The following is a 121896-nucleotide window of genomic DNA, read 5'->3' on the forward strand; positions in this document are numbered from 1 at the left end:
ACGTTGCAACAGCTGCAGCCTTCTTAGTGGCGTGTTAGATTTAGAATCATTGATTTATTTAGTCTTTCATTGTCAGTCGTAAAATACGTTAAAGTGAAAAACCCTCCATGTGTGTTGCTATAGTCATTTGCCAGGCAATGCTTATCATTTAGCTCACTTGATTTTGTGTTATGGATGGCCTGACTGCTGGCCATCCAAACATATTTGCTCAAAAGCACAGTGTAGGACTCAAATTAAATTTGTTTTAATAATATCCATCCATTCATTTCTTTCAGTGCTTATCTTCACAAGGGTCGCGGGAGTGCTGCAGCCAATCCCAACTGTCAATGGGCAGGAGGCTGGGTATACCCTGAACTTGTTGCCAGCCAATCGCAGGGCACATGGAGACAGACAACAGTCTCACTCACCAAGGGGCAATTTAGAGTGTCCAATTAATATTGCATGTTTTGGAATGTGGGAGGAAACCGGAGTGCCTGGAGAAAACTCACACAGGCACAGGGAGAACGTGCAAACTCCACACAGGTGGGGCCAGGATTGAACCCAGGTCCTCAGAACTGTGAGGCCAACGCTTTCCAGCTGAACCACTGTGCCGCCCGTTTTGATAATCTTTTTTAGTTGTTAGGAGAATGTGGATAAAGTTTACCGTTCTGTTCGAGTAATATTAATTAGTTGAAGGTCAGATAAAAGAAATGTTTGATGAGCTTTCATATTTGTTAAAAGCCCCCTAAAAGAGGCCCAACAACGCCACTGATGTTATTTCAGAACAGAATAGGACCAAGCAGATGGTTTGGAAACTCCTAGGAAAAGTGTGGTGTGAATGGGAGTAGCCAGCGTACACTCAGAACTGGTTGCTAGCCAAACGCAGGGCACATGGAGACAGACAACAGTCGCTCTCACAATCATACCAAGAGCCAAGTTAGATTCTACAATTAATGTATCTTTTTGGGATGTGGGAGGAAACCAGAGTGCCCGGAGTAAATATGCAAACTCCACACAGGCGGAGCCGAGACTTGAACCCCGGGCCTCAGAACTGTGAGGCCAACGCTCGACAGCTCTGCCGCCGTGGCTCCCCGGTTTCCTCCCACATCCCCAAAAACATGCATTAACTGGAGACTCTAAATTTCCCTTAGATGTGATTTTGAGTGGGACTGTTGTCTGTCTCTATGTGCGTTGCGATTGGCTGGCAACCAGTTCAGGGTGTACCCCGGCTTCTCCCCGATGATTGCTAGGATAGGCTCCAGCTCAACCGTGACGCTTGTGTGGATAAGCGGCTCATAAAATGGATTGATGGATAGTTTAACATGTTAAATGGAGTGTCAGATGTTGCAATGTATGAAGTCTGTTGATGAGTGCTGAGTGTGATATCGTGTCAAAGGCTGACCTGGGATCACGGAGGGTGAGAACGGGGAAAAGTCCAGGTTTAGCAGCCGTAAGGAGGTAAGTGGTTATTTTGATGAGGAATGTCTCTGGGCTTTGGAAACCACACAGAAGTTGTTCGTATACGTTATTGTTGGAAAAGTGAACATGGATTTGGGATCCAACCAGAGATATCATTGAATTTTATGGGCAAACCATATTTTATATGAAAATGCGAGCTGCAGCGCAATAACAGAGGCAAAAAGACATTTTAGATTATCTGCCTCCAGCTTTCTTATCCCTTTCAACCGCTGCTGCCTAGTTAGGCTTTCAAATTAGATCAGAAAAGCTTGCCATGACACTGACTGTGCCTAGCCCCAACATGTGGTATATGCCCTCTTTTTTTTCAGGTATTGGGCTCCACAGTCCTACAACTGTTTTGTTCTTGGTGCTGAAGTGTTGTGTCTAACATCTACATTTGTTAGAATTTTGACCAGAAATATTGCATTAAAGTTGACCTACTACTACAGTAAAAGTCTGCCCAATTCAACCAAGAGTGCAGGGTGTTAAAATAACCCTAACCACTTTTTGCCAGCCTAAATTGCATTGAGAAAAAAACTTTTTGATCTGATTTTATTGTACCATATACTGTATACAGAACAAAAAAAACAATTTCATACCTACATTTCTCACTGCTAAAAAGTATCAAGTGCAATTTGTCACTAAGATTCATATAGAGATCGTGCACATGACCATTTTCACAGCGGCATATTGCCGGTCAAACAAAGTTGCTCGGTGGCACGGGAGCCGTTGAATCGGAGCAGATTTTTTCACAATGCCCGAGACCTATTGTGTTGTTGGTTGTCACAATAGACGAGATAGTTCTTCAAATAGATTATTCTATGGAATACCATCTGAAAGATGAGAAAAGATCGATGGATTTCAGCAATTAAATGGGATGGATGGTGCACAACAAAATACACACACCTGTGTAGCGATCATTTTATTTCTGGTAGGAATTATTCTTCTCAATCTCAAATTATCAAGAAGTATTTATAATGCCAAGTTGACTCATTTGAGAACAATGCGTATTGAAAATAAATAATAAACCATCTGTCACAGAGAGGTTTACGGAGGTAACCGTGTGGCAACAATATGCTTACGTATACAGAGGAGATGACTCTCTGTCCTAAATTTTGTTTCCAATCATAATTAATGAATGCGAATTTGTGTGAAACTAGGGGTCGTCTATTTGGTATTTGTATTTCAAAAATCTGAGAGGGTCCATCACTATGTGAGATTTATTCCTGAATGAGAACAGATCAAGGGAGATTATATATTTTAATTGGGCCTGTATCTAGCCTCTGCAACAAAGTATTAGCAATGAGGTATTTGTATGCGTCCAGACTTTTATAGGCTTTCAAACTCTTCTGTGTAACTCTCGACAACTAATTCACCAAATAAATGTCTATATCCAGTTGCCAAGACAAGCGAAAGTGAATTAATAGTCAGATTTCTTATCAGCGATAACATCGACTTCAGCATTAAATATGGTTCCTCAATGCCAAGTGTCTAATTTTTCCACGTACCTTCATTTATTATCACCTTCTAAAAATGTTTAACGATATCGGATAAAAGTCTCATACTATAAGACATATTTTCGTTTTGTCTCAACGGAATTAACTTTCAACAATGCTTTGTTTGACCGGCAATATGGCGATGTAAACAAAAATCACGTGATTTTATGACGTAGGTCCACGGTCTCTATACTAGAGCAACTTGTCATTGCTTTGCTGTGATTGGTCACATGTTGATGTCAAACATAAAAAAATCTCTACTTTGATTAGCAAAATATTTTTAGAGGAAGAATTCGTCAAGCTACATAGCTGTAAAAAGTGGAGTTAATGATCTTGATTATGGTCAAAATATTTAGAAAATGGTGACAACTGAGCCTTTGGCAGAGCTTCACAGTGTTGTCCCGAAACAAGTTCATTTAATTAAAGTTCATGAAAGAGTTCATATTTTGGGCAAATGTTAACTGAACTTCATTCATTTCTGCCCAATGAACATCACTGAGAATATTTCTTTCTAGTGTCTGTGAATAATTTTTGAACGGAAGTTCATTTCAATCAAGATTGTGAGGGTATGTTCGGAACTTCCAGAACAAAACCCATCTAGACATATCACAGCGTTGTTGGACAGTAAACACCACATTTGCCAAACAATTCAGTATGGGGCCCACTCACATTTGACATGCTCAGAGTGTGTTCAGGGACCCTCCGTAAATGTGTGAAAATGTCTTCTTTGTGAGTAAAATTGTTTCGATTAGAATTATTTAGTTAAAACAATGTACGATCACACTGTCATAACATGAATTAATTTGCTTTTGCAGTATCAGAACTGTTGGGAATCAAGTGTTATCATTGTGATTTCACCATCGTTCCTGTTATACAGTGTTGTGTGTTTTTCTTTGCATAAAAAGAATGAAAGTAATTTTTTGTTTTAGTTCCTCATTTTGAAAAAGACCATTAAAAGAAGCAAGTTCTTACCTGTTTTTGAGATTCTAGGGTGAAAGCTGCTGCTGGCTTCCAGTGTGGACTAAATGGACAGCAACTAGGGAGATATGAAAGGCCAGTATTTTAAGGGTAATAGCCCATCACCAATATACAGTATTTGTCAGAATGCATGACTCACGAGACACGGTACAGGGTCTTTATTCAGAAACAGTATTCTGCCATGAGCAAGGCCTGGCCAGTGCCGTGAGGGTCATGGCCAGGCCACTGCTCTGAGCGATGCCACCTCTGACACCTCTCACAGCTGTTTTGCATTCGGCACTCTTATGGACTTGGCATTTAGGTTTGGAATTTGGCACTGGCCATTGCCAATTCGTTGCGCATGCTTCACTGCATTCTGGACCACTTTGCTACTTTACATAAGTTAGAGCAATCTTTAGTCACAGCAATTCTGTTCTCTTTAATTTGACCATGTCTTGTCACGTTACTTAGTTTGCCTCATAGTCATCGAACCTCGTTTCATGCTTTTTGGATCCCGCCGAGCCTAGCGTTTTTGTGCCTCTGCCTTGTTTTGGACAGCCTTTTGGGATAGACTTATTTCTGGAATAAAGCCACTTTGATCATTATGTCGTTGCCTGTAACTCCTGCATTTGGGTCTGCCCCTGTGTCGCTGGATCATGACTGTAATCCCTCGTTTTTCACGGTTAAGTGGTACCAGACCCACCCGTGAATTATTTTTTTTTGTTTGTTTGTTTGTTTCATACTTACATGTCGTCTTGATGGGGATGCTGTATTATATCCTAACAATGAGCCTTCCTGCTTGAGTACTAGTACTAGTACTAGTATTAGTAATAGAGTACTAATGTCTGCTGGCATTTTTACATTTTTTTTTAACTTTTTTTTTTCCATTGGTCCGTGTCATCATGCTGGGGATGGTGAATTGCCTCCCCCCGTAATATACAGTGCAGTACTTTACTAATGTATATGGGCGTTTCATTTATTTATTTGTCTCATTATTTATTTATTTTTGCTTCATTTGTCCATGTCATCGCGCCGGGAATGGCGCATTGCCTTCCCCTGTAATATACAGTTCAGTACTGTACTAATGTATGCCAGCGTTTATTGGTCCATGTCGTCTTGCTGGGGATGCCGCATTATATCCTATCAATGCGACACCCTATCATTTTTTCTGGTGGGGTCCGTAAATCCACGATGTACTAATCGATAGGATAGATCTGCGAAGTAGAGAGGGATTAATGTAGTCCAAACAGGCAACGGTGTCATAGTCACAAGGCGAAGAGGCAAGGTCGTCACCGAGGCAGGTTTAAGTACACAAAATATCAAACACATGAACACAGAACTGCGTGAAAATGACATCAAGGTTCAACAATCTGGGGAACCGAGACACATGTAAAGGGCATGGCCAAGCCACTGCCCTTGGGCGGTGGTGCCTGCAAAGGGTATGGCCAAACCACTGCCCTGGGGGGCACTGCCTCTGGAAGCTGTCACACAGCTGCTCTGCATTGGACACTAATTAGACTAGGTATTTAAGCCTTGAATGTGTCATTGGCATTTGCCAGTTCATTGCGCTGTGTTACTGTGTGTTGAACACTGCTTTATAGTGCGTGAGTATGCAAGTGTTTGGTAGCGCTTCTGGGACAGGGACAGTCACCATTGAGAAGGCTCTCTGCCACCTGCTATGGGAGGTGAACGAGAGATTTATAGAATTTTCTGAAGAACCTTCTGAGACTGAAGCTCATTTTGAAGAGAACATGTCAGAATCGAGTGAAGTCAGTCAGTTTCTTTTGGTTTGTACCGTTCTGGGTCAACACAGCGAAACGCTCATATTTGTTTGGCACAGTTTCTCCTCCCAACATGCGGCCAAACCACCTCCCCGCCGCCCGATCCATCTCCACGCCGCAGTCGCTAGCGAGCGTCGACCACACCAGGCACATTTAGCACCCCTGACTTACGTACTTTATGAAGTTATGATGCTGGATTTTTGTAACGTTCTGAGAGAAGGATTACGTCAGACGTGGACAGAGCTTTTTATTATTACTGCTTTCTGAGACGTTTTTCGAGTTTGGTGATTGTACGTCTAGTTAGGTCGTGTTACACGCTACTAAACTGTCTTTGTACTTCTATTTTGTTATTATTTTGTGTTGTATTGTGTGTGTGACTAAATTGTCTTAAACACAATGCAGATGCTTTGTTATATTTTGCCAGTTTGACCAAGGGGATTTATTCTAAATTCACATCTAACATGTGCTATAAACTGTGAGACAAATTAGCCCCCCACAACTATTTTTTTTAATAGCTCTATACACACCTACCTGTCATTTAAAACCCACAAAGCTCTCGTTCTATGTACCTTTGCAATCCATTTTTCACGATGAACTGGGTGTTTCGAAAAAGTGTGAAGAGTGAATCCATCCTCCCGAGTGTTCGAGCAAAATCCAGCAATACAATGAACCCGCATTTTGGCTAACACGCAGAAAAAAACTGCAGACGCATTACTTCCTGATTCTTCTCCAACACAAATGCCTCGAAGATGCAAAAATCCATGTAAAACAGCATCCTGACAGATGGTGGGCCCATTCCGGATGACATTTTGTAATTAAAAACATACTAAAAATTATGTTTTACGTGTCAGTGGACCTTTAACTACCGTATTTTTCACATTGTATGGCACACCTAAAAGCCTTTAATTTTCTCAAAAGCCGACGGTGCGCCTAATAATCCGGTGCACCTTATATATGGCTCAATATTGAGGCTTTAGTGGAGCTTCATCTAACTGATGCATAACATAATCCCAGCCTCTACTGTAGCATCTATTCTATGCCCTTTAAACCTTATATATGAGAAAAAGTTTTAAAAGAGGCCAGTCATTGACGGTGCGCTTTATATAAATACACTACATGGTCTTATTATCCTGAACGAGGTCCAGGTAAGGAAGCTAGTTAGGCTGCTTAGTTCAAAATTTTGAATCATGGACTATGAACTGCACTAGTTCATTATTGGAATGGTGAACTGAACTTTAAACAGATCTGTGTGCTTGTGCTTGTGAACTCCATTCTCACCCAGTGGGTATGTTGGTTATGGAACCAATCCCCTGCCTTGTCCATGTATTATTTTATTTTATTTTATTTTAATTTATTTTATTTTATTTTTAGGGTGACTTGAGCATATGTCAGGGGAGCTTGGGGCCCCATAAATTGGAGTAACAACTATATAGTTGTCTTGGGTTGCACTTTAACCAAAGGAATATTCCGCATATTACGCATTTCTGGTGGAAAAGGTTGATGTACCAATTTTTACAGTCAGCATATTTTAAAGCTATTATACCACCTGACAAAAAAAAAAAAAATGTGTCAAAAAATGTTTATCTAGTATTCCTCAAATCTGGAAAAGTGAATTATTACCACTGTTAATAAATGTGGAAAAAAAAACAAAAAACAAGAGAAGTAAAAAATGGGCGGCACGGTGAAGCAGCTGGAAAGCGTTGTCCTCACAGTTCTGAGGTCCCGGGTTTCAATCCAGGACCTGCCTGTGTGGAGTTTGCATGTTCTCCCCGTGCCTACGTGGGTTTTATCCAGGCACTCCGGTTTCCTTCTACATCCCAAAAACATGCAACAATAATTGTACACTCTAAATTGCCCCTAGGTGTGATTGTGAGTGGGACTGTTGTCTGTCTCTATATGCGATTGGCCGGCAACTAGTTCAGGGTGTACCCCGCCTCCTTTGACAGCTGGGATAGGCTTCAGCATCCCACGTGACCCTTGTGAGGATAGCCAGCTAAGAAAATGGATGGAGGGATTTAAATATGTGTGATAATGTGGGGTTGTGTAATAAGGTATATTCAATGTCAGGATAATCTCCTGTACAAAACAGTTCCTCAAATTCCTTTCCAATTTGGGTTCTATCTAATTCTAGGACACTTTTTTTTCCCACTTGATTTTCTTTTGGCGGCACAGTGAGTCAGGTGAAAATTGTTGGCTTCACAGTTCTGAGGGTTAGGGTTAGGGTTAAATCAATCCCAGCCCTCCCTGTGTGGAGTTTGCATGTTCTCCCTGTGCCTACGTGGGTTTTCACTCTGGTTTCCTCCCACATCCCAAAAACATGCAACAAAAATGCCCCTAGGTGTGATTATGAGTGCAGCTGTTTGTCTCTATGTGCCCTGCGATTGGCTGGCAACCAGTTCAGGTTGTAGCCTGCCTCCTGCCCGTGGACAGCCGGTATAAGCTCCAGCACTCCTGCGACCCATATGAGGATAAGCAGCTAAGAAAATGGATGGATGGATGGATTTTTTTCTTCAAGTATGGACTATTAAAAACCATTTATTATAAAGCCCTGTCCAGAAATTCATTCCCCTCTTGAAACCCTGTACAACCACAGCTGTTGCCAAGAGCCTTAATTTCATATAATTTTTTTAAGCTTTTTTCCACATTTTCACCTGCTTTCTCACTGCTGTTATCACATTACAACTTTGTTCTGCAAATCCACTTCCATCTGGTCTATTGGAGTAATTTTCATTGTGATATTATTTTCTTTTTATTTGTTCTTTCATCAATGTTTTTATACAGTTCTGCCATAAAGGGGAAGTCCACTGGTTTGCATTAACACTGTATCCAATAGGTCATGTAATATGTACTCCATTTTGACAATGTGTTGTTCAATCCTCTTTCATCAAATAATGTTGAGAAGATTTTTATTGACAATTACGAATTCTCAGTGGCGCTGCCATTTTTGCAAGTCACATGACCTACGTGCGCAGATGTGACGTGTACCGTGCCGCAACAAAGGCTCGATTACATGGGACACCATTTATGCCCAGCATTAATTTCTTACTTCTTGATTTATCCTCATCAGATGAAGAAATAGCAGTATCAGTTGATCGGGAAGACGGAAGAATACTTCCATGCACAGCGGTGAGCAGCACAGCCGTGAGTGACTCGGCCGCTTGGTTGATCTGGAAGGCGGAGGAATACTTCCATAGATATTTGAACCTGTGGCTGTAAATAATGCCGCCGAGCAGCAGGAAGCCATGAGCTCGTTCCCCCAAGAGCAAGCGCCGCCGCTCGGCTGTAAATGATGTTGAGTATTCAGATGGTTCTTCGGGCAGAATGTCATGGAGTCTGACGACCTCGCTCCCCAACCGAATGAGCTCACAGCTCCATCCCACTGTATGGAAGTATTCCTCCGTCTTCCCAATCAACCGATACTGCTATTTGAGGATAAATCAGAGAAATCAGCACTGGGCATAATGGTGTCCCATGTAATCGAGTGTTTGGAATGGCACGTAACACGTCACATACGCCCATGTTGGTCATGTGACCAAAATGTCAGCGACCCTGAAAATTTGTAATTGTCAATAAAAATCTCAAAACACCATCAAATGAGATGGAATTTAACATCACATTGTTCAGGTAGAGTACATATTACATGACCTATTGCAGTGATTTTCAACCACTATGCCGCGGCACACTAGTTATCTATTACTAGTTATTACTAGTTATCCAATATCACTTTTTTTTTTAAATTAACATTTATTAATAATTTTCTGCAAATATTATATAATTGTCCAGTGTCCGTGCTGTAAAGGCTGGCAGAGTAATGTTATATTTGTCCGTGTGGCAACACGTAGCTGATTGCCTCGTTCCTCCAAGAGAATTAGTGATGCACCTGAGAGGCCGTGGTGACAGTCATGGAGAAGTTTTTAAAAAGGACAACTGCAAACTCTGAACTGGGCCCTGGACAAGATTCTGACCCGGATGAAGGCCCTAGTATGAGTGGTGGGACAAAGAAAGCAAAGACGGTGAGCTCAAGGCAATATAGTGAAACCTATCTTTCGCTCAAAGCTAGTTACCTAGTCGCTGAACTTGTTGCTAAATCAAATAAGCCGCACACTGTGGCAGAGACATTAATATACCTGCCTGTCAACAAGATGCTCGGCCCTGATGCGGTTAAAGACATAGCTAAAGTCCCGCTCTCTGATAACACAATTGCCAGGCGTATTGATGACATGTCTACAGACATCGAAAGCCATGTTTTGGAAAAGATACGCATCAGTAGGAAATTTGGGTTGCAAGTTGACGAGTCTACGGATATTAGTGGACATTCTCAGCTCTTGGCCAATGTGTTTTGTGGATGGAGATGCCATTAGAGAAAACTTCCTATTTTGCAAGGCACTGCCAGAAAAAAAGACTGGAGAGGAAAATTTTCAGGTCACATCGGAATATCTTGACCAGGGAGGACATACGTGGGAAAACTGCACAAGTGTGTGCACTAATGGAGCTGCAGCCTTGGTCGGCCGCACCAAAGGCTTTGTGAGTAGAGTGAAGGAAAGAAACCCAGATCTGATTGTTACGCACTGTTTTTTGCACTGTGAGGCCCTCGTTGCTAAGACTTTACCAGCAGAACTGTTTCCTGTGTTGGACGATGTGGTGCGCATAGTGAACTTTGTAAAGACACGACCTCTGAAAAGCCGTATATTCGCATCTCTGTGAGAGGAAATGGGAGCGGAACATAAAGCCTTATTGCTCCATACGGAGGTCCGATGGTTGTCGCGCGGTAAGGTGCTGACCCGTGTGTATGAGCTGCGAGAGGAACTTAAAACGTTTCTGACAAATGAGAGGTCTGATTACTCAAATCTGTTTGCAAGTGATGAGTGGTGCGCAAAGCTGGCATACCTGGCTGATATATTTCATCATCTTAATGAACTGAACACAAGGATGCAGGGCCGAAATGAAAACCTGCTTACAAGCACAGATTAAATAAATGGATTCCGTTCAAAGATGCACCTCTGGCAACAACATGTGCAACGTGCCAACCTGGAGATGTTCCCACTCACAGACAAACGGCAAAGCAACACTGCTGCACTGTCTGAGGTAATAGGTAAACATTTGAAAAGTCTTGAGGAGAAGTTGTCATTTTATTTCTCTTCAGCCTCCATTGAATGCTTTGACTGGGTTAGGGACCCATACAGCTCGGCATCAGTTGTTGGAAAGGACATGACTTTACAAGAGCAGGAGGAACTAACTGAACTGAAACAGGATCGTGGTTTAAAACTAAGATTTGCTGATCTTCCTTTGGACAGTTTTTGGTTGACTGCTGCCAAGGAGTTCCCCATTCTGGCCAACAAAGCTGTTCTGACATTGCTCCCATTTTCCACAACATATCTGTGTGAGCTGAGCTTTTGAAGCCTAACTGCTATAAAAACTAAAAACAGAGAGAGACTGAGAGCTGTTGAAGAAGCGCTTCGTGTGTGTCTTTCTTCTATTCCTGCCAGGATATCGGCTTTGTGTTCATCTAAACAGGCCCAGGTTTCATATATAAATTGAGAAATTATATTGCAATTAAATGTACTATACAGAGTGTCATTTTGTAACATTTTTTGTTAGTGGTGTGCCACAAAATTTTTCCAATGTAAAAAATGTGCCGTGGCTCAAAAAAGGTTGAAAAGCACTGACCTATTGGATACATTGTTAATGCAAACCACTGGATTTCCCCTTTAACTATTTGTCATGGTCTCTGCTTTTGGCCTCTCCAATTGTTTCACTTATATCTGCCTCAGCCATTTTCTGAGCCCATGCCTGTATGAGGGGTCCCTCTTTCAAATATCCAAATAAGTAGTTGGAAACAAAAACTGAATCAACCACCCTGTCTTGAATTTGAGCTTTAACTGTGTCAGTTTAAATAATTATTTTAATTGGAGAGATGAACTTGCTGTGTCAAGTAAACTTTCCTGCCAATACATTTTCATGAATAAATGCGGGCATATTCCATAAAATATCAGAGGTAACGAGACATAAGCGTATCATTAAGAAGGCTATCACTCTCAAAAACCACAGTGACTTTTTAAATTGTGTCCAGGAAAATAACACCAGCATTCATTCTGGTAGGCAATTGTACACTATCACTATCGTGACCAAAAAGTACCTCAACAACCAAACCAACAACTTTGAAAAAAAAAGGAAACAAAGGTGAGACCTTGATTTAATTGTTACAAGTTATTTGATCAAACTCATCATCGCTTGGCAGTTTTATGTCCAAACAAGGAAAAACTTCTATACCCCTTCGATTTATATAAACAAAAGACAAAACAAAATAGACGCAAAAATTACATACAACACAAAGACAGAAAAGTCTCTGGAGATGGGTAGGACGGAATTACTCGCCTCTCACAAATACTCATCACTTCTTCTATTAATTCATTTACATCCACACAGAGCGATAAGAGAGAGCGAGAGAGAGAGAGAGAGAGAGAGAGAGACAGAGTGAGAGAGAGAGGCAAAGAGACAGACAACAGGCAGACAGAAAAACAGCGGGATGGCCTTTACATTAAGTAAAGACTGAGAACCAACCAGAGTCAGCTGTGAAATAATATTATCAAATGGGAAAGTTTGAAGTCTGCTCTTAAATAGTGAGTGTCTGCCTCTCAGAGGAAATCTGGAATATGGTTCCAGACGATAAGATATAACTGAATATTATGCATCCCACCACAGATTGTGGTAACCCCAAGATAGTTTTTAAGATGGGCACACAGTACACAGAAACATCGACAGTCACAATGTGGTGTCTGTGTCTTTCACGGTTGGGCTGCAGACCCTGACAACCTGGCAAATGTCTTTGAATGAAGAGTAATGCTAGACATTGTTCCACACAGTTCCACACATACTTCAGAGGGTTCCAAGACCACAGAGAAAAGCCAGGAAACCCACTCCTTGGCCCACAGCTAAATCAAATTGATTTTAATTATTGTTAACTCCTCAAATGGAATTAATTCCCTTTTTAAAAAGAAATGTGAATTGAAAAGGGTGGGGCAGCACAGTGAACAACTGGTTAGCAGATCTGCTTCACAGTTCTGAGGACCCGGTGTTCAAATCCCAGCATCGCTTGTGTGGCGTTTGCATGTTTTCCCCGTGTCTTTGTGGGTTTTCTCTGGATACTCCAGTTTCCTCCCACTTCCCCAAAACATGTGGTAGGTTGATTCTAAATGAGTCTAAATGGCCCATAGGAAGAGAATGGTTGTTTGTTTATATGTGTCCTGGAATTAGCTGGTGACCAGTTCAGGGTGTAACCCACCTTTCACCCAAAGATAGGCTCCATCCTTGAGTGAGCACGAGGAGTTTAGAAAATGCTTGGATGGACAACACAGTAAAAAAATGTTTACATAGTTTTCCAAACAATGTCACATTGTGCAGGTGTTTTTCTTCTTTTTATGGTTAATGCTAAAAAAACATACTTATGTATTTCCCGTTTGTATAGTGTTTAAAAAAAACACTACATATCTAATGTGATTTCTAACCTTTACCAAGTATTATTGTATTGTTTTAAAATAGCATAAAAATAATCTTCAGTCTTGTTAACTCTTTGTGAAATTTTGTGCTTGCGAACTACATTCACTCATACCCTGTGTATCTCATGGAGGCAAAACCCACCACCCTTACCCATAAAAACTGGTAACACCCTTGAGCCCAAGGGTTATTAAAAAAAAGGATTGATGGATGGATGGAAGGATCGATGGATGAATGAGTCAAGCTCTTTCTGAGAGAAAATGTACTGTAAAAAAGCTCATCCAAACTTCATGATGAAGTCAACTGCCCCCCTACCATCACTAGTGAATGGTGCAGCAGTAAAGTATAAAACACTGGTGCGCAACCAGCTCATTTATCACTGTTGTTGCTGCTTTTGTACACACTATTCACTGTGCAAACTGACTGCATGTAGGATCTTACAAGGGTTAGAGGTGTTTGAACCAAGTACAGTTTGTAGTTGTTAATTATTGATTTTGTCTTTATCCACATCAACATTCAATTTAAAATAAAACGGTGAATATTTGAAAAAAAAAAAATTCTGCTTCCAGAATAACTCGGGCCTTTACGGAGAGCAGGCATTTTCATCCCTGCAATTACTCGGGATAGAAAGTTAATCAAAGAGGTCCGTCCATCCATCCATCCATCCATCCATCCATCCATCCATTTTCTTAGCTGCTTATCCTCACAAGGGTCATGGAACTGCTGGAGCCTATTCGAGCAGCCAACGGGCAGGAGGCAGGGTAGACCCTGAACTGGTTGCCAGCCAATCGCAAGGCACATAGAGACAGACAACAGTCGCACTCACAATCATACCTCGGGGCAATTTTGAGTGTCCAATTAATGTTGTATATTTTTGGGATGTGGGAGGAAACCAGAGTGCCTGGAGAAAACCCATGGGGGCATGGGGAGAACATGTAAACCACACAGGCGAGGCCAACACTTTACAGCTGCACCACGTGCCGCCTCATCAAAGAGATTTAAAAAAAGTAGAACTTCATTCTTAGGGAGGATAAAATGTGAATCTATCAAACCATTATCTCCGGTTATCTCTGCGAAACTAGCTCTTTATAATGTCAGGTCACTGGGTAATAAATCAATGTTGATTAATGACATCATTACAACCTATGCTTTGGAGTTTTTGTTATTAAATGAAATGTGGTTAACAGAAAGTAGCTGCAGTAGCATTTTAAATGAGGTAACAGCAGCTAATTTTAATTGTACGAACAAGTGTCAAATGGGGAAAAAAGGTGGTATTGCTGTTATTTTTAAGACATTAATTCACTGGAAAGAAATTATACTGGGTGATTTTAGCTCCTTTAAATATCTGTCAAATCTAGTCAAAGGTGACCCAAAGATTATTATTGTTATCATTTATAGACCTCTAAGATATAATGGAAAATTTATGGAAGCTTTTTCAGAACTGCTGTCAACTATTTGCACTAACTACAACTACATGTAATTTGTCATAACATGAGACTTTAACATTCATGTAGACAACAAGATGGAAATAAAATCCAAAGAGCTCTTTACCATATCCAACGTACAGTGAAGAAAATTAGTATTTGAACACGCTGCTATAGTGCAAGTTCTCCCACTTAGAAATCATGGAGGGGTCTTAAATTTTCATCGTAGGTGCATGTCTACTGTGAGAGAGATAATCTAAAAAATTTTAACAATTTATTTGTGTGATACAGCTGCAAATAAGTATTTGAACACCTGCGAAAACCAATGTTAATATTTGGTACAGTAGCCTTTGTTTGCAATTACAGAGGTCAAATGTTTCCTGTAGTTGTTCACCAAGTTTCCACACACTGCAGGAGGGATTTTGGCCCACTCCTCCACACAGATTTTCTCTAGATCAGACGGTTTTCTGGACTGTCACTGAGAACCACGGCGTTTTAGCTCCCTCCAAAGATTGGATTGGGTGGGTTTAGGTGTGGAGACTAGCTAGGCCACGCCAGAATCTTGATATGCTTCTTACGGAGCCACTCCTTTGTTTTCCTGGCTTTGTGCTTCAAGTCATTGTCATGTTGAAAGACCCAGCCACGACCCATCTTCGATATGCTGACTGAGGGAAAGAGGTTATTCCCCAAAATCTCACAATACATGGCCATGGTCATCCTCTCCTTAATGCAGAGCAGTCTGTCCCATGTGCAGAAAAACACCCCCAAAGCATGATGCTACCACCCCCATGCTTTACAGTAGGGATGGTGTTCGTGGGATGGAACTCATCATTCGTCTTCCTCCAAACACGGTTAGTGGACTTATGACCAAAAAAAAATCCCGTTTTGGTCTCATCTGACCACAAAACTTTCTCCCATGACTCCTCCGTATCATCCAAATTGTCATTGGCAAATTTAAGACGGGCCTTGACATGTGCTGGTTTAAGATGGGGAACCTTCCGTGCCATGCGTAATTTTAAACCATGACGTCTAAGTTGACGGTCTAAACGGTGGTCCCAGCTCTTTTCAGGCTGTCATGTTTAGCTTCTTCCATTTTCTAATGATTGCTCCCAGAGTGGACCTTTTTTCATCAAGCTGCTTGGCAATTTCTCCGTAGCCCTTTCCAGCCATGTGGAGTTGTATAATTTTGTCTCTGGTGTCTTTGGACAGCTCGTTGGTCTTGCCAATGTTACAAGTTTGAGTCTTACTGATTGTATGTTGTGGACAGGTGTCCTTATGCAGCTCACGACCTCGCACAGGTGCATCTGATTCAGAATAATTCATGGAGTGGAGGTGGACTTTTAAAGGCGGACTAATGGGTCTTTGAGGGTTAGAATTCTAGCTGATAGACAGGTGTTCAAATACTTATTTGCAGCTGTGTCACACAAATAAATAGTTACAAAATCATACATTGTGATTTCTGGATTTTTCTTTCTAGATTATCTCTCTCACAGTGGACATGCACCTACGATGAAAATTTCCGACCCCTCGATGATTTCTAAGTAGGAGAACTTGCAATACAGCATGGTGTTCAAATACTTATTTTCTTCACTGTAAATAAAAGTATTCCCACTACTTTTATGGAGACTGTGGCTGTGCCACTAACTGTGAATGCTGAGACACTTGATTTACTTTTGGACAATTTCACATTGAAAATCAAAAATGCCATGAATTCTGTCACTCCTGTAAAAGCCAAAATCATCTTGAGGTGACCGAAAACACCGCAGAGGAGCACAGTGATGGTCAAGCGCTCTAAATCAAAGTCTAGGAAAGCAGACCGCAAGTGGAGAAAAGCTAAACTCCAAATTGACTATGACCTCTATAGACAATGCCTTTGTAATTTTAACCAAGAGTTAGTTAGGACGCTATATAGCAACACTTTTCTGAAATCATCAATCAAACCTCAACAATACTCACACGCTGTTTGCTGTGGTTGACAAGCTCACCCTCCCCCAAATCAAATACTGTCGTTCCAGAACTCGAAAAAGCTGATAAATGTAATGAGTTTGCCTGTTATTTTAGTAAAAAAATACAATCCATCAGATTAAAAATCACCACAAATCAGCAAAATGATACAATGACATTACATCTGAAGCCACCCAGGGAAAGCTCTATTACCGTGGCAGAATTTGACCAAAAAATGTAGAGAAAATTGTTCCGCAGCTGAAACCATCAACAACCTGTCATAACTCAGTACTTTTTCAAAACTATTGTGAAATCTGTGCTATCGTATTTGAAAGAAATAATCAATTTCTCACTTCAGTCTGGCAAGTTTTCTAAAGCTCTTAAAAGAATCTGCTTTTAAGCCTCTTCTAAAAAAAAAAAAAAACAGAGCACTGGGCGCTTCCATGTGGCAGGTTTACCAATTAGACATTCGTTAAACTGGACAAAAAGGAAGCAAAGACACCAGTTCAAGTCTCGCGAGGAGAGAGGAGAAATGACAGGCAAGTCTTGTACAATTCACCACTGCACTCTCTGATTATCCTCTCCTCGGCACCTCTATTTATTTAGTTTTGAGACACCCCTTATTTACATGGATGTTACAAAAAGGAGACGGCAAGCAAAACAGTTGGAAACAAATTGTATTTGTTTGTTAATGTGTGAGTGCATGTGTGGTTATCATCTCTTTAACAGGCAGCAGTTCTAACAGTTCTGATGATTAAATTTTTGTTTTTGCTATCTCCTGCTAGGCGGCTGCCACGTTATCTAGAGCAGAGCAAAGAATTTCTTTACTGGAAGCAGATGTATGATAATTATATTCACAATTATTCCTACACCATGTTAGCAAGCTATAGACCCTTCTCCAATCTCCATTTCATAGGCAAGATTGTTAAGAAAGTTATTTTTGATCAACTCAGCAGTTTCTCGACATTAAATTGACTTTTTGACAAATTTCAGTCAGGTTTCTGACCTAATCACAGTACAGAATCTGCTCTTATCAAAGTGCTAAATGATATGAGATTCAATACTGACTCAGGAAAGGTGTCATTGGTCTTGTTGGATCTCAGTGTGGCATTTCATACCGTAGATCAAAATTTACTGCTAAATAGGTTGGAAATGTGGGTAGGACTAACGGTCCTGAAAGGGTTCAGGGCCTATCTTGAGGAAAGGAACTACTTTGTAACCATTGGATGTTTATCTAAGATGACATGCAAGCCGAAAGGAAAAGAAGAAGAAGGAAGTCCTCAAGCTCCACAAATGGCACTGACCTAAGCGGTCCCTCAAGGGTCAGTTCTTGGACCCCTCCTGTTCAGCCTGTATATCCTTGGGATTAATTTTCCAGAACTTTATTTTTGACTATAATGGCCCTGCAAATGGAAGTTATATTTTGCAAAGTCTCCAGATGACTATAGTTTAATTGAGGTGTTGTACCACTGTCTAAAGCAGATAAACAACTGGATGAGCTAAAATATCTTTCAACTAAACCACAACAAAATTGAGATAATTGTTTTCGGCAATAAAGAAAGAAGGATTTCTGTTCGTAAATACCTGGACGCACCTTACCTTTTAAAAGCAAAGACCAAGTCCTAAACCTTTGTGTTCTGATAAATTCCGATCTTAACTTCAACAGTCATATCAAATCAATTACTAAAACTGCCTTTGACAATCTAAAGAACATATCTACTCTGATAGGCGGGCAACCAGCTGAGGATGTACCCCGCCTCCTGCCCAATGACAGCTGAGTTAGGCTCCAGCACTCCCGTGACCCTCGTGAGGACAAGCAGCTCAGAAAATAGATGGATGGATGGATGGATGATGGATGGATGGATGGATGGATGGATGGATGGATGGATGGATGGATGGAAGAACATATCTAGAGTGAAGGCTTGCATGTGTCAAGCAGATCAATAGAAGCTCATCGGTGCTTTTATCTCAAGTAAACTTGACTATTGTAATGGTCTTCTGACTTGGATCCCAAAAAGAGCATTTAACAGCTGGACGGTGGCGCAGCAGGAAAGCGTTGGCCTCACAGTTCTGAGGACCCGTGTTCAATCCCAACCCCGCCTGTGTGGAGTTTATATGTTCTACCCATGCTTGCATGGGTTTTCTCCAGGCACGCCAGTTTCCTCTCACATGCCAAAAACATACAACATTAATTTGAGACTCTAAATTGCCCCTAGGTGTGATTGAGAGTGCGAATGTTTGTCTCCCTGTGTCCTGCGATTGGCTGGCAACTAGTTCAGGGTTTACCCTGCCACTTGCCTGATGACAGCTGGGATAGGCTTCAGCACTCCCACGACCCTTGCGATGATAAGCAGCTAAGAAAATGGATGGATTGATGGATTCTGAAAATGCAGCTGATCAGAAAAATGCTGAAGAGATGGACAATGGGTGAGAACTACAACAGAATAATATTGAGACAGTGTAAATTTTTGAACACAAACAATATCATAATAGTCATTTTTAGATTAGGGGGGAAACATCCAGTGAGGATATGCAAGAATTAACCAAGAGAACAAGAGTGGACAGAAAAGGGCAGGACAGGATGTGGAAAATTAGCAACCCTGTGCCACTGAGCAGTAGTGCGTTGGGATTCTTGGGGAGTCTAAACATGCCAAGGTTGTGTGTTGTTCCCGCTGCTCTTATCTCTCTACAAGCGCAACTCCACTTCAACACATCCAGCTGTCAAACTCCTGAAGTTTGCGGATGACACCACAATCATCGGCCTCATCAAAGATGGTGACAAGTTTGTGTATCAAGAGGAAGCGGAGAAGCTGGAGTTGTGGTGCAGCCGACACAACCTGGAGCTGAATGTACAAAAGACTGCAGAGATGGTCATGGACTTCAGGAGGCATCTGTCACCACAGCTGCCACTCATGCTGTCCATCTGCTTTGTGTTCACTGTCAAGACCTTCAAGTTCCTAGAAATTACAGTCTCTTAGGACTTGGAATGGGAGACTAACATCAACTCAACTGAATGTCTCTTGTTTTTTGTTCTTGTTAGTTCGTTTGTTCTATGTTCTGAATGTCGTACCAGGGCAGCACGGACTACCGGAGACAAATTCCTTGTGTGTTGCTCCACACTTGGCCAATAAAGCGGATTTTGATTATGAACTCCTTCCTCCAAAAGGCCCACCTGAGGACATACTTCTTGTAGCTTCTGAGGAAGCACAGCCTGCCACAGGAGCTGTTGAGACAGTTTTACACAGCGATCATTCAATCACTACTGTGTCCTTCCATTACTGTCTGGTTTGGTGCTATACGCAATGGCAAGCAATGTGTTGGAGTATGAGAAGGAGGAGGATCTCGTTGTACAAGAGGATCCAACTGAACATGGCATAGTCAAACCGTACATTTGTGCCAATTGGGAGGTCAGAACCTGACAGTGACGACAATGAGCAGCCAAATGGGACCTGTGCAAAAGAATACATGTTTCAGTGACACAGCACATGCTTTTACATACTATGCTGTATTGCTAGACTGTATATTGTGTACCACTCGCTTGAGTAGCTTTATTACATGCAGCACAGAAAGCCTTTGCCATCCCTGTTAGGTTATCATACAGGCAAAACACAAACAACAACCACTGAAAAGTACTGTGTGGGTTTTTTTATTTTTCTGCTACTTGCCAGTGCATAATAGCCACAAAGGAGTCGTAGGTAAATACAAGGAAATTCTCATGTCTTGTCTTCGCCGCATCACCGTGGCACCAAGGCAGTTGCGAGATTCATTTGGTCTTGCTGGCAGTTGAGGTCCCAATGGCCATAGTAACAAAAGTTGGTGCATCCAATACTTTCTGCTAACTCTGATCACTTGTCATGTATTCCTTTTTCACTTGGAAAGCCAAAAGAAAACTCTTGGCACTGACTGAATCATTTGTACAACCAAATGCCACACAATAAACCATCATGATGTCACTAAATGATGCAACAACAAATATACAGGTACAACCAAAACAACAGTAAAAAAAAACCCAACAATTTTGGCTACCGTTACATTGCAGCGCATAAGAGACCTGAAGAGCAGAAGGTGTTAGATGCAAAAAGCAGAAGTGCCATTCGGCATCATATTTATCAATTTAACTGGTGTATATCTGCTATATAATGACTTCGATATGGCAGATGTCATTTGTAAAGGGGTTCTAGAGTTATCAAGAAAGTTTGTTAAACCTTTGTCTTCTGAGCTTTATAATAAAAACAACTCAGAAGTCAATGGGGGAGGGTTGATTGGAGTTACTGCCAATGCATCATGCTATTACAATGCTAATGTCCTCATGAGACTCAAAAGCCAATGGCTCATATATTCTCCGACACAAACCTGAAACTGTCCTGAAAAATCATTTTATGTTAAAATGCATACTAGCATCGGTGATTGTGGTATTGCATTTCTTTTTACCATATATAATCGATTATACAATATAAGAATTATTCCTCAGCTTTTAGACAATCACAAAATTAATTCCGAGTTGAGTACCGTTGCTTCAGTTTAGGTTGAGGAAGAGACAGTCAACTGTTTGAGAGTCTGGGTGTGTCTATGTGTGTCTGGTAGCAGGAAGGATCCACCTCCTCCCCTCACCACCTCAGCCATGCCCTTTGTTCACTGATGATGTATGAGACAGCATCTCCCTTGGAGTACCACAGGAACACGACAGCAAACCAACTACAGTGTCCCATAATGGAGACTGATGGGACAGCTCCCGCTCTTTTAACTTTGTCCACTACTAAGAGTGAGTTGCGTGGCACTTCAGGCCCCAATGTGATAGCTATTGGATAGCTCTGAGATGGCCCTCGTAAGGGAAGGCTCAACCTAGCTCACATCTGCCGGTCATACTGGATCCTGCCACATTGTGACAGGCTGATAGAAGAATGAGTGATGAATGAGAGGATGGAGGGATGGATGGACATTGACCTGCACAGGTCTTTGTGAGAAAACCAATAGTGGAGGAGCAGGGCAAAGGTTGCTTGGTGCTCTGGTTCCTGTCCAACATTCCTGAGATGACTGAGGATGTATGAGGCAGGAACTGACCATTTATTCCCAAACCCTTCAAATCAATGAATGAAAGCCACTTCATGGTTAATTGTCTACATGGCTGAGGAGACATGGTATCTATTAAAGCCATAATTTAAGTATTGATCAGAAGTCAACTCACAAGACAACACTTTACTATAGTTAATGTAATAGAAGTGAAGAAGGCGGAATGAAGTTTGCCGTCTTATATGGGCAACAAATTTAGTTGAGATTCCAACTAACAGGATGCCTCATTAGCATTCAAAACAATTCATTAACTATAAGTTTCATTGGTCTTTTGATTACAGCACCGTAATTGCAATATTTTATGTTTCTAATGAGGAAGTAATTCTATGAAGGACACACTATGAAGCGCAATTAATCATGTCATGTGAATTGCTGGGAGTCCAGGTTTCATAGTAATGTTATTTGGCGGCCACAAAATTGTTCTTTCTTATTGCATGGAACACATGGAATTGTCATTCGCCAATCGTATTACACAATGTTTCAAATATTAAATTGCTCAAGATAATTGATTGGCTCTTTGAAAGCAGCCCCACTGTGCTCCACGTAAAGTTGCATCTTCACTTCCGGCCGGCACGTTAACATAGTGACAACATAGGAAAGTGTTAAAACTCAAAACAAAGCTGAGACTAAAGAAAGGGGCACACCGGAGTGTTGGCTGGAGGAGTAGTTATTTCCTCATCTTTGAACTTTTGTTGTAATTTTGACCTCTTTCCTTGTTTTTAAACACTTTTAATCATGTAAAGCACATTGAGTTATGTCGTGTATGAACTGTAGTATATAAATACATTTGCTTGGGTTTGCTCAAAATAAACGCACCAAACTATTGAATGTACCACAAAACTCAGGTTATCCCAAATTTGGAGAGAAAAGTTATTTTTCTTTCAGATGGTATCCCAGTGCCTTGTAACCTTTACAGCAGAAACTATTGTGCCATCTAACCTTTCTACCAGAAATGCTTAATGTATTGCCGTGCATTTGGAGATTGATGCATGGTTTAATACATATCCTAAAGTAAAATATGCAGTATATGTGGCATCAAACACTTATAAGGCTTACTCTCCAGGGTGTCCTTCTAGTCAATCACTCATTATTATACAGGGATAAGTTAAGGATAAGCCATGATTTTGATGATCCGTTCAAATTGGGTTTGACCACATTATATAATGTACAGCAGCCAAGTCTCCAGAGATCCTAACATCAACTGGGACCTACTAATAATACCCGCAAATGTAGAGAATAAGCACTACAGTAAACAATTGATTTGTGAATGGCACTTCGGATAGTATGGGTTCACATATACATAATGGACAGCTGCAAGGTAGATGGATGGAATGGAATGGATTGAGTATATGTATCAAGGCTCATGGCAGGTACGGCTGTAATTATATCAATAAATAACTTGATGTGAGCAAGTATTACTCCTCCGATTTCATTTTCTGATAGACAATTTAGTTAATTAAAAAAATTAGGTTAACAATAAAAGCATTTTACGAGTAATATCGCCAGGATTTTAAATGTGCAAATCAATGAAACCCTTGCGCCCAATTTGAACATTTAAAATTGCAGTGTATTATGAGTGAGGAAGAAAGTAGAACTGTACAAAAAAAGAAAGAAAAATTCAAAACCAATGATGTCATCTAAGTGACCAGGCACATAATAGTTACAATACGCAATGCAACTTTTGCAATTTTTGTCAAGGATCCATATACACGGTGGACAACCTGCGAGGAAATGGGTTCATATACGGGTTCTGGCCTTCCTGTGTGGAGTTGCCATTTGCAAAAATGTTCATGGTAAGGTCACTGAAGACTGTAAACTACCCATCCATCCATTATCCTTGCCTCAGACCCAGAGCCTAACCCAGCCAGCTTCAGGTGAAAGGCGGACTATACCCTGAACTGGTCGCCAGTCACTCGCAGGGTAGATAACAATAAATACCATCACTGAGGAGGAATCGATCCCACGCTGCCCGGACCAAAGTCAGGAATGTGTATCACTACACCATCAGTGACTCTACTCTAAACTATCCATAGGTGAGAATATGAGCAAGAGGTCAAAAGGTTCTTTATACATGCCCTGTGATTGGCTGGGGGCCAATTCAAGGTTTCCCACCCCCCAACTCTCACGCAAAGTCAGCTGGCATAGGCTCCAGTTCACCCGTAAGTAGTGTAGAAAATTAAAGGATTTTTGCAACTAAAGTTACCCTGCGAGGAAGACGTGCAACTTATGCCCAAGCTTGCTTAAACACCTGATATGTAACCCTAGAGAACCCATGGGGTCACATATGACCCAGTGTAATTAAGGGCCCACAGTATAAACACAACGCACCACGGTTACTCTTTTTTCCCTTAAAGCCCAACGTCTCACGTGTCTGCATTAAATCCATTGTTTTTTGGTAGTGAAGGCCCACTGAGTCATAGGTGCCCCATTATTTAAACCAGAAGTAAATTAGTAAATGTTTCCAAATGTGATGTTTTTGTGTTCCTTTTATGCTAAGTGATTAATTTAGTTAGTACATAAATTTTTAAAAGACGATTTGATGTCTTGGGTTCTCTAGGGTTAATTGTTTTACAAATAACGCTAGTACTTGGTAAACATGCCTACCTCAGTCAGTCAGTCAGTAAATCAGTTAGTTATGGGTTTACTCCAGTTTTCTACCACATTACAAAAGCATGGAAGTTAGGGTATTTGAAAGCTCTAATTTGCCCGAGGGTGAACGGTTGTTCGTGTGTTTAAGTCCGCCAGGACAGGTTTCAGTTACCCTGAATCTAATGAGGACAAGTGGTGAAAGGAATTAATGGATGGGTGGACTGAGTCATACTCTACAATATGAGCATGATTGGAAATGGTCAAATGTAGAGCGGGGATAGGCAATATTGATAATCACATGGGCCAAATTTCAAAACTCATTAACCGCTTCAAATGAACTGTAAACAGCTATTAAGAAAAAAAAAATGAGTAACTTGCTTAGTTCGGTGTATTTTTTATACAAAACTATACTCTGATCATACATAATTTAGTGTTGTACAGCCTTCAATTTTTTCCATGATGTTTAAAGGGCCACTGTCATGAAATGCATGATTTTTATTATATTATTAATGAAAAAACGGCATCCAACATGGACCCATGTGTTTTTCACCACAAAACATGATTTTGACGTATACAGCTTTTTGTAACTCCCGCCATGAAAATCCTCTCGAGGGATTTGTTTTTGAGAAGAAGCAGGAAGTGACATACATGGCAGGACCGCCCTCAAGTGGACTCGTTTGTTTCTATTAGTTTTAACTCTGGGAAGGTAGCTTGTTGTTCCTTTGTGTTAGCCAAAATGCCAGCTCGTTGCATTGCGAGACATTGCTTGAACACTCGGGAGGATGAATTTACCCTTCATAAGTTTGCAAGAATCATCGTGAAAAATGGATTGCACGGGTGGAATGGACGAGAGCTTTGTGTGTTCCAAATGACAGGTAGGTGTGTATACAGCTACTAAAAAAATAATAGTTTGGGGCGGACCACGTAATCGGTCTCTCATAACGTAACTAAAGATCCGCGTACATATGACAGGCGTGGTAAATGTGTTGATGTGCAGGGTCGGCTCAAGGACGGCGGCGGCTCTGAACAACTCTGTCGATAATGCCGCGCTCAGCCGCGTGCAACGACAACGCCGTAAAGCGGCCCGGCTCGGTGCCATGATAAGCCACCTCGGCGCCGAAAATGAGTCACCCCGGCCGGCTGCTACTTGCAGGGGTTTTGCATCTGTTACTGTAAAAACACTCCCATCGATACATCACACCACTCAATTTTCTGAACTTAAGTGTAACTTCAGATAGAATTTGCAGTATATGATGAGATGCAGCATATACTTCGTACATACTCTAGGAGTGAAACTATTGTGCAATTGTTATGTTTATGAGTGTTAGTTTCTTTCTGTGGAATGTAAACATGTAATGAGGTGACCATCCATCGATTTTCTGAGCCGCTTATCCTAACAAGGAGTCGTGGAAATGCTGGAGCCAATCCCAGCTGGCATTGGGCAGAATGCAGGGTACACCCTGAACTGGTTGCCAGCCAATCGCAGGGCACATGAAGACAGACAACAGTCGCACTCACAATCATACCTCGGGGCAGTTTAGAGTCTCCAATTAATGCATGTTTTTGGAATGTTGAGGAAACCAGAGTGCCCGGATAAAACCCATGCAGGCACGGGGAGAACATATGAACTCCACACAGGCAGGGCCGGGCTTGAACGTTGGTCCTCAGAACTGTGAGGGCATCACTCTATAGCTGCTCCACTCATCCACATGAAGTGAATAACAAAGCTAAAATTCTTCTTTTCCTTTCGGCTTGTCCCGTTAGGGGTCGCCACAGCGTGTCATATTTTGCCATCTTACCCTATCTCCTGCATCTTCCTCTCTAACCCCAACTGCCCTCATATCTTCCCTCGCCACATCCATAAACCTTCTCTTTGGTCTTCCTCTCGCCCTTTTGCCTGGCAGCTCCATCCTCAGCACCCTACCACCAATATACTCAATCTCTCACCTCTGAACATGTCCAAATCATCGAAGTCTGCTCTCTCGAACCTTGTCAGCAAAACATCCAACTTTGGCTGTCCCTCTAATGAGCTCATTTCTAATCCTATCCAACCTGCTCACTCCGAGCAAGAACCTCAACATATTCATTTCTGCTACCTCCAGTTCAGTTCAGTGCCACAGTCTCTAATCCGTACATCATGGCTGGCCTCACCAGTGTTTTGTAAACTTTGCCCTTCATCCTAGCAGAGACTCTTCTGTCACATAACACACCAGACACCTTTCACCAGCTGTTCCAACCTGCTTGGACCCGTTTCTTCACTTCCTTACCACACTCACCATTGCTCTGGATTATTGACCCTAAATATTTGAAGTCGTCCACCCTCGCTATCTCTTCTCCCTGTAGCCTCACTCTTCCCCCTCCACTTTTCTCATTCACGGACATATATTCTGTTTTACTTCGGCTAATCTTCATTCCTCTTCTTTCCAGTGCATGTCTCCATCTTTCTAATTGTTCCTCCACCTGCTCCCTGCTTTCACCGCATATCACAATATCATCTGCGAACATCATGATCCAAGGGGATTCCAGTCTAACCTCATCTGTCAGCCTATCCATTACCACTGCAAACAGGAAGGGACTCAGAGCTGATCCCTGATGCAGTCCCACCTCCACCTTAAATTCCTCTGTCACACCTAAGGCACACCTCACCATTGTTCTGCTGCCATCATACATGTCCTGTACTATTTTAACATACTTCTCTGCCACACCAGACTTACGCACGCAGTACCACAGTTCCTCTCTTGGTACTCTGTCATAGGCTTTCTCTCGATCCACAAAGACACAATGTAGGTCCTTCTGACCTTCTCTGTACTTTTCCACTAGCATCCTCAAGGCAAATAATGCATCTGTGGTACTCTTTCTAGGCATGAAACCATACTGTTGCTCGCAGATACTTACTTCTGTCCTGAGTCTAGCCTCCACTACTCTTTCCCATAACTTCATTGTGTGGCTCATCAACTTTATTCCTCTATAGTTCCCACAGCTCTGAACATCCCCTTTGTTCTTAAAAATGGGAACTAGAACACTTTTCCTCCATTCTTCAGGCATCTTTTTGCCCGCTAGTGTTCTGTTGAATAAGTTGGTCAAAAACTCCACAGCCATCTCTCCAAATTGCTTCCATACCTCTACCGGTATGTCATCAGGACCATCCTTTGTAGTGCCTCTCTGACTTCCCCCTTAGTAATCATTGCCACTTCCTGGTCCTTCACATTTGCCTCTTCAACTCTTCCTTCTCTCTCATTTTCTTCATTCATCAACTTCTCAAAGTATTCTTTCCATCTATTTAGCACACTACTGTCACCAGTCAACACATTTCCATCTCTATCCTTAATCACCCTTACCTGCTGCACATCCTTCCCATCTCTATCCCTCTGTCTGGGCAACCTGTAGAGATCCTTTTCTCCTTCTTTCATGTCCAACCTGGTGTACATGTCTTCATATGCCTCTTGTTTAGCCTTTGCCACCTCTACCTTTGCCCTATGTCGCATCTCGATGTACTCCTTTCGCCTCTCCTCAGTCCTCTCAGTATCCCACTTCTTCTTCGCTAATCTCTTTCCTTGTATGACTCCCTGTATTTTGGGGTTCCACCACCAAGTGTCCTTCTCCCCTTTCCTCCCAAAAGACACACAAGTACTCTCCTGCCTGTCTCTCTGATTACCTTGGCTGTCGTAGTCCAGTCTTCCAGGAGCTTCTGCTGTCCATCGAGAGACTGTCTCACCTCTTTCCGAAAGGGCGCACAACATTCTTCCTTTCTTAGCTTCTACCACATGGTTCTCTGCTATACCTTTGTCTTCTTAATTTCCTACCCACCACCAGAGTCATCCTACACACTACCATCCTATGCTGTCGAGCTACACTCTCCCCTACCACTACTTTACAGTCAGTAACTTCCTTCAGATTACATCGTCTGCACAAAATATAATCCACCTGCGTGCTTCTACCTCCGCTCTTGTAGGTCACTATATGTTCCTCCCTCTTCTGGAAATAAGTGTTCACTCCAGCCATCTCCATCCTTTTTGCAAAGTCCACCACCATCTGTCCCTCAAAGTTCCTTTCCTGGATGACGTACTTACCCATCACCTCTTCATCGCCCTTGTTTCCTTTACCAATATGTCCATTACAATCTGCACCAATCACAACTCTCTCGCTGGCTGGGATGCTCAGAACTACTTCATCTAGTTCCTTCCAGAATTTCTCTTTCAACTCTAGGTCACTTCCTACCTGTGGGGCATAGCCGCTAACCACATTATACATAACACCCTCAATTTCAAATTTTAGTCTCATCACTCGATCTGATACTCTTTTCACCTCCAAGACATTCTTAGCCAGCTCTTCCTTTAAAATAACCCCTACTCCATTTCTCTTCCTATCTACTCCGTGGTAGAATAATTTAAACCCTGCTCCTAAACTTCTAGCCTTACTACTTTTCCACCTGCTCTCTTGGATGCACAGAATATCAACCTTTCTCCTAATTATCATGTCAAACAACTCCTGAGCTTTTCCTGTCATAGTCCCAACATTAGAAGTCCCTACACTCAGTTGTAGGCTCTGTGCATTCCTCTTTTTCTTCTGATGATGGATCCGGTTTCCTCCTCTTCTTTGTCTTCAACCCACAGTAGCTCCCTCCTCACACATACTTTTTCTCAGCCAGATTTATTGTAAATGTCACACACCAACATGATATAAAAATCGACTCCTACACAGTACCAAGACCACAGGCCAGTAATAAAAAAAAAAAATGTGTGTTCAAACAGACAAACTAGTTGAACCAAGTCTTGTATTGCATGTCACAACTCTCATTTAATGCAACACTAAAATACTCACATGACTGGAGCTTTGAGTGCTACTGTGAATCAGTAGCCGATATTCTCTGTTCAACAGTGTGGCGGGACAGTTGAAGGTCTGATACCATTTATCTAAAAGATTTGTTTTCACGACAGAAGATTTCAGCAACGTCACCGAGGCATTTTTTCTTCAATAAATTACCCTTCAATGTATGGCTTTTTGGCCTTCCATTGTTCCAAAGCCACCTGATATGATGCAAGCTTTTGTCTTCATGCTTCATTTTTTTTTTAACTGCATCAGCTTTTCAGTCTTATTTTTCAAAGTGACTAACTTGTGACTGTGTAGTTCAGTCCCTTTTAGAAATTCCAGGTTAATGTTAGCATGCAGTGAGTTGAAGTTAAAGCGATGAAATGTGATAAAAACATCTGACACAAAAGGCAGAGTGGTTTGCCGTTGCACTCAACAAAAAAAATTATGAGCTCTCCCGCTCTAGTAAAATTATCCTGTATTCATTCCACATTGATGTTACAATACCTATAACAGTTGTAATAAACTCAAGCAAAGCACGCACACAAATACCGTAATAGATGCAAGCAAAGCGCGCTCGCAACTAACTGTGATGAATTCCAGCAATGTGAGTGAGCGCACGCACATTAAAGAAAACAGAACTTTGATATGCTTTCGTGCATTCATGAGAGCTGCATCAAAACAGGCTAAGAGCCGCATGTGGTTCAAGAGCAGCAAGTTGGCTAACACCGACACACCCATCCCCCATAGGATGGGTAAGTCACAAAGGTTCATAGCTAAGGAGGCTGGCTATGAACAAAGTACTGTGTCCAGGCAACGCCTATTGGAAGTACTAAATATGCCAGGAGAGGATGCACAAGCAAAAGAGATGACCTGATTCAAGAATCTAGCAGAGATCCAGAAAGAATGAGGTAGGTGTCACAGCATCAAAAACCAGACGCATCCAGGAGAAGGGCTACAACTGTCGGGTTCCTTGGATCAAGCCACTTCTGAGCCTGAGTAAACGTAGGAAGTGTCTCAACTGGCCCAAGGAGAAGGAGGACTAGACTATTGCCCCCATTGAGAATCTATGGGTTATTATCAAGATAAAAATGAGGGCTACCAGACCAAAAAACATAGAACTGAGGCAAGCATAATTTTCCTTGATAGGCTTCCATAACTCCCAGGCAATGCCACAGGCTGATTGTTTCAATGCCACAGTCCATCAAAGCAGTGATTAATGCAAACAGATTAACAACCAAGTACTCAAGATGAAATTGTGAAAGTACCTCAGCACTATATGTTGGTTGATTTATGACTATAATTTATTTTAATTTTTGTACAAAATCTGAGAAGTAAATCTCTTCTTCGCAGTATTCAAATTTTATGAATTCTTGATTTTGTGGCTTTTCTGAGCTAGAAGCCCAAATCATCTAAAAATAAACAAATAAATACTTAATGTTTAAATTGTGGGACCTGAATCATTAATCTATGAAAGTTTAACTTTTTGAATGGAATTATGGAAATAAATGAACTTTTCCATGATTTTCAAATTTTTTAGAAGGGGTCTGCTGTAAATGGCTTAGACATGTTAAGCGTTATTGAATATACAAATGCTTTCTTTTCTTTTTAAAAACAATTTTTACTCTTTCTCACTACAGATCCATTGGTGTAAAATGTATAATTTATTAGAATGGATTCTTTAGATGGTGTCACAATGGAGCAGCTGGAGAACTTTGTCCTCACAGTTGTGAGGACAGGGGTTCAAATCACAGTCATGCCTGTGTACAGTTTGGATGTTTTCCCCGTGGCTGCGTGGGTTTTCTCTGGGCACTCCGGTTTCCTGCCACAACCCAAAAACATGCATTAATTGGAGACTCTAAACTGCCCCGAGGTATGATTGTGAGTGTGACTGTTGTCTGTCTCCATGTGCCTTCCAATTGGCTGAGAACCAGATCAGGGTGTGCCCTGGCTCCTGCCCGATGATAGCTGGGATAGGCTCCAGCAATCCTGTGAGCCTCGTGAGGTTAAGTGGCTCATCCATTGAATGGGTAGAGGAAAAAAAGAGCAATGAAAAGGCTGAATGAAACAACCAGTAAATACACTGACAGGTTGGGTGTGTTTTAAATTGACCAAACCAAGCAGTCAAACAGAAAGAAGCATAATAGTCGACTAAACAGACCCTAAAAACAGATAGAAAGAGAATGTCAATTAAAATGTTGATTTAAAAAATGATGAATGAATAAAAATGTAATGTGAGTATTGGTGTTTTTTTCCTTCGCAACTAATTGACAATCCCTGTATTCATTGTACAAAGACACAACGGCTAGGCTCAGTCAGGTACAAATTGGCTTGGTTTTCATGTCATTCATCTCCTCTTTGCTTCTCCCTTACCTTACTATCAGAACATCATGACAGATCAGTCCTCCAAAAACCCTACAGGCCAACAACAATGTAAGTTGCCAAATTCATAGCTAACTGTACGTGTGTGTCTCTATCGACTCGTCTCGTTTAATTCAATGTGATAAATAAATACTGTTTACACTAGTGAGTTTCAACTTGGGTGCCAAAATTATTTATTAATTGCAAACACAGCAATGTCTTACTTCAGAGTTTATTTCATTCCTTGACCATGTTCCTAACATAAGACACTAATATCCGTATTTTTTCCATTTAAATGATTAACTAAATAACTAACTCTAACTTCTAATAACACAGTAACAAAAACATACAGTGAAGAAAATGAGTTTTCGAACACCTTGCTATATTGCAAGATGTCCCACTTGGAAATCATGGAGGGGTCTGAAATTTTCATCGTAGGTGCATGTCCACTGTGAGAGAGATAATCTAAAAAGAAAAATCTACAAATCACAATGTAGGATTTTTTTAACGATTTATTTGTGTGATACAGTTGCAAATAGGCATTTGAACACCTGAGAAAACCAATGTTAATATGTGGTACAGTAGGCTTTGTTTGCATTTACAGAGGTCAAATGTTTCTTGGAGTTGTTCACCAGGTTTGCACACACTGCAGGGGGGATTTTGGGCCACTCTTTTTTCTAGATCAGACAGGTTTCTGGGCTGTCACTGAGAAACATGGAGTTTTAGCTCCCTCCAAAGATTTTCTGTTGGGTTTAGGTCTGGAGACTAGGTAGGCCATGCCAGAACCTTGTTATGCTTCCTACGGAACCACTCCTTGGTTTTCCTGGCTGTGTGCTTCGGGTGTCATGTTATCATGTTGTCATATTGGAAGACCCTGCTACGACCCATCTTAAATGCTCTGACTGAGAGAAAGAGGTTGTTCCCCAAAATCTCACAATACATGGCCGCGGTCATCCTCTCCTTAATGCAGTGCAATCGTCATGTCCCATGTGCAGAAAAACACCCCCAAAGCATGATGCTACCACCCCTATACTTCACAGTAGGGATGGTGTTCTTGGGATGGAAATCATCATTTGTCTTCCTCCAAACAGGGTTAGTGGAATTATGACAAAAAGTTAAATTTTGGTCTCATCTGACCACAAAACTTTCTCCCATGACTCCTCTGTATCATCCAAATGGTCATTGGCAAACTTAAGATGGCCTTGACATGTGCTGGTTTAAGCAGGGGAACCTTCCGTGCCATGCATGATTTCAAACCATGACGTCTTAGTGTATTACCAACCGTCACCTTGGAAACGGTGGTCCCACCTCTTTTCAGTTCATTTACCAAGTCCTTTCGTGTAGTCCTGGGCTGATTCCTCACCTTTCTATGGATCATTGAGACCCCACAAGGTGATATCTTGCATGGGGCTCCACTCGGATTGAGATTGATTGTCATGTTTAGCTTCTTCAATGTTCTAATGATTGCTCCAACAGTGGACCTTTTTTCACCAAGTTGCTTGGCAATTTCGCTGTAGCCCTTTCCAGCCGTGTGGAGTTGTACAATTTTGTCTCTGGTGTCTTTGGACAGCTTTTTGGTCTTGGCCATGTTACAAGTTTGAGTCTTACTGATTTTGGTGGTCTCTCTTGGTGGTGTCTTTATGCATCTAACGACCACACACAGGTGTATCTGATTCAGGATAGTACATGGAGTGGAGGTGGACTTTTAAAGGCAGAGTGAGTAACAGGTCTTTCAGGGTCAGAATTCTAGCTGATAGATGTACAAATACTTATTTGCAGATGTATCACACAAATAAATGGTTAAAAAAAATCATACATTGTGATTTCTGGATTTTTCTTTTGAGATTATCTCTCTCAGAGTGGACATGCACCTACGATGAAAATGTCTGACCCCTCCATGATTTCTGAGTGGGAGAACTTGCAATATAGCATGGTGTTCAAATACTGTTTTTCTTCACTGTACATACTATTGCATTTGCACAATTGTCATTGCACTGTTCTATAACAGGAACTGTGAACGGGTAAGGGCATTCTGTACAAGCTACACATAATGCGGGGCATTGATTCACTCTTAAGTGTTCTAAATGAACAAGAGTGAAGACTCTATATCGTGCACATGTCTGACTCTTATAAGGAATAGTTCCTACTAACTGAATGTCTTGTTCTTTGTTCTTGTTAGTTAGTTTGTTCATTTGGACAGTTTCACCTGGAAAATCTCAAATGCCGTCAATCCTGTTAGAACTGAGACCATCTTGAGGCGACCTAGTACACCATGGAGGAGCACAATGATGGTCAAGCGCTCGAAATCAAAGTGTAAGAAAATAGAACATCAAAGAAGAAATACTAAACTCAAAATTGAATATGACCTCTACAGAAAAAGTCTTTGTAATATTAACCAAGAGTTAGTCAGGTCTAAACAGCGACATTTTTCTGAAATCATCAATAAGAACTTTAACAATAATTTATTACAACACTCAACATGTATGTCACACGAGGGCAGCACCAATGACCTCAGACAAATTCATTGTGTGTTGTTACATACTTGGCCAATAAAGCCATTTCTGATTCTGATTCTATTTGCTGTGGTTAACAAGCGAACATCCCCCCCTGAATCAGATAAATAATAAATGGCAGTGAATTTGCCTATTATTTGAGTGAAAAAATATAATCCACCAGGGTAAATATCAGCATAAATCAGTAAAATGATAAAATTATAGTAGATCTGAAGCCGCCCAGGGAAAACTCTTATTACCATGTTAAATTTTCATACAGTTGACTAAAAAACTGTAGAGAAAAAGGTTCAGCAGATGAAACCATTAATGAGCTATCTTGACTCAATATCATCTGACTTTTTCAAAACTACTTATTGTGAAGTCTGTGCGAGTTGATTTGTAGAAAATAGATTGCTTATTTCAGTCTGGCAGGTTTCCTAAAGCTCTTAAACTAGCTGCCATTCAGCCTCTTCTGAAAAACAGTCCATGTTCGCAAGATATCGACCCATCTCAAATCTCCCTTTCTTTGCTAAGATTCTTGAGAAAGTTATTTTTAATTAACACAGCATCATTCCATAGACCCATTTTCTGAGCTGCTTATCCTCATGAAGGTGCAGGGGGTCTGAGACAGCCAACAGTCGCACACAATCAAACCTAGGGGAAATTTAGAGGTCAGCTGCGCCACTGTTAACACAGCAATTTCTTGAATTTAAATTGACTTTTTGACAAATTTCAATCAGGTTTCCGAACTCATCACAGTACAGAATCTGCTTTTATCAAAGTGCTAAATGATAGAAGGTTGAACACTGACTCAGGAAAGGTAGCAATTTTGGTCTTGTTGGATCTCAGTGTGACTTTTGATAGAGTAGCTCATAATATACTGCTGAACAGGTTGTAAATGTGACTAGGACTAAATGGAATAGTCCTTAAATGGTTTAGGTCCTATGGATGAGCCTAAATCTTCTTCAACAGAACCGCATGGTGGGGCAGCTATAAAGTGTTGGCCTCAGAGTTGTGAGCACATGGATTCAATCATGGACCCGCCTGTGTGGAGTTTGCATTTTCTAACTGTCCCTGAATGGGTTTTCTCCGGGCACTCCGGTTTCCTTCCACATCCCAAAGACATGGATTAATTGGACACTCTAAATTGCCCCGAGGTGTGATTGTGAGTACAACTTTTGTCTGTCACTATGTGCCCTGCAATTGGCTGGCAACCAGTTCAGGGTGTACTGAACTGCCCGATGACAGCTGGGATTGGCTTCAGCACTCCCGCGACCCTTGTGAGGATAAGCAGCTCAGAAAACAGATGGAGGATGGATGTATAAAGCACAACGAAACTGAGACAACTGTCTTTGGTAATAAAAAAAAGAGAATGGCTCTCAGTAAACAGCTGGACTCAGTATTTTCAAGTACCACAGACCAAGTCCGAAACATTGGTGTTCTGATTGATTCTGACTTTCAACCATCATATTAAATCAATTACTAAAACTGCATTTTACCATCTGAAAAACACATCTAGAATGAAGGCTTATATGTCTAAAAAAAAACAGGAGAAGCTCATCCATACTTCCTCTTCTGACTGGGCTCCCAAAAAGTGCATTAAACAGTGGCAGCTCATTCAGAATGCTGCAGCTCGGGTTCTGACCAAAACAAGGAGGTCAGAGCATGTAACTCGAATTCTAAAGTTCTTGCACTGGCTTCCAGTCAGCTTTAGAAAAGATTTTAAAGTTCTGCTACTTGTCTATAAATCACTAAATGGTTTAGGTCCTGAATACATAAAAGAAATGCTAATGGAATATAAATGCACTAGAACTCCAAGATCACCTGACTCAAATCAAATAGTGGAGCGCAGAGTCCAAAGCAGACATGGTGAAGCAGCATCTAGCTGTTATTTTCATGACCAGAAAACAAGGCTGAACCCAAATTTCATGTCTCACAAGACCAGGTACAGTTCGGGAGATGTCTTTTTTCAATCCACATTTGGTACACGGGCAGGCAGTCCGTTCAGAGCTGTGGAAACTATAAAGGAATAAAGATGATGAGCCACACAATGAAGTTATGGGAAAGAATAGTGGAGGCTAGACTCAGCACAGAAGTATCTGCGAGCAACAGTATGGTTTCATGCCTAGAAAGAGTACCACAGATGCAGTATTTGTCTCGAGGATGCTAGTGGAAAAGTACAGAGAAGGTCAGACAGAGCTACATTGTGTCTTTGTAGATCAAGAGAAAGCCTATAACAGCGTACCAAGAGAGGAACTGTGGTACTGCATGCGCAAGTCTGGTGTGGCGGAGAAATATGTTAGAAGAGTACAGGACACGTACGAGGGCAGCAGAACAGTGGTGAGGTGTGCCATAGGTGTGTCAGAAGAATTTAAGGTGGAGGTGGGACAGCATCAGGGATCTGCGCTGAGCCCCTTCCTGTTTGCGGTAGTCATGGATAGGCTGACAGATGAGGTTAAACTGGAATCCCCTTGGACTATAATGTTCGCAGATATTATGATCTGCAGTGAAAGCAGCGAGCAGGCGTTTGAACAATTAGAAAGATGGAGGCATGCACTGGAAAGGAGAGGAACGAAGATTAGCCGAAGTAAAACAGAATAGATGTTATATATATATATATGAATGTGAGGGGTGGTGGAGGAGGAGTGAAGCTCCAGGGAGAAGAGATAGTGAGGGTGGAAGACTTCAAATGCTTGGGGTCAACAATTCAGAGTAATGGAGAATGTAGTAAAGAAGTGAAGAAACAGGTCCAAGCGGGGTGGAACTGTTGACAGAAGGTGTCTGGTGTTCGATGCGACAGAAGAGTCTCTGCTAGGATGAAGAGCAAAGTTTATGAAACAGTGGTGAGGCCAGCCATGATGTATGGATTAGAGATGGTGGCACCGAAGAAACCACAGGAAGCAGAACTGGAGGTAACAGAAATGAAGATGCTGAGGTTCTAGCTTGGATTGAACAGGTTGGATAGGATTACAAACGAGGGACAGCCAAAGTTGGATGTTTTGGAGACAAAGTTAGAAAGAGCAGACTTAGATGGTTTGGACATGTTCAGAGACGAGATGAAGGGTGCTGAGGATGCAGCTGCCAGGCAAAAGAGTGAGAGGATGACCAACGAAAAGGTTGATGGATGTTGTGAGGGAGGACATTAGGACAGTGGGTGTTAGAGAAGAAAATGCACGAGGTAGGCTTAGATGGAAAAAGATGGCATGCTGAGGCGACCGTTAACGCGACAAGCCGAAAGGAAAAGAAGAAGAAGCAGGCAGTCCAACGAGGCACTAGAAACAGAATTATTGGGTGGTCAAGAAAGGTCAACAACGAGGCAGGGTTTGGTACACGGAATAGCAAGGACATGAGTCCAACAATCTGCCAAAGATCCGACTGCACGCGTGGCAATATATATATATATATATACACGTGAGCCATAATCGCTAAGATGAGACTCTCTTCATGTATTTTATAAGAGCCCTGGAAAGTATGAATTTGCGTTTTCCTTTTTAAAATATAATATATATACATATATTGTACTTTATAAGAGTCTACTTTTGTTCTTTTGCTTTGGGGTGTGTACTTTTGTACTTTTACTTAGGGCGGTGGCTTCAGTACTTTACTTTTACTTTTACAAGCTTTGTTTTTTGCACAAGTATTAGTACCTCTACTTAAGTACTGAATAGGAGTACTTTTAACAACTCTGCTCATAAAATATTACATGGCTTAGCACCCTCCTATCTTGCTTTGTGTGTTCTGCCTTAAAATCCTACATTCGCTTTCATGGTGGTCTTTTGGTAATTCAAAGAGCCAGAAAGATGTTCACAGGCTCTCGAACGTTTTGTATTCAGGCTCCAGACACTGGGATGTCCTGGCTGTGGATATTAGAGCTGCGATCTCAGTAGAAATTATTCAATCTTGATTTAGGATTGATTTTTACACTTTCGCATTTAAAGTACATGCATGCAGCCAGCACGGTGGGTCGCCTGGTAAAGCATTGGCCTCACAGTCCTGAGGTCCTGGGTTCGTTCCCGGACCCGCCTGTGTGGAGTTTGCATGTACTCCCCGTGCCTGTGCGGGTTTCCTCGGGGCACTCCGGTTTCCTCCCACATCCCAAAAAGCATGAAACATTAATTGGACACTCTAATTTGCCTTTAAGTGTGATCGTGAGTGCAGCTGTTTGTCTCAATGTGCCCTGCGATTGGCTGGGAACCAGTTCAGGGTGTAACCCGCCTCCTGCCAGTTGACAGCTGGGATAGGCTCCAGCATTCCCCGTGACCCTCGTGAGGATAAGCGGTGAAGAACATGGATGGATGGATGGATGGATGGATGGAGTACATGCATGCCTGTGATATTGCCACTTTTCATCTCTCCTCCCTGTTAATCTCCATCTTAATTCACAAGAGACCCCTTTTATTCTTACAGTGTTTTGTTTTAAATTTGAACTTCTGAGCTTCACCTCCCCCCCCCCCCATTTTTTTTTTCAGTTTCATTTTAATTGACGACATAATGACGTGGAGTGACCGCAGTAGTTGCTTCAAGGCTTTGAGACGGGATTAGAGCGCCCTCTGCTGTCTTCTCCGTCCAGGATGGTTTTACTTTGAATCGCATTCATATGACGGCGACACGGCGAGCGAATGCTTTGCACATCCACGTCATGGTGAGGATACAGTTTCAAATCCTGCCCTCCCTGCATGTTCTCCACGTACCTGTCTAGGGTTTCTCCGGGTACTCCGATCTCATTCCACATTCTAGAAACATCCATGATGGGTTCATTTGGATACATTTGTGAATGCGAGTGCAAGTGTGTTTATTTATATCCTACAGGGTGTCCCATAACTCTCCATCGATAGGAGACATAATACATGCCCATACATTTATGGTTCTAACATGTATTTCTTTATATTTCAGATAACACAAAGAATGAATTCATTTGAAGAAAGATCAACAAGATGAAATCATCGTGATGGCTGGTTCAGCAAGCAGTCGTACGGTTGCAAGTGGATTTACAGAAAACATGGGATGTGTATCACAAACATGACACTGTGGCAAAACTTATTGTTAAGTCATTGTCTCGATGTGCCCTGCAATTTTCACGAACATCCGGTGCAGGGTTGGACCCAAATGCAGGACTCCGAGACAAGGGCATGATGTTAGACGTAGTTTTATTCAAAGCTGAGGTCATACATGGTGTAAGCAGTCCGAGAAGGCAGAGGTACAGAAACACTAGGCTAGGCAGGATTGAAAAGACATGCAGTGAGGTCTGATGACCAGGAGACAAACTATGAACTAGGACTTGACTATGACAATGAAACATAAACTAAGGCAGGACTAAACTGTGGTGGCACAGAAATACTGTGACAAGGCTAGCTCAACACTACACTATTTTCAGTGGTGGAGATTCCTACTTTCAGTGGATGCAACTAACTAACTCAGGGGAACGAATTGGCAAACACCAGTGACAAAAACTCCAACTTAAATGCCTGACTAATTACAGTTCCATGTGAAACTGTGAGCGGTGACAGGTGTCACTACCCGGAGCAGTGGCCAGGCCACGCCCCTCTTGACAGTGGCCTAGTCTTGCTCATGGAAGAATCCCCCCACCCCCCAGAAGGCGCAGATCACTGACGCAATAAAACCAAAGAAACAGAACAAAAACATGACCAGTGTGGGGTGGAAGGTGGCAGTGGGAGGGCGCAACCCCCCCAAACCACAGTCTGTCTGGTGGCCGTGCAGGCCACCCAAAGCGAGGCGCCCGGCCAAGCAGGTCAGGAGGTCAGCCCAAACGCCCAGCACCAGAGTCCTCACGGGGTGATTCGGCCGGACGTCCTCGAGGAGGAATCCAAAGGAGAAGCAGGAACCAGATGGGAGCAGGCTACGGCTCCGGAACAGAATGGAGCGACGGGAATGATAAAGTCGTCTCCCTTTTCACTTGAGGAAAGGAGTTTGTCTCGTCTGTATCTGAATCCTCTCCATCCTCTGTACTGAAGCCCTCTGCAATTCGCTTCTGAGTTGTGTCTTTTTGGAAAAAAAAACACTGGAGGCACTATGGCAGGCTTGTCTTCGTTCGCTAAGTCCACGATTTTACTTTGACACTCGCCCGGACGTCTGTTGCCACCGTGACGTAGGTATGACGCGGCAGTGGGTCTGTTGCCACAAGCAATGTGAGCTAGGTTCGGAAATGGGTCGGCAGCTACCGTGGCGTGAGCGTGATTTGACAGGAAGTCTGTCGCCACTGCGACGGCGTGGTGCGGCAGCAGGTCTTTTGCTACTGCGACGTGGGCTCGGCTCAGTAGCGCGGCCGTTGCTACTGCGGCGTGAGCGTGATTTGTCAGGAAGTTCTTTGCCACCATGACGTTGGCGTGGCGCGGCAGCAGGTCTGTGGCAACTGCGACGTGGACTTGGCTCGGTAGCGGATCGGTGGCTACTGCGGCATGAACGTGGTTCGCCAGGAAGTCTGTCACCACCGCAACTTGTATGTGGCATGGCAGTGAGTCAGTTGGCACCGTGACGTGAGGGTAGTTCGGCCGGTTATCCAATTCCCGCCGAACATCAAGTACGGCACTCTGCCGCTCTATTTCCGCCTGCATTTCATTATAGAAGACCTCGTGATCCTCACGTTGCTGCACCTCGGGAGTTGCGGACCCCTCCTCCGTCTGGGCTGGCCATCAGCTACAGTTCCGCTAGCTTGCTTGTTGCCAGCAAGGGGTGGATAGACGATGGCAGTGTCTTGGTCATCGCGCAGTGGGAGGCACAAGGGGGGACCCTGCTTGAGTGTCTCCTCTGCCCACCACGCAGAGGACCCGAGTTGATGGCCAAGCGGGTTACCAAAATCAGTAAGACTCAAACTTGTAACATGGCCAAGACCAAAGAGCTGTCCAAAGACACCAGAGACAAAATTGTACAACTCCACATGGCTGGAAAGGGCTACGGCGAAATTGCCAAGCAGCTTGGTGAAAAAAGGTCGACTGTTGGAGCAATCATTAGAACATGGAAGAAGCTAAACATGACGATCAATCTCAAGCCGAGTGGAGCCCCATGCAAGATATCACCTTATGGGGTCTCAATGATCCATAGAAAGGTGAGGAATCAGCCCAGGACTACACGAAAGGACTTGGTAAATGACCTGAAAACAGGTGGGACCACCGTTTCCAAGGTGACTGTTGCTAATACACTAAGACGTCATGGTTTGAAAGCATGCATGGCACGGAAGGTTCCCCTGCTTAAACCAGCACATGTCAAGGCCGTCTAAGTTTGCCAATGACCATTTGGATGATACAGAGGAGTCATGGGAGAAAGTTTTGTGGTCAGATGAGACTAAAATGGAACTTTTTGGTCATAATTCCACTAACCCTGTTTGGAGTAAGACGAATGATGAGTTCCATCCCAAGAACACCATCACTACTGTGAAGCATGGGGGTGGTAGCATCATGCTTTGGGGGTGTTTTTCTGCACATGGGACAGGACGACGCATTAAGGAGAGGATGATTGTGGCCATGTATTGTGAGATTTAGGGGAACAACCTCTTCTTCAGTCAGAGCATTGAAGATGGGTCGTGGCTGGGTCTTTCAACATGACAATGGCCCGAAGCACACAGCCAGGAAAAGCAAAGTGTGGCTCCGTAAGAAGCATATCAAGGTTCTGCCGTGGCCTAGCGAGTCTCCAGGCCTAAACCCAATGGAAAATCTTTGGAGGGAGCTGGAACACCTTGTTTATCAGCGACAGCCCAGAAACCTGTTTGATCGAGAGAAGATCTGTGTGGAGGAGTGGGCCAAAATCCCTCCTGCAGTGTGTGCAAACCTGGTGAACAACTACAGGAAACGTATGACCTCTGTAATTGCAAACAAAAGCTACTGTACCAAATATTAACATTGGTTTTCTCAGGTCTTGAAATACATATTTGCAGCTGTATCACACAAATAAATCGTGAACAAATCATACATTGAGATTTATGGATTTTTCTTTTTAGATTCTCTCACAGGACATGCACCTACGATGAAAATTTCAGACCCCTCCATGATTTCTAAGAGGGAGAACTTGCAATATAGCAGGGTGTTCAAATATGTGTGCATATCTGTGTCTATATATATAAGAATATATTCATATATATATCCATTACATCCATTTTCATTTGCCAATTACATACCTGTCAACTCATACGGGTTAGCCGTAGTTCATATAGATTTTGTTGTGAATCTTACGTATACGGCCGTAAATCACAAATCATGCGGATTCTGAAAAATTCAGAGAAAAGAGAAAAGTTCACACAGAGTTCAGAAAATTGCTAGCTCCAGAAACACTGACAACATTATTGCAATGCAAAGTCAATAGGGATGGATGCTGTATTTTGAGCCGAAGGGTGAGCATTTAGAGTTGTTGAAAAAAGTTACACATGAATACAATTCTGAACACAGTAATGCCACTAAATTGACTTTGATAATTAGACATTAACTCACAGATATTATCATTATGGAGATCTACAATAGAAATCATTGAAAAACGTTGTGTTTTTTCCCTCCGTTATTTTGACATATAATTTGCTTCTGTATGTTATAAGGATTTTTTGCTCTTTTGTAGTTTATACAAGTTGGCACTCCGAAAAGTTGACAGGTATATGATTATCCTCACGAGGGCCGTGGGGAGTGCTGGAGGCCTATCCCAGGTGTCAATGAGGAGGAGGTGGGGGGCATCCTGAACTGGTTGCCACCCAATCACAGGGCACATGGAGACAAACAGCCACACTCACAATCACACCTAAGGCCAATTTAGAGTGTCCAATTAATGTTTCATGTTTTTTGGGATGTGGGAGGAAACCAGACTTCCCGGAGAAAACTCACAAGGCACGGGGAGAACATGTAAACTCCACACAGGCATGGCCGGATCGAATCCGGGTCCTCAGAACTGTCAGGCCAAAGCTTTACCAGCTGAGCCACCGTGTTGCCATACATATATACACACACACACACACACACACACACACACACACACACACACACACACACACACACACACACACACACACACACATGTATACATACATACATACATACATACTGGTCCATATTCCAGGCTGGTAGGAGGCGGTAATGCACATAAAGCATAGTTTTGCCAACCGCAAATCAAACTAACGAAGAAGAAAAGGCGGAAAAAACGTTCACTTCCGGCCAAAGATTCACGCGTGGATAGCAATTTCACGCATCACGAAGGATATATCGTGGTGAGTTTTTTTTTTAATTTATAACAAAAGTTATCATATTTCTTTTGAAAATCTTCGCCAACAGGCAAGCAAAACTGTTGATTTTACCTTCAAGACTTCTCTCCAAATGCTCAACCACATATCACACACAACCCCAAAATAACAAAAACAGGCATCAATCGCGGGTGAGTATACAAAAAAAAGTTAATTACGTTTTTAATAGGCTACATTATATAGCTTACTAGGCATGAAGTTACGGTGAAGCGTGTCCACGACTTGGTAACTGCGCAGTACAGTACTGATGTGGGTTTTTATTTTTTATTTTTTTTTCAAGTTGACAATGGATGGAAACCTTAAAGAACAAAGGAAACATAAGCACAAACACAGTGGACCGAAAGCAGAGAAAAAGAATTTGAAGAAGCAGGGAAACTCAACAGAGAAGGATGAACGAAAACGTAACCCAAAGGCCTTTGCAGTACAGTCAGCTGTACGCATGGCCAAGACTTTCCACAGGTCAGTGAGCAGTCTCACTGTTTTGCTCGAACACAATTTAAATTGATTTACATGTCATGTAAATTCCTTTGGCTTTCTGTATTCATGTATTTAGTGTTTGCAATCGATGTTTTTTTTTTTTTTTTTGTGGATGTCTCCAGGGCCCAAGATCTAAAGACCAAGAAACATCACATACCCCTTGTCGATAGGACACCCCTGGAGCCTCCTCCAGTTGTGATTGTAGTTGTTGGACCACCCAAGGTGGGGAAAAGCACCCTAATTCGTTGTCTAATCAAAAATTTCACACGGCAGAAGCTTGGAGACATATGTGGACCTGTAACCATCGTCTCAGGTATGTTTGTCTTTTTACATCCAAGTTTGTGTGTTGGATGTTTATGGTCAACTATACATGTCACTCTTCCCATGTATATATGTAGGAGTGGGAGAGTTTTTTGATGCATTGTGATACAGATTTAAATAAATTAGTGTAGATGTTATAAATTGCTAATGGAATAAAAGAGTGCATTAGCCACTAAGCAGTCATTGCGGCATCGACTACAGTGCATTGTGGTACGACTCACATAGGTATGGACAATTATTCTGTTAACTAAAATATTGTTGTTGTTTTTTTGTAAAACATGACAAAATGTAATCTCACAACATTCCAATGCAGTGCTTCTCAATTATTTTCTCTCAACCCCCCCAGCAAGAACAAAACAATTCGCCCCCTTGCGACTATAAATACTATAATTTGTCTATAAATTTGTTAAATGTACAGCTCTGCATAACATTGTACACTTAACATTAAAGAAAACAAAAAAATGTGGAAGAAAGAGTTCAACCTACAACAAAGAATAACTTTACGAACATTATTTTTAGTCTCTAACAGAAAAGATTTTAAGTGCATCAATTTGCCTTAAGTTTAAAAAAAACATTGTTTAAACTAATGTTTTTTGACTGATTTATTGCACCATTTGATAGTGAAAAATAAAATTCAATACTCAATAAATAACTTCATAATACTCAATAAATAACTTCAAATTCAGATCAGCAACATTAACTCAGGAGTACAATATATAAAACACTTTAACTGACAAAAAAAAATTATAAATCTGCTATGGTGTGGGGTGTTTTGCACTCAAAAAATTGGTACGCTACCGTGTATGATGCTAACTGTGCTCGCTGGTTTATTGATGTAGCTTTCACAAAGTGGGCTGATTGTCTGTGATATTCGGCACGTTTTCACTGAAAAAAAAAAAATCCAGCGGCTTATGAGCATGACTGGGGTGTAATGTCTTTAAGTGGCGCATTAATTTATTTGGCTTCATACTTTCCACTGCCAACATTTTTTTTCGTTCCTATTCTCCCACTGTCATCACAGTGAAGCCAAGGACTCCATACACTTTGTCATGTTTCCTCATGTTAGCTTTCAGATGACTTTCTTTTGTCTCATTGTCTTTGTCTCTCGCTGCCTTTCTCTTCATCCCTGTTAAAAAAAAACTAATGTTGTCTCTTATGGGTTCGGTTACTGTACTTCAGATCGCCTGATCGATGCAAAAAAAAAAAAAAAAAGTACACCTTAGAGCAGGGGTGTCAAACTCCCTTTGGTCTGCGGGCCAAATACAGCTTAATTTGAGATCAAGCGGGCCGGACCCGTAAACTCACTGCAAAATTACATAGAACTAACAATAAGCCGACTTTTTTCCTTCGTATTAGTCACTAATACTAATAATTAGTGCAAAGAATGAGTAAATTATCAAAATGTTTATTAACAGAATTTTCCTTTTACATTATGAACAATATATTATGAACAAGAGAATAACATAAGAACATAAAGTATGTGCAATTTTAACAACACTTTTACACAGTTAAACATATATTTAAGTGTGTTGTACATAAAACTGAACACAGAAATAGTAACAATGTTCCAAAAACATTTAGTACCAGCCTTGTGGAACTTAAAAACACTGTTTTTCAACATCTGGAAAGCAATTTGAACAAATGAATAACTTTCACAGCAATTATTCGTCTTGCTTGGAATTTGCCCTTGAAACTTGACATCGTTTCTCCTGCACAAGTGCATCAATATGAGGCATCATGTCCTGAGAAGCAGCCAATTTCAGAATCTCATTCAAATGCTTATGTGTGAGCTTTGAGCGCAGCTTTGTTTTCTTAATGTTCATTAGTGAGAAAACTTGCTCACAAAGGTAGGTTGTCCCAAACATGGACAATGTTTTAGCAGCTAGTGCTGTCAATGCGGGATAGCCTGGTAGGAGGTACTTGTAAAATGTGTCCAAGCTTACAGAGGCAAATCTGTCCTTCAGTTCTACATCAGACTGCAAATCAATGATTTCAAGTTGCATGGCAACGGGCAAATCAGAAGCTTTGACTGTGAATGGTGAGCGAAAAACTGCAAAATCTGTTTCGAGTTCGCTAAAAACCTGAAATCTTTTCTCAAACTCCATCAACAGCCCTGAAATCTTCTCTTTGTACCGTTTCACGTCAGAATTAACGCTTGCTGCCCACATATCTTTTAAACAGGGAAAATGAGCAGGGTCACCGCTTGCCACCTGCGTCTCCCATAACCCGAGCTTTAACTTGAATGCACGTATGCTGTCATAATACTGTGTTACGATTTTTTTGCGTCCCTGCAACATTTTAAGAATATTCAAGTGCTCAGTGATGTCAACCATAAATGCAAGATCTTGCAGCCACAGATGGCACTGTAATTCCTTAACAGGTTTACCTTTTTTCTCCATGAATTGTCCAATTTCATCACGTAAATCAAAGAAGCGCTTTAGCACAGCACCTCTGCTTAACCATCGTACGTTCGTGTGATAAGGCACACCATGGATAATTTTACAGTCACTGAGAAACCTGTCAAATTGACGATGATTGAGACCTCTGGCTCGGATGAAATTAACAGTTCGGACAACCACCTCCATGACGTGATCCATTCTTAGCGATTTGCTGCATAATGCCTCCTGATGCAAAATGCAATGAAATGTCCAAAAATTACCTCCCCCATTTGCGGCTTGTACTTTATCTCTGAACTTTGTCACAACACCTGCCTTTTTACCGATCATTGACGGCGCACCATCAGTAGCCAGGCTTACGGCGCGTGACCAGTGCGCTCCGACTCTGTCCAGCGCTCCAACGACGGAGCTGAAAATGTCCTCAGCTGTTGTGGTGTCGATCATCGGCACCAGCTCCAGAAACTCCTCTGTGACATTCAAAGTCTTGTCAACTCCACGAATGAATATGGCCAGTTGAGCGACGTCCGTGATATCAGTACTCTCATCAATCGCAACAGAAAATGCCACAAATGACCCCACTTTGCGTTTTAGTTGGTGGTCCAAATCTGCAGAGAGTTCCGAAATCCTGTCTGCCACGGTATTTCTTGTCAAGCTTATATTGGCTAAAGCATGTCGCTTCTCAGGACACACAATTTCAGCAGCCGTCAGCAAGCAGTTTTTGATGAACTCTCCATCACTGTACGGCTTTGATGCCATTGCTATTTGGCTCGCAATTAGGTAGCTGGCTTTCACCGCAGCATCACTGGCTTCTCGGCTCCGGGTGAAAACAGATTGCTGTTTCTTCAGACGCGCCATCATTTCATTTACCTTCTTTTTTCTCAATTCTCCATGCAAACTGTTGTATTTTTCACCATGCTGAGTTTCGTAATGGCGCCGAATATTGTATTCTTTAAGCACTGAAACTTGCTGCTGGCACACCAGGCACACGGGTTTCCCATTCACCTCCGTGAACATATAAGAACATGTCCATTTTTCTTGAGAAGTCCGACACTCTGTGTCTACTTTTCTCCTTTTTGACAAAGACATTTTGCTGATGAGGTTGCGAGGCAAACGGAAAAGTAGATAATGCAATTGTCGCCAATAGACGCTGTACAGACGTTCAATTTTACCAGGTCAAGGTGGTCCTAGTTCCGCCGCAGTGTTGCTTTCATGTTGTCTGCACGTACTAAAACACTGCGCCCCCTAGCGGATAATACAAGAACTACAAATTTTAAAGAAAATTTATATTTTTTTATACAATGCAGCTTTCTTCCCCGGGCCGTACCAAACCACCAGACGGGCCGGATCCGGCCCGCTGGCCGTATGTTTGACACCCCAGCCTTAGAGCTAATACTCCCTGCGCACACTGACAATGATAGCGCTACTGCCAACTACTGCAGTGGATGCGCAATTACACTTTATTCTTGTTTGGCAAAAAAAAAAAAAAACGTTCCCCAGGGTCATGCGCGGCCCCCCTCGCATAGCACTGCCCTTCTATTTCAGAAGCACTACTGTATTTTGAGTGACAAGCAAACTCACATACATGCATCCTCGCAGGTAAACAGATTAGTCAAGCCACTGTCTCCAGTATCTCTTGTCTGTGAAAAAAATTATATAGCTTATATATATAAAGAGATGTAAAATTAGAAAAAAGTGCTTAACTGTGTGTCCAACTGCCACACAAGTGCTGACAATACCCAACTGAATGAATAACTGCATTATAATAATTTGATGCATTGGTAAATGGATCACATTGTAGCCATAATCCTAACCCTAATTATTTGCTCTTGAGCTCAAAAGGTGGTTTTAATTTGAAGATTAAAATTAAGGGCACTGATAGTGGACGACTGCTGAGCACATCTACTTAACAGTTCTTTGGGGCCGGGTTCAAATCCAGCCTCCTCTGTATCAAGTGTGTACGTTCTTTCCGTGCCTGCGTGGGTTTTCTCCGGGTACTTCGGTTTCCTGCAACATCCCAAAAACATGGAAGGTCGGCAATGTTCCCTCTAAGTTGCGCACGTGCGTGAGTGTGCACTGCTGATGTGGTATCTGCGCACAAACATTCTGTGTTGTGCACAAAAAAAGATACAACCCAAACTGAAAGTACAATATAACAAACTATTCAGTTCGTGCCATTTTGCAATGGGATTCACTGAGTGAGGGGTAGCATGCATCCGATTTACATGCTGTATTTTCAGGAATATAAATCGCACCGGCCAAAAAATGGACAATAAAGAAGGAAAAAAGATATATGTCACACTGGAGTATAAGTTACATTTTTGATGGAAAATTTATTTGATAAAACTGAACATTAAGAACAGATTTCATCTTAAATGTCAAGTGACATGAAATGGATGATTTTTAGTATGTTTTTAATGAAAAAATCAGCAGCTGGTATGGACCCACCCGATTTTTCACCACAAAACATGATTTGGACGTATATGGCTTTCTGTAACTCCCGCAATGAAAATCCTCTCGAGGGATTTGTTTTCGAGAAGAAGCAGGAAGTGACATACGGGGCGGGAGCGCCCTCCGGTGGACTCGTTTGTTTCTATTAGTTTTACCTGCAGGAAGATAGCTCGTTGTTCCTTCGTGTTAGCCAAAATGCCGGCCAATATCTTGCTGGATATTGCTCGAACACTCGGGAGGATGGATTTACCCTTCATATGTTTCCAAGAGTACCCGGTTCGTCGTGAAAAATTGATTGCTCTGGTGCAAAGGACAAGAGCTTCGTGGGTCCCAAACAACAGGTCGGTGTGTATACAGCTACTAAAAAAAATAATAGTTTGAGGCACACCATGTAATCAGCCTCTCATAACGTAACAAAAGATCCACGTATGTATGACAGGGGTGCTAAATGTGTCGATATGCGCATCGGACAGCTGCCGCGTCGGGTTCGCGGACGGCGGCAGCTATGAACAACACTGCCGGTAATGGCGCACTCACCACATGCAACAACAGTGCCGTAATGTGGCCCGATTCGGCGCTGAGATAAGCCACCTCGGCGCCAAAAATGAGCCACCCCGGCCGGGGCGCTACGCCCACCGGTCATGGCTTCGGCCAAGGCTGCCGCGTCGAGCGGATGGCAGCGGCTATGAGCAACGCTGCCGTCAATGGCGCACTCAGCCCTGTGCCACGACTATGCGTTGTGATCGCTCGCGGGTGAGTACTCTACATACTGTCATACTGTCGGGAAGTCAGTTATTAGTTAGAAGTGATCTGCATATTATCTAAATATGGCTCGAAACAATAGGGGTAATATTGTCCCGAACACTTTACTCATTGTGAGATGTTCTCTTCTTTGAAAAGAGCTTCCTTGTCTGAAGAGGTGTGTCCCACAGTAGGGGCCACAGCGTGTTTTCAATGCGAATTTCCGGGGTGACGTCACGGACAGTAAATGCAGCCAATATGGCGACCACTTGGATGTCGAATGAGACCTCCACAACTTTGCATGGATGATGCGCTATCCGCAGATATTTATTTTTTCGTGTATACATTGAAGTGAATGTTATACGTATTTTTCATTTCAATATCTATTTTAGAATGTTTATAGAGACACTTGACCTTTAAAATGCAATTTAAAATGATAATAAAGTAGAGAACAAGCTGAATAGGTGTACGGTTTTGCTCATATTGCATGACTCCTAATGAACTGAGAACATGCCTGGCAGGTTAACCTAACATGAAAGTTATTCAGATAACTATAATATATAAAGAACATGCTAACAAGCATACCAAGCCATCAGTGTCTCTCCAAATCAATAAATCCAGTAAAACCTTCCTCCTCTGTGTCACTTCTAAACAACTCCGCCAAGTCCACATGTACATGACGCATCGCTCCCTCTCCCATGTCTCTTTCATCAGACTCGCCAGTTGCAGTTATGAGTAGCCTATTCCAAACTGCATTAGGAGTATAAGTCACACCCACTGCCGAACGATGAAAAAAACTGCGACTTATAGTCAGAAATATGCAGTACATACTCGCACAGCCCATTAACCGACGTTTACAATGTTAGTGTCCTTTTTATTATAATACAGTTATTCATTCAGATGGCAATTGGAGACTCTAAATTGCCCCGAGGTGTAATTGTGAGTATGGCTGTATGTCTCGATATGCCCTGCGATTGGCTGGCAACCAGTTCAGGGTGTACCCTTCCTCCTGCCTGTTGACAGCTGGGATAGGCTCCAGCACTCCCGTGAACATTGAGGATAAGCGGTTAAGAAAATAGATGGATGGAAATTTGGACACAGAGTTTAAAATTTATAGTTTATAGTTGGCTTGGTTTGGTTAGCAGTATATATTTTTGTGTAGTTAAAAGAACAAAAATTTGTTGAAATTTTCAATCTAAGTTTGCAAAAACTTAAAAACCTTTCTTGATAAGTTTTCTGATAGGAAAGGAAACGCTGTAACCTGATTCTTTTAATAAGCCACGTAACTTCAATGGATGACATACAAGTCTGATATTGCTCATTGTGGTCACAGGGTGTGTTTGCTCAAACGCATTAAAAAAATACAGCGAACATTGATGGTACGTTTATAGAAGATTCTAAATGGCCGTGGGTGTGAATGTGAGTTCGAATTATTTGTCTATATGTGCCCTGTATTTTGCCAGTGAACAGTTCACGGTGTACCTCGACTTGCCTGGAGTCAGATGGGATGGGCTCCTGACAACTGTGATCTAGTGAGGATAAGAGGGATGGAAAATGGATAGATAGATTGAAACCAGGAATCTTTTTCAGCATAGGGGAAATATCAAAATTGTCTTCAGTAATCCCTCCCTACCAGAACCACCCGGGAAAAGTGGAAAAACTGCGAAGTAGTATGTTTATGTAGGTACCAGAATGTTTAAAATTTGTAAACAGTATTTGTACTTATCATATTTGAGACAAAAAGGGGTATTTAGTTAAATCTTTAATTATAAAACCTTGTAAATATACCATATACAGTATTATAAATGTATAATATAATAAACACCTACTGTATTATACTTTCCGATGGAGCTGCCATGTGGGTACCATAATGTTTCATCAACAGTATAGCATTTATACTTTACCCACTTGAGACAAAATTTACAACACTGCAAGTGTCTACTTAGTAATATAGTAACATTTTTTATTACAGTACAGAAAGTCACAAAGCAAACCTGTGCTTTCTTCTCTTGAGCACCGAATTCCCGCAGCACTTCCAGTGTGCGGATGTGATGTCACTTCTGTCTTGCTGGGGGTGTCATGCGAATACTAGAATGTTTATTCAACACAGCATTTATACATTGCCCACTGGAGACAAAAAATTACAACACCACAAGTGTCAAGTGAAACAAAAACAAAATAACTTTTATTGCAGGACAGAAAGTCCCAAACAAATCAAACGTGTGATGTCTTCTGTCTGCCGAATGTCCGCAGGGCATTGTTGTGATGTAACCTCCTGCATGCCGCTGTTACATCACTTCCAATTTGCCGGTGTGGCGCACCCTCCTCACTTTTGTTCAGGAGGAGAACAGGGGATCTCTCTCTCTCTCTCTCTCTCTCTCTCTCTCTCTCTCTCTCTCTCTCTCTCTCTGTCTCTCTGTCTCTCTGTCTCTCTCTCTGTCTCTCTCTCTGTCTCTCTCTCTCTCTCTCTCTCTCTCTCTCTCCGTCTCTCTCTCCGTCCAACTCATTCTGGCCACATCTCCACGAATCCTCTTTATTTAGAAAGCAAGCATGATAAATAAAGGGTTTAATTAAATGCCAGTTAATGTACACAGATTAAGCATAACAAAAGAGCATTAAAAGCAAGAGAGCAAATAGATAACCATGGACAATTTATTTTAGCCAACACCTTGGCAAAAGACATAACGCTGTCAACACAATTGCTAAACTTGACAGCTCGGACCATATTGTCACACGCTTTTGAAATTTTTGAAACCAACCTTTGCTTGCCGAGAAGCATTGTCTTCAAGGGGTTGAATGCTTCATTGCAGCTTCAAGTTGTTCAAGTGTGCTGCTGATTCATACACGACATAATGCCGCCACAAAAGTTTAACTTCTGCAGTCTTTGATCATATCCAAAAGTTTCACTTTTTTGCCGATCCATCAGCACCGTCCCCTCCTATTCCTCATTGTCACCAGACATTTTTTTTTCCCCCATCCACTGTCCACGAAACGAAAACAGCTTCATTTTGAAGATATCCTTTAATTTTGAATCTTTCTCTTTAGTTTTGGTGTTTTGACAGCAGCTTTAAGATCAAATATGAGCTCTTTGGATGCATTTTGAACTAGAGAGGTTATGCACACAGAGTCAACAGCCGTGGAAAATAGCACATTGGAAGAAGAAGGGAGGGAGAAAGGGAGTTGCTGGGTGGAGCTTCAATCACATAGCCAGTCAGCTCCAAAAGACAGATCTGGGTTTTTTTGTTAGTTTTTTTATTGGGGAATGTTCTTAAAGTGATATAGTTTGGGGGGGGGGGGGGGGGGACCTGCGATGCACTGAATCCGTGATGGGTGATCCGCGAAGTAGAGTGGGATTACTATATATATTGACTCCTTGTGGTAGCCCTTCATGTGACAAGCTAAAAGTTGTCACAACTGCATATTAAATAAAGCTTCTTAATTTCTCTTTAAACTTGTTACAGGCAAGAAGAGGCGTCTGACTTTCATAGAGTGTAATAATGACATAAATACAATGATCGACCTTGCAAAAGTAGCTGATTTGGTAAGTATTGACTGTAAATAGACATTTTAATCAGGAAAATGCATTTCACTCGGGTCTATTTCATTCCAAAAAATTTCCTCACAGGGATGAACGACTCGTAGTTTTCAAGTCATTATTGTTGTTTGTATTAATAGTGTCACTAGAAGTACTAAATAAATGTCATTTGCTTTTAGGTTCTGATGTTGATCGATGCCAGCTTTGGCTTTGAAATGGAAACATTTGAATTTTTGAACATTTGCCAAGTGCATGGTTTTCCTCGTATCATGGGTGTCCTCACTCACCTAGATTCCTTTAAAAACAACAAGACACTAGGAAAGACCAAGAAAAACCTAAAACATCGCTTCTGGACTGAGGTCTACCAGGTAAATAAAATTTCCCTACATACAATCGCACCCATGCTCATCACCCCCTCGCCCCAAGGTGGATCCACTTGCATCCGCTTCATTTTCATTAATTTTCATGGCTCAGGTGGTAGTTTTATTCCCCAAGCCGAAAGCTGTGGGTTCATGTGACCATGTCAAAATGGCTTTGAGGAAGATCCTGAAACTCCGGTTTCTCATGTGCTTACTTTATTATTGTTTGAAAACTGCAGGGTGCCAAGCTCTTTTATCTGTCTGGAATGGTGTATGGGGAGTATCAAACACAGGAAGTGAAGAACCTTGGCCGCTTCATATCGGTCATGAAATTTCGTCCCTTGGTTTGGCAGACATCCCACCCTTATGTGCTCATTGACCGGTGAGACCACCTTCTCAATAACTCATTGTGTCCTGTTTCTCAGTAAGAAAAATGTGGTTAATGCAGTTGTTAGTCATTACATGTGTGTGAGGGGAAAAAAAAAAAACACCTAAATTTGTATAAACCTACCATTTTGTTTTTCAGTGTTAAATCTAACAATTTTGCTAGGACAAAATTGTTTGTTTTTTTTTTTGAAAGTACTCAGTCATAAGCCAAAAGACACTTATTCAGTCTCAAGCCCATTTATGAGTCCTTGTCATCTTGCTGGGGATGCCGCATTATACCCTATCAATGCGGTGTCCCGCTACGGTACTGTACTAACGTATGCTTGGATTTATTTATTTAGTTTTCACTTCATTGGTCCGTGTCATCGCGCCGAGGATGGCGCATTGCCTTTCCCTGCAATATACAGTACAGTACTGGACTAATGTATGGTTGCCTTTTTATTTTTTATATGTATTTATTGTTGCTTCATTGGCCCATGTCGTTGTGCCCGGGATGACACATTAGTACGGAGCGAGCCGTCTTTTTTTTTTTTTTTTTTTGGGGGGGGGGGCGGGGTCCGGAAAGCCACAATAGGTGATCCAGGAAGTAGAGAGGGATTACTGTAGTTGTATGATTTATGAGCAAAAATGAGACTTTTTCATTTATAGATTTAATAATAATAGTCTGCTGTGTATGTCCGTACTTTTCCTCGTATTATCCAACCCCGTCCACTTTATTTATATAGCACAGTTTAAACACAAGGTTCTTAAAGTGCTGTACAAAGCAAAAAAATCACAGCAAAAAATTCTAAATAAGGATAATGAAATAAAATTACATTAAAAACTACACAAAATGAAGTGGGTAAAATCAACCAAATTAAATGAGCTACCCACACAACACACTGTATTTTCTCGACGAGAGAGCAGTTAATAAGATGCACATACTCTGTGTAGCGTTTTTCTTTATCTCCTTTTCCATACACTAGCTGCACTGGATCATACGCTGCGGATATATACCAAACGTGCAATTGTGGAATTGATACAAAATACACTCACAGACTTTGTAAATAGTTACATACCTTGTTTCCACACAGTGATTGTAACACAGCAGTAAAACTGCTCAAAAATAACAAAAAAGTCATTCTTTTGATCCATCCTCCTCCTGTTCAGTAAAACCACTAAAGTCTTCGTCTTCAGTATTGGAGTTGAAGACCCTCAGAATATCTCTCTCACACACATTTTTAGTTTTTCTGTTGCTCTTGTCACCTTCATCTCGAGACACAATTACCGCCAACGTTGTGCTGTTCTCCTCAGTCCAGCCTTTCTAATTCCGTGAGTGAAATTTGATTCTTTCACACTGCTCTACGCATTTAAAATCCACTGGCAGACCTCAGAGAATAATGATCTTCACATGCAATCAGTTTTTGTGAAAGATTTCCAGCTTCTGCTTATCCAAGTCTTCCACTACGGTGGGAGTATCAATTTAAAAGCACAATTCACACTGATGTCCATCGGATGCAAAAACTCTGTTTTACCTCTGGGAAGCACAACTCAAATGGAGTTTGATCTCTCAATGGCCATTTATACAGAATCTGTATAAAATTCAGACTATCCAAAATGACTTCGGTGAAAAAAAATCCTCCCAGGCGCCACCTGTAACACTGTCAGCCATTTTGTCATTAAGCTCTCTAACTTCCACAAATTTTTGTTGACCGTAACGAATATGCCTTTTTGGAGTTGTTCTATTTGCATAGTTATCGACTTAAAAATCACCATTGGTGGAAGCTTTATGTCAGGAAGCGGTACAGCTCAAAACCCAAACTGCGTTCTCTCACGACTAGATGTTTTCATCATTATAGATGATGCTCAGTTCGAATTAGACGCAGGTAAAATGTTAAAGGCACTTCATCCATATTTGGAATCCTTGGCTATTTTTTTTGCTACAAATTTCCAGAAGTTTATGACTTTTTCCTCGTAGTCGGGAAAAGTTGCTGACTGACCTTCCTCTGTGCCTTGATGGACAAACCTTTTCGTCTCATGAAACGATAACACCACGACGGTCTACCTTGAAAACCTTCCATGCACATTTCGCTGGCAATTATTTTAGCTTTCAGTCTGATCTGCATGGTGGATACATCCCAGCCATCTTCTTGCTCTTTGTGTGTTAAAGTTCTGGCCGTCTGCCCTTATGATGTCTTTTGGCAGTGCATCGGTGCTTCACAGAGCTGTCTTCAACACCTCCTCATCGATTCATTAATGCCAAGCTTCTGCGCAGCAGCCCGATTTCACTCCTGGATGGATTGATCAATGGCTTTCAACTTAAAAACTGCATCATACACTTTTCTTATTGAATTCTCCAAGATAATCGTGTGAAAGACAAAACTATCTTGCCTTTGTATGTGCTGCAAAGTAGTAATTAGGATATCAGTCACTGTGATTTGACAGATCGCACTCGCAAATCTTTTCAGTCGAGCACGAAAAATCACGCATGCGAAATTTGTTACAAATAAAAATACATAGATATTGAAAAACGTCACTTATTTTGTGGAGTCTTGACCAATGCAATTGCGCACTTGTCGCACATTCTCAGTGTACCTGAAACCCAATACAGCGCAGTGGACCAAAGCCTGACGTCTTTTTTGTTTTGTTTTTTTTTTTAACACGGAAGCACACAGTCTCTTGCTAGTTTACCTGACTTGCCCCCCCGGCTCTGAAAGGGGTACACTCATAATTGCAAACACCACCTGGGCTTTAGTTGGCAACACAGTCTGGGCAACGTAGAGCAAAGAGAGTGAGACATGCTGCTTGTTTATGCTCGATAATAATGGTAAAAGTAAAAATAAATAAATAAAGGAGTGCTGTTGCTTTAATGAATGTCGGCGCATGTGAATAATACAAGAAAAAGTGGTGAAACTGTATGAGATTTTTTTCTTTTTTTAAGTAAAAAAAAGTCTGGTCTGAAGCCAAACTAGAAAGTACAGGATGAGATGTTGTATAATGTTAAAATTCCACCTTGGCAAACCCTGATTGAGGATGAAGGCACAGACAATAAAGTCCACAAAATGCTAATTCTGTATTTTAAATATAGGAGGCAACATAACATTAACCTTAAAACTGTTTGCGAGCATCATTCATCTTTCATCATGCATTGCTAAGCATATTCTGCAAGCAATAATTCAGTTTTACACTAAGAAAAACAGACAGGGATATCATTGTGGGTTAAAAAAATGAAACAAAATTAAAAGCGACCTTTCAAATTTATAGTTAATAGTTGGCTTGGTTTAGTTAGCAATGTATTTTTTTGTTTGTTTGACATTTTCATTGTAAATTTGCGAAAAGAAAAATGTTCTGCAAGGAATGTATATGCCGTAATCTGAATCTTTGAATCAACCACGTAACTTCAATGGATGACACTTATCTGACCACAGTGCATACGTCTGATGTTGCTCACAGTGGTCAAAAGAAGCGCTCACGGGCTTAGTGTGTTTACTCAGACACGTAAAGATTTAGCGGGAACATTAGTCTTGACATTAAATTCCCTGTTTGTTTCGTAAACGTTGGTATCAAAACGAGTCTGATCCTAAACAATCAGTATTCACCCGGAAACAGGAAATGCAAGTGAACTGTACTGATCATGTGCAGAAGTTATCCTAAAAGCACATGTTCAGGGCTTCTTCACCTACCTCGAGCGCATTTACATCGAAAGTCATCAAAATAATCAGCCATGTCAAAAGAAATTCCGTTACACTGAAAACATTTCTGGATATAACACTGGTAATATTTCAGTATCTAACTATAATAAGTATGAGATTGAGAAATGATTGAGATGATTGACTTGATCTAAATTCTAACGTTAGACTAGTCTGTCCATACAGTGAAGAAATTAAGTATTTGAACACCCTGCTATATTGCAAGTTTTCCCACTTAGAAATCATGGAGGGGTCTGAAATTTTCATCGTAGGTACATATCCACTGTGAGAGAGATAATCGATATAGGAAAATCCAGAAATCACAATGTATGATTTTTTTTTTTTTTTAACAATTTATTTGTGTGATACAGCTGTAAATAAGTATTTGAACACCTGAGAAAACCAATGTTAATATTTGGTACAGTAGCCTTTGTTTGTAATTACAGAGGTCAAACGCTTTCTATAGTTTTTCACCAGGTTTGCACACACTGCAGGATGGACTTTGGCCCACTCCTCCACAAAGATCTTCTCTAGATCAGACAGGTTTCTGGGCTGTCGCTGAGAAACACGTTTTAGCTCCCTCAAAGATTTTCTATTGCGTTTAGGTCTGGAGACAGCTCGGCCACGCCAGAACCTTGATATGCTTCTTATGGAGCCACTCCTTGGTTTTCCTGGCTGTGTGGTCATTGTCATGTTGAAAGAAAGACCCAGCCACGACCCATCTTCAATGCTCTGACTGAGGGAAAGAGGTTGTTCCCGAAAATATCACAATACATGGCGCCGGTCATCCTCTCCTTAATAAAGTGCAGTCGTCCTGTCCCATGTGCAGAAAAACACCCCCAAACCATGATGCTGCCACCCCCATGCTTCACAGTGGGGATGGGGTTCTTTGGATGGAACTCATCATTCGACTCCCTCCAAACGTGGTTAGTGGAATTACGACCAGAATGTTCAATTTTGGTCTCATCTGACCACAAAGACTTCTCCCATGACTCCTCTGGATCATCCAAATTGTCATTGGCAAACTTAAGACGGGCCTTGACGTGCTGTTTAAGCTGGGGAACCTTCCGTGCCATGCGTAATTTTAAACCATGACGTCGAAGTGTATTACCAACAGTCACCTTGAAAACAGTGGTCCCAGCTCTTTTCAGGTCAATGACCAAGTCCTGTTGTGCAGTCCTGGGCTGATTCCTCGCCTTTCTAAGGATCATTGAGAACCAACGATGTGATATCGTGCATGGAGCTCCACTCCGATTGAGATTGACCGTCATGTTTAGCTTCTTCCATTTTCTAATGATTCCTGCAACAGTGGACATTTTTTCACCAAGCTCCTTGGCAATTTCTCCGTAGCCCTTTCCAGCTGTGTGGAGTTGTACAATTTTATCTCTGGTGTCTTTGGACAGCTCTTTGGTCTTGGCCATGTTACAAGTTTGAGTCCTACTGATTGTATGGGGAAGACAGGTGTCTTTTTGCAGCTAACGACCTCAGACACATGCATCTGATTCAGGATAATACATGGAGTGGAGGTGGACTTTTAAAGGTGGACTAACAGGTTATTGAGGGTCAGAATTCTAGCTGATAGACATGTGTTTAAATACTTATTTGCAGCTGTATCACACAAATAAATCGTTAAAAAAATCATACATTGTCATTTCTGGATTTTTCCTTTCAGATTCTCTCTCACAATGGACATGCACCTACGATGAAAATTTCAGACCCCTCCATGATTTGTAAGTGGGAGAACTTGCCATATAGCAGGGTGTTCAAATACTGATTTTCTTCACTGTATATCTAAATGCAGTCGTTTTCTCCCGTGGTACTGTGCTATCTTGAAGTTGAAAACGTTTCCCCTCTACATCCTTAAGGAAGCTATAGATCATCTACTGCTGGCTTTCATCACTGGATTGAAAATAGATACCGCCGTAAATTACGGTAGATTATAACAATACATCATGATGAAATAAAATTATTTGATTGTATGTCTACTTCATTTTAAAATTGTCTATTGACCTTTTTAAAAATGTCAGTCTGTGCAGTGTCAATAAATTATAATTATGGTATTAAGTAACTACTACATACTCTGGTATAACGCATTAAGTTATTTTAAAGTCTTGACATTCCATCCCTAATCACACCCGCAACTTTATATCTGGGCATGACTGACCACACCCGTACATTTTTCAAATGTGAGGTACTGGGATATCACATCATACCAGGGGCGTTCAAAATTTTCCAGTGACTGCCTTCTTCTTCTTTTCCTTTCGGCTTGTTCCGTTAGGGGTCCCCACAGCATGTCATATTTTCCCATGTCTTCCTCTCTAACACCAACTGTCCTCATGTATTCCTCACAACATCTACCAACCTTCTCTTTGGTCCTCGTCTCGCTCTTTGTCCAGTCTTGAATCCGTACATCATGGGCGGCCTCACCACTGTTTTAAAAACTTCGCCCTTTATCCTAGCAGACACTCTTCTGTCACATAACACACCAGACACCTCCCGCCACCTTTTCCAACCAGTTTCTTCACTTCCTTACCACACTCACCATTGCTCTGGATTGTTGACCCCAAGTATTTGAAGAGCCTCACTCTTCCCCCTCCACCCGTCTCATTCACGCACATATATTCTGTTTTACTTTGGCAAATCTTGATTCCTCTCCTTTTCAGTGCATGGCTCAATCTTGGTAATTGTTCTTCCACCAGTGTCCTGCTTTCACTACAGATCACAATTATCATCTGCGAACATCATGCTCCAAGAGGATTCCAGTCTAACCTCATCTGTCAGCCTATCAATTACCACAGCAAACAGGAAGGGGCTCAGAGCTGATCCCTGATGTAGTCCCACCTCCACCTTAAATTCTTCTGTCACACCCTCGAGACACCTCACCCCTCTTCTGCTGCCCTCATACATCTCCTGTACGATTCTGACGTATTTCTCCACCACACCAGATTTATGAATGCAGTACCACAGTTCCTCTCTTGGTATTCTTTCATGGGCTTTTTTTTTTTAGATCCACAAATACACAATGTAGCTCCTTCTGAGGTTCTCTGTACTTTTCCACTAATGCATCCGTACTACTTTTTCTAGGCATGAAACCATACTGTTGCTGGCAGGTACTTTTTTCTGTCCTGATTGTAGCCTCCACTACTCTTTCCCATAACTTCATTGTGTGACTCATCAACTTTATTCCTTTATAGTTCCCACAGCTTTGAACATCACCTTTGTTCTTAAAATTGGGAACTTGCACACTTTTCCTCCATTCTTCAGGCATCCTCTCGCCCGCTTATATTCTGAGTCAGTTGGTCAAAATCTTCAGTCACCTCTCCAAATTGCTTCCATACCTACGGGTATGTCATCAGCACCAACTGCCTTTCCATTTTTCCTCCTTTGTAGTGCCTTTCTAACTTCCCCCTTACTAATCATTGCCACTTCCTGGTCCATCACACTTGCCTCTTCTACTCTTCCTTCGCTCTTATTTTCTTCATTCATCAACTTCTCAAAGTATTCTTTCCATATTTAGCACACTACTGGCACCGGTCAACACATTTCCATCTCTATCAGTAATCACCCTTACCTGGTGCACAGCCTTCCCATCTCTATCCCTCTCTCTGGCCAACCTGAAATGATCCTTTTCACCTTCTTTCGTGTCCCACCTGGTGTACATATCGTCATATGCCTCTTGTTTAACCTTCACCACCTCTACCTCTGCCCTACATCCCCTCTTAATGTATTCTTTTCGCCTCTCCTCAGTCCTCTGTGTCCCACTTCTTCTTTGCTAATCTTTTTCCTTTGTTTGACTTCCTGTATTTTAGGGTTCTACCACCAAGTCTCCTTCTCCCCCTTCCTACCAGAACACATACCAAGTACTCGCCTGCATTTCTCTCTGATCACCTTGGCTGTTAGTAGTCCAGTCTTCCCGGAGCTCCTACTGTCCATCGAGAGCCTGTCTCAACTCTTTCCTAAAGGCTGCACAACATTCTTCCTTTCTCAGCTTCCACCACATGATTCTCTGCTCTACCTTTGTCTTCTTAATCTTCCTACCCACCACCAGAGTCGTCCTACACACTGCCATCCGATGCTGTTGAGCTACACTCTTCCCTACCACTACCTTACAGTCAGCAGTCAGGTTACATCGTCTGTACAAATTATAATCCACCTGCTTGCTTCTATTGCCGCTGTTGTAGGTCGGTCTATGTTTCTGCCTCTTCTGGAAAATATGTTCACTGCAGCCATTTCCATCCTTTAAGCAAAGTCCACCACCATCTGTCCCTCAATGTTCCTTTCACTGGATGCCGTACTTGCCCGTCACTCCTTCATCACCCCTGTTTCCTTTACCAACATGTCCATTCCAAGCTTCGTAGTTGTCTCAAACATGCAGAGCTTTAGGCTTTCATGTGCGCATACAGGTGTGGCACAAGCTGATCTTTGCCTTGTAGGTTCTTGTTCAGTGTATTCAGATGAGTGAGATCAACCAAAAATGCCAAGTTTCATGGCATGAGATTAAAAAATATATATACAGCAAAATTCTGACATGCTATAAACAAACGGATGATTCCATTCCGGACTTTTTTTGTTGTTGTTGGGAAACAAACAGTAATATTTATGTTTTTGTGTTAAGAGCACATTAATGTTTGGATTTGATTCAATGTTTTAAAATCGGATTGGAAAGGCTGAAGACTATTTTGTTGATTAATAAATTTCACAACCTGGGAATAGACAATCTCCGGCCCAGTTTTTTTTTTTTTTTTAATCAAGTTTGTACAACAATATGTTTACATTTAATGGGAACCACTCCTGCAGACAGAGTACAATTAGTAACTGCAGAAAATGATTGCCCAAAAGAAGGAGAAAACCTTAAAAAGTCATAACCCTCAATTCCAACAGTCTGTGGTGCATTCAAGGCAGCGTTGATAAACTTAAATAGAACATGAGGGTTTTGAGATTTAAAGAGGACAGCATCAGAAAAATATGTCTTGCTGTCTTTCACAATGGCTTTGTCGTGATGCCTGCAGTCACTCGACATTTGAAGACACTAGTAATTTGTCCCTTTCCCACTTTCTCTCAGCTCTTCAACAGGCCAGTCTGTTAGCACTGGTTGTTTCAATCAGAGAGGGCTCATTTTCTGTTTAATTTTTTTGCCTTCTAGTTTTTAATGGATCCTGTCAAGGGCATGACTAAGCCACTGCCGTGGGTGATGCCACCTCTGAGAGCTGTCACACAGCTGCGTTACATTTTAGACACTGATTGACCAGGCATTTAAGTTGTGAATGTGTCATTGATGTTTGCCAGTTCTTACGTTTGCATTACTGCATCTTGGGATGCTCCGGTACTGTGTGTAAGTTCGCAAGTTTAGTGTAGAGCATTCCTTTGTCACAGTGAGCCTGTGCGTCTTTAGTTTGATTAAGTCTTGTCCATGTTTCTAAGTTTGGCTCGTAGTCATTGGACCTTGTGCATGTTTTTGCATCTTGCCTGTTGCATAGTGTTTTTGTCCTTGCACCTTTTTTGGACTGCCTATTTGTGTTCGACCTCCTCCTGGAATGAAACCACTCTTAATATCATGCCCTCGCTTCAAAGTTCTGCATTTGGGTCTGTCTGTTTGTTTGACACTATAAACAGTACAAGCATATGGATTGGAATTATCTTCATTGCCATGTCAAAAACGCGCAAGAATTTTTCTCCAGTAGTTGGAGCCGCTCTAGTATGATCACGGGCAGTCAATTAACAGAATACTTTTGAGACATAAATACATTGCGAGAAAAGTCATGGAGCAATAAAAGATTGTTGGTTATCTGGTAATGGTGGGACACTTTTTTTTTGCAATTGTGTGAAAAGATGCAGAGTTCTCAAGCAATTAGAGCATTTTGAATGGCTAATAGAGCAATTCTCCAGTGAAATGACCATTGTGCAAAGGTGGCCAAGATTGCAAGAAATGTGCAATTTAAAGTGACTCGGAGAGCAACAATGCTGATTGTGCAAATGCTGCAGGTACTCCTCGGATATGAAAATGTGCAACGTGGTGAGACTACTGCGGTGAGTGCACGAATAATGTGTAATATAGAATAGTAATAGGCCCGGCACAGACGTGACACCAAACGCAGGACAAAAATCATGGCAGCACATTACAGTCAAATTAAAAGTTAACTATTTAAGAAGTTATTTGCTAGAGGGAACAAGCTGTTAGAGTATCTGATAGTTTTAGTTTGCATTGTTCGGTAGCGTTTGCCCAGGCAAAGGAGCTGGAAGAGCTGGTCACCAGAATGTGGAGGGTCTAAGAGAATTTTGCTTTCTCTTGTCCGAGTCCTTATAGGATGCAAGTAGTTCAGGGTGGGTAGTTGGTCACCGACAATGGTTTCATCCGTTTTTAACTGTACCTTGCAGATGAAGTTTGTCCTTTTTTTTTTTTTTAGCAGTACCAAACCAGACTGTGATTGAGGTACACAGTACTGAGTCAATGACCGCTCCGGAGAATGGTCTCAACAACTGGATGGATGGAGTTGTTAGTCTCCCACTTTAGGTCCCAAGAGATGAATTCCCAGGAACGTGAAGGTCTCAATGGTTGATACAAGACAGTGGAACAGCATGAGGGGCAGCTGTGGCGAAGGATGCCTCCTGAAATCCACAGTCACCGCAACAGTTTTTATTGCATTCAACTCCAGGTTGTGTCGGCCGCATCTCCGGCATCTCCACTTCCTCTCGATACGCAGACTCGTCGGTGTCTTTGATTAGACAAGTGGTTTTAAATGTTCATCTCCAAAAAAATGGGCTGCACCAAAAAAAAGTTTTAAAACCACTGGAATAGGCTCTTGACCCTGGTTTCATCTGCAAACCTCAGGGGTTTGACAGCCGGGTGTGGAAAAGTGCAGTCGTTTGTGTAGAAGAGCAGCGGAGTGAGGACACAATCTTAGGTGCCGAGGTGCTGATGGTGCTAGAAAATGTATATAATATAATAATGTGATAAGGGGGGTAAAAAAAACATCACAGATCTCCAGATTAAAAACAGAGAAACCAAAGGATAAAACGAGATCAAATGTGTGACCACATTCATGTATAGGCCCAATTACAGACTAGACAAAATTAAGAGAGTCGATGATTCTTAGCCACTCAGTAATAAGCCCTTGGCGCAACACACTCGAATATTACAATATAAACCCAGTCATATTTAGGCGTAATATCCGCCAAGAACATAGACAAGACTTATAAAAACTCTTTGTTGTATTTAGAAGGCATGTAAAACCCCCAACACAACACCCCGTGTGAATGTCCCAGTTCAGACAGACTCAGTTAAAAAATGAGGAAAGATGACAGTGACATCTGTTTACATTTAAAATCACTATCTAAAACTCTGACAAATTCCTCCACCTCAGTCAGATGTCCCGAAGAATTTAGATAGCAGCACTCATCAGGTAAACGTTCCACAATGACACACAACTCACAATATTCAGCTAGGTCTCGGACATAAAGAGGAAGTCCCAGTTGCTAAGATGTCCTGAAGAATAAATGTTGTAATATGTTATTCCCAGTTGATCTGCCATTTACCTGGCCAAAACTAGCAGGAGCTGGCATGTAAGGGCAAACAGCTGATGAGGAAGCCCGACACGGGGAATGCAGATACTCCAGATTCACTCCACGCCAGCGGAGAGAGACATTGCGAGCACGGGTCGCGGGGTTGGAAGAAAAAATTGGAGCCCACCAACGTAAATAGGCAGGCGATAACAGGGGTCAAGGAATGCTGAGCGACACACAGCCAAGGACCATCTCTAAAAACACATTGAATAGGATGCGCCAACATAGCCCTCAGTCTCACTCGGCAGCCACCATGCTTTCTCCAGCGTTGGTGTATTTTATGCTGAGATGGTGGAGCAAGAATGTGTGTGTCAGCGGTATTAACCGATATTCCTCTCCCCCCGTAATAGTCTTATCAACCCACATTTCTCGCGGTGATCCTCCTGTCTAGTAGTGTTTGACGATAAAATACCCACAGAGAGTTGATGGTTAGTACAAGTGTTCCAAACAAAACGCACATAAGTAGAGTAGCTGCCGACCTGCTTGACACTAGGGGTATCTTGGTACATCACCCGATACAACTGCCTATACTTGAACACAGCTTCAGGTCATGAAAATGTATTGCTAGAACCATGAGTAATGCTGGAAGTGGAATGATAGCCACTTATAACACTAAGAAGCCCTCTCCCAGAAGTGTAGGATGAATGTGTAAATACATGTATTTTCTTGTGGACTAGAATAGACAGTTGTGAACTTGTCTAAATATTCTTCCCTGCCTCTTCCCATAGCATGGAAGATTTGACTGACCCAGAAAAAGTCAGAACTGACCTAAAATGTGATCGGAGAGTGTCGCTTTATGGCTACCTGCGAGGCACATATTTGAAAAACAAAAACCAGGTTCATATTCCAGGTATGTATGTGCAGTATATTGTTCATTTGGAATGTCTTGCATTACATTGTCTTATGTAAGTGTTTAGAATGAGTCCCTAAAGAAAAGAAAAAAATGTATTTTTTTCCTCAGGTGTTGGAGACTTCCAGGTTGCCGATGTGAACTTTCTGCCTGACCCATGTCCACTTCCAGGTGCTCAGAAGAAAAGGGCACTGAACGAGAGAGAGCGTTTACTTTATGCACCCATGGCTGGAGTTGGTGGAGTAGTGTATGACAAAGATGCTGTGTACATCGACCTTCCTGCATGCCATGTTCATCAAGAGCAGGTTTGTGATAATCCTCATTATCATGAAAATATTAATGTAAATAAAATAAATCATTTGGAGTTTTGTTTTAATTTAGATTAAAATGTGAATTCTTTCACTTTTACATAGGATGAGATGAGACCCACTACTGAACTTGTCCAGTCTCTGATTGACACACACGTGACACTGGATGCCAAGATGGCTGCCAGCAAGGTGACCGTTTTCAGTGGCTCTGAAACTGTGGACACCACAGATGTGGAAGCACAGAGCAGGTGAAACAAACTATTCATTTCATAGTTCTGGATAACTGGCACAATAGGTTAGTACGCGTACGCATCATGTCTCTTTACAAGTACAGTGACGTGGCTTGCATGTACTACATCTTTGTTTTTGTTTGTGAATGGGAATTGTCCCATTTCAGAATCTGAATCAGTTAAATGAGTTTACATGGCATTTGTTGAGCACAACATTGGAGAACACTTGAAAGAGGACAGCTGCATACAAACACGTAATGCACAGCGACAAAAATAAAACTATGATCGAAGCTGCCCACATGTAGAAAAGGCTGATTTACAGAAGGGCAGACATAAGAGGAAATACCATCCATCCTAATTCTTGCTTTCCAAGTTTGTCTCATAGGAGCAGTAGCTTTAGGAGGGAAGCCCAGAGGTCACTCTCCCCAACTACGACATCCAGGTCTTTTTGGGGATCCCCGAGGGGTTCCCAGGCCAGCCAGGAAACATACTCCAGTGTGGCCTGGGTCGTCCCAGGGTCCCTTCTCGGTGGAACGTGCCAGGGAAAACATCACCAGGGAAGCTATCAGATGGCTTCCTAAGCCGATGCCCGAGTCATCTGGCTCCTCTCAATTTGAAGAACCCCTTCCCAGAAGACCAAGTTTCTCACCCTATCTCTTAGGGAGCGCTCGAATACCCTGTGGAGGAAACAAATTTTGTCCACGTGTATCCAGGATCTTGTTCTTTCAATCATGACCCACAGCTCGTGACCATAGGGGAGGGTAGGAACGTAGATCGACTGGTAAATTGAGTGCTTCGACTTAGCTCCTTCACCACAGTGGACTCATACAAAGTTTGCATCACTGCAAATGCTGCGCCAATCGACCTGTCGATCTCCGGTTCCATTCTTTGCTTGCCCTTGAACAAGACAGTATATCATGCCTGATCAGAGAGGCCACTCCAACCCTTTTCAACTGACGACCATGGTCTCAGTTTTGAACCACTCCAGCAAAAAGCAGAGTTGCTATACTCTGGCCTCCAAATTGGATCCCTTCTACTACGAAATTCTGTCCATAGACGTTTTGAATAGAATTGGTGAAGAAACACAGCCTTAGCGGATTCCAACCCTCACCTGAAACAAATTCGACTTACTCCCGGCAGTGTGGACCAAAGTCTGACACTGGTCGTACAGGGACAGAACAGTGCGTATTAAGGGATTGTCTCCGATGTGCATGTGATGTGTCAGAGGCGTGTCAACCAAGACAGCCCATCAAAATTGAAGAACCTTTAAGAACACTGGGTAAATGTCATCCATGCCCAGAACCCTGGCACCGAGGAGCGTTTTAACCACGTCGGTGATCTCCAACCCCAGAGATAGGATAGGCTGTTTTAGCTTTCCCAGACTCTGCTTCCTCATGGGAAGCCATGTGGATGAAATTGAAGAGATCTTTGAAGTGTTCTCCTCACCAACTCAACATCTTGAGTCGTTGTCAGGAATACCCAATCCCCACTATAAAGGGAATGGGCCTACATCATAAAATCACATGATTTTTATTTACATCGCCATACTGCTGGTCAAGCAAAGCATTGTTGAAACTTAAATCTGTTGAGATGAAATGAAAATGTGTCTGATTGCACGACACCCAGAGTTTTGTCCAGTACTGTTAAACATTTAGAAGGTGATAATAAACAAAGTTAGGAGAAAAATTAGAGACACATGGCATAGACGAACCATTTTTAATGCCGAAGTCAATGTTTTCGCTAATAAGAAATTTGACTGTTAATTCACTTCCCTGTCTTGGACAGCTGGATATACACATGTATCTGGTGAATAAGTCATTGAGATTTACACAGAAGAGTTTGAAAGCATATAAATGTCTGGACGCATACTTACACTTCGTTGCAGATGCCAGGTACAGGCCCAATCAAAATATACAATCTCCGTGGATCTGTTCTAAATCAGAATCAGAATGTTCTAAATCCCCCCTACCCCCACCCCACCAGGTCTCACTGTTATTGCCCATGTGAGCTTTGAAGTCTCCCAACAAGAACCATAGAGTTGTGAGTGGGAGCGCTCTCTAACATCCCCTGCAATGACTCCAAAAGGGGTCCCGACTCTGAACTACTCTACGTCTTTGATGTTTTGGCACAAATGTCAGGACCGTCTCCCCATGTAAAGGTGGAGGAGGCTAGCCTCTCGTGCACCCTCGTGAAGCCTACTGTACAAGCACCTAGTCAGGGTGCAATAAGTATACACACACCTCGTCATGTTCTTGGCATACTTTAGAATCAGATTTTTCTGTTGGCAATCAGAACAATCATAAGTACAAAGAGAGAACAATAGTGGACTAATAATGCAACTCTATAGGGAGTCAGTAGTCAAACTAAGTTCATTCATTGGACATTAAATTTACTAGCATGAGGGGTCTCAAGTTTAAGAAACTAAAAATTGACTCATAAATACCATGACATAGAACAAGACACTGTATTTTGAGAATAAGGTGAGAGGGATTTTGTTAAAAGTCAGTGCTGTAATGAATGAAAAGCGGTCTGTAATAATTTTTGGAGGTCACAGTGACTTCTTTGGTACTGGTGCAATACCTTTCTTAAAACAATGTGATACAAGACGCTGCTCTGGTGACAGATTGAACAAGTCTTTTTGTCCAAATCATAATGTAGACAGCTCAGTAGCCACGAAGGAAATCCAACAATCGATGGAATGCCAATTGAAAAAATTTGGTGTTAGTATTTTTGTCTCTTTTATTCTTTACTAATCTACCCCATTTTCCAGGCAATAAGCTGCTACTTTTTTCAGGCGCTTTGAACCCAGTGGCATATTTAACAATGCACCTAAAATATTGTTTGCGGTGGCCGTGCCCTATAATGCACTTAGGTTTGCCATGTGACAATGGTTGTGTAGAAGACATTTTCAGCGCACGTAGAAGAATCTACCTCAATTGGCCATAGAAGAAGAATGTACCTCGATTGCATGTAGAAGAATCCACCTCAATTGCCCCTAGAAGATGAATGTACCTTGATTGCGCATAGAAGTATCCTCCTCAATTGCCTGTAGAAGTTAACTGCACTAATTTTTGGTGCCCCCACAGCAGGTCGCAGCACAACACGCACAAACGTAAAATTAATAACTGACTAACTAAAATTTTTCACAAAAATTGTTCGCACGCAAAGGTTTTTCTTTTCAGAGGTCTGCCAGTGAGCCGGTGAATCAATCTACTATCACCAACCGATTAAAAGGCTAGACTGTTAAGTTAGTAGTAACTCAAGATGAAAATGACATTGAGCGCGACAGAGACAGTAATGGTGTGTGACGGTAACTTTCTGAGGCTTTTCAACTCCAATACTGAAGACGACTTTTGTGGTTTTAGTGAACCAGAGGAGGACGAATAAAAACAAACTTTTTGATGATGACAAGAATGATCACAAATTTAACAGGAGGATGAATAATAACTTTTCTGTTATGTTTGAGCCGCTTTACTGCCATCTTACAGTCCTTTTGGAAACAAGAAATGTAAATAAATAATTATAAGGTCTTTCTGTGTGAATATCTAATTTCACCATATACCAGTACGTACGGAATATATCCACAGCATACATTCAGGTGGATGCAAAAAAAAGTGCTACACAGAGTGGGTCTGGCTTACTATCTGTTGTGCGCTGTTATTCTGAAAATACAGTATGTACAAAAATTCCAAAAGCAACAGAAAAAAATAGATAAATGATGTACCATTTTAGGTATTTCGTATCGTAGCTATGATATTGTTAACTTTTTTTTCCCCTTTGTGATGTTGAACCTTTTTTTACTTTGACATTACTGTCCCCTCCAAAGGTATTGGAAAGGCCAGGTCATTTCCTTTGTTTTTGTAATATACAGAAGATATTTGTGTTTCAGATCATAAGGTGAATAAGAGACAGAAATTCAGAATTCCAGCTTTTATTTCATGAGATTTACACCCAACTCTGTTAACTCAGGACAGAAAAGGACAGCCACCCACTTCACAAGTAAGCAAAAGCACTGAAAGGGACAATATAGAATTAACTTGAAGTGAATAACATTCTATATTTGATGACATAACCCTTATTTGCAATAACTGCATCCAGTCTTTGACCCCATGACTTCACCAGACTATTGCATTCTACATTTGAAATGCCTTTACTGTGGCTTCTTTCAGTTCTTGTTCATTTCTCCGGGTTTATCCCTTAAGTCTCCTCTTCAACAGGAAAAATACATGCCCTGTTGGGTTAAGGTCCAGTAATTGACTAAGCCACTCAAATATCTTCCACTTTTTCTACTTCAAGTCCTCTGTTGTTTTGGCAGTGTGTTTTGGATCATTGTCTTGAAGCTTGATGAAGCTTTTTCAAATTTGTTTGGATTTTATTTTGTAAATTGTCAACTAAAATGGTTTTGTAGACTTCAGAATTTATTCTGCTACTACAGTGCCTTGTGAAAGTATTCAGCCCCCTTGAACTTTTCAACCTTTCGCCACACTTCAGGCTTCAAACAAAGATATAACATTTTCATTTGTTATCAAGAAATAACAGCAAATGGGACACAATCGTAAAGTGGAACGAAATATATTGGATATTTTATACTTTTGTAACAAATAAAAAAAATTGAAAAGTGGGGTGTGCAATATTATTATTATATATAGAAGTTCAGTGAGGATCTCTGAATGATCCACTGACTGTGTAATCAAGTCTCCGTATAAATGCACCTGCTCTGTGATAGTCTCATTGTTCTGTTTAAAGTGCAGAGAGCATCACGAAGACTAAGGAACACACCAGGCAGGTCCAAGATACTGTTGTGGAGAAGTTTGAAGCTGGATTTGGATACAAAAAGATGTCCCAAGCTTTAAACATCTCAAGGAGCACTGTGCAGTCAATGTTATTGAAATCGAAGGAGTATCAGACCACTGCAAATCTACCAAGACCCGGCCGTCCCTCTAAACTTTCACCTCAAACAAGGAGAAGACTGATCAGAGATGCAGCCAAGAGGCCCATGATCACTCTGGATGAACTGCAGAGATCTACAGCTGAGGTGGGAGAGTCTGTCCATAGGACAACAATCAGTCATATACTGCACAAATCTGGCCTTTATGAAAGAGTGGCAAGAAGAAATCCACTTCTCAAAGATATCCATAAAAGGTCTTTTAAAGTTTGCCACAAGCCACCTGAGAGACACACAAAACGTGTAAGAAGGTGCTCTGGTCAGATGCAACCAAAATCAAACTTTTTGGCCACAATCCAAACGATATATTTGGCGTAAAAGCAACACAGCTCATCACCCTGAACACACCATCCCCTCTGTCAAACATGGTGGTGGCAGCCTCATGGCTTGGACCTGGTTTTCTTCAGCAGTGACAGGGAAGATGGTTAAAAATGATCGGAAGATGACTGGAGCCAAATACGGGACCATTCTGGAAGAAAACCTGTTGGAGTCTGCAAATGACCTGAGACTGGGACAGAGATTTAACTTCCAACAGGACAATGATCCAAAACATAAAGCCAAATCTACAATGGAATGGTTCACAAATAAACGTATCCTGGTGTTGGAATGGCCAAGTCAAAGTCCAGACCTGAATCCAATCGAGAATCTGTGGGCAAAGTTGAAGACTGCTGTTCACAAACGCTCTCCATCCAACTTCACTGAGCTCGAGCTGTTTTGCCAGAATTTCAGTCTCTCGATGTGCAAAACTGAGACATATCCCAAGCGACTTGCAGCTGTAATTGCAGCAAAAGGCGGCGCTGTAAAGTATTAATGCAAGGGGGCCGATTAATATTGCACGCCCCACTTTTCAGGTTTTTATTTGTTAAAAAACTTTAAAATATTGAATAAATTTCATTCCGCTTCACAATTGTCGGACTTGTTGTTAGTTCTTGACAAAAAAATTTATTATATGTCGTTATGTTTGAAGCCTGAAATATAGCGAAAGGTTCAAAAGTTCAAGGAGGCTGAATACTTTTCACAAGGCACTGTACATCAATAAAGGCTAGTGAGCCATTCCGAAGTAGCCAAGCAAGCCACAGCTTTGGCATTACCATGCTTCACTGATGAGCCCATGTGTTTTGGATCATACGGAGAGTCTTTTGTTCTCCATACTTTGGTAGAGGTTTATCATGGTCTCATCAGTCCATAAAACTTTGTTCGAAAACTTTTCTGGCTCATCACTGTACTTTGCAAATTCCAATCCGGCCTTTCTTTTCTTTTTGCTGAGTGTTTTGCAACTTTTATGGCCGCTTCTGGAACAGGTTCAATAGTTTTATTGATGTAGCTCATGTTGGTATCGGCATCATGAATTCTGAAGTCTGTAAACCCATTTTGTCTGGCAATTTACAGAAAAATGCATCCAAACTAATCATGACAAGCTTCATCATGCAGCAAGACAAAGACCAGAGAAAACACTGCTTGACAAAACAAAGGACTTCATCAGGGTGAAAAGGTAGGCCTTAGATTGGCCAAATCAATCATCGGGTCTTAACCCAATAGAGTAGACCTGGGGTGCTCAATGCGTCGCGAGGCAGTTTTGGTCGATTGCAACGGCGTACTGAGAGGGGGGAAAAAAAAAGACATCAGGCGTATTTTTCTGACCTTTAGCTCACTGCGCACGTGCAAACGACGATACTTAGTACATGAAAACTTGCTAGTCGGCGAGCTCCACCCTATTTTAAGCCCTCACTTAAGAAATCTTACCAAACATGAGTATGGATGCTGAGGTAAAGAAGACAAAAATGTATCACTTTCATACAGAATAGGAGGCGGACATTTTTTGTCCATAGTGTCATTTTCGAAGTGCATTTGCCTCATCTGCCAGTGTAGTGAAATGTGTAGTGGCATTTTGAACTGTTTATGGAAAATATGACACCGACATTCCGCAGAAAAGCAAGCTGAGAATGAGAAAAGTGAACGAACTAAAATCACAATTGGCTGCACAGCAGTCACTTTTCACACAATGTAGTTCAACATCAAAAGCTGCCACCGAAGCATTGTTCCGGGTTCGTCACCTTGTCTTCAATAACAAGAAGTCCTTCCAAGACGGAGAGATGGTAAGAGGCATAGCTGACTTGTTGTTCTGATCTTTTAAAAACAAGGTGGAAATATTATCTCCAATAAAATCTCTGCAGCTATAAAGGGGTACAGTTACCCAGCGCTGTGAAGCCATGGCTGATGTGTGGAAGGACCTCGGAGATTGTGTTTCGCACTGCAGTTGGACAAATCCACTAACGTGTGACACACTCCAGGTGTGCATTTTCATTCGTATTGTGTTTACTGATCATCAACGTGAACTCATATAGTTACATAAAATGTTTACAGTTAATTATGTCGTGTCGTGCAATATTGGCTCATGCGGTTATGCAAGGCACACAAACATACATTTACACATAAAAAATCCGCAATATACTTTAAAATTAGTGTTTTGCATTTTTGTACTGGGTAGATCTTTGTAACTTGGTCACTTTATTTCATCATTGCTCATTCCCAAAAAAAAAAATAAAAAAAGACGTCAGCTCCCACCCCACCCAGATCGTGAGAAGCCTGCTCCTTGAAATGTAGATCTTAGGGTAAAAAAAAGTCTGGGCACCCCTGGAGTAGACTGTTTAACCTACTGAAGAGGAAACTGAAGGGAGAAATACCTGAAACAAACAAGAACTGAAAGAGGGTGCACTCAAGGCCTGTAAAAGCATCTTAAATGAAGAATGCAACAGTCTGAGTCACAGACTTGATGCAGTTGTTGCAGGTAAGTGTTATCCCACCAAATATTAAATGTTGTTCACCTGAAAAAAATGTGGCTTCAAATAAAAGCTGCTCTGTTCTGAGTTCACACATCTAGATTTAAATGTGCAATAAAAGGTTGTATTCTGAAATTTTGTCTCATTCGTCTTTTGATGTGAAACCCAAAAGTTTTCACTATACATGAAAATCAAAAGGAATTCACCTTGCCGTTCCAATACTTTTGAAGGGGACTATATATTGACCCCAGATTTTCTTGTTCTCTTTGTCATACCTTGGACATTTTCTGTTCGTGTGAGTCAGAGAAAACAAGGGCCACGTGGAGCAGTGTATCTGGGATCCTGTGCAGAACAGAGAGAGGAGAAAGGTGATCTTCAAAGAAGAGGAGAATGATAAAGTTGACGTCAGTGACTCCAGTGGGAACGATGACAGTGACAATGAGGGTGATCCCAAGGAGCAGGATGATGCACGTAAAAAATTCTCCACTTTTGTGAGAGAGAAAAGTAACAAATGTACAAATGAAAAAGGTGGCCCACCAGTGAAGAAACAGAAGCTTGAGGAGGAAAAAAATGTTCAAGAAGTGGTGGCTGAGTTGCCTGTTTTTGCCGACAGTGAGGATGACCTTGAGTTGAGTGGGGAAGAAGGGGAGGCTGGTAAATTAGGAAACTCTGGACATTGGTCTAAAGAATATGAGGATGATGAAGAGAGTGGTGTTGAAGAGTTTGATGATGATCAAAGAGCTCAAGAGGAAGAGAAGTTTGCAGCTCCAGCGAGCCATAGTGAAGAGGAAGCAGAAAAAGACCTGGGTACGTGCATGTTTTTATTTAATTCAACCAAGTATTGGTAATGTTAACATATTAAAACCAAAGATGTCTTTATTACTGCAAGTATTGGGATGTACATATTGCACTGACTTATGGGAACAGCATGGCTTGAAAGGTCATCATGCTTGTGGTTTGCTCAAACTGGAGCATTTACTCAATTTCTTGTTCATTATAGTATCTGATACCACAAAGCCATTTGACCTGAAAAATACAAATCCTTATTTATATTTTTAAATATAATTTTAGTTTCAGGAAAAACATGGAAATTGAGCTTTTCATTGTAATCATAATCCTCCAAACAATGCAAGGCTTGAATTAAGTTTTCTCGCATCACTATTTACAAATCAAAATTCGCATTTTGCACCTCATAAAACACATTGAAAAGCAAAACTGCAAATCACAGATTCCCTTCTGTGCCAGGGTTTACCCCTGCGCACGAGCAAAATGAGTGGGGAAAGCATCCTTGTGGGGTTTCTTTTCGGGCAGGGGGCGGCAGTGAAGAGACAGAAGAAGAGCCTACAACTTTCAAGAAAAGAGAGTGATTGACAACATCAACGCACACGCCCTTGGCTTGTGACTTTTTGAGGGGCTTTGTAAGGAGATGGATGCTTACGGCCATGCCACCCTGAGAACGCCCGATCTTGTTCGATCTTGAGCGCTAAGCGGGGTTGACGCTGGTTAGTTATTACTAGTTGAAAGGCATCCAGATTAAAACTGTGCCAAACAAATATGAACGTTCATCTAAGATAACACGCAGCGGCAACCCCTAACGGGACAAGCCGAAAGGAAAAGAAGATGACTAGGAAAATTATCTTAATCATAACTGTCTTAAAATGTTAATTATATTTTCATTCATCCATTTTCTCTGCCGCTTATCCTCACAAGGGTCATGGGAGTGCTGGAGCCTATCCCAGCTGTCAATGGGCAGGAGGCAGGGTACACCCTGAATTGGTTACCAGCCATTCGCTGGGCACATGTAGACAGACAACAGTCACACTCAGAATCACACATGGACACACATTGGAGTGTCAAATTAGTGTTGCATGTTTTTTGGTATGTGGGATGAAATCAGAGTGCCCGGAGGAAAAACTACAGAGGCAGAGGAGAGCATGGAAACTCCACACAGGCGGGACCTCAGAACTGTGAAGCCAACGCTTTACAGTTGTGCTACCGTGCCGGCCTTTATTTTGTTCTTTAATATAAAAATAGATCAGATCAAATAATTTAACAGTCAGCGAGAGCTGCAAGCAGTGCACTGTTATAAGTGTCCTTTCACCATCATGCACATGTCAGTTTTTGGTCTGGTTCCTTAGCGAAACAGAGTCAGCCAGCAGCACACCTTGCGGGGGTGTTGTTGTTCACCACTGCCCCACACAACCACTACCCCCAGGAAAACAGGAAGTTCCCACAACCTGCAGAGCCCGTGATGCAGCCACTCCAAGCCTGAAGACAGGAGAATGTTCATTATTTGTTGGGAAAGAGGGGTTGATAGGGACACCCGACAAGAGAACGATGAGGAACCCACGGACCAGCCACGGCCTATGAGAAGGGGGGGGGGGGGCATGCCAAGCAGCCATCCTGTCCAGGGGGTTTTGCCTCAAGAGTATCACCATCTAGTTAAGTGTATACTTCTTTGTCTATCATTTTCAAATCTTCCCGATACACACTTACTCCTTAAAGTGGGACTGTCATCCCTTTAAACATTCTAAAATAGATACCGTAATGAAAAATACATATAACAGTATTCATTTCAATCTCTATACGAAGAAAAAAGAAGTGAGTGGAGAGCGCACCATGCACAAAGTTGCGCAATTGAGTGTCCATCGACATCCAAGTGGTCGCCATATTAGCACGTCCTCTGTCCTTGACGTCATCGTCACTTCCGCCGATGAAAACAGGTAGTGCCTGCTACTATGGAAGCCAAACAACAGCCTACAACATATTCGGAATTTTCTTATGCCCCTTCTGACACCGAAGCTCTTTTCGAAAAGGACAACACCACACAACCGAGTGAAGTTACCGGGGCAATATTACATTATTGTTTCGAGCCATATTCAGATGATATGCGATCACGGCCAAACCGCATCCCCGTCTGATCCACTTCCGCGTCGGAGATGAGCTGTCGCAGCTCATTGCAGCCGTCTGATGTGGCTTATGACAGAGCCGAGCGGTGCTGCTTTAGGGGGGTGCTCACAGACGCCGCAGTACTGAGCAACACAGTCTAGCCGGGGCGCTTTATGCGCGCACGTGACTGAGTAACGCATTCTCGGCTGGGTTCTTCAGAGCCGCCCCCCTCGCAAAGCCCGACACGCAGACTTCGCAGAAGCTGTGACCGCCGAACGCGACGCCTCAGATGTGCGTGCGTGCGGTGTGGCTGATTTTCGGCACAGTGATATATAAGGAGGAGGTGGAGCCGAGCCATGCTGCTTTTAGGGGAATGTTCAAAGCCCCCACAGTACGCGATGAACACTATCGAGACGAGGCTGAGTGAAACATTGTTGGCTGGGCGACACGCACATCGACACATTTCATACGCGGATCTTTTATTGCGTTAATGAGAGAGACCCATACGTGGTCCGCCCCAAACTATTATTTTTTTTTTAGTAGCTGTATGTGCACATCAACACATTTCATACGCAGATCTTTTGCTATGTTATGAGAGAGACCGATTACGTGGTCCGCCCCAAACTATTATTTTTTTTTTTAGTAGCTGTATGCACACCTACCTGTTATATGGAACCCACGAAGCTGTCGTCCTCTGCACGTGTGCAATCCATTTTTCACAACGAACAGGGTCTCTTTCAAACTTATGAAGGGTAATTCCATTCTCACGAGTGTTCAAGCAATGTCCAGCAATGCAATGAGCAGGCATTATGACTAACGCGAAGGAACAACGAGCTACCTTCCCGGAGGTAAAACTAATGGAAACAAACGAGTCCACGAGGGGGCACCACTGTCCTTTACATCACTTCCTGCTTCTTCTCGAAAACAAATCCCTGAGAGGATTTTCATGGCGGGAGTTACAAAAAGGTGTATACTTCAAAATCATGTTTTGTGGTGGAAAAATCATATGGGACATATTGGCTGTGGGTTTTTCATTAATGATATACCAAAAATCATCCATTTCATGACAGGCCCACTTTAAAATCGTTACATGACCTATTAAGCACGGCCATCAACACGCCCATGCTAATCCAAAGAGAAATTTGAAACTAATAGTCCCAGTGAAAGTACTTTGAATTCGAGATGAGCAAGTCTATACTCAGTTCCTCTTTCTGCTACCCAAACAGTTTTCTTCAAACTTTTAGGAATTAATCACCTAGCTAGTGAACACAATGGTCTCTGGAATTACGAGTAATGTTAAACGCAACACAATTTTAGCATGTTATCATGGTGCATATAACACCACCTCATACAGTATAAAGGAAAAGTACATTAGCTACTGTTTTATGGCGTTTCTGACACAACAGTTTTTTGTGTCCTTGTTCATGTCATCAGACTTTTTATATGAGTCGACAGGGGCTCTGCGGTGGAAAGACGGTCTGCAGCAGAAGGCATATGAAGCTTTTCTACGCCAACAAGAAGCTGTGCCAAATCTCCGAAAATTCGTTTACGGTTCAGGTATCAAATTGTTCCTTTTCACATGCTTCAAGTCCATTTTTCTTTTTTAATTAAAAAAATCTGTTTAATCCAACTAGCACTTTCTCATGCTGCACAGTCAGTTATTTATGCTGTTTTTGGCAACTTTTTTCTCTTTGTAGTCGCTGAGGCAAAAGAGGAGAGTGACCAGAATGACGCTGAGGAGGAATTAGGGGGACTCTTTCGCGTGAACCGACCTCAGAAGAGTAAAGCTTTTCAAGCAAATGGTCTTGATTGTTCCCATTTTAACTCTGATTCCTCCCACAACTGGGATCTGGATGAGGTAGTGTTTTATCACACCCAAGTGGGTTAGTGTATCATCTCGATTAAATATAGCTGAAAGGTCTTAATTGTCCCATTCAGGCGATGAACTCCATTAAGGATTGCTTTGTAACGGGAAAATGGGAGGAGGACCAAGATGCCGCCACACTTTTGAAGGAGGATGGTATTTATTCATTTAATTGTATTTTTTGTGTTTATTCTTTAACATTTTCTTTTAATTCAGTTATCTAGTTTACGAAAATAATACAAATACATGAAACTTATCTGAGCGCTTAAACATGACACCAGACTTTGTGGAACGTTGGTCAAGTAACGATCTTTTTTAGCCCGAGGGTGACAGGTAATTATGCAGAGGCAGCAGCCTCCAAATGTGAGATGCAGGAAAAAGTTTTTACCTGGTTTTGTTTATTGTTTCAGCTTGTAAATTAATCTGATGATTAACAAAGACTTCTTTCACATAGACGAGATCTATGGAGATTTTGAAGATCAGGAAACAGGCGAAGTTCACAAAGGCCAAACTGTAGCACACGACAAAGCTGAGGTATGCATTATTACTATCTGACTAAAATAGTAAATGGACTGTACTTATGTTGCGCTTTGTCTACACCATGGGTGGGGAACCTTTTAGGCTGAGGTGAGAGAGCCATGAATGCCAAATATTTTAAAATGTAATTTCAAAACAGCCATACAATATTTTAAAAAACGAAATACAGGTGTATTTGCACATTTATGTGAGACCAACACTTTTTGAGTACAATAAGTCTGAATTCTTTGAAATAACACTTTACGCTGTTGCTAACTAATGATGTCAAAAGTACTTCTTACCACTACTTCTGGTGCTGCATGGTTTTGCTAATAGCTTTGAAGTCTGTTGCCTACGTCGTTAGATGAAGCTTCATGCGGGCATTGAGCCTTCCATCAATTAATCATAATCCGTAATTCAATTTGATTTGCCATAACTATGGTACAATGATGAACAGTTCTTGCCGTCAAAGGCATGTCTTTTATTCGTTTGATAATCTTGACACGAAAAGTTTTCAAAAGGTTTACTGGCAACGCCAAGTACAAATGTTTTTGCACACTTCCAATTTGTAAATGCCTTTCCGTTTCTCACAATTGCTAATGCACCACAAACGCTATCTGAATTTCATTCACCTTGTTACGTTCAAACACGGATTTGCTGCTGACTAACTTGGACTTTGGACAGTAGCTCTTGACATGCTTTCATCCTGCTGTTCCCCACAGGATATTTTGATGCAAACACAGTATGGTGTGTCGAACTGGTGGTTTTTGTTTGAGCATTTCATCGTTGCGATTTTGTCATTATAATTTAGACACACACCAGAACTTTCTCTCTCCAAAAAGGCTGTCCATTCCTGCCAAAAATTGCGGTACTCTTCATCTTTTTTTTTTCTTTGAGCGATCTTTGTCAAAGAGTTTCCACAATTAGTTGTTCCAACCTGATTTGACCTGATCTCTGTACAGTATGTTGTTGTGAGGGGTTTGTGAACCATACGCGACCACCAAAAGAGCTAGATATGGCTCGTGAGCTTAAGATTCCCAACCCCTAGTCTACCCTACCAAAGTGCCAAAGCGTTTTACAAAGCCTCACAATGACCCATTTCACTCACACATTCACACACCAGTGGGCGACTGCTGCCATGCAACGTGTTGCCTGGCCGATTTGGAGAAAATTAGCATTTAGTCTCTTGCCCAAGGATACTAAGACATGCCTATACTTGGAGCTGGGATTCAAACCAGCTACTGTTCATTCCTGAACGACACAGCCAAAGCCACCCAAAATCAGTAGCAATCACTGTTCCATAGGGTCACATTTCAGTCTAAGTCAGGTTGTTAAACAAATGTTCGTTGCGGTTCACATTGTAGTAATGGTCTCCGTCAAAGGGCTTTTGACTCTGAAATCATAATGTTTAATCCCTTTATCATATTACCAGGCTTTACACAATCAGGATTTTCGAGAGGGATCACTGATCAAGGAGTTTAAAATAACATAACTGATCCGATTATAAGATTGACCAATGAGTCTATTTAAATTATCTTTTCATTTACTGTATATACTTGTGCACTTGTTAAAAAATATATATTTACAATGAATAATGTATCTTTGTTCATCTATTTATGCCAGTGAGGCATAGTGACAGACAGAACAAATTAATGGTCTTCTATTAGATTGCAGGAAGTACATATAGTTAGGTGGCTTATGTTGAATTTTTTTTTTTTTTTAATTAACCGAATAGGAGACAGATCTGACAAAAGTGTGACATTTTTTTATTCCTAGCTATCTACATCCAAAATACTTTCAATTCTTGCTAGGCCCCACATGCACAGGTCCTACTGACAGCATGTACACAGCAAAATGCAAAAACCCTCACCCAAGCAGACATTGCTTCCTCTGGAACCGTAGACTCCTTTCCCCGCTGCAGCCATCTCCCAAGAACCCTAAGAGCACATCAAGTCAGTGCTGTGACCCTAGCCAAGCTTCAAGAAGAAGCATTCTTGTCAACTGGTAAACCTGACACTAAAGATGCAAAAGAGACCTGGAGAGAGAACATGATCAGCCGGTTTCAGTTTTGGGACACTATCCTGAACTTTGAGCTCCTGGGCCTGGTCTTCATCCATGCTCACCGGGAGGCCAACTTCCACTTGTATGTGGACTCAATGAAAGCCTTGGTCGCTTGGTTCTTCAGCATGCATCACCACAACTTTGCTCGCTGGAGCCCTTTACACATAAGGGATATGGAAAATCTGCCTCCAACGATCAAAGAAGAATTTGGACAGCATGGACTGCGTTGTGTTCAAGACTGCAAAGAGGTTCTCGGCAATCCCAATCCACCTGGCCCATGAGAAAATCATTGACATTGTGAAAGGGTCTGGTGGTGCTGTCGGACTCACAGAAAACCCGGCAGCATTTTGAAAGTGGATGCTTGCAGGACCTGAACAAGCAAGAATGCTGAAGGAGTTTGAAGCATGTTTCTCTGAGGGATCTATCACCATGACGAAGGTCTATCAACTCAAGAGAGCTCCAGAGGGAAGGTTTTGAGCTTTGCCAAGACTGTCATTGGTATGGGCAATCCTTTCATGAATGACACTGCAGAACTGTTGATGCTGGATACTTGTGATGTGATGAATGAATCAGTGACCAACACTGTCCATACAGTGGAAAACATGGAAAGAGGCAGTATGATGAATATTTCCAGTCAGTTTTGGTAAACTGCACTCGATCAATTCATGACCTCATCAAGAAAAACTCCCTTCCACTCTTTAAGTGTCCAGTGTTCGTCACAGTTTTACGCCGGATGCCCTTCCTGACGCAACCCCTCTGCATTTTAGCTGGGGAGAGAAGCTTACAAAACCTGGTATTCCCAGGTGGTCTCCCATCCAAGTACTGACCAGGGCCAAACCGCTTAGCTTCCGAGATCTCACGAGATCGAGTGTTCTCAGGGTAGCATGACTGTAAGCTAAAGGTACGATCGAAACAAGCTGGCAAAATAGCAATACAACAAAACCAGCCAACTCATCTCTGTTGACGAGGCCCACACAGAGCTATTTTGCCTCAAAGATAAGATCATGACGATAGAAGCTCTTCCTCCAACATAGGAAGCATTATTACAGCATTCAAACTGTGTTTTCTACCAGGCAAGAATTTGGACCACTGGTGACCAGCCACAGCAGCAAGCACCATCTCCAGAGGAATGGGGCTGCACTCTGGACAAGGGACAGCAAGGCTTGGCCCCCTTTGGACGCACTGCCAATAGCATCTGAAGCTTGTAGCCAACCACTCAAATGTGCATGCAAGGGTGCAAGAGGAATGGCATCTGATGTGGTTGCAGGAAAAGTGGATGGCAATGCACAAGATGGTGCAAGTGCATCTGTGACAAATGGATCAGTGGATATCCACATACTCATACCAGCTGCAGTTGCTGATGTAGATGCCAGAATTGCTTTAAAGGTGTTTTAATAAATGTTGAAAACTTTAAGGGGCTGAAAAAGAATTATAAACACTCCTATTTAATTACATTGTCATGTTCACTGATGCTATGGAAGAAAGTACCATACAATGATTTTTGCCCTTATTTTTTAGTTTTGTCAAACCATAAACAAATATCTCTCAAAATAATGTTTATTGATTTAAAAAAAATTGAAATGTATCCTTTTATGATTTTATTGATTGAATTGATCATTGCCTTTAAATTTGTAAAACATCTTGCTTAGACATGTATATGCAGTATTGGTGACATTATGTGACTGGCCCCCGTTGGCTAAATTTGATGGAGCCTAGCAACAAATTAATATGTAGGGTCTAAAGAATTACCTCACAAACTTTGACACTTTTGTCAAGTCGGTTTCCATCAAATCGCTAAGGTACCCAGCTAATACACCAAGTAATGTGTCTACTTTTTGTGACATTTTTGTTATTTGGTGTGCCGTGACATTTTTCAACTGTAAAGTTTGTGCCTTTGCTCCAAAAAGGTTGTAATTTGGTGCTCTGGTCAATATCACATGTTCAATAGAACGGGAACATGTTTAAAAACAAACATGAGTAGTAGCATTAGCTTGTTATGCTATGTAATGTTATGCGAGCCGTATCTCATTAAGAGTGCGTAAACAAGCACCTCAAGCAAGCTTTACACAAAGATCCTTTCACCAATACTCCCCCCAGCATTTCCTTCTTATAATACAGTCGGTGTGCTCCAGTCGTGTTGTCATCCCCACGTGAACGAGTTCATTCACATTTGAGTTGACTGGATAAGCCCAATAATAGTTTAAAAAAAAAAAAAAAGAAAATGTTGCAGCGGTATGGGAATACAAGATTTTATTTCAGTTATCTGACTTAGTGTAATCGTGCAAGAGCAAATCTGTGTTGTAGACTGATCCGCACATTGTGCCGTCTCTCATCTCCCTTGTCTCTCCCATTACGCAGACATTTTTTTCAAAAATAGTTTTATTGGCCATCAGATATTTACATTACAATGTCAAAAGACACAAAACTAACATATAAATACTACTATCTAGAAATAGCCTAGCTTTTAGATTCAGATATACTGTGCACGATGCCGACAGAGTAAACCTTTCTTAGCGCCAATCGGTGACATCATTGATTGGATCTCCAAAAAATGACATTAAACCAAAAGTCTGAATTATCAGCCAATCCGAAGAGGGCGACCAAATAGGTGTAAAGTCAAATTAGTACACATAAGAAATTGATCAATAACTCTGTGTAAGATAAACAGGATCTTTTGTTCAAGTCTTTGTAAAAATGTAAAAAAAAAAACATGCATATAATATCTCAACGGTATTATTCATGGCATATAACTGAATCGTTTGCCCAGATTTTAGGAAGAGCAATGGACCACCTACAGTAAAAAGGATGTCGTTGTCCTGATCTGGCCCCGGGCCTTGAGTTTGACGCCGATGTTGTGCATCAAAAACATTTAAATTGAGCAATTAAGTTCCTATTCCACTTTTGTAATTTTTTTTTTTTTTTTTGCCAACAGAATCGTGAAAGCGATGATGGTAATGACGCCACTGAAGAGATGCCAAAGAAAGTGGAGGATGCTGAAGTCCAGAAAAAGAAGCGGTTGGATAAGAAACAGAGGCTGAAAGAGAGATTTGATGCCGAGTATGATGATGGAGATGCCTCTTACTTTGATGATCTGAAAGAGGAGATGCAGAAGCAGGCAGAGGTATTTGTAAACATTTGCAGACTTTCACGACAGTAACCCTAAACCTTATTGAGGTAGAGGGGTTTGTGTGTCCTGATGATCCAAGGAGGTATTTTGTCTGGGGCTTCACGCCAATGGCAAAAAGGTCCTAGGTGAGGGACCAGACAAAGTACAACTCCTGTGATGAGTTTCCCTTGCCCAAAGGCGGGTCACCGGGGCCCCCCTCTGGAGCCAGGCCTGGAGGTGGGGCTCAAAAGCAGGCGCCTGGTGGCTGGACCTGCACCCATGGGTCTCGGCCGGGGAGAGCCCAAACAGGGTTCGCACGCGTCCCTAAAAGTCCCTAAAAAACCCTAAATTTTCGAAGGTGCATTTCGGGGCTCCTAAAAGTCCTTAAAATCCGCGAAAACCGATCAAGCCCCTAAAAAGGCCTTAAATTATAAAAAATCAAAGGGAGGACCTCTACCGCCTAAATTCCCCCGAAAAAAAAAAATCTTTTATTTAAAAGGAAAATAGCGATCCGTCTGGCGTCGAAAACAGCCGGAAATTGTCAACAGAAGTCATCGTGTTGACAACGAGTCGCTATCTTGTCGTCGATATTCCATTGTTCGTTTCCGTGAGTCGGCATTTCACTTCGTCTTCGTTACGTCTTTCATCGATCCAACTTGTATCATGGGGAAGTGCATTTTTCAAGATGCTTGGGTTGAAAGTAAGGAGTTTGGAAGATGGGTTCATTGAGATGCAAAAGATCGACACATGTTTTACTGCCATCTGTGCAAGCAGAGCTACCAGCTAGGAAAGATGGGCGTCAAAGCGCTGGAGTCGCACCGAAAAAAAAAGAGACACGCTGATTTGGCGAAGACTCTCTCATCTTCCGTTGGTATGAATCTGTTTCTAAAATATAAAGATAGTGAAGCATCAACTTCAGGCAGTGGTACTAGCAGTGCATGCGCACCTACAGTTGTCCAGCCATCGACTTCAACCAGCCAGAAGTCAGGCTCTATGAACCTAGTTCAATACACGAAGGCGGACTCGTTAAAGGCAGAGATCTTGTGGACTTTAAAAGTGATCTGCAGCCATTACAGTTATAAATCTTGCAAAAATAATTCTAAAGTGTTTGCAGTCATGTTCCCAGACAGTGACATTGCTAAAAACTACCACTGTGGGGAAAGGAAGACTTCATACATTTGGCATCGCTGCCCACTTTTCATCTCTCCTGAGGCAGAAACTGAAGGCTAAATCAGAGTATGTCCTCCTCTTTGATGAGTCTCTAAATCATGAGATGCAAGAGAAGTAGCTGGACATTCATGTCCGATTGTGGATTGATGACCGGGTCCGCACTTGCTACCTCACCTCTGAATTCCTGGGACATTCAGCAGCAACTGATCTTCAGGAGCGTCGGGACCCTATCATGTGTGACTTCGGTCACCAAAAGCTGCTCCAGCTCTCGATGGATGGCCCCAATGTTAATTGGAAGCTGTACAAATCAATTCAAGAACAAATAGAAAAGATGACCACCTGCCGCATGCTGCAGACTGGAAGCTGCGGTCTCCACATCCTCGATAAAGCATTTCGAATCGGTTGCCAGGCAGCTGGATGGGGGGTGGAAGATTTTCTGTCCAGCCTCTACAACTTGTTTCGCGATGCACCTGCCAGGCGCGAGGACTTTAAACAAGTCACAAAACACTCTCCCTCTCATGTTCTGCAAGCACAGATGGCTTGAAAACATTAATGTGGCAGAGAGAGCCATCACCCTGATGCCACATGTGCGAGATTACTGTGAGGCAGCAAGGACGAAGAAGGTGACCTGCCCAACCAACAGCTCCTTCACTGTTGTTCAGAAAGCAGCACAGGACCCCATCTTTGTTGCCAAGCTTCACTTTTTTCTCATGTGCGCCAGGCTGGTGGAACCGTTCTTGAAATTGTACCAGATTGACAAGCCTATGCTTCCCTTCAACGCAAAGAACATGGGCACCCTCATCAAGACTCTGATGGAAAAGTTCATCAAGCCTGAAGTCCTTCCTTAACGAAAAGGCAGCCTCCCTCACCAGCCTTGTCAAGATTAATGTGGGTGACAAGTCACAATGGGTGGATTTATCGAAAGTAGACATAGGCTTTGCTGCTGAGAGACTGCTTCTGAAATCTGGCATTGCAACCGACCGTGTATCGAAGTAATTTAGAATGAGCTGCCAAACTTTCCTGGTAAAGATGATGGAAAAGTTGCTGGAGAAGGCCCCCATCATATACAGTTTAGTCCGCCTACTAAGCTGGATGGACCCCCGGCATATTGCCATGAAAGATGAAAAGGAGAACAACAACAAAAAACTCCAAAAAACCTTACACATCATTGTGGATCACATAAGGGTGGAGGAAAGAAATTGCGACAGGATTCTGTTCCAGTATTCCAGACTGAGTGAAAAGATCCAAGAAGATGAGGAGATTAGGGTTGCTTTCTCTGACTTCAACATCTCTAAGGACGGGCTGGACACGCTCTTCCACTCCACTCTGCATCAGCAGGAAAGCCAGCAGTTCCAGGAGCTATGGGGCGTCATAAAGCAGCTGCTGCTCCTGTCCCATGGACAGGCATCTGTGGAAAGAGGCTTCTCTACAAACAAGGTCACCGAGGACAACCTAAGTAAGGAGTCACTGATTGCTCGGAGGCAAATAGTGGAGGTGGTCCAGCAATATGGAGGGCCTGACATGGTGCCTATCACAAGGGGAGCTGTTGGTCGCTGCGTCTTCTGCCAGAAGTATTTACGTCCAGCATCTAGAGGAGGAAAAGAAGGATGCATCAAAACAGGCAGAGAAGAGGAAGGCAGCTAAGGCAGAGATAGACAGCCTCAAAGCCAAAAAAGCCAGACTAGAGACTGACATAGCTGTGCTTATTGAGAAGGCTGACAGGTTGTGTGAGCAGGCAGAAGAAAAGAGGAAGCTGAGGTTTATCACCGAGGCCAATGCACTCAGAGGCAGAGCAAAGGACAAGAGAGCCTCTTTGGCATCTCTGTAGCAGCAAATAGAGGAGGCACTGGGTAGGCTCAAGGAGCTAGAGTAAGGGTTACATCAGTAGAAGACATTTGTGTATATAGTTGCAATTGTAGTTAGAATCAGTTTTTCTGTATACTGTTACGTGAAGACGTTGACAATGGTCATATCAATGAGAACTACCACAAGGGGCGACAGGTGATCACTGTCACAGGTACTGAGGTACTGGAACCTTTGATGAACCAAGAATAGCCGATGGCACCATTGGGTGAGTCTTTTTTGCTTACTCTTGATTTCCCACGATGGCCCTAAATTTTTCTTGTCAGCCCTAAATTTTTCTGTGTCAGCCCTAAATTTTTCGTGTCAGCCCCTAAGAATGGCCCTAAGAAGCCCTTAAATTTTTTGGGTTCGACTGAGTATGAACCCTGCTAAAAGGTTAATATGGGTCCCCCTTCTCATGGGCTCACCACCTGTGAAAGTAGCTATAGGGCTCAGGTGCGATGTGAGCTGGGCGGTGGCCAAAGGCGGGAACCTTGGCAATCCGATCCCCAGGTACAGAAACTCGCTCTAGGGACATGGAATGTCACCTCTTTGGCAGGGAAGGAGCCCAAGTCGGCGTGTGAGGTCAAGAAGTTCCGACTAGATATAGTTGGACTCGCCTCTACGCACTGCTGGTACCACTCCTCTTCAGAGGGGTTGGACTCTGTCCCACTCTGGAGTTGCCCAAGGTGAGAGATGCCGAGCAAGTGTGGGTATAGAGCTCGAGCACCTACGTCATCAAATCACATGACATTGCCACATTGCTGGTCTAACAAAGCATTGTTGACAGTTAATTCCATTGAGACAAAGCGAAAATGTCTTATAGCCCAACATCCAGAGTTTTGTCCAATACCGTTAAACATTTAGAAGGTGATGATAAACGAAGGTACATGGAAAATTTAGGGACACTTGGCATAGAAGACCCATATTTATTGCCGAAGTCGATGTTTTCACCGATAAGAAATTGGACTGTTAATTGGCTTCTGCTTGTCTTGGACAACTGGATATACACATGTATCTGGTAAGTAAGTTGTTGAGATTTACACAGAAAAGTTTGAAACTGTATAAAACCTGGATCCATACAAATAATTCGTTACTGGATCTGTTCTCAATCAAGAATATATCCCACATCATCATGGACCCACTGAGATTTTTTCAATACAAATATTTAAATAAATGAACCATGGTTTTACACAAACTAGCATTCATTAACTATGACTGGGGGGGGAAATTGCCTCTGTACACGGAAGCGTATTGCTACCACACGCTTACCTCCATAAGCCTCTCTGTGACGCACGGTTTATTTTTTTTTTTATTTTAATACGCATTGTTCTCAAATGAGTCAAGTTGGGGTTATAAATACTCCTTGATAATTTGAGATTGAAAAGAATAATTCCTACCAGAAATGATTGCTATACAGGCGTGTGTATTTCGTTGGGCACCATCCATCACGTGCACTATCTCTTTAGGCTTCTCATTCTTTCAATACAAATAACAATATTTAAATAAATAACCCCTGGTTTTACACAAACTCGCATTCATCAGCTACGATTGGGGAAAAAAATTTAGGACAGGGAGTCATCTCCTCCGCACACGGAAGCGTATTGCGGCCACGTTAACCTCCATAAACCTCTCGTTTTTTTTTTTTTTTTTTTAATACGCATTGCTCTCAAATGAGTCAACTTGGCATTATAAATAATTGGTTATTTGAGATTGAGTAGAATAAGTTCTACCTGAAATGAAGTGATCGCTACACAGGCATGTGTATTTAGTTGGACACCATCTATCACATTTAATTGCCGAAACCCATCGATCTTTTCTGGTCTTTTCAGCTCGTATTCTATAGAATGATCTCTTTTGAAGATCTGTCTCGTCTGTTGTGACAACCAACAGCACAACAAGTCTTGACTATTGTCAATATTCTACTCTACTTCAATGTCCCCCACAATGTCGAGCGGGTCTGTTTGACCGGCAATATGGTGCTGTAAAAACTGTGACATCACGTGCACAAGCTCTATACTTATTGCGCCCCAGCTCGGGGTCTGTATGTTGGGGTTTATCCCGGTGGATGAGAGGGTAGCCTCCCTCCGCCTTCAGGTAAGGGGATGAGTCCTGGCTGTTGTTTGTGCCGATGCACCAAACAGCAGTTCGGAGTACCCACCCTTTTGGGGTGTTGAAAAGCGCTCCTTTAAGGTGGGGGACCAGGGGGTGTGTTCCAACTAAAGGGGATCACACTATGCAGTCTCCCTGAAAGGGTCTATTCAGGGGTGCTGGAGAGGAGGGTCCGCTGGGATATCGACTCTCAAATTCAGGAGGAGCAATTTGGTTTTTGTCCTAAACCTGACAATGTGGAACAGTGGATCACCTCCACACCTTCGGCAGGATCCTCTAGGGTGCATGGGAGTTCGTCCAACCAGTCTGCAAGTTTTGTGGACTTGGAGAAGGTGTTTGACCGTGTCCCTCAGGAAGTCTTGTGGGGGGTTCTTCGGGAGTATGGGGTACCAAACCCCGTGATACGGGCTGTTTGGTCCCTGTACGACCGCTGTCAGAGTTTGGTCCGTTATGCCGGCAATAAGTCAGACTCATTTCCGGTGAGAGTCGGACTCCGCCAAGGCTGCCCTTTGTCACCGATTTTGTTCATAACTTTTATGAATCTCTAGGCGCAGCCAAAGCGTAGAGGGTGTCTGGTTTGGTGACCTCACTATCACATCTCTAGTTTTTGCAGATGATGTGGTTCTGTTGGCTTCATCAAGCCATGATCTCCAACGCTCAGTGGAGCATTCGCAGCAGAGTGTGACGTGGCTAGGATGAGAATCAGTACTTGCAAATCTGAGACCATTGTCCTCAGTCGGAAAAAGGTGACGTGCCCTCTCTGAGATCCTGCCCCAAGTGGAGGAGTTAAAGTATCTGTGGGTCTTTTTCACGAGTGAGGAAAGAATGGAGCGGGAGATCTGCAGCATCTGCAGTGATGTGGACTTTGTATTGGTCCATTGTGGTAAAGAGGGAGCTAAATTGAAAGGCAAATCTCTCAATTTATCAATTAATCTACAGTCCTACCCTCACCTATGAGCAGGAGCTGTGGGTCGTAACTGAAAGAACAAGATCCCGGATACAAGCAGCCGAAATGAGTTTCCTCCGCAGGGTGTCCGTGCTCTCCCTTAGAGATAGGGTGAAAAGCTCGGTCATCTGGGAGGGCCTCAGTGTCGAGCCACTGCTCCTCTGCATTGAGAGGAGCCAGTTGAGGTGGCTGGGACATCTGATCCGGATACCTCCCAGACGCCTCCCTGGTGAGGTGTTCCGCCGGAAAGAGACCCCGGGGACGACCCAAGACACGTTTGGAGAGACAATGTCTCTCAGCTGACCTAGGAACACCTTGGGATCCCTCCGGAAAAGCTGGAAGAAGTGACTGGGGGTAGGGAAGTCTGGGTATCCTTGCTGAAGCTACTTCCCCCGTGACCCAACCTGGAGAATCCGTAGAAATTGGACGGCTACTGGATGCAGTCACTCACATTTGAAAAATGTACAGGTGTGATCATGTGGTCAGTCATGCCGCAGACATAGTTATGGGTGTGGTCCACCAGTCATGCTTGCAGATAAAGTTGCGGGTGTGATTAGGAATGGAATCTCAAGACCTTAAAATAACTTACAGGATTAATATAACATAACAAAATTAAAAATAAAATGAACAAATACATAACTAAAAGAAAACATATTTCAAACTGAGAAATGTTAATTTCCAATTCCAACTGATATTAGTAGAACATGATATAAAACGGTATTTAAAATTTTTTATCAATAAAAATTCTTGATCTGACAAACTTTATCTGAAGATGAGTTAAATGCACTGGTCTGTCAAGGAATAAACACTGAGCCCCTGTGCCTCCCTTTGACCAATGTGAGCAACATCAGATGCGTGAACTGTGGTCAGGTCAGTGTCATCCATTGAGGTTGCATGGCTTATTCAAACATTCAGATTGCATCATTTACATTCCCATCAGAACTCTTTTCAATAAATCCAAACAGATTCTCTGTCACTGATGACCAACTCTTAGATGTTCTTCGCGTAGCCACCTCAGACATTCAGACAGATTTCAATGCCCTGTTTCAAGCCCAAATTCTCACTTAAGAGGTAAAATGAAGTTTAAACAAGATACATGCAAGTTTCGGCGTTTATGGAGATTGTCAAGTTTAAAAAAAAAAATTGCACTGATGTGATTTTTTTTTTTTTTTTTTTTTTTTCCTAATTCTGTTGGAGTATTTTCTTATTTGATATTTCTTTGGACTTCCTCTCGCACTTGTGCCCGGCAGCTCCATTCATTCCTTTATACCAATATACTCGCTCTCTCGCCTCTCGACATGTCCAAATCATCAGTCTCAGTGGGGAATTAAGTTCAAGTCATCAATGATGCACGGCCCACTGACTCGAGTCTCTTTTCTCGTGTGACCCACTGTAAATATTAATTGTTCACCACTGGTTTATAATGTGGCAGGGTTCGTATGGGTCAGGGAATTTCAGGATTATCATTTGGCAAAATGTTGCACTTTCCAGATCTTGGAAAGTCCAGTAAATAAAAAATATTTTACTTGGGTCAGGGAATGTCATGGGATTTTGTTGTTGCAGCTCAAAATATTGTTTGTGTGTTTTAATTAAAACAATAAACTGGTCAGGCGAAGACCGATAACTCTTGCACATTTCCGGTTTCTAGAAATTTCTCAAAGTGACCTCATTTTGTTCAGTTCATCCAAGCGTGGAGGTAGTGCGCACCTTGGCTAGCCGAAACAAACAAAGCTTCCACTTATGGGTAGAACGAGAAAGTGGCGATTTAACATACATGGTTAGAAAATGAGTTGTACCGGAGGTGGCTGGCACCTTGCGACGTTCATTCATTCGTGTTACCATGCGGTAAACTCATGTACCTATCTAACATGGGAGAAGGTGCGTTGCGAAGTCATATGAAGTCGGCCAAACACATCACAACAATGTCAAGGAAACTGAAGGATAAGACGGACAATTTGACAATTTCCAACTTCTTCTGTGGGAGAGCCTACTCAGGTAAAAATGAATTTGCCATGGCGCTACTGCAACCGTTCCCAGACGGCTGAAAACTTCAGTGGCATATTAGTGTATTTAAATTATAAGGGTCAACCCAACAAGTGGTGTTGCTGCTGTTGCACATGCTACCATAGACAGAAAAGAGGGGGGGGGGTTCTTTCTTTCGGCTTGTCCCTTTCGAGCGTGTCATCTCAGATGAACGCACATATATGTTTGGCACAATTTTTACGCCGGATGCCCTTCCTGACGCAACCCTTCTCAGGGAGTGGAGGCCCCAGTGGGATACGAACCCACAACCCCTGGTTTACCAAACCAGTGCTCTAACCACTGAGCTACGGGGCCTCCGAGACAGAAAATGGGCATTTTTGAAAATACTAAATAAGTATTTCAATCGTGCGCGCGATACCCCGTTTTGTTTACGACGCCATTTTGCTAGTCAAACAAAGCTGCTCGGTTGTCCGGGAGTGAGTCACTGGACCGTAACAGATTTTTCACAATGTTGTGAGACCTGTTGTGTTGTTGGTTGTCACAATAGACTAGACAGTTTTTCAAAGATACCATTCTATAGAATACCAACGGAAAAGATCGATGTATTTCGGCAACTAACAGAATATACGCCTATGTAGTGAGCATTTCATTCTTAATGTATTTCATTTTATTACTTTTTTTATTTAAATTTATTCTTCTCAATTTTGAATTTTCAAGAAGTATTTATTTATAAGTATTTATAATGCCAAGTTGACTTATTTGAGAATAATGCATATTTATATTTTAAAAAATAATAATAAACCACCTGTCACAGAGAGCTTTATGGAGGTAAATGTGACTCCCTGTCCTATTTTTTTTTTTCACAAACGGGATATAGATGATTATATTTCAAAAACAGCAACATCAGTCTATGAATATTTTTTGCTTTATTACAGGCAAAGTAAAGTCTGAGCTTCAAGCACACCAGTTAGATTTGTTGTCAGTTTTAAAAAATCGTGAGACATTCTATATCCGCAATAACTTAGTCCAAAATCATAGCTAGATTTAATGCCCTGATTTATGCAAATTGGATTACACTATTGTACAGTAAATATAGATTACAAGATCGAGTATTGCAAGTTGCAACTTACCTTTGCCATCACAAGATGAGACTTATTTTGTTCAATTATACAGGACACGACATCTATGACCCATCCAGCAACGAAGTATTTGTATGCGTCCCGACTTTTATACGCTTTCAAACTCTTCTGTGTAAATCTCAACAATTTATTCACCAGTTACATGTGTATATTCAGCTGTCCAAGACAGGGAAACGAATTAACAGTCAATTGGAGAAAACATCAACTTCGGCATTAAAAACGGATCCTCTATGCCAAGAGTCTCTAATTTTTCCATGTACCTTTGTTTATTATCACCTTCTAAATGTTTAACTGTATCAGACAAAAACTCTGGGTGTCATGCTATCAGACATAATTTCGTTTAGTCTTAACAGATTCAACATTCAACAATGCTTTGTTTGACCGACAGTATAGCGGCGTCAGTGAAAATCACGTGATTTTATGATGTAGGCGCATTCCCTCTATTAACGTAATACTTCACAAACATAAACCACAATATGGAATAGTTACTACCATGGGACGGACTTTATAGAATTGAAAAAAAATTGCAGGCTTTTAAGTAGAACGAAATATTTTCATCCGATTATCATTTGAACCTTCTTAAGCTGCATACTATCTCAACAGAAACGTCCGTGAACATGATTCTTCAAGTACTCAATTCCCAAATGGAAAAAGTTGAAGATATTTTGTGCCATTTAGAAAATATTGACCATGAAACATTTGACCGTTTACAAATATTTCTATATTTTTGTTTTACTGTGTGTGTGTGTGTGTGTGTGTGTGTGTGTGTGTGTGTGTGTGGTGTGTGTGTGTGTGTGTATATGTATATATATATATATATATATATATATATATATATATATATATATATATCTCACTGGAGCATTCGCAGCAGAGTGTGAAGCGGCTGGGATGAGAATCAGCACTTCCAAATCTGAGACCATGGTCCTCAGTTGGAAAAGGGGAGGGAGAGAGAGAGATTTAACGGATTTCAGATTCGAATTCAGCATAAAAACAACAGCAAAACAAAGCAACAATGAAAATCCGATCAAATCAAAATCCTACTCTCGAGTGTTATCTTGCTGCCATGGGCATTATCACACTCTAATCAATTCAGACTAGACTTCACTATACTGTATAATTATTGGTGATGACTACCTGTGCAGTGGCTATTACACCATGTTGGTCTATTAGTCTGGGTTGCAGCCAAGTTTTCATCCCATGGCTTGCTTGCATAGAGCCTTCGTAACTGAAGAGTAGTCTTACCTTACAACACACCAGAGAATCCATTTACGAGTATGCTTTACTGCCTAGGATACGCAAACTCAAAGGTGCATGGCTTTGTAAAAGCATGCCATGTCCCTGCTGATTACACGCAAAGCCAATGAGCTTCTAGTCAACAATACTTTTATACACTTTTGTACAATTATAGTTTATATTTTTATTAACCATAAATTTCACAGTCATTATGATCCGCCTACTACATTGGTAAGATTTGGCACTTATTACTTCAGTGGAAACACACAATCCTATTGCTGAAATATTGCTGTCTACCACAATCAGTCAATCCAATATTAGTCATGGAATTTTGAATTGAAAAGTCATTGATTCTTAGTAAGTGTACGAACCCTGATACGGGCTCTTAAACTATTATCTATGAAGATTTAACTTATTGACTGGAATTATGGAAATAAATGTACATTTTCGTTATATTCTTCTTCTTCTTTTCCTTCCGCCTTCTCCCAATAGGGGTCGCCACAGCATATCATCTCAGATGAACGCATATTTGTTTGGCACAGTTTTACACTGGATGATTTTTAAAAAAAAAAAAAAAAAAAAGGGTCTATCTAATCCAGACGTGTAAATGTCCCGAAATATTACCTCATGTTGAACTCTTCTGAACCCTGAGTGTGTTTAGTCCACACAAAAAAAGGGATTAGTCTTTCAGTTCAAAAATTTTTGGAGAGGACATATTTACTTCTTCAAACAGGATGATGAAATAGCATAATATGCTTGTAGTTGGCGACCCAGTAAAAACTGAACCAAACTCTAAATGGTTGGTTGTTTTTAATAATACCAATAAATCTTTAAGCCTTTCATTCCCATATCTGGGTCTTATGTCTTTGTGTTTGTCCACAGCTGAACAGAGCAGAGTTTGAGGATGTGGATGATGAGACAAGAGTGCAGTATGAAGGTTTCCGGCCAGGGATGTACATCAGGTTGGAGATCTTCGCCGTACCCTGTGAATTTGTCACAAACTTTGATCCTCACTACCCCATTATTCTCGGTGGATTGGGCTCCAATGAAGGGAGCGCTGGATACCTGCAGGTATGTCAAGTTGATTCACATTGTATTCTGACATTCTGACGAAAGTTTACTTCTTTTTTAAGTTTGTGCATCTCTGTGTTTGTGTCCTAGATGAGACTGAAGAAACACCGTTGGTATAATCGCATCTTAAAGACACGAGACCCGCTCATACTCTCCCTCGGCTGGCGTCGCTTCCAGACCATCCCACTTTACCATATCGAAGACCACAACGGGCGACACCGTCTTCTTAAATACACGCCACAGCACATGCACTGTAGTGCCTCCATCTGGGGTAGATTGGAATAGTATAATCATCTTTTAAGGGAATAAAAGTCACTTGTGACCTCACTCACTGTGAACACAGGTTTCAAACTGTTAGTTCCCATGTGACAATTCACCTCATTGCTGAAATAGTGTCCTTTAAGAATAGCGTCTTCCCATGCATTTCAATACAACACCTTTCAAAGCAAAACAAAACTTTTCTGTGACTACATTTGGTGTTATGTTTAAACTAAAGCAAATGTATTTGTACAGCGCATTTCACACACAAGGTAACACAATGCGCTTTACATGATTAAGAGCATTCAAATACATAAAAACTAAAAAAGTACAATTAAAAGAGATTTTAGTGCAAGAAATATAATTGAAAGGTGGAAGTACTCTAAAACGCATGAGAAAAAAGAAGGGTTTTTAATCTGGATTTGAAATCAGTCACAGTTGGGACTCTGTCACCTCTGTTGGCAACCTATTCCATTTTTTTTTTGCATTTTCAGATGTCTCCAGAGATGCTCAATTGGGTTTAAGCCAGGGCTTTGGCTGGGCTATTAAGAACAGTCATGCACTTGTTCTGAAGCCTGTCCTTGTTTGTTTTAGTTGTGTGTTGAGGGTCTTGTTGGAAGGTGATGCTTTGGGGTTAGGGCTGGGTCTCAGGAACGTTAAGTACAGCATAATTTTTTTGTAACCTTGGCCAGATCTGTCTTGCCACAATTCTGTCTGAGCTCTCCAGCCAGTTTCTTTGGTCTGCAATTGACATTTGTTCTGACATGCATTGTGAGCTGTAAGGTCATAAACAAACAAATATGGGACAGCTGGACTCCAATTAAAGTGTAGAACCATCTCAAGTCTGACCAGAAGAAATGGACAGGACCTGAGTTAAATATCAGAGTCAGAGCAAAAAGTCTAAATACTGATGGCTTTGTGATTTTTTTTCTTTTTTAATATACCTGCAAAAATTTCAACAATTCATTTTTTATGTCAGTATGGGATGCTGTGTGTACATTGTGGATAAAAAATTAACAATGATGAGTGAAACATTCAAGGTGGGCCGAATTCTTAAACCCACTGTAAACCATTAACGCTGTTAACACACGGCAGAATGAGTGCGCTCACTTTGTCTTATCGATTGGGCTTTTGAGTTATGACAGAAGCAATTTTGTTTTACTTGCGTGACCAACGTGGGCAATATCGCCACATCGTGCTTCAATTAAGGATTGGCAAAGTGGCGAACATGCACCACAAACCTTGACACATGTGAATTGCTACTAATACAACAATTAGAATTAATTTATAAATTACTGCAGATATAACAGTTTATGATATTTATATATATGTATATAATGGAAAGTTTAATGTGGTACCAAAAGTACCTTCTAAAATCCTGTATATAACCTGTTGCACTATTATTTCCTCACTTTTTTCTTTCTTCGGAAGGTCCAATTACACCACAAGGAACAGGATTCCTGGCTGTGCAATCGGTAGCAGGAGTTAAAGTGAGTAAACTTTCCTCTCCTTGCTTAACTCTGAATACTTGTGTAGAGTTTGTAGGATTGTGTCGAAGTTACAGTCATCAGGGCTCCCAACCACAGGACCACAGACGAGTGTATCATTTGGTACTGGCCTATGCAAAAGGATGACAAATCCACGGACTGATTTATTTATAAAAATGTTTGTGCAGCTTTCTGGCACTTGAAATATCTTGACCCTTGATATTCAGGGTGGAAAATGCACTAATCATGATTGTTTTGATTAGTGAAGTCATGATTAATAAAGTTCTTTATTGATTTTAAATCTTAGTATTTATTTTACTACCTAAACTCAACATTTAATAAAATTTTATCGAACAGCCAGAAAATAAATTAGTAACAAGTAATAAATGTTTAAAAAAAAAAAAAGTTAAATGAAGAAAAACAAAAATAGCCATGGCTAAAAACATTGGCTTGCTTGGGGTAACTGTATTGTCTATTTTATACAGGGTGTCCCCAGAAAAATATATACACACCACAAATAGTTGTAAACGTGTTTATTATAATTTTTAACATGTAAAATAATTTACAAATATCATTATTTAAAGTGTGTATAATTTTTTGGGGGACACCCTGTACAGTTACCTTTGCAAAAATTCTTTCATTTTTTTGGGCATTTAGCAAATAGAAAATATTGTAATCTTAAGTGACCTCAAAGGAAAATTTTACTCTGATTTCATGTCAGACAGTCTGAGGTTTAGCTCTGACAGTATGTGCTGTTCCTGTTATGCACGCCTTGGCCTGTTAGGGTCAGTGTGGTGTGATGACTGTATGAAGCTGCATACTACTGTTTTTATCTATCTATCTATCTGTCTGTCTGTCTGTCTGTCGGTCTGTCTGTCGGTCGGTCGGTCGCTCTCTATCCCTCCCTCCCTCCGTGGTGTAAACCTACAAGGAAGAACGTGCATAATGCCATGCTTATGCCTATGCTGGCGGCGAACAAAAGTGTCTTAACTTTAAAATGAACGGCCAGTTGCCTCAGTGCAACACTTGCGGTAGAATTAGATTGTGCAAAGGAGGCTTTCACAATGTGTAGCATCAGACTAGCTCCAGGGCTCAGGCTACGCCGTACGTAGCTTCATTGTCGTCATCCATGCAAACATTGAGACAGCTGGTAAGGTAAACCGTTGCTTGCACTTTTACACTGATGGTTTTTAGTGTTTACTTCATCTTCAAACAAACGGCAATGTCACAAAAAAATAATATTGGGCTAAAACCTTACTGTAACAACTTAACATCACATATTGAGACAAAATTCACAAAGATCCCACGGTAATTCAAACACTTACCTTGTACCTTGTCTCTAAAAAATCAGGGAAAAGAACTTTTCTTTTACTTACTTACTTTTATGGCATTTGGGTCCACCCATTAACAAAAAAATAAATCGCTGGTGCCGTGTGAAGTTACTTTTGGTGCCAAAATGCTGAGTTCTGGTGTGTACCCTTCAAAATAGACAATATGCTTAAAACGGGAATTTAAGTTAAAACTTGCACATATAAACCATTTAACATGATGAAACCATCCCAAATAACTATTTTAATGATCCTATATTTAACTTGTAGCTGAAACATTAATTAATATTAAGTCAATTGGGTTAGTTCCACACATGTTGCTTTTTAGGTCATAGGTTTATTGATATTGTTTATAAAGAACCCCCTAGTCAAATGATCATTTTAATCTATCCTGTGGGCTACTAAAATAATGAATGTTTAAAATTTGGACACTTTTGCAAACCTTTTTGACCCAGACCCCTAAAAGAATCAGAAACAAGAATCATTTGTAACTGGAATCGAAATGTCTCAAATTCAAACAATGCCCAACACTAACCATGATATCTTCAGAGTGTACTGTAGCTTATATTTTGTATTTGGGGGTGGTCTTACAAACATGAGCACTCTAACTTTCCAAGTCCACCAAATGTTTCTCAAATTTCTCTTTAGAGCAGTAGATGTGGCTTTTTTTCTGTTTTGTTTTTTTCAACAAAGGCAACAGTTAACTCCAGGATGTGATGTCTAATTTGGGGGAAAGAGATTCAGATCTTATAAATGCAGCCCTATGGGGGCACAAACCAGTGCAATCTGTAGGCCGGTCCCAAGCCCGGATAAATGCAGAGGGTTGCGTCAGGAAGGGCATCCGGCGTAAAAACTGTGCCAAACAAATATGAGCGTTCATCTAAAGAATCCCATACTGGATCGGTCGTGGCCCGGGTTAACAACGCCCGCCCCTGGCACTGCTAACCTGCAGGGCGTCGGTGGAAATTCAGCTACTGTGGGTCGAAGACAAAGAAGAAGAGGAAACCGGATCCAGCGTCAGAAGTAAAAGAGGAATGCACAGAGCCTACAACTGAGTGTAGGGACTTTGAATGTTGGGACTATGACAGGAAAAGCACAGGAGTTGGTTGACATGATGATTAGGAGAAAGGTTGATATTCTGTGCATCCAAGAGAGCAGGTGGAAAGGTAGTAAGGCTAGAAGTTTGGGAGCAGGGTTTAAATTATTCTACCACGGAGTAGATGGGAAGAGAAATGGAGTAGGGGTTATTTTAAAGGAAGAGCTGGCTAAGAATGTCTTGGAGGTGAAAAGAGTATCAGATCAAGTGATGAGACTAAAATTTGAAATTGAGGGTGTTATGTATAATGTGCTTAGCGGCTATGCACCACAGGTAGGATGTGACCAAGAGTTGAAAGAGAAATTCTGGAAGGAACTAGATGAAGTAGTTCTGAGCATCCCAGACAGCGAGAGAGTTGTGATTGGTGCAGATTGTAATGGACATATTGGTAAAGGAAACAGGGGCGATGAAGAAGTGATGGGTAAGTACGGCATCCAGGAAAGGAACTTTGAAGGGCAGATGGTGGTGGACTTTGCAAAAAGGATGGAGATGGCTGTAGTGAACACTTATTTCCAGAAGAGGGAGGAACATATAGTGACCTACAAGAGCGGAGGTAGAACCACGCAGGTAGATTATATTTTGTGCAGACGATGTAATCTGAAGGAGGTTACTGACTGTAAAGTAGTGGTAGGGGAGAGTGTAGCTCGACAGCATAGGATGGTAGTATGTAGGATGATTCTGGTGGTGGGTAGGAAGATTAAGAAGACAAAGGTAGAGCAGAGAACCATGTGGTGGAAGCTGAAAAAGGAAGAATGTTGTGCAGCCTTCCGAAAGAGGTGAGACAGGCTCTCGATGGACAACCGAAGCTCCCGCAAGACTGGACGACGACAGCCAAGGTCATCAGAGAGACAGGCAGGAGAGTACTTGGTGTGTCATCTGGTAGGAAAGGGGAGAAGGAGACTTGGTGGTGGAACCCCAAAATACAGGGAGTCATACAAGGAAAGAGATTAGCGAAGAAGAAGTGGGATACTGAGAGGACTGAGGAGAGGCGAAAGGAGTACATCGAGATGCGACGTAGGGCAAAGGTAGAGGTGGCAAAGGCTAAACAAGAGGCATATGAAGACATGTACACCAGGTTGGACACGAAAGAAGGAGAAAAGGATCTCTACAGGTTGGCCAGACAGAGGGATAGAGATGGGAAGGATGTGCAGCAGGTCAGGGTGATTAAGGATAGAGATGGAAATGTGTTGACTGGTGCCGGTAGTGTACTAAATAGATGGAAAGAATACTTTGAGAAGTTGACGAATGAAGAAAATGAGAGAGAAGGAAGAGTTGAAGAGGCAAGAGTGAAGGACCAGGAAGTGGAAATGATTACTAAGGGGGAAGTCAGAAAGGCACTACAAAGGATGAAAACTGGAAAGGCAGTTGGTCCTGATGACATACCGGTAGAGGTATGGAAGCAATTTGGAGAGATGGCTGTGGAGTTTTTGACCAACTTATTCAACAGAATACTAGCGGGCGAAAAGATGCCTGAAGAATGGAGGAAAAGTGTTCTAGTTCCCATTTTTAAGAACAAAGGGGATGTTCAGAGCTGTGGGAACTATAGAGAAATAAAGTTGATGAGCCACACAATGAAGTTATGGGAAAGAGTAGTGGAGGCTAGACTCAGGACAGAAGTAAGTATCTGCGAGCAACAGTATGGTTTCATGCCTAGAAAGAGTACCACAGATGCATTATTTGCCTTGAGGATGCTCGTGGAAAAGTACAGAGAAGGTCAGAAGGAGCTACATTGCGTCTTTGTGGATCTAGAGAAAGCCTATGACAGAGTACCAAGAGAGGAACTGTGGTACTGCATGCGTAAGTCTGGTGTGGCAGAGAAGTATGTTAAAATAGTACAGGACATGTATGATGGCAGCAGAACAATGGTGAGGTGTGCCTTAGGTGTGACAGAGGAATTTAAGGTGGAGGTGGGACTGCATCAGGGATCAGCTCTGAGCCCCTTCCTGTTTGCAGTGGTAATGGATAGGCTGACAGATGAGGTTAGACTGGAATCCCCTTGGACCATGATGTTCGCAGATGATATTGTCATATGCAGTGAAAGCAGGGAGCATGCAGAACAATTGGAAAGATGGAGACATGCACTGGAAAGAAGAGGAATGAAGATTAACCGAAGTAAAACAATATATGTGCGTGAATGAGAAAAGTGGAGGGGGAAGAGTGAGGCTACAGGGAGAAGAGATAGCGAGGGTGGACGACTTCAAATATTTAGGGTCAATAATCCAGAGCAATGGTGAGTGTGGTAAGGAAGTGAAGAAACGGGTCCAAGCAGGTTGGAACAGCTGGCGAAAGGTGTCTGGTGTGTTATGTGACAGAAGAGTGTCTGCTAGGATGAAGGGCAAAGTTTACAAAACAGTGGTGAGGCCGGCCATGATGTACGGATTAGAGACAGTGGCACTGAAGAAACAACAGGAATCTGAACTGGAGGTGGCAGAAATGAAGATGTTGAGGTTCTCGCTCGGAGTGACCAGGTTGGATAGGATTAGGAATGAGCTCATTAGAGGGACAGCCAAAGCTGGATGTTTTGGAGACAAGATTCGAGAGAGCAGACTTCGATGGTTTGGACATGTTCAGAGGCGAGAGAGTGAGTATATTGGTAGAAGGATGCTGAGGATGGAGCTCCCAGGCAAAAGAGCGAGAGGAAGACCAAAGAGAAGGTTTATGGATGTGGTGAGGGAAGACATGAGGGCAGTTGGGGTTAGAGAGGAAGATGCAGGAGATAGGCTAAGATGGCAAAAGATGACACGCTTTGGCGACCCCTAACGGGACAAGCCGAAAGGAAAAGAAGAAGAGATTCAGATCTTATATAATCCTTCACGTTACAATAACAAATGTGACTGCTACTGGAGACAGAATTCATCAGTGACATCACATGCGCATAAAACAGGACGTCACATTGCACATACAACAATCATGAGGCATTATGTTGACTCAAGTTAAGCTTTTGAGTGTTTCAGTATTTCTTGCTGAACTTGTTCTTCTCTACCAATGAGCTGAACGGCGGAATTCACAACAGGTATTTGATCCTTGAATCGACAAATACATTTGCTGGTTCAATTAGAATTTGTATTTAGTTCACCCTCTTAAAGTTATAGTCCGTTTTTGCTTCATATTTATATAACACCCACAAGCCAAATACTGTGTTCATAACTCTTTGGTATTTAATTTTGCAGAAAATACCCCCCTCGCTTTTTCTTATTTTAAATGACCATAAAACTGAGATAGTTATTTGGCAATAAAGAAAAGAAGATTGCTGTTAGTAAATATTTGGACTCACTATCTTTAAAATAAACAAGACCCAGGTCTGAAACCATGGTTTTCTGATAGATTTCTATCTCCCGTCAACTGTCATCGGCTCATTCAGAATTCTACAGCTCGGGTTCTGACCAGAACAAAGAAATCAGAGCATATTACTCCAATTCTAAAGTCTTTACATTGGTTTCCAGTCACCTTTAGAATAGATTTAAATTTCTGCTACTGCTCTATAAATCCCTGAATGGTTTAGGTCCTGAAATCAACAGACTTAAACTCAAATAGTAGAGCACACAGTCCAGAGCAAACATGGTTAAGCAGCAATTGCCTATTATGCTGCAAACAAATGGAATAAGTTTCCAACAGAAATGACCTCAGCCCCCAAGTTTTGAAATCAAAGTAAAAAAACTTCTTATTTCTCATGCTTTTTAGATTTCCATTTTTAAATATTTGTATGTCATTTTAATCATATTTTTATTTCCCTCTGTTTTAAATGTTATACACAGTTTTTTTTTCTTTGTTTTTAAATGTTTTTAATCACATTAAGCACATTGAGTAGCCTTGTGTATGAAATGCACTCTGTAAATACATTTGCTTTCCTTTGTTTTGCTCTGTGCAGGCCAATTTCCGTATTGCAGCTACAGGAGTCATCCTGGATCTAGATAAATCAGTGACTGTTGTAAAGAAGCTCAAACTCATTGGTTATCCCTACAAGATCTTTAAGAACACATGTTTCATCAAGGTAGGAGTTGTTCCTCAAATGTCCATATTGTATACCATATCATGTCCTTCTCAAATATAAAGTAAAGGAAAAAGATTACCACACATGGAGACAGTTGTAAATTTGGGTGGTGTTTCTCTGTGGGAAAATTGTGTCTTTGTGGTTTATTGCTCTTTGCATGCAGGGCATGTTCAATACAGTGCTGGAGGTGGCTAAATTTGAGGGGGCCTCTGTGAGAACAGTGTCAGGCATCAGGGGGCAAATCAAGAAAGCACTGTCAACGCCACCAGGATCTTATAGAGCAACGTTTGAGGACAGGCTACTTATGAGTGGTGAGTTTGTCCTTAGTATGGTCCTGTTATAGATTCAGCTGATGTTCAGTATCCTATGACTATTCTTGCATAATCCTACTGTGACTGTACTTGAAGGAAATTCAAAACTTTTCCAATGTGTTTGTCATTTTTTTTTTCTCAAAACACCATTAAATGAGAGAGGATTTAACATCACATTGTCAAGACGGAGTACATATTACGTGACCTATTGGATACATTGTTAATGCAAACCGCTGGTTTTCCCCTTTAAACGCTCTTATACATTGTGACTACCATATAGATATTGTGTTCCTCCGCTCCTGGTATCCGGTGTCCGCTCCACAACTCTACAATCCTGTTACATCCTTGCTGCTGCCTGTGGGTGAGAAGGACAGTTGGTCAGGCATGAGGACCCTTGGGCAGCTCAAACATGACCTTGGAATCCGCAACAAAGCTAATACTGACTCTCTGTACAAGGTAACTTCAACCTGTTACATGATAAAGCCTTGTCTTTGTCAAACATTAATTTTAATATTTGCCAGTCGGCCTGCAATTAAGAAATATTTTAATAACCGATTGTTTGGTAGCATTTTTTTTTCCTCAATAAACCAATGAATCTGATTTGAAATATCCCTTCATTGACAGTGCAAAAAAAAGTGCACAAACTAGTTGCTGCATGATCCAGAGCTCTTAAAGTAATGCATTGGTTAAAGACAACAAAATGAAGACTCAGAATCAGCTTGATTGGCCAAGTATGTAACAACGCATAAAGAATTTGTCTCCGGTAGTTGTTGCCGCCATGTGGTGTACGAAGAACAAAACAAATGAAATAAGTATGAAGGACAATATACAGTTAATTGACAGAACATTTTTTACAGAGAACATTTTTTTCACTTTTAAGAACTCAATTGTGCAAAGTTGTGCAAGGATGCAGTCAAAGCGCATTATAATGGGCCTTTAGACAAGACAACAAAACATAAAAATTTATGATAAACAACATGTAAAAATATAGTGTTTTGTTACCAGATGATAAAATATTTTTATCCCTACAGTCAATCTCCTCAGTCTAGATTGCCACATGACAATTTTCAGATTTTCAAATAATCAACCATGCTTGATTTGGGATGTAGGAGAAAAAATTCCACATAGGCACGGGGATAACATGCAAACTCCAGATAGGCGAGGCTAGATTTAAACCAGAGTCCTCAGAACTGTTCTCCACATGTGCTGGCCAGTTGTCCATTGTCGCCTACCTGATTTATTTTGGGGCTTATTTGGACAGATTTTCTCGGAGTTTCTTCTAAGTATGAGCCCTGGAATTCACTCAAAATGGCTGCTTCAACCCAAAATGGCCATCCTGTTAGTTTTCTGGCATGGCTTCTCGAGATTTTTTTATCTTGCATCTTATTATGAGAGACATGTCCCAAATTGTGTCAGTCTGTAAAACTTGTGATTAAAATGTCAGAAAAATAATTTCCATGATTTAATATTTATTATATATATATAATTACCACATTAACAACCACTTGATTTTTGAAGTCTTGATTTTTAAAATGTCAATGGAAAAGTTAAGAGAAAATTTCAAACATGTGCAGTCCATATAGTTAACATACCATTTTAATGTTGTTGACTGTTCTTGAGTAGGTCAACAGAACTAACTCTTAATTCTGTGAATCTTGTTCAAACCAGCCTGTTGTCCGAACACAAGTGCATTTCAATCCACTCCAAATCCCCAAAGAGCTACAGAAGGCGCTTCCTTTTAAGAGCAAGCCAAAACAGCAGCAACGCAAAGGAAAGACACACAGAGACATCCAGAGGCCCAGCGTGATCAGAGAACCTCACGAAAGGAAGGCGAGTAGAACTAGTAATTAATAATCATGGTCTTTGTCAAGTGATGTTAGTATTGTAATTTTGACTTCTGAAGTTGCTGCCCTTTTTAACAGAGCCATTTTAAGCATTTCCCAGGTGTCTTAAAGCTTATGCCGGTGTGTATGTGTGTTTGTTCTCTACAACAGTGTATTTTCAACTGAGAATTGTAAGAATATAATATCCATCAGAATAAAAAAAGTTTGTCATGTTCCAATATATTCATTATTTTAGAGATAATTTATTAATGCTCCACTGCTTTTGTCACATTATGTTTTAATAGGTGGCGGCTCTTCTCCAAGCTCTGAGCACAGTTTACAACTACGAGACCAAGAAAGCGCATACAGCGCAGCATGCTAAACACAAGGTGTTCCTCCAACAGAAAGGAAAGGAGGAGGCGGCCAGACTGAAGAGACAGAAGGAAGCCCGTAAAAAACTCTACCGTGTCATGGGCCAGATGGAGAAAAAGAAACAAAAATCGAGTCTTAAGGGGGCACCACGGGATTAACAAAACGTGTTTTCACCCATGAGGCAGACTGAGATGTTTTATAGTGGTGTAGTTTTGCTACAATTCTGAATTTCTGACAGAATGGTTTTGGATGGATATTATAATTATGTAAAGATCTGTACTGTTTCGGACCTTGCTTTATTAAAACACCACTTGATGGTTGTCATTAGTTGTCAGTGTCATGAGCACTATATAAAACTATAATCCACTTTTTTTTTTCATTTTTTATTTAAAGTGCAACTGACACCCTAATATACATTTTAAAATAGATATTGTTGGGAAAACTACATTCAATATTATTCACTTCAATGTCTATATGAAAAAAAGCGTGTCATTAATGCACAAAGTTGTGGAAGTCTCACTTGACATCCCAACGGCGGCCATACTTTAAGTATACTGGGTATACTTTTTGCCTGTAAATTAGGGTTTAACCCAGTTGATGAGAGGGTAGCCTCCCTCGTTTGCAGGTAGGGCGACAGGTCCTGACTGTTGTTTATGTCTTTGCAGCAAACAGCAGTTCAGAGTACCTACCCTTTTTGGAGTCTTTGGCAGGAGCGCTGGAGAGTGTTCCCTGTGGGGATTCCATCATTCTGCTGGGGGACTTCAATGCCCACGTGAGCAATGAAAGTGAGACCTGGAAGGGCGTGACTGGGAAGAACCCCCCCCTTCCAATCAAAACCGGAGTAGTGTTCTGTTACTGGAATTCTGTGGTCATCACGAAGTGTCTATAATGAACACCATGTTCAGGCATAAGGATGTGCACTTGGCACCAGGTCACCAGGTCTCGGACACTTGGGTGAAGAGAGTGGTGGAGCTGTCAACTGATCAGCACCTGGTGGTGAGTTGGCTCCGATGGTGGGGTAAGATGACGGTCCGATGTGGCAGGCCGAAACGTATTGTGAAGGTCTGCTGGGAACGCCTGGCAGATTCCCCTGTCAGAAGGAATTTCAACTCCCACCTCCGAAAGAACTTTGCTCATGTTTCGGCGGAGGTGGGGGAGATTGAGTCCAAGTGGACGATGTTCCGTGCCTCCAGTGCTGAGGTGGCCGACGGGGTTTTGGCCGTAAGGTGGTCGGTGCCTGTCATGCCGGGATCCCCGGAACCCGTTGGTGGACACCAACAGGGAGGGATGCTGTCAAGTTGAAGGACTCCTGTTGAGCATTTTTTGGCCTGTAGGACTCAAGAGGCAGCTGATAGGCACTGGCCAACCAGAATGAAGCTTCGGTGGTCACTGAGACAAAAACCTTGGGCGTGGGAGGAGGTCAGTGAGGCGATGGAGAACGACTTCAAGACTGCTTCAAGAAAATTCTGGTCCACTGTCCAGCATCTCAGGAGGGGGAAGCAGTGCACCGTCAACACTGTATAGTGGGGATGGGGCACTGCTGACCTCATCTTGGGATCTTGTGAGTCGTTGGGGAGAATACTTTGAAGACCTCAATTCCACCAACACGCCTTCCCATAAGGAAGCTGAGTCTGGGTTTTCTGAGGTGGGCTCTTCTATCTCTGGGGTTGAGGTCACTGAGGTGGTTAAAAAGCTCCTTGGATGAGATTCACCCGGAGTTCTTAAAGGTTCTGGATGTTGTGGGGCTGTCCTGGTTGATACGCCTCTGCAACATCGCGTGGACATTGGGGACAGTCCCTCTGGATTGGCAGACTGGGATGATGATCTCTCTTTTTAAGAAGGGGGACCAGAGGATGTGTTCCAACTATAGGGGCATCAGCCTCCCAGGTAAGGTCTTTTTTCAGGGGTGCTGGAGAGGCGGGTCCATCGGGAAGTCGATTCTCAGATTCAGGAGGAACAATGTGGTTTTCATCCTGGCCACGGAACCGTGGACCAGCTCTAGACCCTCGGCAGGAATATACTAGGAAGTGCACTTACCTTCCCTTTCTGAATTTAGACCACCACGACTCCATCTTCTGATTGGCTGTTGATGACTCACACATGTGGCTGGACGCTCCAGAAAAGTAATCATTCTGGTGAAGTACACTAAATTGCGGCCATTGTTCCGTTCTCCGTACGACAATCGGTTTTCATTATCGTGGGAATAACGCTGAGATTCCCCACACAGGACAGGAAATAGTGGGTGATCACTGCTGGGTTATTATTGGTTGGTCCCCACACAATTTACATAAGTCTTTGTGAAAATCCATCAATGCATCCTAAAAGGGCCAACCCAAATGGGTTTAGTTTGTCATACCCATCAATGTGCCACATATAATTTCATCCCAATGAGTTGTAAAGTACCTTCTTATAAATCTTGGTTGTACTTGCCACATCTTTCGATAGCCAAACAGATGTCTGGGTCTGTGAAATGGAATGGACTTAATTCTGACATTTTAAGAGAAATAATTCTTTCTGCGACAAAACCCGGCTTTGCTCAATTTGCTCTTCAAAGACCTCAAACTAATCTGTATACCATCTAAGCATGACATCATGTCCAGTCACAGCATACAAATACCCCTCTTTAAAATACTTGATGCACTCCTGTAGTAGACCTCATCCGTCCATACAATCTACTATATACCCCTGAAACACTCTAAAGCCACAACTAAGACAAAATAGCGTCAAGTGGCTGAAGTGTTGACCACAAAATGGACAAAACATTACATCGATCGCAAATCAAAATGCCGCGGTAAAGTACGCTATCACTCCCCTTCCTGTCTTTTCTTCTCTTTCCGGGGGTGTCCATTATTGAAATAGGGCCCTCCCATTCCGGGTTGTCCATTTTTGGTTTTGTGAAATGTTGGAGTGGTTCCTGTTTTGTTTTTGTGTTTCCTGTTTGTTTTTTGTTTCCTGTTGGTGTTTTGTCTTTCTGTTTTGTAAAATATTAAGTGTTTTGCCTTTTGTTTTTGTTTTGTCAAATGTTGAAGTGTTTTGTGTTGTGCTTTGTCCTTTGTTTTTTTTGTTTTTTTTTTTTGGGGGGGGGGGGGTTTGCTGAAATGTAACTGTCTTTTATGTTGTTTTGCACTTCCAGGCCACCAGGGTTTAATGGGGGCAGTTATCCAATACATTTTCACAAAGGTGTCAGATAGCTTTGAATATTTTTTTAATTTTTCCATACGAATCCTAATATCTTGACTTTCAGCTCATCAGTCCATATACAATACGTATATACTGTAATATTCGCTCAAAAGTCATGGGAACCATTCATTCAGATTATTTTTTGTTGTTGTTGTTGCAAAAGACAGATGAACCTTTGTTCTTTTAGGTTAGCAGGGGGTTTCTCATTGGAACTCTGCAATGGATGCCATTTTTGTCCATGACATGCAGTCTCTTTCTTATTGTCATGAACCTAGACCTTAACTGAGGTAAAGGAGCCTGCAATTCATTCGAGGTTGTTCTGATTTCATTTGTGGCTTCCTGGATGTGTCATTGCTGTCCTCTTGGGGTAATCCTTGTTGGCTGGCAACTCCTAAAACAGTATACCAACGTTTGTTTTCTCGAGCTGAACTTGATGGCTCTCCCTGAGGTTCGGTGGAATCCTAAAGAACAGAGGCCAACACAATCCCCCAACCCCCACTCGTGCACCCAGCCCACAGTGGAAGCGCCATGTGCAGAACAGAAGGAAGCAGAAGTGGGGGAATCGCAGAGGTGTCCAAGCGAGGTTAGGACCTAGCCTGCACTGTCCAGATCTTCCTTCCATCACCCTGGTCAATGTACACTTGCTGTACAACAAAACGGACGATATCAGTTTACTCCGTACATGAACAAAAAAGCGTGAGTAAGTGTTGTGTCTTTGCTTTTGTGGAAACATGGCTCAAGGATAGCATCCAGAAAAGCGCCATTCACCCAGGCCGGCTAACATTCTACCGGTCAGACAGCTCTCTCATCAAGGGAGGGAAGACTCATGAAGGGGGGCTTTTTGTTTTCATCAGTGATGCCTGGTGCCATGACATTGGAGTGGTTTGTAAACACTGTTCATCACTACTGGAGTTGATGATCAAGTGCCGGCCTTTTTACCTGCATAGGGAATTTACTGCTGTTCTGCTAGCATCCATTTACATTTACAGCTCAAGTAACAACATGAGCAAGGCACTCTAAGAACTCCACTGGCTCATCAGTGAGCAGCAGATATCACATCCATCCTAGGTGGGAATTTTAACCACACCAACGCCAAGACTGTTTCTACATTTTCATGAACATGTTATATTTCCTACAAAATGGGACAACATCCTTGACAATGCTCACACACCTCCCAAAGGCACATACAAAGCCCTCCCTTTGCCCCACCCGGGAGCCTCAGACCACACAACTGTCATCCTAAGCCCTGCATCCAGACCGCTGGTTAAGGTGACAAAGCCAGCCAAAAAGAAGATCCGGGTGTGGCCAGAGGGGTCTTCAGAGGCACTCAAGGACTGTTTTGCCACCACAGACTGGAGCATGTTCAAACAGGTAGCCACCCACAACAACATCACAGACCTCCAGCTGTATAGAGAGACTGTCACTCCCTATATGTGGAAGTGCATGGACGACGTCATGATCTCCATCAAGGACTATCAGAAGCAATGGTTGACACGGGAAGTCTCCTGGCTCCTGAAGGTCCAGAATGCTGCCTTCAGAGCTGGGGACGAGGTGAGCCTGAAAGTCCTCACAGACCTCTTAAACACCTCACTGATCCAAGCCGTCTTTCTGACACTGATCAAAGCCTCCTCCATCATCCCAGCCCCAAAGAAGCCATCTCCCTCCTGCTACAATAACTACCACCCAGTGGCACTCACTCCCATTATTATGAAGTTCTTCAAGCATGTAACCATGGAGCAGAGTAGCTGCTATTGCTATTATTGTGGCAAAGTTCTTGTGTAAATATATTATTCCTTCTCATGGGATCTCAGACAAATTGTACGGCAACAATGGGCCACATTTTGTTAGTGAAAAAAAATAAATAAAGTAGCTGCAAATCTAGAAATAACAAAAAATCATTGTGCACGATTAGTGGAACGAAGCAATGGGACAGTGAAGTCTCGATTAAGGAAAACTATGGAACATACAGGGAGAACTTGAATGTTTACATTTAGTAAAACCGTATATGAAAATAACTCGAATGGATAAAGGATTGTTCCCATTCGAAATAGTATCTGGTAGAACATTTAGACTGCCCGTGGTAGAGCAGCCAGTCCAGCAGTCAAATGAAAAAAATACTGTAGCTGATTGGATGAAAGAGATGCTGCAAAATAAAACTGTTAAAGAAGCAAATGATCTGCCGCCTATTGTACCTTCTTTACAGGTGCCGTTGGTGTCCATTTGTGATTGGGTCCTGAGAAAAGTCATGAAGAGGAAATGTTGGTCCTCACCTCGCTGGGAAGATCCCTACCAGATCTGCTGACCACTCCCACGGTGATAAAGGTAGTGGAACGTCCCAGGTGGATACACCTGTCCCACTGCAAGCCTGTGGCTCCCTTTTCATTCAACGACGAGTAGCAGTGGAAGTCCGGCTACAAAGGGTGGTGTACCAATAGGCTGCCCTGGTCTCAAACCGGTGAAGAATTCAGCTGATCCGCGCTTGAGCATGTTAGGTAAAGGAGAGCCACTATTGTGACTGCTGGCCTGAGTGCTAATCGGAGCATGGCTCCTCCACATTGGCCAGTTTGGGACTGTACGTGTTCGTCACTGGATCAATGGACATGAATCATCAAGGACCAAGGACAATCCCACCTCTCCAATGGACATCAATGCCTGGTACTCGTATGTGAAGATGGTGTCCCTTCGTGGACAACCAATGACAGATCAACAAGTGTGATGAAGCTGGAGCTAATCAGACGCCCCGCCATGAAAAGAAGTCTGCAGCAGCGACGAGTCTGACAATGTCAGCAATTCCACATGCTGGTCCCATACTTCATCCCAGGCCAGGAGAGGACACAGACAGAAACCATCTGGGGTCTTCAGGGCGGACCTGATCACCACCATGAAGGTGCACGACTCGTACCAGCCGAAGACTGTTTTACTTTTATTGGACTTTCCTTATTTGCTTAAATATGACCTTATGCATTTAATCAACGGATAAAGTGTTGCAGATTTGCTAATCAGACAAGGATGTGTTGTGGAGCCGGTGGTTGTCCTTGATCATTGTACGCAGAAAACTGACTGGCGCCATCCTTCTCTCTCAGGCGTTGCCGTGGAGACGAGCGACACCCGATAAGGAGCAGAAACTTACCATCCCGGCCCGGGACCAGACTGGGGGGAGGGGGGGGGGAAGCAGCCACTTTTACCATGGACCCATACATATAAAAACCTTGTGTTACTGCGCAGCTTTTGTCTTCTTCTTTGGCTACCCTGCCAGAAGACACACGTCTCGTGTGCGGCAGATACCTAGATATGACCCGGACGTCTGTACTGCACATTTCTTCGTAATAAATCCATTTTAACTTTTTCGAATCATTGGTCATATCTTCTTCGACTCGTGAACACGCGTAGGGTCCAAGCTCGCAAATCCCTACACAGCTCAACACGGAGGATTACTACGTCCTGGCCGATCCATGGAGGCAGAAGCAGGAAAAAGGGTGTCCAGTTGCCCGTTAGCCCACAAGGATGTCTGGTTCGTCAGGCCCAAGAAACTGATCTGCACATTGGCCACCCTGGTCCTCAGTTACATGAAGATCAGGACTTTGGCGGAGGTCATGTGTCGCTACAACCTCAAGAGGAAGACGTCACCTGGCTGCAAGTAGTCAATGAGGAGTTTGCAAGGTTGGCCCTTCCGCCACTGGATGAATTCACTATGGAGCACATCTTGGAGGAGTTTGAGTGGCGTTGTCATAACATCATGACACACGCTACCGAGACACAGGCGGGCCTGGGCATCAAGTATGATGAGGATGTGGTGTGCAACGTGCTAGTTCCCCAACGGCGAGGACAACAATGAGATGGTGTTCTGCAACAAGTCCAATATCTGCCTCCACGTGGCATGTTACGGCATACAAAAACTCCCAAAGCTGGTTGTGTCGGATATGCCCCTTGGGAATCCTGCCAAAGTGCCAGTTGTGCCCGAAGACGGGTGATGCTATGAAGCCCACCTGCAGTGGAAGCAAGTGGGTCCATGTCAGCTGTGCCTTGTGGATCCCAGAGGTGAGCAATGGGAACCCGGAGAAGATGGAGCCTGTCACCAACGTGTTGCACATTCCCAGCAACAGGTGGGTGCTCAACTGCTGCCTGTGTAAAAAAAGAAGGGAGCCTGCATCCAGTGCTCTGCCAAAAACTGCCGCATTGCCTTCCACTTGTGGCCTCCAGTCCGGCCTGGAGATGACCATCATCACCCAGGATGACAATGTCAAGTTCAAATATTACTGGCCCGGGCCTTAAGGACAGTGACTCTGTGGAGCGGGACTCCACCACTGAAGTTGAAAATGAGGAAAGCGTCAGGAGCAAGAAGGGCAAATTGAGAGGAAGGTTTATAGGGTACAATGAAGAGGACAAGGCCGCCCTCGGCCTCATCTCGTTCGCCTCGTCGTCCCCCTTGTCGTTGCAGTCGTCCTTGTGTTTTGTTCGTCAATGTGACCCGCAGGTTTTAAAGGTCTCCACCGGAGCCCCGAAGTGCCGCTTTCGCTCTAAGGCTCTGGACAAAACCATTTCCATCCGACTAGTAGACGTTAGATCATCGGACGCAGGAGAAAACAGAAGAACCAGGAAATCGGTTGTATTGAAGCAAGAGATCATGCTGGATGGGACCGCGGTCAGCGCTGCCTTTGACAACACAATGGACATGGGCATTGTGGGCACCACCATGGGAACCTTGTGGTACGTAGACTGGTCGGACAACAGCAACATCTGGATGGTCAGCGACCACAAAGAAAAAGGTGAATGATTTGGCCTTTCAGACGGACGAGACCCACTTTCCCACCTGCAGTGAAGATCCTGATGACCCGAAGACTGCGCTCTATCCTGCCTGCAACAACGCAGCAACTGTCCATGCAAGGAGGGAGAACTGTCAGCAGCGCCAGACGTGACACTACGACAGATCCACTAGGCCGATGTTGACACTACATGCTGGTGCACCCATCCAGCAGGAAGATGGCACCCAGAAACCAGCGACAGCCACTCGACCAGCTGAGACACTACAAAGATACCACCACTGATTGCCAGTCCTTCAGACGCAACTGGGGACATCTGGTGGACAACAGAACAACTACCAAACCAACAAGGGCAACTCCAGTACTACGCAATAGGATCCAGATGCACAACGTCATCACACCGGGTCTGAGTGTTAACCTAATGATACTGAGCTTTACCAACGCACCAGGTTTGGACGTATCATCAAGCCGAGGCAAATCCTGGACTTATAATTGATTGATTGTACAGGGTGTAGGTGGATCGCTACCCTTGATTGGGAAAAAAAAAAGATTTGTCACAATGTTGTATCTTCCTCTGAAATGAATTGCACTGGAAAAAATTATAGTATGATTTTAAAAATGCCATTGAATACTTATTCAAGACCCTTAGTTCTTCTGTAAGCCATTTAATTGTTTCCATTTGTTTCCAATTGTTTTCGTTAAAGGGAGATGTAATGTTTTGCCTCCGGTTATTGTTTGAACTTTTATCTTGAAGGTCCTTTGACAAACAGACACTGCAACCAAAGGTGATTGATGCGCTTGTGCTGCATTGAGGTATGAATAGTTGAATAGTTATTCAAAACCCTCAGTTCTTCTGCAAGCCATTTAATTGTTTCCATAGACACATCTTAATTTTTTTTTTGTTAAATGGAGATGTAATGTTTTGGCTACGGTTATTGTTTGTACTTTTATCTTGAAGGTCTTTTGACAAATGGACACTGTAAGCAGAGGTGATTGATGCACTTGTGCTGCATTGAGGAATAAAGAAAGAAGCCAAGTGAAACTCGAGAGCAAGTATCGTCTTGTTAGATTAAGCTATACAACTTCTCGTATATAGCAAGATCATAACATTCAATATGCTTTTGTGCCTTCAGGAGAGCTGCAAGAAAAGCAAAGAGCCACGGGTTGGCCACCCCTGAATCGTATGCGGGGCAATGTGCATATTTTAGACAGACCAATTTATTTGTATTTTGTAACTTTGAATAGTTTTCATTAATGTAATAATTTAAAAACAGTATTTTGAGTTCACTTGGTTGACATTTAAAAAAAAAATGATGTTTTTTAAGTGGTGAAATAATAAAATGTAAAAAATTGAGAGGGAAGCCAATACTTTTTCTCGACACTGAATGCCTCATCTGCAAATACAACTGGGATGCTCACCGTTATTTCATCCTAATGCTATCTAATGTATTTATTGTATTAGTAATAAATTGTTCAATTTTAGTGAAACTTGACACAATTCACCATGTTTTGTGGTACAGAATAACATCATTGCCGCTAAAGGAACCACCCCCTCATATAGGTTTAAATCCTGCTTGCCAGATCAATTATGGTTTGTAAATATTGGTTAAAAATAGCGGAAGGGGTCAGTTGTTGGACTTTTACTGTTTCGTCTTTACTGCCGTCTTACCTGAAGTTTAGTAGAAGTAGTTGAGCAAAAAATTTCAATGGTGCTGGGACTAACTCAGGTTGTGGGCAAACTGGAGCTATAACAGCTGAATTTGAGCATAAGGAAATGGAAACTTGTGACTAGTCAAAGGACTGTTCTCGAGTTGATCTGAGGGCACTCAAAGACAATTATTTATACTCAAATTCACACTGGTGACACACACAATTAACGAAAGAAGCATGTTTTGGGAATGTGGGAGGGAAACCTGAACACCCAGAAAAAGAAAAGTGCAAATTCCAAGCAGGAGTGCCTCAGCTGACACTTGAACCAAGGACCGTGAGGCATATGTGCCACTAACCACATGTACGTTGATTTTTATTTTACACATTGTGAATATAATTGGTTTCTTTTGTCACAACCCATCGGAACGGGAGTGGGACCCAAATGGAGGACTCGGACGATGCAAGGTAGTTCGGGTAGAAACGTTTATTATTTCGTGGTCGGGGATCGGGCAGGCAGTCAGGTGCAGCAGCGGTAGTTGGGACGTCGGGCGAAGAGAACAGGTGAGCGGGCAGGCAGGAGTCGGTACACAGGAGAACGATCAAAGCAGGCAGGCTTACGGGGTTGGTCGGAGAACAGGCGAAGGTCGGTACACACGGGTTGTCGATCAGGGATATGGGAGTACTCGAACAGGACATGAAGCTCAACGAACTGGCGCGGACTAGTCGTCATCGGGCTCCTATAAATACACAGGATAATCAGCCCGCATGAGAAGCAGGTGTGCGCCTCCCAATCAGCGCAACCGCACAGCCTGGGCTGGAGCGGCAAGATCATGACGTGCCAAAACGAAAGAAACAGACAATAATTGACACAGCCAGGGGTGGGGGGAAGGGGGGTCCGGAGGAGGGCACGCCCCCCCCCTCCCCACACGAACCCCAGTCTGGTGTCCATCCAGGCCACCAAACACAAGGCGTCCGGGTGGACAGGTCAGGAGGACGACCCGGACGCCAAGCACCAGGGTCCCCACGGGGCGATTCGGGCGAACGACCTGTGAGGAAGCAAACGGCGAAGCAGGAACCAGACCGAGCCAGGCAACTGCTCCAGACGCGAACCTCCCACGCCTTGGCTGCGAGACGACCAGGGACTGGTCGCCACCGAGGCTTGGTCAGGAGGCAGCCGTGGATTGGTTACCAACGAGGCCAGGTCATGAAGCGGCTGGGAGCCCTCAGGAGGGAAGAGGATGATGGAGAGGACCAGAGCCATGACCGCCACCATCACAGCCATCCCGAAGTCTCTCCAGCTCCGGGGTGGCTCCACAGAACTCCCCAGCTCCTGTCGCCGTCGAGACAAGGGCGTGGGACGGCAGCGGACCGGTCGCTCCTGGTACTCCTGGACGGCAACGTGAGAAGGCGGCGTCCGTGCCACCTCCTCCTGCACAGGAACGTGAGAAGGTGGAGTCAGTGCCACCTCCTCCTGGACAGGAACTTGAGACGGCATCGGGTCGGTCCCCACTGACACGTGAGCTTGAAGTTCATTAGTTGAAACAGCAACGTGGGCGTGGCGCGTTGGCGGATCCGTTTCCAGGGCGACGCGAACGTTAGTCGGCAGAGAGTCAGTCGAAATTGACACGTGGGCATGTCTCGGGAGCGGGTCAGTTCCAACTGCCGCGTGAGCTCTGCTCGGAACAGCCAAAACTACGACGTGGGAATGGCGAGGAGGCAGATCAGTTTCCACCACTATGTGCACTTGGCTAGGTGGCGAGTCCGTTCCCACTGCAACGTGCACTTGGCAAGGTGGCGGGTCCGTTCCCACTGCAGCGTGCGCTTGGCGAAGTGGCGGGTCCGTTCCCACTGCTGCGTGCACTTGGCAAGGTGGCGGGTCCGTTCCCACTGCAGCGTGCACTTGGCGAGGTGGCGGGTCTGTTCCCACTGCAGCGTGCGCTTGGCGAGGTGGCAGGTCTGTTTCCACGGCGACGTGAACGAGAGTAGGCAGAGAGTCAGTCGAAACTGACACGTGGGCATGTCTCTGGAGCCTGCGTCAGTAGCGAGTCCGTCGCAGTTGCGACGTCAGCGTAGCTCGGCTGGTTCGCCAATCCTTGGCGGACCTGGGCCGTGAGAGCCGCCAATTCGGCGCTCTGCCACTCTATCTGCGCCCGCATTTCGCTCATACGCATAGGTGTACTTGGACCTACCGGGCGAAGACGCTCGGGTGCTGGAAACACGGGGAGCTGAAACAAACTGACTGGGATGAAAGACCGGGCAAAGAGATTCATAATCAAAATCGTCGGAGTCGTACTCAGGCAGCCGGTCATAGAAATCAAGGTCCTCTTCATATTCCGAAAAGTCAGAGTATAGAAGAATATGAGGAGCCTCACGGGTCGTGTTCGGGACGTATTCATACCTCGCTGGCGGAGTGTAAGACACGGAAGCAGAGGACATCAAGGAGCCTACCCGGATCGGACAGGCTTGGTCCTCCGGCAGACGGTCTACCTTGCGTCGGTCCCAGCGACGCTGGGTCTTTCCTGCTGGGTCCTGTTTTGGCCAGTTCGTTCTGTCACGACCCATCGGAACGGGAGTAGGACCCAAATGCAGGACTCGGACGATGCAAGGTAGTTCGGGGAAAACGTTTATTATTTCGTGGTCGGGGATCGGGCAGGCAGTCAGGTGCAGCAGTGGTAGTTGGGACGTCGGGCGAAGAGAGCAGGTGAGCGGGCAGGCAGGAGTCGGTACACAGGAGAACGATCAAAGCAGGCAGGCTTACGGGGTTGGTCGGAGAACAAGGTCGGTACACACGGGTTGTCGATCAGGGATACGGGAGTACTCGAACGGGACATGAAGCTCAACAAACTGGCGCGGACCAGTCGTCATCGGGGTCATATAAATACACAGGATAATCAGCCCGCATGAGGTGCAGGTGTGCGCCTCCCAATCAGCGCAACCGCACAGCCTGGGCTGGAGTGGCAGGATCATGACATCTTTCTTTTTTTGTCCTGAAACATCCTGCAAAAACAACCACCAACTGTAAGACAAAGTACCGGTAATCACTAAGTCAATTACCTGACCTGAATCTGAGTGAGCATGCATTTCATCCAAGAAATTTGCTCATGTTCCGGGGCAGGCGGGGGACATTGAGTCCGAGTGGACGATGTTACGTGCCTCCATTACTGAAGCGACCAACTAGAGCTGTGGGTGTCAGGTGGCCGGTACCTGTCATGGTGGCAACCCCCAAACACGTTTGTGGAGACTAACAGTAAGGGTTTCCATCAAGCTAAAGGAGTCCTATCAGGCATTTCTGGCCTGTGGGACTCCTGAAGCAGCTGATCAGTACCGGCTGGCCAACTAGAATGCAGCTTTGATGGTCGATGATCCAAAAACCCAGACGTGGGAGGAGTTCGGTGTGGCCATGGAGAACGACTTCAAGACTGCTTTGGGGAAATTCTGGTCCATTAACTGGCATCTCAGGAGAGGGGAGCAGTCAACAAAATACTTCGAAGACCTCTTCAATTCCACCAGCACACCTTCCCATGAGGAAGCAGGGTCTGGGTTCTCTGAGTCAGGCTCTTCTATCTCTGGGTTTAGGTCACCAATATGGTTAAAAATTCCTTGGTGGATGTGATTCGCCCAGACTTCCTAAAAAGTTCTGGATCTTGTGGGGCTGCCCTGCTTGACACGCCTCTGCAACATAGTGTGGACATCGGGAACAGTGTCTCTGGATTGGCAGACTAGGGTGGCGGTCCCCCTTTTTAAGAAGGGAGACCAGTGGGCGTGTTCCAATTACAGGGGGATGGCACTCCTCAGCCTCCCTGGTAAGGTCTATTTGGGGTGCTGGAGAGGAGTGTCCATCGGGAAGTCGAAACTCAGATTCAGGAGGAGCAATGTGGTTTTGGTCATGGAACAGTGGACCAGCTCTACACCCTCGGCAGGATCCTTGAGGGTGCCTGGGAGTTCTCCCAACCAGTCTACATATTTTTTGTGGACTTGGAGAAGGCATTTTACTGTGTGCCTCGAGGAGTCCTGTGGGGGTTTCCTCAGCTGTATGGGGTACCAAACCCCCTGACATGGACTGTTTGGTCCCTGTACGACTGGTGTCAGAGTTTGGTCCTCATTTCCGGATTAAAGTCAGACTTGTTTCTGATGAGAGGTGGACTTCGCCAAAGCTACCCTTTGTCACCAATTCTGCCGATCACACTTTTTAATGTGCCCATTATGCTTGTTTCTTCGTAGTTTGAGCTCTCGTTGATTTGATATTGACCTGACACCATACTCTTCCTCCATCTCTGGAAACTGTGCAACTCTCCCACATCACAAAACTCTTCCATATGCTTTTGGATGGATTATTTTCTCCTTCGTCTTCCTCCACAATCTCACATTTGATTCAACCACTTTGAATTGCTGTCCTGCTTCGCGGTCTCCACTTCTTCGGCACCATGGATGACACTTCTTTTAAAAATGTCTGCATAAGTATCTCTTATAGTTGACATTTTTTGTCTTAGTTCAAGTTAAAACTCACAAACTCACAGGCAGCCATTTCTGATGTTTAGTGCAGGAGCGACAAATACACTACACTAACAATCATGAAATGAGCAGGTCAGGAATTTCAGGTTAGTGGTGCACATTACCGTAATACATTTCTGGTACCTCCAGTTCTGCTTGCTGTTGTTTCTTCAGTGCCACCGTCTCCAATCCGTAGATCATGGCCTCACCACTGTTTTGTAAACTTTGCCCTTCATCCTAACAGAGACTCTTCTGTCACACAACACACCAGACACCTTCCGCCAGCTGTTCCATCCTGCTTGGACGCATTTCTTCACTTCCTTACCACACTCACCATTGCTCTGGATTGTTGACCCTAAATATTTGAAGTCCTCCACCCTCGCTATCTCTTGTCCCTGTAGCCTCACTCTTCCTCCTCCACCTTTCTCATTCACGCAAACGTACCACTGCAAACAGGAAGGGGCTCAGAGCTGATCCCTGATGCAGTCCCACCTCCACCTTAAATTCTTCTGTCACCCCTAAAGCACACCTCACCATTGTTCTGCTGCCATCATACATGTCATGTACTATTTTAACATACTTCTCTGCCACACCAGACTTATGCATGCAGTACCACAGTTCCTGTCTTGGTACTCTGTCATAGGCTTTCTCTAGATCCACAAAGACACAATGTAGCTCCTAATGACCTTATCTGTACTTTTCCACTAGCATCCTCAAGGCTAATAATGCATCTGTGGTACTCTTTCTAGGCATGAAACCATACTGTTGCTCGCAGATACTTCTGTCCTGAGTCTAGCCTCCACTACTCTTTCACATAACTTCATTGTGTGGCTTATCAACTTTATTCCTCTAGAATTCCCACAGCCCTGAACATCGCCTTTGTTCTTAAAAATGGGAACTAGAACACTTTTCCTCCATTCTTCAGGCATCTTTTTGCCAGCTAGTGTTCTGCTGAAAAAGTTGGTCAAAACCTCCACAGCCAACCAACTGCCTTTCCATTTTCATCCTATGTAGTGCCTTTCTGACTTCCCCCTTACTAATCATTGCCACTTCCTGGTCCTTCACACTTGCCTCTTCAACTCTTGCTTCTCTCTTATTTTCTTCATTCATCAACTTAATTTCC

General features: G+C 42.5%; 1 protein-coding gene and 1 pseudogene across 2 annotated transcripts; one reads left to right on the forward strand and one right to left on the reverse strand.

The window, feature by feature from the left end:
• Positions 1–42905: 42905 nt before the first annotated feature.
• On the forward strand, positions 42906–107016 carry bms1 (BMS1 ribosome biogenesis factor). Of its 2 annotated transcripts, XM_061809545.1 has the most exons (24): positions 42906–43053; positions 43118–43217; positions 43367–43545; positions 43686–43876; positions 52931–53010; positions 53184–53372; positions 53603–53745; positions 65707–65828; positions 65940–66133; positions 66242–66384; positions 74396–74898; positions 78415–78537; positions 78678–78838; positions 78919–79000; positions 79299–79378; positions 84354–84542; positions 95838–96026; positions 96117–96297; positions 97716–97774; positions 104064–104186; positions 104350–104497; positions 104778–104953; positions 106166–106327; positions 106626–107016. In XM_061809545.1, the coding sequence occupies exons 3-24, from the start codon at positions 43373–43375 to the stop codon at positions 106848–106850; spliced, it is 3636 nt and encodes a 1211-aa protein (XP_061665529.1). In that variant the 5' UTR covers positions 42906–43053; positions 43118–43217; positions 43367–43372; the 3' UTR covers positions 106851–107016. The 2 variants fall into 2 exon arrangements, with proteins under 2 accessions (XP_061665529.1, XP_061665530.1); XM_061809546.1 differs by having other exon boundaries at positions 42959–43217; positions 78436–78537.
• On the reverse strand, positions 82200–82317 carry LOC133496108 (5S ribosomal RNA; annotated as a pseudogene).
• Positions 107017–121896: the final 14880 nt, after the last annotated feature.

This window comes from Syngnathoides biaculeatus, chromosome 22, assembly GCF_019802595.1.
Source record: "Syngnathoides biaculeatus isolate LvHL_M chromosome 22, ASM1980259v1, whole genome shotgun sequence".
Lineage (NCBI taxonomy): Eukaryota > Metazoa > Chordata > Actinopteri > Syngnathiformes > Syngnathidae > Syngnathoides > Syngnathoides biaculeatus.

Bases quoted from the DNA above. Each gene is read 5' to 3' on its own strand.
- bms1 (XM_061809545.1), top strand. From the start codon at position 43,373: ATGGATGGAAACCTTAAAGAACAAAGGAAACATAAGCACAAACACAGT. The intron at 79,001-79,298 runs GTATTTATTCAT...TCTTTCACATAG, and splicing joins CACACTTTTGAAGGAGGATG to ACGAGATCTATGGAGATTTT. The intron at 104,498-104,777 runs GTGAGTTTGTCC...ACTACCATATAG, and splicing joins GGACAGGCTACTTATGAGTG to ATATTGTGTTCCTCCGCTCC.